Genomic DNA, 128973 nt, shown 5'->3' with positions numbered 1-128973 from the left:
CTATTATTTTCCTTGTTGGGCCTGTCCTGTAGTAGGTGATTTCTGGGGACCCATCTCGCTCTGTCAATCTGTTTCCTCACTTCCCCAGGTGGATATTGTAGTTTTAAGAATGCTTGATAAAGATCTTGTAGGTGTTTGTCTCTGTCTGAGGGATTGGAGCAAATTCAGTTGTATCTTAGGGCTTGGCTGCAGACAATGGATCGTGGGAAGCGTCCTGGATGGAAGCTGGAGGCATGTAGGTAAGTGTAGAGGTCAGTAGGTTTCCACAGACATGCACTGGCTGAAATTATGAACAAAGGGCATCACTTGCCCCGTAACCTCAGCCGTACAGAATGCAATGCCATCCACAGCCTCAGAAACAACCACAAGTACTCCTTTTCTTTTTGCGAATACAGACTAACACGGCTGTTACTCAGAAACAACTCTGACATTATAATCAAAGGGACTGACAAAGGAGGTGCTGTAGTCATAATGAACAGGTCGGATTATGAACAGGAGGCTGCCAGGCAACTCTCCAACACCACATTCTACAGGCCACTATCCTCTGATCCTACTGAGGAGTACCAAAAGAAACTACACCATCTGCTCAAGAAACTCCCTGCTACAGTCATGGAACAAAACTACATGGACACACTTGGAGAGCCTCAACCAGGGGTATTCTATCTGCTACCCAAGATCCATAAACCTGGAAACCCTGGACGCCCCATCATCTCAGGCATCAGCACTCTTACAGCAGGATTATCTGGCTATCTGGACTCTCTCCTCAGACCCTATGCTACCAGCACTCCTAGCTGTCTTTGAGACACCACCGACTTTCTGAGGAAACTACAGTGCATTGGTGATCTTCCTGAAAACACCATCCTGGCCACCATGGATGTAGAAGCTCTTTACACCAATATTCCACATGAGGATGGACTACAAGCTGTCAGGAACAGTATCCCTGATGAGGTCACGGCAGACCTGGTGGCTGAGCTTTGTGATTTTGTCCTCACCCACAACAATTTCAGATTTGGGGACAACTTATACTTTCAAGTCAGTGGCACTGCTATGGGTACCCACATGGTCACACACAGTATGCCAACATTTTTATGGCTGACTTAGAACAACGCTTCCTCAGCTCTCGTCCCCTAGTGCCCTTCCTCTACTTGCGCTATGTTGATGACATCTTCATCATATGGACCCACGGGAAGGAGGCCCTTGAAGAATTCCTCCTGGATTTCAACAATTTCCACCCCACCATCAACCTCAGCCTGGACCAGTCCAAACAAGAGATCCACTTCCTGGAAACTACATTGCAAATAAGTGATGGTCACATAAACACTACCCTATACCAGAAACCTACTGACCGCTAAACTTACCTTCATGCTTCCATCCAGGACACATCATACGATCCATTGTCTATAGCCAAGCCCTAAAATACAACTGAATTTGCTCCAATCCCTCAGACAGAGACAAACACCTACAAGGTCTTTATCAAGCATTCTTAAAACTACAATACCCACCTGGGGAAGTGCAGAAACAGATTTCAGAGAGAAACAGCAGAACTAAAATTCATTTACAAATTTAACACCATTAATTTCGGCTTGAATAGGGACTGGGAGTGGCTGGCTCATTACAAAAGCAGCTTTGCCTCTCCTGGATTGACACCTCCTCCTCTATTATTGGGAATGGACTACATCCACCCTGATCAAATTGGCCCTGTCAATACTGGTTCTCCACTTGTGAGGTAACTCCCTTCCCTTCATGTGTCATTATAAAATGCCTGCATCTGTAATTTTCACTCCATGCATCTGAAGAAGTGGTGTTTTACCCATGAAAGCTTATGCCCTAATAAATCTGTTAGTCTTTAAGGTGACACCAGAATCCTTGTTGTTTTTAATAAATGGACAGTTTTCAATATAGCACAGTGGGGTGACCTAAATATCGTCATTAATTATCTGAAAAAGGAGTGAACAGTGAGGTGACGAAGTTTTTAGAAGATACAAAGATACGGGGATTTTCTAGTTTCTTCAATACTAGAGAAAACTTCAAACCAATGTAGCAAATCTATGCAATGTGGCACATGAAACTCCGTATTAGCGAATGAAAGATAAGTTATTATTAAAAGGAATAAGGTGAACTGTTGGGTTCTCAGTTAGCCGTCACCATTCGGAGGGGGGAAAAAACCTTGGTGTTATTTGTGGGCAGCTAAGTAAAATGTCTCCTCAATTCACAGTGGTGATGAAAAAAGCAGACAAAATGTAGGGATACATAAGGATTGAGAGAAAATTCTGAAAATATTATGTCCAAGTATAAATCTGTAATAAACCATCCTCCAGAATCCTATCACCAGTTCTGCACATGAAATATCAAAAAATCTACAACAGAAATGGAAAGATCTAAAGATGGGTAACAAAGATGATTGGATGCATGAAAAGATTTTCATTTGAGGGAAGAGAGCTAAGATTATTCAGAGGGAGAGACGGATGGGAGCACATGACAATGAATGGTCTAGAGAAGGTAAATCAGGTACTACTATCTATGCTGTCTCATAAAACAAGAAGGTGGCACCAAATGAAGTTAAAAGGCAAGAATTTTAAAACGGATAAAGGGAATTAGTTTAATACAACACATAATTAAGCGTGGAACTCATTACCACAAGATGTTGAGGCTGAGTGCTTGGCGTGGCTTTTTAAAAATTGATAGGACGCTTGCATGGCTAATGGAAACATTCAAAGGCTTCAGTTGCCTTGCTGCAGTGTAACCACTGGAATTTAGAAACCAGTTCTGCTGATGGTGCAAAAGAAGGGATAGAATTCAGATTGCACTCTTATGGGTGTGGTTGACTGGGCTGGGACTAACAAGCAGTCAAATTTATTACTTACAACTGTAATCAGAATCCTCTCTAAATGCAAAGAGGGAGCAGATCTTTTGCACTGATAGTTACTTTTGAGAGTAGAACTGAGCTTTGAGCTCTGAAGGGGTGGCCAAGAATATTTAGAGTGTGGGGAGGGGACTCAAATGTGAGAAACAGTGTAAAAATAGAGGAAATATTTTCACTTAGTTATTCAAGTTGCCTGTCCCTTTTACTGCTGGTGCTACATTTTGAGCCAAATTTAAGCCATAGCAAAGGCTAACTGATGCCATCTACATTTAGGTAAATATATATATTTCAAAGGGTATCATCTGCAATTTTGCCTTAAACATTATATTCCACCCTTGATGAGTTTTTCAATTCAGGAGATAGTCATTTTCACGATAACCAGTACTCCAGTGCTTCAGTTTCTCTCTCTCTCTCACATATGATCAATATATATGTGTACACTCACTGGGGTAGTTAAGAAAACCAGCATTTTGATTCTCTAATATGGAATATTCCAAGGAGTTGGAAACAGTTAACAAGCTGCTAACTGTAAATTACAGATAAAACTTACCTTTTATTGTAAAGAGCTTTGTGATCTTTGAATATAAAAAGCTATGTAAGTGCTAAGTATTATTGTTATTTATTATTATTTATTATTCTCCTGAGTTCTTCCAGTTCTCTTTTGGTCAGAGAGACGCTTTTGATGCCAAAACTTGTTATTGCAAGTATATAAGGCTACATCTACACTAGTACTTTTGTCGGTAAAACTTTTGTCTGTGAGGGGTGTGAAAAAAACACACCAAGCAACATAAGCTTCACTGACAAAAGTGCCAGTGTGGACAGCATTGTGTCTCTAGGAGATGCTACCACTGTTCATTGGGGGTGGTTTAATTTCGCCGGCACAGGGCTGCCAGCTCGAGGCGGGGAGGCTCTGGTGGCAAGGCTCCAGCTGTGAGTCCTGTGCAGGGCTGACAGCCAACAGGTGATGTAAGTAACACAGTGTCTACACGGACACTTCATCCCCCTAACTACATTGATCTAAGCGCTGCACCTCTCATGGAAGTGGAGTTATTAGATCAGTGTAATGGGTGATTTACGTGGCAGAAGCAATGTTGCAGTGTAGACGCTTACAGAGTTAGGTCAACACTGCCTTATGTCGACCTACCTGTAGTGTAGGTCAGGCCTAAATTACCTAACAATTCTTTTCCATCTGTAATTACTCTGAATCTATGGGTGGTAGGTACCTAGCTAAAGAACATTTCTTGAAACATTTCTTATAGACCAAAGGTTGTCACACTGCAGCTGATGGACCTTTAGTGGTCCATGAAGAGCTGGCTGATCACACGGCTCTCTTTCTCTGACTTCCAGCTGGTCAGCTGCATTAAAAGTCAGCGACTATATTAAAAATTTCCTAATACTACTTTTCCTTCTAAGCAACTGCCAAAGATGTTCTGCAATGACCAATGGGGAGTAGACCTGATCCAGAGAGAAGCTCTGTATTCAAATGCGGTCTACATTAACCCAAAAATTTTCATGATCTGTTCTGGTCTCTTTGGGCCTTATTTTTCTCCCATGTCAGTTTTACTCCATTGACTTTAGTGGATTTACTCCTATGTACACTATTCACACTATTGACTCAGGCCCTCTATTTCTGTCCCGCCTAAAGTAGGAAGTGCAGCTCTTTCTCTTTCTGTGGAAGACAACAAAAACTTATTTAACGGACAGCAGATTTATTTCCTGTGATGAACAGCTTGCTTTGTAGTATACCACCTCTTCTCCCATGCCCTCCAAATGACAGAAATTAATTCACAACCAGGTGAATGTGTTGTATACTTTCCAAACAGGAAAAGGAATTTGGAAGGTAGGCAGTCCTAGCAGGAATTTAGCAAGAGACTGACTAGCCTTTCCTCTAAAATGGATGACTAGATCTGGCCAAATTTCAGCAATAACTTGGACCCAGATCCTCAAAGTATTTAGATGCCTAATTCCCATTGTTAGGAGTTGGGTGCCTAAATGCCTTTGAAGATCTGTTCCTAAATTTTTAATCTATATTTTGCTAATATCTGCCCCAGACTATTCCCAGCCATTGACATCTCTGTTAGGTCCCCTCATCAGACAACCAGCAATGCTGTTTGGAAACCCCTGTTGACAGAGGGGAAGCATGAGCCCAATGAACAGCTGTAGTAGTAATAACAGCTTCTTAACTGATTTTTGTACTGTCTCTCTGACATACCAGCCTCCTTGTAGTTAGGTAAGTTTAATATAGAGCTGGGCTTGAATGTTCAGATCAAAATTTCCCCAATGCTCGGGGGTGTTAGAGGTGGGACTTTTGGTATGGCTCCACTTTACTTTTACTTTATTAAAAATACTCTGTATATTTAATTCTTCAGCCTGACTTTTCTACAGAAATGCTTTTGCCTCATGTATGAAAAATGTTCTAAATACCTCATCTAATTACTTCTGTACATCCTGGGTGGTGGTAGTTTTTTTTTTTTTTTCAATTTTATTATTTATTTCTCTTCCCCCACCTCACCCCGACAAACACCAACTTCCTTGCTGTTTTGTTTTCTAATCCCGTTCTTGTCTCATTAAAGGAACTGGGAGATCTACCATTTATTTTCAAAAGGGATCTAAGATTTCCCCTTTTCTCTTTTCTTCCTTTCATTTTGAAGGGATATGGGTCCTGCAAAAAAATTGTTCCTTCAAAGAAAAACGTATCTTCCTGCCCACCCACTGTTCTCTCAAATATGGGTAGTGGCTAAACCACTGAACTACTCACCTTTCATTTGGGGCCCTGAGTTCAAGGTTACCCTAACAGGCTGAGAAGCAGAGTTCATTTCTCACAGGTCCTTCTCATGACTTTCACTTTTCAGAAAGCCACAACTAAAAAAGCTGGGTCACAAGTGGCAGGAGCTGTAATGTGATGGTCTGGCACAAACTGCCAGCCTCTATCTACTGAGGTGCACCTCTGGAGTATATGCACATCATCTGATCTCTGTCATGCTGGTAAACGACTTTCAGGGCTCAGAAGGGTAGCCCTTATGCTGGTTAGTATTTACACAAGTGGTCTCGCTGACCTGAGTGGGCCTACATATGAGAATAAGTGCTGTCTAATAAGAAGAGGGGTTCCACTACTGGCCCCTTAGCTAGCAAGATAAAAGGTATGAATTCCAACAGTTATGAGAAAAATCAGACCTAGTGATACAAGTTCCCTTCACTGCAGGGTTGTAATTCCTATTCACATTAATGGGAGCTAGTATATGCATTAGGAGCAAAGAGTATATGTCTCAATCCATATTCCATTTCAGATGAGACACCCGCTGCCCAACCACAAACAAATTATTAGGAGCCTATTGAGAGAGTTCTTTCTCTTTTATGTCACTTGGATAATTCAGTTTATAGCATTCCATTTTTAGTCAATTTTCGTTCACTTACTGTAGTGTTACAGTGACTCTCAGGAAAATTACCTGAAGGAATAATCTTCCATTGTTGTTTGCTGTGTTGTTGCAGCCATGTTGGTCCCAGAGTATTAGAGACAAGGTGGGTGAGGTCATATCTTTGATTGGACCAACTTCTGTTGGTGAGAGAGACAAGCTTTCAAGCTTACACAGAGCTCTTCAACTTCAGGTTCTCTTCTTCTTCCTGAAGAAGAGCGCTGTGTAATCTGGAAATCTTGTTTCTTTCACCAACAGAAGTTAGTCTAATAAAATATATTAATTCCCCAACTATATCTCTTTAAGGGGGTAAGGCAAGTACTCGCTTTTCCATCAGACAGTTGGGCAACAAAAACATTATGATTAACAGCTGTTGTCAGCTCTGTTAACAATAAATCTTTTACAGGTTTGAGTGATTATTTAATGTATTTTAAGCATAATTTATTACCTATGGTGCCCTGTTCACCTCCTTCATCAAAATTAAAATTCCCACTTCCTTCACAACATGCTGTAGCTGGAAGAAAATTTGCCCTACATAATTCTAGTCAGATTTTAATATACTTTAAGAGGAAGGTCATCTTGGGTTTTACTTACCCTCTCCCCCTCATACACCCCTCCAAAAAAACCCAAAACACATCTGTCACACAGAAGAAGCGGTGTACTCCATTTCACTGCAGTTCCTCTTACAGAATGTTAACTATTTATTTCTTGCTGGCTCTTTCATTTTGTGTATGTGTTTGTAAAATAAAGGCACAGGCTGACTTTCATGCTGTTTCAGAGTTAATCAAAAATGCCATATACAGTGTAAAAAGAATTATTTTGACCAATTGGTTAAACATAAGAAATTTCAACAGAAGCCCTACCTCATAAATAGATTGATCCTTCCTAAATTTACATAAATTGCATGATATTCATTCCACATAGAGCTCTGGTTCTCTGAGACATTGCAGTGCAGGGTGAAGTGTATGAGAGCAGAAGATAAAGGGACAGATCCTTAGCTGGTGTAAATTGTTATAGCTCCATTAACTTCAATGAAGCTATGACAATTTAACCAGCCCCAAAGCATTCTCGGTTAACTTTGAAGGCACACTGGAAGGCCCTCCCTTTGAGAGAGCCTTCCTATTGTAGCTGGAACGATATGGAAGGAGAAGAAACAAATGAAATTATGGATATATATCCCACACAGAGCCTCCTATAACCAGGAGTGGGAAGAGCAGAGACAACATGATATCAGCCAGGGACTTCACCATGTGGACTCTAGTTTTCCTAACAAGTGCTTACATACTGTAGTGCTGAACACTATAGAAAACCCAATGACAGATCAGAATCGAGCCTTTACAAGATTTATATAACCTACTGTAGATATGTCTATTTCAGATAGGCCAATCAGTGATTGCTAACAAATACTGCTTCAATGATGTTTTTAAGACATTAGAAATTGATTATAAAACATCTTATAATGAATTACCTGTAGCTGGGATAGCTGTGCAAAATGCCCTTTGTGAGACCCATGAATTGGCCAGAAGGGGTCATACAAAGAAAAGGTCAATTATTTCTGTTCCTCTAGGGAGTCTGCCAAACTGGAATTTATATGTAGTATTGTTGTAGCCATGTTGGTCCCAGCATATTAGAGAGACAAGGTGTGTGAGGTAATATTTTATTGGATCAACATCTGTTGTTGAGAGAGACAAACTTTCGAGCTACACAGAGCTCTACCTCTGGTCTGGGAAAGGTACTCAGAGCCCTGGTCTACACTACAAGTTTAGGTCAAATTTAGCAGCATTAGATCGGTTTAATCCTGCACCCGTCCACATGACGAAGCCATTTTTGTTGACTTAAAGGCCTCTTAAAATCGATTTCTGTACTCCTCCCCGATAAGGGGATTAGTGCTGAAAATGACACCGCTGGGTCGAATTTGGGGTAGTGTGGACGCAATTCGACAGTATTGGTCTCCGGGAACTATCCCAGAGTGCTCCATTGTGACTGCTCTGGACAGCATTCTCAACTCAGATGCACTAGCCAGGTAGACAGGAAAAGCCCTGGGGACTTTTGAATCTCATTTCCTGTTTGGCCAGCGTGGCACACGTGACCATGCAGAGCTCATCAGCAGAGGTGACCATGGAGTCCCAGAATCGCAAAAGAGCGCCAGCATGGACCGAATGGGAGGTACTGGATCTGATCGCTGTATGGGGAGACGAATCCGTGCTATTAGAACTCTGTTCCAAAAGACGAAATGCCAAAATATTTGAAAAAAATCTCCAAGGGCATGAAGAACAGAGGCTATAACAGGAACCCGCAGCAGTGCCGTGTGAAAATTAAGTTGCTCAGCCAAGCCTACCAAAAAAACAAAGAGGCAAACGGCCACTCCAGGTCAGACCCCTAGACATGCTGCTTCTGTGATGAGCTGCATGCAATTCTACCCTACCACTGCCCCACCCCTCTACGTGGACTCCTGCAAGTGGGGAGTCTCACGCAACAGGAATGAGGATTAGGGGCCGAGGAAGATGAGGAGGAGGAGGCGGCGGATGAAACCATTCTCCCTGACAGCCAGGAACTGTTTATCACCCTAGATCCAATACCCTCCCAATCCTCCGAAGGCAGGCTCCCAGACCTTGAAGGTGGAGAAGGCACCTCTGGTGAGTGTACCTTTGAAAATATAATACATGGTTTAAAAGCAAGCATGTTTAATGATTAATTTGCCCTGAAGACTTGGGATGCATTTGCGGCCAGTACAGCTACTGGAAAAGTCTGGGGATGGAGCGGAAATCCTCCAGGGACATCTCAGTGAAGCTCTCCTGGAGGTACTCCCAAAGCCTTTGCAAAAGGTTTCTGGGGAGGGCAGCCTTATTCCGTCCTCCATGGTAGGACACTTTTACCACGCCAAGCCAGTAGCACATAGTCTGGAATCATTGCATAATAAAACATGGCAGCATATGGTCCTGGTGTTTGCTGGCATTCAAGCAACATCCGTTCTTTATCTCTCTGCGTTAGCCTCAGGAGAGCAATATCATTCCTGGTCACCTGGTTGAAATAGGGGAATTTTATTAAGGGGACATTCAGAGGTGGCTGTTCCTGCTGGGCTGTTTGCCTGTGGCTGAAAAGAAATCATCCCCGCTTTTAGACACGCGGTGGGGGGAGGGGTGAAGCGATCATCCCAGAGAATTGGGTTTGGGAGCGGGTTTAGTTGGGTTTGTGCTGCACGTTAACCTGAAAACTGCAGCCCCTCCTTTTAAATGGCCAACCCAATGGGTGCTTGGTATGGGAAATGAGGGCGCTGCTGTTTGAAACCATTCCCATGTTATGAAGGTTAAAGAAGCCAAAAGACTGTGGCTTACCATGGCCGCCTGCAAGCCGAATTCTGTTGCCTGGCCCTGCATGTGTGATCTCTCACACCAAACTCGCAGGCCTCAATAAAGGAGGCAAAATGAGACCTTGTACCGAAAGCACATGTACTATGTAATGTTAACAGCTTGATTCACCATGAAAGAGTCTACCCATTGTTCTCTAAAATGTGTCTTTTTTTAAATACTACTCTCCCTTTTTTTCCTCCCATAGCTGCAAATGTTTCAGCGCTTCCCCTATCATCTCCATCCCAGAGGCTAGCACAGATAAGAAGGCGAAAAAAAACGCACTCACGATGAAATATTCTCTGAGCTCATGCAGTCCTCCCACACTGAAAGAGCTCAGCAAAATGTGTGGAGGCAAGCAATGTCAGAGTCCAGGAAAGCACAAAATGAACGTGAGGACAGGAGGCGGCAGCATGATGAGAGGAAGCAGGATGCAGTGCTGAGGCTATTGGAGGATCAAACTGATATGCTCCGGCGTATGGCTGAGCTGCAGGAAAGGCAGCAGGATCACAGACCGCCGCTGCAGCCCCTGTGTAACCGCCCGCCCTCCTCCCCAAGTTCCATAGCCTCCTCACCCAGATGCCCAAGAATGTGGGGTGGGGGGGGGAGCACTCCAGGCACCCAACCCCTCCACCCCAGAGGACTGCCCAAGCAACAGAAGGCTGGTATTCAATAAGTTTTGAAATGCAATGTGGCCTTGTCCTCCCCTCCTTCACCACCCCACCTGGTGCTTTCCTCCTCCCTCACCCCTCCCAGGCTATCTTGGCAGTTATCCACCTATTTGTGTGATGAATTAATAAAGAATGCATGAATTTGAAACAACAATGACTTTATCACCTCTGCAAGCAGTGATCGAAGGGAGGAGGTCAGTTGGCTTACAGGGAAGTAGAGTGAACCAAGGGGGGCGGGTTTTCATCAAGGAGAAACGAACAGACAAGTCACACCGTAGCCTGGCCAGTCATGAAACTGGTTTTCAAAGCTTCTATGATGTGCAGCGCACCCTGCAGTGCTCTTCTAACTGTCCTGGTGTCTGGCTGCGCATATTCAGCGGCCAGGTGATTTGCCTCAACCTCCCACCCCGCCATAAACGTCTCTCCTTTACTCTCACAGATATTGTGGAGCACACAGTAAGTAGTAATAACAATGGGAATATTGGTTTTGCTGAGGTCTAACTGCGTCAGTAAATTTCACCAGCACGCTTTTAAACATCCAAATGCACATTCTACCACCATTCTGCACTTGCTCAGCCTATAGTTGAACAACTCCTGACTACTGTCCAGGGTGCCTGTGTACGGCTTCATGAGCCATGGCATTAAGGGGTACGCTGGGTCCCCGAGGATAACTGTAGGCATTTCAACATCCCCAAAGGTTATTTTCTGGTCTGGAAAGTAAGTCCCTTGCTGCGGCTGTTCAGACAGACCAGAGTTCCTGAAGATGCGAGTACCTTTCCCGGCCAGCCCATGTTGATGTTGGTTAAACGTCCCTTGTGATTCACCAGTGCTTGCAGCGCCATTGAAAAGTACCCCTTTTGGTTTATGTACTGGCTGCCAAGGTAGTCCAGTCCCAAGACAGGGATAAGGATATGTGTTCCGTGTATCGCCCCACCACAGTTAGGGAATCCTATTGCAGCAAAGCCAATCACTATGACCTGCACATTTCCCAGACTCACTACCCTTGATAGCAGCAGCTCAGTGATTGCATTGGCTACTTGGATCACAGCAGCCCCCCACAGTAGATTTGCCCACTCCAAATTGATTCCCGACTGACCGGTAACTATCTGACATTGCAAGCTTCCAGAGGGCTATCGCCTCTCGCTTGTGAACTGTGAGGGGCTGCTTTCATCTTGGTGGTATTGCGCTTCAGGGCAGGGGAAAGCAAATCACAAAGTTCCATGAAAGTGCCCTTACATATGCGAAAGTTTCGCAGCCGCTGGGAATCGTCCCAGACCTGCAGTCCCACCAGTCTGTGCTTGTTTCCCGGGCCCAGAATCGGCGTTCCACGGCATGAACCTGCCCCATTAGCACCATGATGCCCACATTGCCAGGGCCCGTGCTTTGAGAGAAGTCTGTGTTCATGTCCTCATCACTCTCGTCACCACACTGCCGTCGCCTCCTCGCCTGCCTTTGCAGGTTCTGGTTCTGAACATACTGCAGGATAATGCGTTAGGTGTTTACAATGCTCATAACTGCTGCAGTGATCTGAGCGGGTTCCATGCTTGCCGTGGTATATTGTCTGCAGGAGAGCAGAGTTGCAGCGGAAGCAGTGGCTGATGATGGATGCCACGAGAGTAGATATTTATAGAGAACAATGAGAGGACCCGCGAGGTGGATTCAGGAGAGCAGGGTTGAAGCGGAAGCCCATGAGAGACAACAAGGAGAAATTTGCTATCGAGACAAGAGCAGGAGAGCAGAGTTGCAGTGGAAGCGGTTGTTGGATTACCAGTTTTCTTCTCTCAAAGCACCGTCTGCTGCCAGCAGCACAAGGACAGAACAGTGGCGGTGAGCTGAGCTGAGCTGAGCAGGCTGCACGCTTGCCATTGTTTGGCGAGAGGAGAGCAGAGTTGCAGTGGAAGCAGTGGATGACGACGGTCATAGAGAGGACCTGCGAGGTGGACTCATGGCACCAGGAGAGCAGAGTTGCAGCAGAAGCGGTGGTTCGATGATGACGGTTAGCAGTTCTACTGCACCGTCTGCTGAAAGCAGTATGGCATCCGCTCGGGGAAAAAAGGCATGAAACGATTGTCTGCCATTGCTTTCACGGAGGGAGGGGCGCCTGACGACATATCCAAAACCACCCACGACAATGTTTTTGCCCCATCAGGCATTGGGAGTTTAATCCAGAATTCCAATGGGCGGTGGAGTCTGCGGGAACTGTGGGATAGCTACCCACAGTGCAATGCTCCGAAAGTCGACACTAACCACAGTACTGTGGATGCACTCCACCAACTTAATGTGCTTAGTGGGGACACACACAATCAACTGTATAAAATCGCTTCCTAAAAAAATCAACTTGTATAAATTCGACCTAATTCCTTAGTGTAGACATACCCAGAGTGTCACAGCCAAATATAAGTTCAAGCAGATACTTTACCACAAGAAGTTAGCACATATTCTAAGGGACCCTTCAAGATGAAGTGGCCTGTTAACACCCCTGTAGTCACAGGACAAAAAGAGGTGTTAGTGAGTTAGGCTATGTCTACACTATAGCTTATGTTGGCATAATTTATGTTGCTCAGGGGTGTGCGTAAGCCACCCCCCTAAGCGACATAAGTTACACCGACATACGCGCCGATGTGGACAGCACTGTGTCACCGGGAGAGCTACCACCACTCGCAGAGATGGTTTTATTATGCTGACAAGAGAGCTGGGCACAGGGCATCTTCACCAGACGCACTGAAGCGGGAGAGCTGCATCGGTGCAGGACTGTATGTGTAGACATAGCCTTAGATTGTTGTATAAGCCATAAATCTAGTGTCTTTACTAAGACCATGTTTTTTTTAGTGTCTAGCGGAGAAATTAATTTAAGCTACCAGGCTCATCTTTTGAAAGTGTTGTTCAGGTTTCCTTTGAGGATGAGGATTGATAGGTCAGGTATAGAGTGATGACTTTGAGAAGAGTTTCAGAGTAGCAGCCGTATTAGTCTGTATTCGCAAAAAGAAAAGGAGGACTTGTGGCTTTAGGACCTTAGAGACTAACCAATTTATTTGAGCAAAGGCGCCACAAGTACACCTTTTTCTTTTTGAGAAGAGTGTTCGCCCACAGGTGATAGGGTGGTTTTTTGTCTCTGATCATATTCCTGTGCGAGTTGATTGGAAAGCATAGCAGTGATTGTCTTGTTTCACCCACATAGGGTTTATTGGGGCATTGACTGCACTGGATTAGGAATTTGGAGGTTATTCTCTGCTATAGGTCTGCTGCTTAGCATGCATGATTGCTGGAGCTAACCCAATATTCATATAATTAAGTATGCTTTAACACTACATTGTTGCTGTGCCTATGTATAGAATCTAAACGTTAGCCTGAGAGATCCTTCAATTTCCGAAAGAAAATCTGTCCTGCAACAATAAATAAAAACACGGTTCTGATTATATCATGGCATTTCATTCATCTCAAATGTTTCATATCCTTGGATTATAATGAAGGAGCCTATATGCCAAATTGATTAAAAAAAATCTCTAGTAGCAGAGGCTTTATTATGCAAAGCTCTTTGGTTAGCACTGAACGTAAGTGTGGAATTGATGGTGGCTTCAGAGTTACTTTGCAGATCTGGAGAGTAATTAAGCACTTGAGAAGCTGTCCCTTTGTTTCTGGAGCCACTTTTTGATTCAGAGCATTTGTGAATTAAGAAATTCAAAATAAATTCTCTTGGCAGTCTTTCCATGGAATCTCTCTGTAGTTATCTTTGAACTCATAAATGGTTTCTGCATTCATCTTTTTCACAAACATCAGTATGCCAAGATATTTTTCTTTAGGTGCAGCGGTAACACATGTTTCATGATAGATCTCATTTAAAATTCTCTTGCACTCACGCCCCCAAACACACGCACATTTTGTTTCATTCAGGTTATGATCAAATATAATTAAACCAAACACGTACAAATACTTAGAGGAGACCCCTTGCTTTAGTTTTCTGACAGATTGAACTTGCAGAAGTAATGACAGTTCTGTTTAATAATTATTGTAAAGGGCATCTGCTGTCTTATGAAGCAAGTCTATTTATAGACCATTCTGCATATGCTGCTTGTTCCATATTTTCATAATTTCTTTTTATTTTTTTCATACTTATGGACACTTTAAAGGATATTTTGCTTTAAGAGTTCATCTACTCTTACTTGTCATAATCTGGAAGTTTATATCCTCTTTGTGATATCACACTTCCATGGCAACCCCCTTGTCAAAAAGAGAATGGTATAGCTTTAATTGTGTGGAATATGAATAAGGAATAGTGCACATCAGCTTTTAGAGACAATGAGCTATTTTGTACCTTTCTTTAGAAAAACATCAGGAGAAGGACAGAGAGCCCAGGAGACTCAATAGCCTGGTCTATACTAGGGAAGCTTTATAAAAATTTCCCACTATTGGTAACACCAGAAAATCTGGTCTGACCAAAGAAATATGTGCAGTAGGAAAATGTACTTGGTTAAAAGATGTTAACATGTTTTAACTAGCATAGTGTTTATGTGCAACAGCGTGTAGGGGCAAATCATGGTTAACCCTAGGTTGTTCCTACAGTTAACCATGACTAGGACCTTATCAAATTCACAGTTGATTTTGGGCAATTTCACAGTCATAGAACTTTAAAAATCTTAAATTTCAGTTTCAGATACTTAAATCTGAAATTTCACGGTGTTGTAATCATGAGGGTCCCAACCCAAAAGGCAGGAATGAAGGGGTCAAAAAGCTATTATAGGGGAGAATGGGGTATTGCCACCCTTACTTCTGTGCTATTCCTGGGGGAGGTGCTGCCTTCAAAGCTGGGCAGCTGGAGAGCAGCAGCTGCTGGCTGGGTGCCCAGCTCTGAAGGCAGCAACGCCACCGCCAGCAGCAGCAGTGCAGAAGGGAAGGTGGCATGGTATGGGGAAGTCCTTACTTTTGGGGGGGGGTTGGCATTATGGGTGGGAGATGTGGGTGACCGCCCAAGGTGCCATGGTTGGGGGAATCTGTGATCACCCCTCATACACACAGCCAGCCAAAGGCCCCTTTAACTCCAGAGTGCCAGATCCAGGGAGGGGCAGGGCTTGGGGTGCCCTGGCCAAGGTTTCCTACCATACACCCGACTCCAGCTGCTGGTGAGGGACGGGACTTCCTCTTCCCCTGCAGGGGCTGCTCCTGGGGCCAGGTCAGACCCACCTCCAGGAACCTCCCCCAGCTGCAGGAAGCTCTGCGGCTCCTGGCCGGGAGCCCAGCTCTGCAGGGAGCACCGCACAGCCAGCAGCAGCGCAGAAGTAAGGGTGACATGGTATGGGATCGCCTCCCTTACTTCTGCGCTGCTGCTGGCTGTGCGGTGCTGCCTGCAGAGCTGGGCTCCCAGCCATCATCTGCCTCTTTCCAGCCACCCAGCTCTGAAGGCAGCACAGAAGTAAAGGTAGCAATCCGCTTCCCCCCTACAATAGTCTTGTGACCCCCCCATACCCCTTTTGGGTTGGGACCCCCACTTTCAGAAATGCTGGTTTCCCCTGTGAAATCTGGTCTTTTGTGTACTTTTACTCTATACTATACAGATTTCACAGTCTGTGATGTCTTTTTTTCACAGCTGTGAATTTGGTAGGGCCATGTCCAATGGACACATTTTGAAACAAGAATGACCCATTTTCACATCACATTAAAATGTTAGTTAACATGATGCCTTTTCGTATTGCAGACAGTACTGTAGTCTCAGCAGGTTTACTGATGTTAGCAATGGTGGGGAATCTTGACAAGATCTAGGAGCTAATCAGTGTGGCGTTTAAAAAAGGCCGTGACCACAGGAGTCTTGTCTTTATGCCGATCCTAAGGTTGCTAACACCACTGCAGCTGCACTGTTGTTAACAACGGAAGGGGGAAAAATTTTAATCAAGTGTTCTTAGCGTAAACAAGTCTTCTGAAGGGTCCCCTCCACAGAGCTTTCTCTGTGATCCCATGCATAATATCACAGCATGTAACTAACAACTGGCAACAGTCCAAACGGTATTTAGTTCTTGTGTTCTTTTTCTTTCATGAACAATTTGCAGTCTGATGTGATTTTCCACATTATTCAAGCCTGATCCTATGATATCCTGTGTCTTCCTTTGCCACTGAAGTCAGTGGCAATTAAGGACTCAACTTCCCGGGTTGTTATAACATTCCCTTACAATGAAAAACATAGGAACTGATCAGGTTCTCCATCCATGACATTGGTGGTATGATGCCATTGTAACTCTGATTTCATTGGGTTGGCTTTAAACCAGTGTAACACAGAGGTGAATCAAGCCCAGTACCTCTCTTGTTTTCATCTTTGTTGGTGAACAAAAAAATCCCCTTAGAATCAGCACATTTAATCTGCCTCAGCCAGAAGTGGATTTCTGGATTTTGGCTGGCTTCTTACTTCTTCCAGTGAATGTGAGCAGGATTTACGTTATGGCAGCAGACTGAGGCATAGTGTTACTCCACAGGGATAAAGTTATCCATTTTCTTCACTATTATTTCTTTATTCTTAAAACCATTCTCTGTCTTAGAATATGTAATCTTAAAATATAATTTATGTTCCTGTGCAATATTTTGTATCCACTGAAGATAGTAACCCCAAAATAGAATACTATGCATAGTACTAGACTGTATGTTACTTGTTTAAAACATATGGCTCCAAATTCATTCCTGGTGTAACTTTATTAACTTCAAAGAGGCATCTAATACTTAGCATATAAATTGGGAAGAATTTTAAGATATTCTCTTCTGTTCTGGTTCTTATATTGTGTCTATCACTATGGTACCTGAGCACCTAAATCATGTTTGGATATACTGATTATAATTTTCTGTTAATACAATTCACTCAAAAGCAGTGATTTTTCAACAGTGCTGTCACAAAGTGACACTGGCCATTTAAGAGGGAGCAGGGCCAGCATGCCTATGCCACATCAGCTGACCCAGATGAGGCTTTAAGAGGGCGCTTGAGGAAGGGGAAGCTGACCTTGATGAGTCAAAGCTAGGAAACAGGAGGACTGCCAGAGTTCCCTTGGGGGACAGGGGAGGAGAAGCGAGGTGAGGCATCAGACCCTGAAAGGTAAAGGGGAAACATACCCTGGGGATTGTAGACCAGGGTGAGCTGAAGAATTGTTTTCATTTGTTTTGTTGCGTATGTTTGAAAAATAAAACTAACTAAAGAGAATGTGGGTGTGGCAATGAGTCCCTTAGCAAGCTGGGGAGAAGCCCTGCCTTGTTGCAAGTTTCTTGTTTATTTGTATTGCAGTAGCATCTACATGCCCTAATCCAGTGGTTTCCAAACTTGTTCCACTGCTTGTGCCGGGAAAGGGCCGGGTCGGTTTGTTTACCTGCCGTGTCGGCAGATTCGGCCGATCGCAGGTCCCAGTGGCCGCGGTTCGCTGCTCCAGGCCAATGGGAGCCGCTGGAAGAGGTGCGAGCTGAGGGACGTACTGGCCACCGCTTCCAGGAACTCCCATTGGCCCGGAGCAGCGAACTGCAGCCACTGGGAGCTGCGATCGGCCAAACCTGCGAAAGCGGCAGGTAAACAAACTGGCCCGGCCCACCAAGGGCTTTCCCTGCACAAGTGGAGGAACAAGTTTGGGAACCACTGCCCTAATCAAAGATCAGGGTCTCATTGTGCTAGACCCAGTACAGACATGCAGTTGGCCAACTATTTTACAACTTTACAAATAAAATTTAGTTTGTTAATTTCTAAATACCTCAATCTAGCTTCGGCTGTTATATCAGTGTAAGTCCAGTGTAACTCCATTTGCTCTGTAGTTAAACCTATGTAACTGACATTGGAATCTGGCCCCTGATATTTTATCTGTGAATGTTTTTAGCCAAAATGTGTGCCATAAATGACAACGTTCATGCCAGAAAAGACTAGCAATAAAAACATCTTTGAGTCTATAAATCAATGTAGCAAACTTAGAAAAATGTTCCTAAAAGTAGTATTTCAGCTTTCTTTTTTTCTTAAGTAAGCAACTAAATGTGGGGGGGGGGGGGGAGGAAATCAGCTCTGCTGAAAGATAATCTCCTTGTCAATCCCAGAACAAAGGAAAAGTATGTTAACATGAATTAACTTGTCAAAAAGAACGAACCAGGCAAGATAACTGATATTCTTGATGTCCCAGTAATCTTTGGTATAGTTCATTGTTCATCTCTCTCTAAGCATTGGTATGCGTATGTATAACCTGTTGTATTAATTTAGATGGAATAAATGGGGCAAAGGTGTTAGTTAACATGATGCAGTGTCCAAAATTAAACAGTGTTAAACAAAGTCTGGGTTCAGTATACAGAGACCTCAGCCAGCTTAGAACCATGGCAAACATACTATTACAAATCAATTGTAACTTTTTTTAAAAAAGATAAAGAAAAGAAGGAAAAACAGTTAAAGCATTTGAAATGCCAGGTAATAAATAAGGCCTGCATTTTAACGACATCTCTTGTTCCTTTCCATTTAGCTGGAGGGAATTTTTGGAAGGAAAACCTCCTGTGTGACAGCTGTAGATGACATCAAAGATAACTGTCCTTTTGGGGAAAAGAGAAAGTTAGTTAAAATGAGTTAAAGCTGTTGCTGCTGCTGCTGTTGTTTAAGTCTGATCCTGTTTCATCCTAGATGGTGATGATTTAGCTGGGGCCGGTGGAGGTGACAATGTCATCTGGATCACTCTCTCTGGCCCATTCTGGTCAGGACATGTCTCAGAATCAGGACGATGAAGGCCTTGCATCCCAGGAGATGGTGGGGGTGGCAGCCAGGAAAGTGAAGCTCACTCCACTGGTCCATATTTCTCCCCAGAGTCTTTCTTTAAAGGCCCACAAAGGGAATAATGGGTGGAATAGCCCATCTCATTATTTTGTCCACCAGTTTGGACTTCATTTCTTACACACCAATTTTAGTTCACTGATTTCTGGTTCCACGCTTTTCTCGTTTACCAGGTGTGATCTTAACACAGCTCTTGAGTTAGACCAGCTGGCCTTTTTGCTTGGACTAATTCAGTCTTTGTGTCCCTTTCAGTCCTTTTCCCATCAACATTTGTTGTTGTAGGTTATTGTGACATCTTACGTATTTACACTCACTTTTTACAGTTGAATTCACAAACGGTAAATTGGTAGGCCCAATTATCACAACATATCTAAGGTATCTGGGACATCAAGAATCCATTATCCTGGTCAGCTGATTCTTTATATAAACATCATTATGGCTTAGTCTATAGATTTTTTTTTCCCCTCCCACCCCCATCATTGCTAATTGGCTATTTTATTGGTACTAGAGAAGCTGCTTAGGTACATGCTGTTCTAAGACATTTGTTCATCAGAGGCATTTGCAATAATGAGTAACACAATGAAGTGGAAATCAGCAAGTTGGTGAATCCAAGAGCCAAGTAGGGGCAGAAAGAGTTAGGTTGCAGGAGGCAGTAGAATAGAGGGCATCTGGAAGCTGGAGAGAATCCCTTCCGCAATTTTCAGAAATGAGGTGCACTCTGATGCCTAATTTCTAGGGAAGCCACAAAGTGGCATTTCAGAGGTAAAATAGCAGCCAATGCAACACTACACCAAACACACAGTTCACTAGCTAAGAACGAAGAATATCTTTTGTACTCTATACTTACTTGAATGCGAGTACCAGCAAATTGCCAGCATTCGTTCACAAATCAAATATGAACTGAAGATTAGTCACTGTTATAACCTTGTGTGTAAAGGACTCCTTTGCAGGTTGAGACAAATTACCCCACCTACCTCGTCTATAAAATAAGAAGTGAACTGTGAGGAGAAAAGTTCGCAGATAAATATATTTTCAGGTACTAGTAGTGGTAACAGCAACCCTAATTCGTCCATCAAGTAGGGCCTGATCTAAAGTCAAGTGAAGTCAATGGGAGTCTGTCCATTGACTTCCATGGACTCTGAATTGGGCCACATAGAGATGCATTGCGGATTAAATTCAGGAGAAGATGCACCTGTGTGAAGATGGTCAGATACGGCTCAGAAAGAGGACCACAATTCTAGCTAAAGGAAATGTCCTAGTCTATAAACGTTTCTTTCCTCTCCCACTCCCCAGGTGTTGTCTTCTCTTTTCCATGAAAAAGTCAAATTTCAAGGGAAAGAGACTCCCATTGATTTCAGTGGGCTTTGAATCAAGCCCTCTGTGAATTCTTTTTGTCATCCAAAACTCCCATTGACTTCAGGGGGAAATTTGTCTTCTTTCCATTGTTTGCTAAAACACTCATAGATGTTAATGCTCATGAAACAATCATTACTATATTTTTGTTATTGTTTTTGCCGTATCTCACTCTTCAGACAGGATGCCTCTTCATATTCCTTTCTACTGAACATTCATTATAATGTACTTTTTTAATAAAGGAAGTATATAAAAGAGATTGGTGCTGGCTGTGCTTCACGGTGGAAACTAGTGCTATCGTGTACATTTTATTTTTTATTTTAAAACATACTGCATCCACTTTCACTAAATCCTACACTCTTTAAGGAGGTGGCATTAAGATAGCTGGAATGTTACAGCTCTCTCTACTCTTCTATAACTGCTCATCTTTTTCTTCTGCTTTAAATTGATCCTCTACATGGCTTTGCAAACTGGAATATACTAAACTAATCATTTGAGTGTTTCTCAGCAGGTAAGGAACAACTTTTTAAAAATTTAAAAGGGTCTTAGAAGGCACACGGTAATGACGGTCATTTGCTCTGAAGATGATCCTTTCTTTGAGTCTGAAGGACACTCTAAAATCAACAAAACTATGGGGACCATGAAACTTTAAATACCTGCATTAACTTAAGCCCCAAACTGCTTTTCTTGCTGCCAAAAAATGGGTTGTGCTCAGCACTTTCTGAGAATCAGGCCCCTCTAAGGTGTCTCAGGTTGGATCCCTGAAACTTGAGGCACCTAAAATTATTGGCCACTTCTTTAAATCCTGGCCAATAACATTCTCCTTGCTTTATGGCCTTTCGTCACCTCTTCTGCCTTTCCAAGAATGCTCTGAATCCCATTGTGTAAATAAATGATTGCCATTGAGACTTGCAAAAAATGGTGTCATCTATAGAAAGACTGGAGGTGATGATGCCTTGTAACACTGGCAGTTACTGAACTTCATAATCACTAAATTGTAACCACTGAAACTGGCAATTATTATTTTAATGTGACATTGACCACTTTTAAAGGTATATCTTGAAGCTCAGAACTAATGACACATTTAATATTCTGGAATAATTCACCTACCTGCACCAGAATCTAGTAAAAAGGATCCCCTGTGATACTGCCTGTGGCTGGCATGGCTTGCGGTACATTTATCACAATGCTCCAGATAATATTAGTATTTAATGACTGTGCTCTGATAAATCTGAAACTGGATGAACAGAATATCTTCCATCTAGTTGTATTTAAGGTAATATCAACTTTCATTTGTATCATAGCCACTTGCAGCCATTCAAGGATGTAAGCAGAGTCAGGATGAGCTCCACCCTGACATCTGGTGGTGAGGTGTGGCAAGTTGTGAAAAAGAACTTCAGGGGCTGATCTCATTTGCATAGGCACACCCACCCCGCCTAGAATGAGGCCATAGCTGCCCAAATGGTCACTTTGCCTGCTGTGGGATCCCCAGTGTCTCTTTTATTGGGGCAGGAAGAATAAATTGTTATTACCCTGATTTGGGACAGTGGAACTGTATTTGGCCTTTTGTTATGATGGAGGGACTCGCCATCAACTAAGTAGCACTCGCTAGGCAAGGGACATGGGTTCCAAAACTGTGAATTGAGAGAGGCTGGAGACTGGTGGTGTGGGCCCCTTTATGAGGGCCTGAAACATCAATTGCACTTCTGTCTCTCTCCATTGTGGACTATCAGAGCTAATTTTGGGTCTATTAGGAGTCTAGCTACAGGTGCTGAGCTGAATTTACTTTGGCCTTATGGTGCACCAGCACTAAGGCTCCCACTACTACAAGCTGAAATCACTAAAGGGCTAAAATTGCTAAGAGCTGAAATCACTGAGCACTGTGTTAAGTAGTGGGGAGCCTGAAGATCTAGAGCGGAGCAGAGCTGTTTGTGGACCAGCTGGTGGAGCAGTTCATGGGATGGCGGGAGCTGCTTGTGGGACGCTGAGCGGAGCAGTTTGTGGGACGGCTGGTGGAGCGGAGCAGAGTGGCTTGTGGAGCAGATCGGAGTGAAGCCCCATGGAGCTGCAGGGCAGTCAGCTTCAGATCACGTAAGGTGCCCCTTACCTCTTCCCCCCCACCCACCATGTGCACATTCTCACCCAGACTGGGGAGTAACACTCCTGTAGATGAACTTTTTTGAACTCTGGGGCTGGACTTTTGGGTTGTTGGACTTTGGGTGATTTTTGGATTGCTGGACTCAAGAGATGTTTGGGTTGTGGGACTCAAGAACCCGAGGGAAAGGACATGGCCCAAATTGCTGGGGTGGGTCTTTGCTCATGGTTTGGTTGATGAGCCCTAGTTGTGGTGTTTTCCCAATTTAATGCTGATGTCGTTTACCTCATGTTATTAAAGATTCTCTGCTACACCCAGACTCTGTACTTGCAATACTTCCCCTCTCGCCTCTTTGAGACGTCCAGGGGTGTGTGTAAGATTTTCCCAGGTCACTGGGTGGGGGCTCGAGCCAGTTTTGCATTTGCTTTGATGAGAGGGAACCCCTGTGTACTGCTGCTATCAACTCGGCCTTGCAGAAGGGTTACAAGTATACTCCAGAAATGCTGAAAGGGATACTCTATCAAATCACAGCTGAATGAAAGACCATAACAATGAGTCAGTCTTTCTTACTGTCTTTGGATTACTTTAATAAAAAGCATTTGTATTCCAGAAAGGAAGCAAAAAATATAATTAATCAATGACACAACTGAATAGGCACACTGTCTAAGTGATTCATTAGGAAGTAGTTTCAAGAATATTTATTTTGATATACACTTTATAATTCATTAGCAGCATAATAAAGTGAAGACACTCAAATGGATGCATTTCTATTTTAATACTTTTGAATTAAATATAACAATGCCCCAGATACCTGCAGCTATGCTGGAAACAATGGGCGTTTCTGCAGTAAGGGCAATAATCATGGTGGATGCAATTAATGCAACAGGGAGCCTTGTATTGACAGGAGACCTTGTTGTACTCATAACTACCAATCAGGCCAGGAATCTGACACACAAAATCCAACATCACAACTTAACATCCCTGGTGGCAGTCTCAAAGAGACTGATAACTGAATGTTTGTGAATACTGAAAAGACAGTTATCTCAAAGGACACCAGTTATGGAAAAAGGTGTGTTGCTCATGTGCACTCAACTTTGGTGTGTGTGCTCACCACATGCACCGATGCCAGAAGTTTTTCCCTCGGCAGTATCCAGAGGGACCGGATGTGGCGCCCCCGGGAGTAATGCACACATGCTGCGGTATATAGGGGGCCACCGGCTCCCCCCACTCTCAGTTCCTTCTTGCCGGAAACTCCGACAGTGGGGAAGGAGGGCAGGTTGTGGAATGGACATGACCAACACATCTCGAACACCAGTTACGGAAAAAGGTAACTGTCTTGTCTTCTTCAAGTGCTTGCTCATGTCCATTCAACTTAGGTGACTCCCAAGCAGTACCCCTTGGAGGTGGGTAGGAGTTCACGGATGTGTAGATTGCAACACAGCTCTGCCAAACCCAGCGTTGTCCCTGACCTGCTGAGTTATGGCATACTGGGCCATAATGTGTGCATGGAGGACCACGTTGCGGCTCAACAGATATCCTGGATCGGGAAGTGTGCCAGGAAGGCTGCCAAAGATGCTTGTGCTCTGGTCGAGTGGGCTCTGATGATTGGCAGCAGAGGGACTCCCACTAACTCATAGCCTGTTCGAATGCAAGAGGTGATCCAGTTAGAAATCCTCTTGGTGGTCACCAGGAGGCCCTTCATCCTATCAGCTGTAGGGATGAAAAGCTGAGTTGACTTACTTTCATTTGGAAAGGCTTTGTCTGATCTGGGTAGAAAGCCGGGCCCTTTTTATGTCCAAAGTGTGGAGGCACCTCTCTTCACTAGTCTCATAGGGCTTAGGGCAGAAGACCAGAAAGAAGATATCCGCTTTCCATATAAGCCAGGACATCGCCTTCGGAAGGAAGGCGGGTGGGGCCGGAGCTGAACTGGGTTCTCATAGAAGACCACATACGGTGGTTCTAAGGTCAAGGCTCAAAGACTCGCCTCACTGATGTCACCACCACCAGGAAAGCTGAAGATTTAGTGAATATCCAAGATATTCTAAAAAAATAAAAAACATAACCTCCCACTAATTTGTCAGAGATACAGGAAATGAAGCAACTTGACAGTGATAAAGGAAGAGAAATAGAGTTGTGAGAAACCAGTTAGTGGATATAAATCTGAGAAACCCAGGGGAACTACTTTCTAAAGAATTAAATCAAGCATTATGTTAATGACCCCATCATGAGGAAATCCAGTAATTCTTCTCCAAGGGAAGATAGGATGCCAGTATCCCTTAAATGAGCAGTGTTTAGGTCCTTGCTCAAGAAACCATCTCTTGACCATAATGATATCACCTAATTACTGCTCTTTAGTTTGGAGGCAGGGCTGTTCAGAAGGAGATAGCAAGACAACCTTGGCATTTTATGGAGTAATCAGATTTCCTTGATGTTGGTAAGATGAGTCATGGTGGTGAGTCTCTACTTCTTTTATGTAGCCTCATGTCTTGCCCATCACTGTCATAGGTGGGCTCTGTTTCATGGGTTGATGCTGATCCTCACTTTCATATGTCCATGCTGATTCTGTTAGCTCTAACAGCACGAAAGCTTATGTTCAAATACATTTGTTAGCCTCTAAGGTGCCACAAGTCCTCCTGTTCTTTTTGTGAATACAGACTAACACGGCTGCTACTCTGAAACCTTTGATACCACTGAGTTCTAACTTGCTCTTGGCTGCCAAGAGGTTGTTCCCGCAGCTGGGAATAGCCAAATCACAGGATCATGCCATTACACCAGCAGCTGGGAAGTGGAAGGATAAAATATAGCTGCTGCACTGGCTCTATGCCACCTAAGGAATTCCCCTACACTGTGGGAATTCCTGGGTAGATGGTTGTCAGCACTACTGCTGCTTTATGCTGCCAGAACTGTGCAAAGGCAGCAGTTTGGAACCAACAATTAGACCCTTGATTTCATTCATCTGACTTTCCTTTGTATACTTTCTTACAAGTGCATGAAATTTTTACAGTTAAAAATGTGTAATTTATATTTTGCATAACTGTTGCATGGGACAACACCTGTTGTAATTTGTTTTTGTATTTATTATTTCATTTGATCTCAAAATGAATCATTTTAGGCAGATTAAAAAATACAAAACTTTTGAAATGAATCCAAGAGAACACTAATTACTCAGCTGGCTGATTCAAAGCATGATAGGCAATGTAAGTATATCCTCATTATGCGATTTTTATATCCATTCTATTATTTTCCCACTCATCTTGTATGTATACTCATATTTGTAATATGCATCAGTCATGAGAAAAATTGTCCTACAGGAAGATGGGATCTAAGGCAAAGATTTTCAAATGTGATTTTTAGGTCCTCAGGTTTTTGAGCTTGGGACATCTCATAAGGGCCTGATTTTCACTGAATAAATGCCCAGCACATTCTGAAAATCAAGTGTCTCAGTTTGGGACTCAAAAATTAAGGCCCACAAAATGACAGGTCACTTTTGAAAATCTTGATCTAGATCTCTTCCCTTCTCTGCCTATTTTGTGATGCCCTAATAAACTATTTGAAAGCAATGATAGTTTTGTTAGTAAATCAGTACTGACTTTTGCCTTTTTCCACACTAATTCCACCAAATATTCACTTTTTTTTTTGCAGTTTATTGCACCAGTACATGCAGCCCAGTGTACTGCACTGAGACTAAATTTAGAAGGATATTTGTAATCTCAGTCCCAAATTTCAATGGCTAGAAAATACGTGATATAGATCTGAGTGGATTAAAATAGGCAGCATCATAGCACATTAACTGAGCCTGGATGATCCATGCTGTGGAAGAATTTAGTCATTGCTTGAGACCAAGAACAAATGGAAAAGTATCTCACAGATAAGTTACCAAAATGCATTAGAATTTTTCCTTTCTCCTGTAATGAAGAGCATTTTTAATTAATGAGTAAACCATTAATCATTAAGAATCACCAGTAAGAATTTATCAACCAATATATTAATTAATCTCATTTCCCAAGGTCAGTTCCCCACATCAGTTATACTGATTTATATGAATGATTGGATCTTTACAGATAGTTTAATTAGAAAAAAATAGAAACTTCAGAAGTTCTCTTCTCTTCATCTTTATCCCATCTGTTATTAGCCCAATGAAAAATAAACATAATGGATCAGGTACATCCTTAAGGCAACTGGGAATGAATGTGAACCAGTGATCAGAAACCTTCAACTCTATCCTTATATTTGAACTTTGTATACGTGAGACAAAGATCACTACAGTACAAGGAACAATAAAAATAACCATGGAAAAATGTAAGCCTGCATAACCACTGGTTTAATAGTGTAGAAATCTCAAATAAATGGTGTTGCTAGAATTAAGAATTTTTCATGACCTAATATATAAATCAGGTTTGAGAAAAGAATAGTGACTATTACTTCACACTCTCAGAAATGAGTACTTTTTAATTAAATGTTAGAATTTTGTGCTACTTCTAGGAAGGGAGTGGGGGAAGTATGTCAGACAACTAGAGTGAAATCCTATGTTAACTGAATTCAATGGGAACCTTGCCACTGACTTCAGTGGGGCCAGGATTTCACCCAAGTTGTTTTAGGCTTGGCTGGTCTATAGCTATAACTTAGATTGACCTAGCTATGTTGATCAGGGATGGGAAAAATGGTGTGCCCTGGGCAATGCAATTAAGTGGACCTAACTCCCAGTGTAAATATGACTAGGTCAACGGAAGGATTCTTCTGCAGACCTAGCAACCACCTCTCAGAGAGGGGAATTATGTACATCAACAGAAAAACCCTTTTAATCACTGTAGGAAGAGTCTACACTATAGCGCTGCAGCAGCACTCCTGCACAGCTGTAGCGCGGACATACCCTTCGGGTGAAGTGGGGAAAGGAGGGATTAGCTATACCATACAGTGACAAATATAGAGCTTGGTAACTACTTTCCAATCAAGATGCCAGATGCTTTACTTCAGTGTACATTGTGTTAAGGAAGCTTCAGCCCAGAGCCAGCAAAGCATTTAATCATGTGCTTAACTTTAAGCATGTGAGACATCCCATTTAATTCAATTTGTGTCTGCAAAACAATAAACACAATAGGCTCACTTTGGACCTATTCCAGCACAAAACATTTAGATATCTTCTTCATTCTAAGGATTTGAGAAGTCCCACTGAAGTCAACTCTTTCATCTTCCAGGTATGTGAGCAAGCTTGGCTGAATTCGATTTGTATCTTTTTATAATTTGAGGGATAATACTGATGTTTATTTTTAAGCATTTTTTAAATGTTTATTTAAATTTTCTCAGTTGTGAGAAATTATGTGGGAGGAGTCAGACAACAATTATTTAATGACAACAGACGTAGAGATTCAAAAAGTTTACAACTGGTAAAACACAAACTGTTAACATCATATGTCACAATATACAAAGTAAATATCCTTAAATCGAGCTCTCTAATAAGTTCTCAAGCAGCATTTTCCCCACCTTGCCTATCTGTAAATTTCTATTATTGATGGAAATATTTTTGTCAGTTTGTGTGTGTATGGTAAAATTGATGTGTACTGATAATAAAAATCTAATCCTTCCAAGCATATCCTCCTCCTATTTATGTTGTGCTATTGGCGTCAGAGGGAGCGCAGGATTGAGTCCAGAAATGGAAACACTGCAAACATATAGCTGAAACTTTTTAAAAATATTACCTAAAAGTTGTGTTCACAACACCTAAAAGGCACGTGTTTAGAAAGGTGCTGTAAAGGCCTCTATCATTAAAATTTTAGGTTAATAGACTTAATATTACCCTAGTAGATAGGCATGTTTTTTCCTGAAAAAGTTAAGGATTGTAGCCAGACTATGGCGTTTTGTGGATCTATGTAATGTAGGGCTGCTGTTGGAGCTAATCATTCTGATGGTCTATTTTTCAAGTATTAGGAGAACAAATGAATGAAGAAGCATGTGTCTTCTTCCCTTACAAATTTGGAGCTCATATTTAAAAACATGGAGAGAGAAGCCATAGAAAGTGGATCTGAAAGTTGTTGCAATAGGTCCCAATTCTGCAATTTAAAATGCATTGGTAGATTGCTGCACCCACTCCCTTTCTTTCACCAGGACTACATGTGGGCACAGCAGTTTGACTGTATATTTTAATTTGCAGAATTGGGCCTCAGTCCTCACAGCTGGCCACTATAATATGATATCACTGGAAATCACAACTGAGACTCCGCACACTTAATGTTTAAAATGGGCATAGCTCAAACTCTAGTTCAGGGGTAGTCAATAGGTGGACCGTGGGCCAAATATGGACCGCCAGACACTTTTGAATGGACAGTGAAATCTTTTTATTTACTTATTATCATTGTTGTTGTTTTCTCTAGAGTCTGGACCTTGACCAAGAAATTTGGACCTTGACAAAAAAAATAATTGGTTACCTCTGAGAGTTGGCTTCTGTAACAACTGGAACTGTGCATTTTATATTCTGCAATTTTTATGTATTATTAACTTGGAATTACAAGACTATCTATGTCAATCCCTAAATTATATTTCCCCAAAATGGCCACTAAAATTTGCAATTAACATACTAAAAGAGATATCCATCAACACAGGGTTAATACTTTTAATTCGATCTTGTGACACATTTGTTTAGTCTAAAACAAGACAACTGAAGACAGGGTACAAACAGAAGCATTACAATCATGTAATGCAGAAATATAATTTTCATAGTGCATTTCAAAGGAAATAGCAATATATGCTGGGTAACTAGAAAAAAAGAAGGAAATTAGATTTTTGTTTAGTTAGACTATGTTCTCTAGAACTATTCATTTCTAAGGTAATGGTTTAAAGGTAATTCTAGTTGGTTCTATTGTTATTTTTGTTTTTAAATACCTGGAGAGGCACTCTGTGATAGCAGTTGCATATAAGTATCTAGCAAAAAGAAAAGGAGTACTTGTGGCACCTTAGAGACTAACCAATTTATTTGAACATAAGCTTTTGTGTATGCTCACAAAAGCTTATGTTCAAATAAATTGGTTAGTCTCTAAGGTGCCACAAGTACTCCTTTTCTTTTTGCGAATACAGACTAACACGGCTGTTACTCTGAAACCTATAAGTATCTAGATTGTCCAGTGAGGACAGAGATACTTTACATCACTTTTAAGATGGAGAAGGAGTTTATAAAATGAGCTCTTTGGCTAAGCAGGCTTTGACCTGATCTGTCACAGCTGGCAGTGCTGCAGCTATATCAGGTCAGGGAAAAACATGACAGAGTTCTGAACTGCTAGGATCCTAGTAAAATCTGCAGTATTCTGGCTCTTCCACTTCAGGGCTAGTCTGTAAGTGCTTTTCACATTGGGCCTGAATAAGGAGTTTGCTAAGGTAAGATGTTCAGGATCTAGCCCCGAATCCATAACACGTACATATTTTCTAAAGACAGGTTTCAGACTAGCAGCCGTGTTAGTCTGTATTTGCAAAAAGAAAAGGAGTACTTGTGGCACCTTAGAGACTAACCAATTTATTTGAGCATAAGCTTTCGTGAGCTACAGCTCACTTCATCGAATGCATCCAATGAAGTGAGCTGTAGCTCGCGAAAGCTTATGCTCAAATAAATTGGTTAGTCTCTAAGGTGCCACAAGTACTCCTTTTCTATTTTCTGAACACTGTTTTTTCTTTCTTCCCTCTGTTCTGTATTTTGGCAATAAAAGTTAACTGCTTTTTGTTTACTCTGAACTGTGGTTTTAACTGTTAATTAGGAGCAATTCCTTGGCGATGCTCTCAGAAGAAACTGAACTCTGTCCTTAAGGGAGGCTACTGTCTTCCCTCCACAACTGTGCCCTAGAAAAAGTGGTGGACAACAATAAGCCCCACATGCTGTGATGAACATAATGTACTATTACAGTTCTTTTACCCTATTAAGAAGTATCATAAAACGGGGAGAGGAAAATAGAGAAGTTAATAAATGGTAGGCAATGTGTATAGTCATAGTTTTAATTATATGATCTCCGCTACCTCTGTGATGCACTGTTGCTAATTTTCACCATTTTATCCTGAGTTTTGTGATATTTGCTGTTTTTCTTAAAGCCTCACCTGCAGGAATTATGTTCTTATCTGAGAACCTAAGCTTTCCTTTAAAAAGAAAAACACCCTCATGACTCCAGAGAAAAGCTTGAAAATGTGAACCCGAGGTGGTCTAACAACAGAAGGCAAATCAGAAGAACCCAAAATGTATTACTTGAAAATATCTCATTATTTTCTTGGGGCGCCCAGCTCCTGATTACAGGGCTATTGATATATCCCAAATGTATACCTAGTAACTGTGGGGCAGATTCGGCTAATACCTTGCTCTGCAAATACCTCTCTTTTCTATTGCTTCTACTCACAATGAGTAAGGGGACAAGCGCCGCTTCGTGTTAACAAAAAATCCGTCACGTTTATTTCTCTTTAAAGACTGCTGCTTATTCTCCCTTAAGACCGCAATAGCCGGAACGGCTCGCAATGGGTGCATGTAAGGTACAGCTCAGACACCCAGCCTAAGCTCACCTGGGATGCGCGCAGAAGCTGGACACGACGCTTTGCTCCCCACATCCCCTTCTCAGCAGGTTTGTATTTGCCGGGGGGAGGGCGAGCCGGGTGTTTGTTTTTTGCTCCACAGCAGAAGGCAAACGCGAAGCAGTCCAGGGGGTGAGGGGAGCACTGCTATGGGCCGCCTGTCTTCGGGCCGCCTGTCTTCGGGCTCGCTCGCGTCTATTAGGACCTGCAAGCGCTTGCCAGGACGGACGGCGCATTTCCCCTCCCTCGAGAAGCCCGCGGCACAGCTCCGCTCCAGCTCCCCGGGCGCAGGAGCTGGCCCGCCTCAACCTCAGCCCGCACCTGCCCAGCCCTGGAACGCTGCCGGCGCGAGGGCGGGGGAGCGGGGCCCCTTCATGGCCCGGGGCCGGCCGCGCAGAGCGCCACGTGGCCGGACCCGCCGGTGCCTCCGCCGCCGGGCAGAGGCTGGTGCTGCCCGTGGCAAGCGCCTGCGCGCTGCGGTCGCTCGCTGCCTGCCCCGGAGCTGGCGCCGCCCGCAGCCCCCTGGCGGCTCCCTGCCTATTTTAGTCCAAGCGGCCGCTCGCCGGCAGCGCCGGGGCCTGAGCAAGCAGCAGCGAAGTCCCCGGCGCCTCCGCCCTGGAGCCGGGAAACTTTTCCCGAGGCGCCCGGCAGGGGGCTAAGGGCCAGGTAAGGGGGGCGCGGGCAGGCTCCCGGCGCACTGACACGCACCCACGCCCCGCGGGGGCAGCTGCTCTTTGGGGCGGGGGGTCTCCGGGCAGCGGCTGAAAGCGGAGCTGGAGCCGCCGCTTGCCCGGAGGGACCGGGCGAAACTTCCCCGGGGAGACGCGCCCGGGCCAGCCCCAGCCGGGTGCAGCTCCCGCCCGGACACTGGCGGCCCCGAGCGAAGTCCCCAGGCGGCCCCCGCCCTATAACCCCCATGGGCCCCGCTGCCCCCGGAGCCAGCCAGAGGGGGGTTGTGTCGGGGGCGGCTGCGGCTCCCGGGGTCACCGCCCGCCCCGAGCCCCCCGGCTGCGGGGTCCCGCGGCGGGGAGAGCCGAGCTGAGCCGAGCGCTGCTCTCCCCGCCGGGTTCCGCTGCCCGGCCGGGCTGCGCTCCCAGCACCCACACCCCGCCCGTAGCGGCGTCCTGGCCCCGAAGCGCCTCTCTCCTCCCCGCAGACCGCTGCTCGTGACAGTCCCTGTGAACGGGAAGCGGTAGCGTTGTCTTTGTGGCTTGCTTTAGGCGTGGTACAAAGTAACTTCGCAACACTGGATGGGATACATGAATCCAGAAGGAGGACCGCATTCCAAATGGAAAATCAAGCTGTAGTATCACAAATATTTAATATCATCCGCGGGAAATGCTTAGTTAGGAACTAAGAACAACTGTAAACAGTCCATATTAATTGCCGAAATAACGGATTTCATTGAAACAGGTGCTTTCTACATTAGAACGCCATTCCTCTGTAAAAGGCTTCACTTTAAAAGTAGAACAGTAGTGAAATGCAGTAATTTTGTCTGAAATGTTTTGAGATCACTTAAAGGTTGAAGAGCTCCCTGCTGCCTCATAAAATGTTCCATTTAGACAGAATATTGCTTGCATGACACTTGCTCTAAAGCTATCTTTCCTCTCTGATTAGTAAAGATATGCATGCAAAACAAAAATCTTTGTTTTGTAAGAATTCTGAGTTTATTTTCCCAACTGGAGTCCTAATCTCTCTACCTGATCCTGCAAATTTTCTATGTGTATAACTCCTTTTGCACATGGAGCACAGAGAGGAGTAGGTTTTTTGTGTAGTAATAGTCTTTCCACAAGAACCAACTAGGGGCCAAATCCTTCTCCCTTTACTCAGGGAAGTAGTCCTGTTGACTTCAGATTTGACTTTCTCTTGCCACCACCAAATAATTATATCTTAATTGAGTAAGAAACAGTAAGAGCAATTACATTAAGACCTGGTCTTTATATTTGCTTTTTTGCACATAAACAAAAGGAGAGTAACACAAAGCATGAGACTTTTTTTTTTCTAAATAGAATGTTTTACAAAATCTTCCACAACCCACTAGCTGTTCCTTAAAGCTTTGTGTACATTTAACTTGCCAATCACTTTATAGGCAAATATTTTATTTACTTGCTCTCTTATGAAATTGAATCATAGAACCACCTGGTAATGTCATAAAGATGTCATTGATGAAATCTGGCTTCCAGAAATTAGTTTTCTTGCCATTCTGTGGATTCATGGGAGTTTAGCTGCATACATCCAAGGGAAATGTATGCGGCAGTCAAAAAAGCGAACAGAATGTTGGGAATCCTTAAGAAAGGGATAGATAATAAGACAGAATATATCATATTGCATCTATATAAATCTATGGTACGCCCACATCTTGAATACTGCGTGAGGATGTGGTCGCCCCATCTCAAAAAAGATATATTGGAATTGGAAAAGGTTCAGAAAAGGGCAACAAAAATTATTAAGGGTATGGAATGGCTGCCATCTGTGGAGCAATTAATAAGATTGGGACTTTTAGCTTGGAAAAGAGACGACTAAGGGGCGATATGATAGAGGTCTATAAAATCATGACTGGTGTGGAGAAGAAGTAAATAACACTTCCTTAACACAAGAACTAGGGATCACCAAATGAAATTAATGGACAGCAGATTTAAAACAAACAAAAGGAAGTATTTTTTCCACACAATGCACAGTCAACGTGTGGAACTCCTTGCCACAGGATGTTGGGAAGGCCAAGGCTATAACAGGGTTCACAAAAGAACTAGATAAGTTCATGGAGGATAGGTCCATCAATGGCTATTAGCCAGGATGGACCGGGATGGTGTCCCTAGCCTGTGTTTGCCAGAAGCTGGGAAAGGGTGACAGGGGATGGATCACTTGGTGATTCCCTGTTCTGTTCATTCCCTCTGGGGCACCTGGCATTGACCACTGTTGGAAGACAGGAACTGGGCTAGGTGGACCTTTGATCTGACCCAGTATGGCCTTTCTTATGTTCTTCTGAAAATGACTTTAGTGACCAAAAGAAAGTAAGAAAGGGCTTTCACCTGTGTAGAGTTGTTGCTATCTAGGCATGACACAATACTGTGTATGATGCCAGATCTTAAAGTAGTATAGAAAATCTTCAGGCAGGTATTTTATGTAGCATGCCAGTGACTCATTCAGTATCCCTTGAGTTGCGTGTGCTGATAGTAAGGAAATTAGATGCTATTCAAGAGGGAAGCATAATACGACATTTTTAATTTTGAGGGAGAAGGCAAGTTTTTCCCTTCTCTTACAAGTTTTGTTGTAAGAAAATCTCTTTAAGATAAAATTTGATCAGCAGGAAATTTATTGGAGTAGGAGAAAAGGACTGTTAACTGAAACTAACTTTAGTCTATTTGTTTAGATTGTAAATTCTTGGGGCAGAGACCACTTTTTTGTAATGTGTATGGTGCGTAGAACAGTGCGTGTCTAGAAGCTACCACAGTACAAATAATAAATAATAATAGCCTGATAGTTTGATTATATTGGGATAAAGAATTTATAAGTCTCTTCTGACAATGGTAGGCAGAAATGAATCTATTAATGTACTTGAAAGTGATACTAAATGATCTCTCTCTCTCTCTCTCTCTGGGTGTGCACGCTTCCGTATGGAGTTGCTTTTGTGATAGTCCACATGACACTTGTTCCAAAAAAACCCTACCCCCCTGTCTCAATTAAGCACAAATTAGAGGTATATTTTCAAACCTGAATGCCCAAGTCAAGTTAAACTATTTTAGTAACCACTAAAGCAGTGGTCTCCAACCTTTTTATGCCCAAGATCACTTTTTGAATCTAAGGGCAACCCAGGCTCTACTCCGCCCCTTCCCCAAAGCCTCATCCCACTCACTCCATCCCTCCCTCTCTCTGTCACTCGCTCTCCCTCACTCACTTTCACTGGGCTGGAAGAGGGGGTTGGGGTTCAGGAGGGGATGCAGGCTCTGGGCTGGGACTGAGGGGTTCGCAGTGTGGGAGGGGGCTTTGGGCTGAGCCTGGGGCAGAGTGTTAGAGTGCAGGAGGGGGTACAGAGTGCTGGTTCTGGGATGGGGGTCAGCGCTGGGGCAGGAGGTTGGGGTCCAGAAGTTGGTACAGGGTGCTGACTCTGGGAGGGAGGTCAGAGCTGGGGGTTGCGGTGTAGGAGGGGTTTGGGGTGCAGGAGGAGGAGCTTCCGGGAGCGGCATGGGGCTGGGGTAGGCAGGGAGTCTGGCTTAACGGCAGCCACACTGCACTGCTGGAGATCACAATCGACTGGGAGATCCTCTAGGATTGACCAGTCAATCGTGATAGACCGGATGGTGACCACTGCACTAAAGTATCGCTGTTACCATACTGGAATGTGTTTTGGAACACGTGGGATAGGTAAAGTGATATCCCATGTTTTATCATGTTTATCTGTTTGAACTGGTAGCTAACTATTTTTCCTCTTTTGTAGTCTGGCTTTCATACTGGTGCATTCTGATGAACCAAATCTCAGTGTTTACTTCTTGGTTTGGAAATAACCAACCATGCTGCATGCACTTAATTTGTTGATGCATGAATTGTAGGATTGCCAGGGGGAGCTCATATGGTTATGCAACATACAAACTAATTAATTTTAAGCTGAACTGTGTTTGCAAGGTTCAAGTGCAGTTCATTAACACAGCTGTAAAACAGCTTTTAAAATATGCACTGTTACGGCTTAGCAGATTCCTTGAAAACAGTTTAAAAGCTGTAGTGTGTAAACAGGAATGCTGTTTGATTTCACTTTACTGTTTTCTTTGCAAAATGCAAAAAGTTTAAATCATTACATTGTTTGACCAACACAGTATGAATCATGTTTAACATATGTGAATTTTATTCAAGTTTTCTCAAGTGCAAGTAATCCACCATACTTGAAAATAAAAGATCTGGATTGTTTCATTCTGTGCCAGTAGGCTTCATGCACAATGTTCCCCCTTATCTGAAAGAACTAAAGAAAAGATGCTAACTAGCCTATTGTCTATAACTCAGATTTCTGCAAGAGTACTATGTGCTTTCTATGTGTTATTAGTCCCCATCCAAATTGGAAAAGAAACTGTAATCTTTTTTAAAAGAAAACATTATTTAGAATTAAAATGTAGATATCTCCAATATGGGCTATTGTCTGGTATGTTTTACAGTAATAAAGAAGCAATTATTGTAACTTACCTAAATTTTAAACAACAGTAAATTGTTAAAATTTTGAAGAGAAAATATTTGTAACATCAAAAGCTTTCACTGTACATGATGCTTTTGATAAACCTTAAATACTTTATTCTATACTCATTTATTTTTTAATTCCGGGGCAGTTTAACAAGTTAGAAAAGGAATGATACAATTAAAAATAGTATCCTTGACCTTGTTTCACATACAAATTCAACTAAGCTCAGTGAATTGAAAGTCCTGAGACAGAATACACATAAATACTCACGTTTGTTTAAGAACTTGTATGACTTTCTAAACTATTCTGTCAGTCCTTGTTGTAGTACACTTCTGACATCCTGTGCTATATTATTTTTTTTTCCTCAGAAAAGTTGACCTACATACACAGAAAAGGGCAACTTAAACTTGAAACAGGTTAAATTTTGTAAAAACAAGATTTTATAAAGCTTACCACAAATGGAAGTGTTTCCACAATTATTGAAATTCCAGTGAAAACATTTGCTCTTAAGCAAATAAACAGTGTTTAAAATGCAAACTTAAATGCACTAAGAATCTGAAAGTGAAACTGACCATAAACAAAAGTGAAGCTGAGTTCATTGATTTGTTCAAGCTGAGAGAAATGCAAAATATAAATGAAGGGTATAAGTGAGAGCTAAATCCAGCCAACCCATGCAATTTTAACTAGTGCAGAAACCCACAGATCTTTCCTTCTGAATACTTAATATGCTCCAACTAAAGGGCAGTTTGCTTGAAGCCTGAATAAGCACAGTGTGCTATTGCTTTACCTCTTGACTGAATTGAAAGGACTGAAGTATTAGAAGAGCAAACAGATCGCATCTTAAGTTTTTCAGAAATTAGTGTTCCCAGTATTCTGTGCAGGTGAATAATTAATATTCAAAGAATACCACAGCTAAAGTATTCAGTGACAAATATATGGTGATATAATACAGTTATGAAAACAGTAATTTACATAAGCAAAACATGTTCTGTATGGACTCTGCAATGTCCTCAAACACTTTTCTGCATATGGTGTTTCAAATAAAATTTACATTTTTATCTGATTAATCTTTGATATGAACAGATATGAGTATAGCCCGTATCACAATTCTGGCTTAATATTTCCTTGTTTTGGGGGAGGATTAGTGGAATATTGCCATTCTATTTACTAATTTTTAATAAGGTTTTTTTCTTATTTTAATTATTTCTTAAAGCCCTCCTCAAAACATTTCCACAAAGCCAGTTCAGTACCTGCAGAAATACTACCGTTTGTTTTTTAAAAAAAATACTGTAGTGGTATGTGATCACAGCTCTTATGTCAGATATGTTGATCTCTCACTAACTGATTTGCTTCTATTGTGACAATGGAAGTTTTGCTATTTACTTCACAGGAAGCAACATGAACCCTTAAACTAAACTTTTCATACTTGGGAAATCAGATCTTGAATATTTTGATTATTATTAAACCAGAAGTTCATCTTCTAATGACAGTTTTGACTACGAGAATGGAAACAACTCAGTGAAATTGTGGTGTTCCTATATATACACTAGTACTAGGCGCTTGTTAGAGTGGTACTAAATGGCAGAAGCTTTGCAATTAATAGCACTGTTGATTTCCCTGTACTGGGGATAAACTGAATAGTGTCTGTATAGTGGCCATTGTGTAGCCCTTGGAGCTATATGTCCTGCACCTAGAGGAACTAGGAAATATCAAGGAACACACACACTGTTTGCTCTGCTCTGCCAAGTACTTTGTTCCATTAGTCTCAATACCCTTGTGGCAAAAATTACCGACAACTCTTGGCCTCCCATAATTTACAGGAATGTTTCTCCCAAAATAATGGCAGAAGCAACTCTGATTTGGGGGCCTGATCCTGCAAGTTCTCTCTGTGCAGAATTCCCACTGAAATTCCCATGTGGTAGGTTTTGGAGGACTGGGTTCATTGTGAGCATATCCAGCTATAAATGCAGAGAATTTTTTCCATGGTGTTGGAGCCTTTAAATCTTCCTGAGCAAATGGGTTCCATTGCCATGGTGGTGTACGTAAGAACGGCCATATTGGGTCAGACCAAAGGTCCACCTAGCCCAGTTCCTGTCTTCCAACAGTGGCCAATGCCAGGTGCCCCAGAGGGAATGAACAGAACAGGGAATCACCAAGTGATCCATCCCCTGTCACCCTTTCCCAGCTTCTGGCAAACACAGGCTAGGGACACCATCCCGGTCCATCCTGGCTAATAGCCATTGATGGACCTATCCTCCATGAACTTATCTAGTTCTTTTGTGAACCCTGTTATAGCCTTGGCCTTCCCAACATCCTGTGGCAAGGAGTTCCACACGTTGACTGTGCGTTGTGTGGAAAAAATACTTCCTTTTTTTGTTTTAAACCTGCTGCCTATTAATTTCATTGGTGATCCCTAGTTCTTGTGTTATGAGAAGGAGTAAACGGGAAATAAGCAAGTGTTTTTACCACACCAGTCATGATTTTATAAACCTCTATTATATTGCCCCTTAGTCATCTCTTTTCCAAGCTGAAAAGTCCCAGTCTTATTAATCGCTCCTCAGATGGCAGCCGTTCCATACCCCTAATAATTTTTGTTGCCCTTTTCTGAACCTTTTCCATTTCTAGTATATTTTTTTTGAGATGGGGCAACCACATCTGCATACAGAATTCAAGATGTGGGCGTACCATGGATTTTTATAGAGGCAATATGATATTTTCTTTCTTATTATCTATCCTTTTCTTAATGATTCCCAACATTGTTCCCTTTTTTGACTCCTGCTGCATATTGAGTGGATGTTTTCAGAGAACTATCCACAGTGACTGCAAGATCTTTCTTGAGTGGTAACAGCTAATTTAGACCCCATCATTTTATATATATAGTTGGGATTATGTGTTCCAATATGCATTACTTTTCATTTCTCAACACTGAATTTCATCTGCCATTTTGTTGCCCCATCACCCAGTTTTGTGAGATCCTTTTGTAGCTCTTTTCAGTCTGCTTTGAACTTAACTATCTTGAGTAGTTTTGTATCATCTGCAAATTTTGCCACCTCACTCTTTACCCCTTTTTCCAGATCATTTATGAATATGTTGAATAGGACTGGGTCCAGTACAGACCCCTGGGGACACCACTATTTACCTCTCTCCATTCTGAAAACTGACCACTTATTCCTACTCTTTGTTTCCTATCTTTTAACCAGTTACCAATCCATGAGAGGACCTTCCCTCTTGTGCCATGACTGCTTACTTTGCTTAAGAGCCTTTGGTGAGGGACTTTGTCAAAGGCTTTCTGAAAATCTAAGTACACTATATCCACTGGATCTCCCTTGTCCCCATGCTTGTTGACCCCCTGAAAGAATTCTAGTAGACTGGTGAGGCATGATTTCCCTTTACAAAAACCGTGTTGACTCTTCCTCAACAAGTTTATGTTCATCTATGTGTCTGACAATTTTGTTCTTCACTATCGTTTCAACCAGTTTGTCCAGTACTGAAGTCAGGCTTACTGGCCGGTAATTGCCGGCGTCACCTCTGGAGCCCTTTTTAAAAATTGGCGTCACGTTAGCTATCCTCCAGTCATTCGGTACAGAAACTGATTTAAATGATCGATTACAAACTACAGTTAGTAGTTCTGCAATTTCATATTTGAGTTCCTTCAGAACTCTTGGGTAAATGTCATTTGGTCCTGGTGACTTATTGCTGTTTAGTTTATCAATTTGTTCCAAAACCTCCTCTAATGACACCTCAATCTGGGACAGTTCCTCAGATTTGTCATCTAAAAAGAATGGCTCAGGTTTGGGAATTTCCCTGACATCGTCAGCTGTGAAGACCAGTGCAAAGAATTCATTTAGTTTCTCCGCAATTGCCTTATTGTCCTTGAGTGCTCCTTCGTCCAGTGGCCCCACTGATTGTTTAGCAGGCTTCCTGCTTCTGATGTACTTAAAAAAATGTTTGCTATTACTTTTTGAGTCTTTGGCTACCTGTTCTTCAAATTCTTTTTTAGCCTTCCTAATTATATTTTTACACTTCATTTGCCAGAGTTTATGCTCCTTTCTACTTTCCTCACTAAGATTTAACTTCCACTTTTTAAAGGATGCCTTTTTGTCTCTCGCTCCTTCTTTTACTTTGTTGAGCCATGTTGGCACTTTTTTGGTTCTCTTACTATGTTTTTTAATTTAGGGGTGTACATTTAAATTGAGCCTTTATTATGGTGTCTTTAAAAAGTTTCCAGGAATTTCACTTTTGGCACTGTACCTTTTTAATTTCTGTTTTAACTAACTTCCTCATTTTTGTGTCGTCCCCCTTTTGAAATTAAATGCTATAGTGTGGGGCTGCTGTGGTGTTTTCCCTGCCACAGGGATTTTATATTATGGTTGCTATTATCAAGCGGTACAGCTATATTCACCTCAGATCCTGTGCTGCACTTAAGACTAAATCAAGAATTGCCTCTCGTGGGTTCCAGGACTAGCTGCTCCAAGAAGCAGTCATTTACTACTTCTGAGTTTGTGATGCCATTTGATAACTTGGTAAACTGTCTATACTGCAGGGCTGCCCAGAGGATTCAGGGGGCCTGGGGTCTTCGGCGGTGGGGGTCCTTCTGCTCCTGGGGGTCTTTGGGGCACTTCACTGAAGACATGGAGTGGAAGAACCCCCGCCTCCAAATTGCCGCTGAAGACCCGGAGCGGAAGAAGTGGCGGCGGGTCCTTCACTCCGGGTGTGTCCGGCGGCACTGAAAGACCCCCCGCCGCCGAATTGCCGCCGAAAACTCTCGTGGGGGCCCCTATGGGGCCCAGGGCAAATTGCCCCCCACCCCACCCCCGACAGCCCTGCTATACCTTGGTATAAATAGGAAGTAAATTGACTATGCAGAAGAGAGATGTTTTGAGGGACTTTATAAGGTTATGAAGTATTTTAAATGCTTGTCATTTTGTGAAACATTTTCATACACATTTTTAATCAAACTGAAATCTGGCATAGGAGGAAACTCTATTGACTTCAATAACCCTTCAAGACTAAGAAATTTAAGGTCAGGAACTGACCTTCTTTATCAAGTGGAAATAGTACAAGTGACACTGGATTTGTGGTGTTTTGGCTCTGTGCATTAATCTTGATATCCGCATGTATGTCTTGACAATGGACTGCTCTACTTTAAAAGATAGACCAAAATCACTAATGAACCTAAGCCAATCTGTGTTTACATGAGCTGAAATACAGGAGTTACAAAAGCTTTGAGTTAACTGGTAGTGGCTATCCAAAACCACCGGAATTCTAAGGCTGCACTGTGTCAATTTCGGTTACGTAACTTAATAAATGCTCAGTGTTGTGTGAACTAGATAGTAGTACTGATCTATTATCTTATTTACATCATACAGGCAGAGTCCCCCGTAATATTTTGACCACAATCTCATTAAAAATGCAGCAGTTTACTTCATAGGAATTGGTATTGTATTAATTTGACAATTGGTAGACCTGGTATTGTTGACATTAAGCTAGAAATATCTATGCTATCAAAAGTAAAATAAACCACAACATAGGACCAGGTTGTCTTAAAAAAATCACTTGTTCTGCAGTGGACTAGCAGCAATCTCACTGCTCTGCCAAAGGATTTCAGAATAGAAGACTCAACAGCCATGTGCTTTTTGTCAATTTTGTTTCTTTGAGTTCAACAATCCTATATTTTGATCCTACTTGTCATGCCTAATGATCTCTCCATCTAAGTAACTTAAGAATTTTTATTTGTAGCAGAGATTACTCTTATCAACTCACTTGGTCAAAGTGCCAAATTCTGCATCTAGTTACATTTCTGTAGTAACTCCACTGACCCCAAGATTTACACTTGTGTGACTGAGAACAGAATTTGGAGAACAGCTCATCTTAAAGCTCCAGGATATCTCTTCTACAGGATTTAGGGTCCAATAGTGACAGATAGCTCCCGACTTTTAACAAAAAAAATATATATATAATGCACTGTGGGTGGAAACACAGATCATGTTCCCCCCCCCCCCCCCCCCCCACACACACACACACACTCTCTCTCTCTCTCTCTTGCAGATCTTAGTACTCAGAGACGGGCAGACCTCCAGAACTTCTCATCGGTACTGCCTCACTATATTCTTCTCAGCTCTTCTAGATTTCACCATTTTAGCAGACATGTCTTGGAATCCTACAGCTAATGTTCCTTTTCTTAGTAAATTAAAACAAATTAAAGCTCAGCAGCTAATAAATGTGCTATTGATCTATTCCATGCACCTCTCTGAATTGTCATTTCAATGGTGGTACTTCTGAACTGCTGGATCCTCTCAACACACCAGTAGCATTTCCTCTAAGTATTGACTTCAGTGGTTCCTGGAAAATCAGTTCCATTTGATGTCCCAAGAAATGTAGTATTTGCAATAGGTTTCTCTTTTTCCTAGTAAAACAGCAGTGGAACTGACATTTAAAGTTGGGTATTTTTCACTTTTAATTACACCACTGATGAATTTTGATTTTACACTTCCTACCAATGCTAGGCTCATTTTGGATAAGTATACTTTGTTTTAAAATCTGATACAGAAGCAAATATGTTTTTTAAATTCTGGTGATCTCACAGAGCTCAGATATTCAGTGGCTTTTCCTGGAAATAAATCAAAATGAGCAAAATGAATACTGGAAGTGTTAAACAGTATGATGTGTATTCTAACATGTAGGCTAAATTACAGTAGTTCTCAAAGCCGGTCCGCCGCTTGTTCAGGGAAAGCCCCTGGCGGGTCGGGCCGGTTTGTTTACCTGCCGCGTCTGCAGGTTCGGCTGATCGCGGCTCCCACTGGCCGCGGTTCACTGTTCCAGGCCAATGGGGGCTGTGGGAAGCAGCAGCCAGCACATCCCTCAGCCCGCGCCGCTTCCCGCAGCCCCCATTGGCCTGGAATGGCGAACCGTGGCCAGTGGGAGCCGCAATTGGCCGAACCTGCAGGCATGGCAGGTAGACAAACTGGCCCGGCCCGCCAGGGGCTTTCCCTGAACAAGCGGCGGACCGGCTTTGAGAACCACTAGAACTCTAATGCTTTGTTACATACTGTTCTCTTAGTAGTTGCTTTTGAGAAATTCTTTCTATATTTTCATGCTTGTATTATAAGAGCAAGTTCCTTTGTACTTGGTGTACACAAAGACACTCTTAAACTGTGTGGCTTTACTTATACTAGACAGGTTTTTTGCATGTCATAGCTGAAAAGTGTCATTTTACATGTGATGAAAAAGGAACACCCTGCACTATGCTTATGTTCCATATTGACTCATTCGGGGCCAGATCCTTCACCCCTGAAGTCAGTAGATGCTTTGCCATTGACTTCAGGGAGTACAAAAGCATGTGATCTAATTTGTGCCAATAACATTTCAAATAATAACACTCCTTACCATGTTGGGAAAAGTTATTTGTAAGTTTAAAAAAAAAAAAAGTAATTAATCAAAAAAGCTAGATCATGCCCTTCCTAGGAAGGGAAAATTTCTAGTCTATTTTGGGTATCTCCACAGGGTCACCCACTCAGTGAGGTGGAGGTGGTGGCTAGCCATAGGTCCTACATTATACAAGTAGGCTGGGGATCCATGAAAAGCTCTGTAGACCACCCCCTCCCCAACCATGCTTGAAGACTTTGCTTGTGACTGGAAGGCTCCACCGTTTCTTACACCAGCAGTTCTTATGCTGCCACTGTTTCCCTTGCTATGGGCATGATCCAGAGCGCACTGAAGTGAATGAGAGTCTTTCCATTTATTTCAGTGGGCTTTGGATCAGGCCCCCTGGCTTCATATTCAGACCTTCTCCGCAGGTTGTTAATTCAGGCATGAACCAACGTTTACCGCTGTGACATTATGTCAGAGTTGAATTCCCTACATCAGAGAATCATGCCATCTAGCGCAGAGGTTCTCAAGCTATGCTCCATGAACCACCAGTGGTCCGCGAGCTCCATTCAGGTGGTCCACGGATAGTTCCCTCTAAGGTGCACGCGCCTGGGCAGCCGCACACGAATGAATGAAAGGCCACCCGCCTAATTAGTGGAGCTGCGTAAGCATGGTTCCACTAATTAGGTGCCTGGACCCTGGAGAAGACGCACATGTGAGGTGGTGGCCTTGGGGAGTAGGAGGTAGGTGGGAGGGGGCAGTGGAGTGAGAAGAAGGGGTGGGGACAATTTGGGACGTGCAGGGCTGCAACAGCCAGAGAAAGAGGCGACTTTCCCCAGCTCCAGGGCTGCAGCTGCCAGGGAGAGGACCCACTCCCCCCGCTCCTTCCCAGCCTCAGCTCTGTGGCTGCTGTGGCAGGGGAGAGGGGGAGAGACCCCCACTCCTTTCCGCCCATCTCAGTGGCTGCCGCGGCGCAGGAGACACCTCCCCCTTCCCAACCTCAGCTCGGGGGCTGCTGTGGTGAGGGAGAGATCCTCCTCCTTCGCAGCTCAGGAGCTGCCGTGGCGGCGGGGAGAGGGCACATCCGTTGCATTAGAAAGGTAAGACTACTGATATTAAAATAGGAGTTGTGTGCTTTTATTTGTAGAACAAAAAAAATGAAGTATATAGCTTTTATCCAGAGTGCTTTACAGTAGTTAGCTAATGGTACAAACAGCATTTGGAAAGATCATTAAGTGGTCCACCGAGACCCTCAGCAATTTGCAAGTGGTCCACGCGAAGAAAAGTTTGAGAACCACTGATCTAACATGTTCTTTGGATCTACCCACTTGGCTGCCAACAGACATTCCCTCCTCCCCACGTTCCATTTCCAGCAGATCTGCCTCAACACATCTTGTTTACAGGGAGGCCTTCCCAACTAGTAGATCGTTTATTTTTGTATTTGTAGCCCTCATTTAAAAAGTTACTACTTGATATGTTTCAGCGTAACAGCCGTGTTAGTCTGTATTCGCAAAAAGAAAAGGAGTACTTGTGGCACCTTAGAGACTACTTAGAGACCCCCAGATCTCACTGTTAAATGTAAAACTCATTTGTTTTTCTTAGCTTTCTCTCAATAAGTTCTCCTCTCTCATGCTCTGCAAACAAAATTCCCCCAAAATACAAATTAATCAAGCTATTGCTCCGACGAACTGTTTTGTTTTGTTCTTATTTCTGTTTGTAAATGCTTGGGAGGATCACCAGTACTACAGTGATGGGAGGCCATAGATACATAGAACACGCGTGGAAATCTGAACTGAAATTCAACCCCAACTGATAAATCCTATTAAAATATTAACAAGAATATGTTGGTACTTACTCCTACTTTGGTGTTAATGAAACTTGTATTGCACTGTTATCATCCTTGCAATATTGAATTTTGCTCCTTAAATTTTCTTTTTGATTTTTGTTTATACATGGTCCGTAGTTCAAAATATTAATAAACAGTGTTCTTGTATGTTAGCATATAATTAGTAAGGCTCTTGACATAGCTATAAAATAACCCCCACAACACACAATCTCTCCTTAATCTGAATAAGGAATCAGTCATGCCAAACTTGTCATTCCTTCAGTGCCGTAAAAGGACTGTTGCTGAATATCTGACAATTAGGGCTGTCGATTAATCGCAGCTAACTCGTACGATTAACTCAAAAATTAATCGCGATTAATCTCTGTTTTAATTGCACGGTTAATAAATTTCAATTTGTATTCTATTCTTTAAATATTTTGGATGTTTTTCTACATTTTCATATATATTGTGTTGATTTCAAAGTATATATATTTTCGTTATAAATATTTGCACTGTAAAAATTATAAAGAAATAGTATTTTTCAATTCACCTTATACAAGTACTGTAGTGCAATCTCTTTATCATGAAAGTTGAACTTAGAAATGTAGATTTATTTTTTTTACATAACTGCACTCAAAAACAAAACAATGTGGGCTCTGAAATTTTAGAAGTCCACTCAGTCCTACTTTTTGTTCAGCCAATTGCTAAGACAAACAAGTTTGTTTGTTTGCATTTACAGGAGATAATGCTGCCCTCTTCTTATTTACAATATCACCAGAAAATGAGAACAGGCATTTGCATGATACTTTTGTAGCTGGCATTGCAAGGTATTTTTATGACAGATATGCTAAATATTCATATGTCCCTTCATGCTTCAGCCACCATTCCAAAGGACATGCTTCCATGCTGATGACACTCGTTAAAAAAAGATGTGTTAATTAAATTTGTGACTGAACTCCTTGGGGGAGTACTGTCTGTCCCCTGTTCTGTTTTACCCGCATTCTGCCATATAATTCATGTTATAACAGTCTCGGATGATGACCCAGCACATGTTGTTCATTTTAAGAACATTTTCACTGCAGATTTGGCAAAATGCAAAGAAGGTGCCAATGTGAGATTTTTAAAGATAGCTACAGCACTTGACCCAAGATTTAAGAATACGAAGTGCTGTCCACAATCTGAGAGGGACAAGCTGAGAGCATTCTTTCAGAAGTCTTAAAAGAGGAGCACTTGGATGCGGAAACTACAGAACCCAAACCACCAAAAAAGAAAATCAACCTTCTGCTTGGCATCTGACTCAGATAATGAAAATGAACATGCGTCAGTCCTCGCTGGTTTGGATTGTTATTGAGCACAACCAGTCATCCGCATGGACACATGTCCCCTGGAATGGTGGTTGAAGCATGAAGGGACATATGAATCTTTAGCGCATCTGGCACATAATTATCTTGCAACGCTGGCTACAATAGTGCCATGCGAATGCCTGTTCTCACTTCCAGGTGACGTTGTAAACAAGAAGTGGGCAGCATTATCTCCTGCAAATGTAAACAAACTTGTTTGTCTGAGCGATTGGCTGAACAAGAAGTAGGACTGAGTGGACATGTAGGCGCTGAAGTTTTACATTGTTTTATTTTTTTATTGCAGCTTTTTGGGTACATAATTCTGCATTTGTAAGTTCAACTTTCATGATAAAGAGATTGCACTACAGTACTTGTATTAGGTTAATTGAAAAATACTATTTCTTTTGTTTTTTACAGTGTAAATAATTGTAATCAAAAAGAAATATAAAGTGAACACTGTACACTTTTTGTATTCTGTGTTGAAACTGAAATCAATATATTTGAAAATGTAGAAAGCATCCAAAAATATATAAATAAATGGTATTCTATTATTGTTTAACAGTGTGATTAATCACCATAACTATTTTAATTGCTTGACAGACCTACTGACAATATGTTGTTAAGAAAGATATCTAAGACAAGGAAAGTTGTGGTTTTTTTGTTTTTGTTTTTTGTTTTTTGCTAGAAATGAGGTGTGCAAATTTTTAACAGTGAGAGTAATTAACCATTAGAATAACTTAGCTAGGGTGGATTTCCCCCTTCACCTTACTTCTTTAAGCCAGAAGTTATGATGAGCTTGAGGCTGGAGCCACTTGGTGAAATTCTGTGACTTGTATTATGCAAGAGGTCAGACTAGATAAACATAGTGCCCATTTCTGGCATTAAAATCTGTGAAATCTTATCTGAGCTAATTTATGCAAATGTTTGTATAAATGCTCCTCTCTTTTCTTCACTTGGCCAGATCCGATCACATTATGGATCTAACCAAATCGGAAGGATACATGAGTCGGTGAGAAAGAACATGGACTTCTGAGAACACTAACTTCCTAGATGCTTAAAATAGAAGAGCCTAGGATTATGGTGATCAGTTACCAGTGGCTACAAAGATGGAAGAGCAATGGACCCCTCTACCTGTACCTATATAAATAAAGTTTTAGAAAGCAGAGAGAACTTAAACTGAACCAAATAATTATTTCAGCCATGGGAGATAATGAAAGTTTTTGGGAGAGCTTGATATATGCACATCCTACCTGTGTAGCCTGGAAGCAAGAGGCAGAGGGATCTGTCTACCACCTAGCTAGTATTCTATTTGTTGTTGGCTTCATGGGAGGAAGTGGATTCTTTGGGCTAATGTACGTCTTCAGTTTGCTTGGATTGGGTTTTCTCTGCTCTTCTGTATGGGCTTGGCTGGATGTATGTGCTGCTGATATATTCTCCTGGAATTTTGTCCTGTTTGTGATATGCTTCATACAATTTATTTATGTAACCTACCAAGTTCGGAGTGTTTCCTTTGAAAAAGAATTCCAGGAACTCTACAGTTCTCTTTTTCAGCCTCTGGGAATCTCCTTGACTGTTTTTAGGAAGATTGTCTTGTGCTGTGATGCAGAAGTGGTTACTTTGGAGAAGGAGCATTGTTATGCTATGCAAGGCAAAACACCTATTGATAAACTCTCTATGCTTGTGTCTGGAAGGTTTGTATCAGTTTGTTCTTATCTATTTACAGGGTGGGGTTTTTTTTTCATCCTTCCAAATATAAAAGTAAACAGTAATTCCTTATTTGTATATTGTTTGCTCACAATTAATTCAAGTACCAGAGATTAAATAGGTTGACAGTTTAAAAACTGTAAACATGTCCAGGAAGTCTCCCAGCATGAGAACTCTTTGAGCCCAAAAGCCTAACAGCTTAAAGAACAAGGAGACTAATATTTTTTCAGACCATTGTATTATACCACTTCCATTTTTCCTTAAGTAATTCAAATAAAGGGAGCATGAGTGCATTAATCAATGTGTACACTGTATTTGTTTTATAACATAAGAATATTTTAGAAGTGTTATCTATTAGTATAACCTGACTAATGAATCCAATGAAGTGAGCTGTAGCTCACGAAAGCTTATGCTCAAATAAATTTGTTAATCTCTAAGGTGCCACAAGTCCTCCTTTTCATTTTTCTGACTAATATAGGAAACAAAATTGTTCTACACCATTTAGCAGTGAATGCTGTGTTTATTTTAATAGTGTATCACTACATTATAGCCTAGATTGTACCTGGCTGCTTCATGGGTGTCCAAGGAGTGGAAAAAGGCATAAGAAACAAACAGCCTCCCTCCACGACAGCCGGGCACAACTACTGTCCCTACTAGTGTCTGCATGAGTGCTAGCTATGTTGCAGGGGTAGTGTCCATCCCTCCACATTGGCCAAACATGCAGGGAAGTGCATGCTACACTCCTTCCTGGGGTACGACAAAAGACTTGCACCCCCATGCCCATGGGAGATGAGAGCATTAAGCCCCATCCTGAGTAGCCCTCAGAGAGGCATACAAGGTCCAGTTGAGTCCTAGATAATTTTTTAACTCATGAAAATCTTGGTCTGTGGAGGACTAGGCCATTCATACAGAGACCCAGTGTCTCCATGCTATTCCCCTGGCCTTAATCACAGCTTCTGAAACAGCATTATCTTGCATGGGAAAACCATATGTGTTACATGAGGGATGTCACCCCAGAGGGCTACCATACCCCCTCTCACCTCAGCCCTCTAAAATGCAGAGCCACAAAATAACAAAGGGGGTTCTATAGGTCTTCGAAGAAGAAGGTGAATCATGCTTTTTCACCATTTCTATGTATATCCGCCATATCAGGTCACCATATGCCTAACATTCAGCCCTTCCACATGCCAGTCACCTTTAGAATGATCTTGCCTTGAGTAAGAACTATAGGATTTGAACTTTAGTTGCTTGCTTGCTGTTTTGTGTGTGCTTGTTCCAACTGCATATAAAAACTTAAAGAAAACAGTATGAACAAATCAGCATAGACCCCACTGACTTCAACTCCCTATACTGAATATTAAAGTACCTCACATCTAGCTGCTGTTTAATATTAGAAGTAACTTACTATTCTGTCTACTTTTATGAGTGCAATATTGACATATCCACTGTATTTTGGTAGGATCAGAGTGACAGTTGATGGAGAGTTTCTGCATTATATTTTTCCCTTTCAATTTCTGGATTCTCCTGAATGGGATTCCCTTAGACCCACAGAAGAGGGTATTTTCCAGGTAAAACATGAGGGGTTTTTGTGTACTACTTTAAACTGTTGCATAGTTAATTACTTTAGAAATTAATGTACTGTATTATTTTTGTTACTGAAAATGCCAGACTTGAGTCTATAGGGGAGGGAGGTCTGGTTACTCAGTTGATTGGTGAGGTCTGTATTCTGTTGGTATCTCCTTTCTATTTAGTTTTATATTGTTGCTGCAAAATCTGATTGCTTAGAAAAAATGATTGTGTTCGGCATTTCAGAATTAGACTGCCTTTGTATTCTGTACAGGTATTTTTACATTTCGTCTAGGCTGACAGCTAGAGAACTTCCGGATCCAAGGAAACTAGAAATTCTTGGTTTCTTCCCCACCTGTCCTTTATCTGCAATGAGTCTTGGGTCATATTCTCAGCTGGCTTAAATTGACATAGCTCAGTTAACTTCAACTGTTGTAGATACAGAGCAGAAAGAATAAGGCACATGCACAGGCAGCAATCCAAGAAGCGCTAGTGGCACTTTCAGAGGACTATTCGTAGGATTTCTGTGGCCAATTGTCATAAATCCTGATTCTGCAGTTTTTACTTATGCAGCTTTCCCACTGAAGCCATAGGAGTTTCTTCTGAGTAAGAAGAACAGGCTTGAGGCCTTCATACAGTTGTATAGTCAACATCAGCACACCAGAATTTAGCTATTTTTAATCTCATTTTCAGGTAACTCTTACAGCAGAGACAGACTGTCGATATGTGGCTTGGAGGAGAAAGAAACTGTATTTGCTGTTTGCTAAACACCGTTTCATCTCACGTCTGTTTTCAATTTTAATTGGGAATGACATTGCTGATAAACTATATGCCTTGAATGACAGAGTGCACGTAGGAAAAGGACTTCGATACGACATCCGGTTACCAAACTTCTACCAAGTGGCAGTACCAGGGACACCCAAAGTGCAACCTGCAGAACAACTTGTGAGCAATTCAAGACAAAAGTTCACTAACTTTGGAAACTGTGACTCTTCTAAAAAATAATACACACAAAAAATGCTAAATTAAATAGGGAAATACAAGTTGTTAACAGGAAAATCAAGCTGAACAATACCTAGTAAAGCCAAACTTGATTGAAAGTGCCATTTACTTTAGTTAAAATAACTTGCATCCCTTTTCTCCCTGCTGAGCCAGCTGGTTGGCTTGTACATTTTGACTAATTATGCATTATGATTAATTTCTTTTGTTGGTCTTATTACTTTTGGGGGGGGTAATGAATCATGAGGGGATGAAGCTTTATTGTAATTGTGGTGCCTTCTGTGGTTTTTTTTTTTTTTTTTAAGATATTTGCATAGCGCTCTTGATCATATGTATTCCAACTTACTTGTCATAATGAATTATGGAATCCAACAAGCAAGTTATTTTGAGTTCCTTGTTACATTCATAATTACAATATCTGAACCTGGTCTTTTTTTTAAACCATCAGAAGCTTAGAGAAGATTACTTTAAAAACATTTTTTTAACTCAGATTGTCTTGTTTTCTTTTTTTAAAAAGGGAAATGACAGAATGTGAAATGCACAGTAAGACAACTTTTTTTTTTCCATTCAGTCCATGAACAGTTGATTTCTCTGAGGCTATAGGAAAGAAGCATTACAAAAAACACTAATGTAATTGCCGACGTGAAAAAAAAGTAAAGCAATCAATGTAATTGCGGCAAAGTATATAATAGGAAAAAAAGTGTAGTGCTTTTAATAGAATGTGATGCTATAGTAACTAGACTTAAAAGGTGTAAGTGCCAATCATAATGTAAAATAAATACTGTACAACAATCCATCACTAACACATTTAAGTCCGAATTTTACAGCAACCCTTTCAGCCAGGTTTGTCAAAGCGACACAAATCAGTAAATACATGGGGCTACCAACATAAAACAGCAAACTATTCTTCTTAGTAGTGAAGTACTCCTATTCAGCTTGCAAAGTCACTTTTCTGTGCCTATAAACTTTTTAATTTAAAATACATCTTCTCCCTAGTATGTGTGGGTGTCTTTAATAGTTTATGAGGATTCAAGATCAACATTTGGTTGGGGAAAGCTAGTTTTATACTTTTTCCAATTGATCTTGAGGTCATGGTGCCTTTGGGGAAGAGGTGTTTGAATGTCTTTCTTAACTTACTTCCTTGCTCTATGCTTGATGCATGCCTGTAATCAAAAAGGGAAAACCATTACTATTTTATGAGACAATATTAATGCTTGATACATATCAAGGTAGATTGCCTTTTTAATATTTAAAATTTTAAAAAATTGCTCTAGGGCTTGGGAGGAAAAGTTAGTGCCTGCCTTTTTGCTTTTTTTTTTGCTTTTTTTTTTTTTTAAACTAGATCTTATGAGTCATTGGTGGAGGTTCAAAGCAGTTGCCACAGTGTCTACCTTTGAAGGTAATCTTACTGTGTAAGAGAGAAACTCTTTCAAAAACACATTCATCCTGGAGCCTGAGTCAGTAGTTTTCAGTAAGAGTGGCTTTACAGAACAAACCAAATAAATCCATGTATTTTAACAAAGTTATTACAAGTGATGAAAAACGTATATATTGTACATCACTCAATACAAATAAAAGTAGCATTGTACAATGCAAGAACACATTCTGCTTTTAGCTTTTGTCCATTTTCTAGTGAGAAATGTGTAGTGGTGCCATGTGATATTGCAAATCTACTCGTGTATAATGGGGTAATCCCAAATTCATGCTAATAACCTCTTTATTATGTATTCCCTATGTTATACCACATGATGTCACAATGTCCATAAAATTACTTTGTTTCTGTAACCCTGTGACAATACCTGCAGCCATTTAATTAACTAAAAGATGCTGAGTCCCTAAATTAATTTTGGAGCTGAGGATGTACAGTATTTTGCAGGAGGTGGCTTGCACCTCATATAATTGGGTTCTCTTATTGCTCTGTTGACTTCTCACTTGTGTTCTGCCAACTCATCCATCTCCGCCACAACTATCAAATATCTCACTCTTCAGATAAACTTTCAACATTTTTTTTTTAAAAGTACCCCAAAATTATTTTTTCCTCACCAAATCTGATGTAGACAAAAACCCAGGATTGAATATGTCCATTGCCATATAACTTGTTTTGGACCAATAAGAGATTTTACAATATTTTATGACGCCCTAGGACTAGAAATGCCATTAGAAAGCTAGTATTCTAGCTTTGACAGATATAGACAAAGCATTGATTTATTGCTCTGTTAGCCCTTAAAATCAAGACATCCTGACTTTTTCTTTTTTTAATAAAAAAAGCTAATTTTAAATAGAGGTTTTACAAAACTTATTAGTACTAATTTCCCTTGCTTGTACTATCAGATATATGGGGTAAAATTCTGGTCTGCTTTGAAATCAATGACAAAACTCCCATTTAAAATTCTATGACCATGAAATTGACCACAATTGACCTTGAATTTGGTAGGGTCCTAATTATCAGTGTGAGTATGTACAGCGAGACAGATATAGACTTTTGGCCTGATTCTAGTCTCACCCCACTGTGTAAATCAGGAATAATGTCATTAATCAATGAGGTCTTACTGGTTTAAGTGACAGGGTAATCAAGTCAATGCTGCTCTTTGAAGCACAGAGGTCCATATTGTGAATCCTTTGCTTGGACTGTAGTGACTCTGCTTGAGTAGCACCTCGCTCTTTGAATAGTTGCATTGTCTTGAGTGGGGCTATTGATGGAGTTGGGTACTGTTGTAAGTAAATCTGGCACAATGTGACTGTTTTATAAAGCAGCTGTTTGCCATTTCATCTGTGCATCAGTCTGTCAACTGATTAGTGCTTCTAGCATTTTTGAACATGTCAGGCAGGAATCCCCCTCCTGAGTTGCAAATTTCAGGCCACACACCAGAAAGATAACTGTGCCCCAGGAAGAATTCAGCTCAAAGAGAGAAGATGATGTTTGCACCACCAGCGTTCTCAGGAGTTCCCCTAGGGAATGGTTCATTTTAATTTGGGGTTCTGACTCCATATGAGGTTCACTGGCAGCATCTGCCTACAGGACACCCCAAATCAATGTATCCTCTTCATACCATTGCTGTGAGCCCTCCACAACTAGTGCTGCCCACTTTTGAGGCGTGGTTGGCTGGCTGGCTGGCTGGCTACAGTCCTTTGACAGAATAACACACAGCTGAATCAAGCCTGTAAAGCTAGGGGCCTGACTGCCACTCATTTGTAAAGTAGCTCTTACATTGCAAGCAGTCCCATTGAAATCCAAATAATGTGAGTACGGGTGACAGAATTTAGTCTTGTGTAAAAAGCAAGGGTTACATTCTACTCCACTGCCTGGGGTGACAACCAGGGAGAACATAGCTCTATTTATTATAATACATGGTGCAACTTCTAATCAAGAATTATTTGCCTTGGACCAAAACAGAAACTGTGGCTCAATCTGATCAAAGACGACTTGATCATGGAGTAGATTGTGGTACATAACACACAAGATTCAGCCTGTTTTGTAGAAAAATGGGAAACGAGCATGAATAATAATGTTATAGACTTACCACTCAGCTGAAGCTATGCAATCTTGCAATGATGAAATGATGTTGATACCACTTTCTAGAAAAAAGTTTGATAATATGAAATTATTGTGACACAATGCATTGCCTACCGTTATATTCTCAACCTACAAGAAAAATTACAATAAAGTATTTTGCCACCGATGTGAACTGGTCTTGCAAGACCATCTGTTATTAAAAACAATTCTCAATTATTTAGGTACATAACATGAAGGAAAAAAAAACTACACTGAACTCAGGGGTGTAAAAATAGGTTAAATTACTCTACTTTCTTTATACTGCTGTAATAGTTGAATTTATATTAAAGTGGGAGTATTTCTGAAATACTCTGAGGTAGCTGAATAGACACACTGTCAAACCAATTCCTTAGCCTACCTTTTGAAAGTGTTTATTTTGATTATATTTATATGCATGAAAAATATAATAGTACCATAATGGGTTCATGATTCCAGAGGGAGTACATCAATTTTTCATCCACATAATTCATACTAACTTGTTTCTTTTTGTAGAGTTTTGTGTGTGTCTGCAGTTTCTGCTTAATTTTCTGTCTAGTGTAGATGCAGTAAAAGCTGTAATGGGCCTTGCATGTTTCGGACAGATTGTTATAGTACACCATTCACAGAACCTGACCTTGTAACACTGATGTTTGAATTTTGTGGTGTTAGTAATCCCACACAAAAGTGCTCAAGAAGACAAGTGCTACATATAACACACTTTGTTATTTTAACTTTCAAAGTCTTCACCTCTGTTCTATGCATACCCACGTCCCAATGTGAATCAAAGGAATTAATGAAACTTAACATGCAAATTAGCAATTTAGCCTGGTAACTTAACATGTAAATAAATTCACATCATCCTGGTGAATCAAAGAGTGTAGGTGGAGCTTCATAAATACAAATGTGTAGGAGAAAATCAGTACAAGTGAGGCATGTGACCTACCCGGCTGCTCTGGAAGGCTTAAGCAGCAGCTGTGACTTCAGTGGGACTAATTGTGTGAGTAAGGATTTACAGGATTGTGCTTAAGGTCAAAAAACTGCTGGCAGATTTACCTACAAAGGCAGCATACAAACATCACCCATGGGGAAGGTAAGAAGCTTCCAAGAGCTTGAGGAAGATGTTCTAGTAGTTAAAGCGCTACCCAGGGTTCTGGGAGACCTATTTTAAATCCCTGTTCCATCATTGACTTTGTATGACCTTGAATAAGTCACTCAGGCTAAATTCCTCATCTGTGAAATGGGAATGATAGCACTTCCTTACCTCACAGTGGTTTTGAGAGTCAGTATGTTAAAAATTGTGATGTGCTCAGAAGTTAATGATAGGGGCCATATAAACACCATAAGAAGTTGTGATAAAATAATAGAATGAATAATGTTTGCTCCTCTCAGTGCTGGCACTCAGTTCTAGCCCTGGAAGATCTTCAAATACCTAACTTCAAAGTCATGAGACTTATACACAAAAAACTATTTTTAATAACTTTTAGATATTTGCACAACTATTTTTAATTTCCCCGTACAATGTGGGCTCCTGGTAGCGGAAGTCTTGTTGAATTGAGATTCAGCCATTGGGGGCTCAACTCCCAGTGTAACTACACTAATACAAACCCCAAGTATACTTAAAAAAAAGCTGCAATTTGCATTAGTTGAGTTTACTGCTGCCTGAAATCCTGGCTTTCCTTGTCTACAGTTGGGACTTGCACTGGTGCAGCTAACACCAGTTACTGGCTACCAATGGCTGAAAATGCCAAGTATAGACAAATCATAAGGATCATAATTGTACAGGTAGAAGAATACAAAAGAAAACCTCAGTGTAAAATATTTAAATTTCTCTAAAGCATTCTTAAAATAGTTTTTTTTTTCCATAGTACATATGGCATATATGTAATAAGATGGTATGAAGTTTCATTAACATTTATTTGGAATAACTTGCATTACTTGTCAAGTTATTGAGTTGTGCAACCATTACCAATTGCTGCTCATAAAACCTTTGTACCACACCATGTCTGTTTGTGTGTACATACACACGCACGCTTCATACAGTATAGAGGATGGACTGTGCTCTGGGAAGAGCTCTGGGGGGTGTGGTGAATGAAGATGTTGTTTGTATGACTTTGTAGTGGAGCAGCTGCCCCCACTCCTGCAGAATAGGAGATAAAAGCAGCCCTGGAGAGGGCTACAGTAGGGAAGAGGAGTGAAAACAGCTGGGGGAGGCTGATTGTGTAGCTGACCACAGCTGTGGCCAGCTCAATCAGGGCCCAGTGGGCCCATATAAGAGGGCTGTGGGCCAGACACAAAAGATTCTCGTACTAGCCCTGGAGTGGGAAGGGCTAGCTATCTGGGAGCAAGGCACCCAAAGCTGGGCAGAGGCAGCTGGGGAGCTCCAGTCTGGTGAACCCCCAAGCTGCAGGCCTTGGTAAAGGCCCAGAAAGGACTGGGACTGCAGAGGTGCAGCCTGGGAATAGGTAGAGGCCAATGATGAGTGGCCATTACACTGCAGTCTTCCCCAGTGAGTGGGGCCTACCTGATGACTGGCAGTAGCCACTAAGGCAAGGTGGGTTTAGAGGGTTGGGGGTTCCCCTGGGAGGGGAGACAAGAGCAAGGGGGTACTGCTGGAGCAGAACCCCGAGGTAAAGGGCACCGGGGTCCAGGAAGGACATGGGACCGGCGGCAGGCAAGATACTGGCCTGCAGAGGGCGCTCCATATGCTGGAGAGCTAATTCCCTGGACGACCAGCAGGAGGCATCACACTGGTGAGTCATCGCTTCGCTACAGACCCGTTTCATTTCTTGCAGAAACTCGAAGGTTTGTAGTGAAGGAAGCAAAATATGGTCCTGTGTCTAAAGATGTTGAATGCCAGCTCTGAAATGAGGGTAATAGTACCATCTAATCTCAAAAGAGTGTTTTGAAAATTGAATAATATGTGAAGCAGTGAGGCCCAGATCCTCAGAGCTATTTAGGCACCAAACTCGCATTGAAATCAATGGGAGTTAGGTGCCTAAATACCTTTGAGGCTCTAGGTCAAAGAAACTATGGTGAGAGCACCATAAAAACAATTATGAAGAAATTACTTATTGTGTATTTAGTGCAGCATTGGAATGGTGAGTGGTGCATAAGGCATGGAACCACACACTAAATGTGAGGGATAAAAAGAAATGTTGAATAGCTACCTATTCACTCAGTGAGGCAGGGGTCCTTTGGAAAAATAGCAGGTGATAATGTAATTAAAAATTGTATCATAATTAAGGTTAAGAGTTTGTCAATTATTTTTAGTTAGTCACATACAGATCACAGGCAATAAACAAAAATTCACAGATGCCTGCAACCTGACTTTTTTTTTTTTTTACTAAAAAATAACAGGGGAAGGGTTGAGGGGGGAGGCAGGAATTACTGTTGGAATCCCATGTGGGGGAACTGACAGCCTGAGCCCCACCACCATGGCGAGGCATAGCCCTGACCCCCAGCTGTGGGAGGGAGGTGCAGAGCCCCAGGCGAGGGCAGCCCAGGCCACAGCCACTGGTTGTGGGGGATATACAGCCACGGGGGGCAGGCACAGCCACAGCTGGGGAGGGTGCAGGATGCACAACCCTGGCTCTGGTCCCAACTGCAGCTGCTGACAGCTGAAGCCAAAGAAGTCACAAAGGTCCAGTAAAGTCATGGAATCCGACCTCCATGACTAAATATTATCCTTAATCATAATGCATATTATTCCTGGGGGAATTCTCCACCACTGCACATGCACAGAATTCATGGGTCCTGCAGATTTTTTTTCCGCCGCAGAAAATACATTCTGTCGGACAGGCGCTGCAGTTCCGCCTCTCTCCCACAATACAGCAGCCAGCTCACTGCTCACTGGCCCTTGCAGTCAGCAGCCGAGAAGGAGAGAGCAGAGGCTCATTCCTGACAGCACCCTGCTTGCAGGGCCAGGTGAGGAGGCATGGGATATATGAGGGGGAGGGGGCAGACAGACCAGGCCACATGTAGCTGCTAGGCATCATATAGACTGGGGTCCAGAAGGGCGAGCGGGAAGGATAGTCTGGACCAGGTGGTCAATGGGAGTGGGGTTGCAGGGACACATGGAGATAGGGGAGGAGGTACGGGGACAGGGGAGATGTACCTGACCGATTGGGAGAGGCTAGGGGTCAGTCAGGGTCTACATGGACGAGGCTCCCCAACTTCCTAACAATCCCTCCCCTCCTCACAAAAAAAACTGTTCCATACTTCTCCCACCCACATCCAACAACCCTCCAGGTTCACTTTCAGGCTCCTTCCCAGCAATTACTTTCCTCTCCCTCAGCTCCTCCATTACCCCTGACTCCCTCAAACCCTTGCACTGCTTCTGAGGGGTGAGGGAAATATGGTTCGGTATTGCAGTTTAAATGAATTATTACTCAAAGTTCTGTATTAATATGTCTAGTAAGGAATCTATTTGACCAAAAACATTTCCTGAATCTTTTTTGTTGTCTATATTGTTACAGAAATACTTGCTGAGAGGTATTTTGAAATAAATTACCAAAATAATTAAAATGGGAGTGATTTATATAGTGTTTTGACAAATAAAATATGCAGAATTTTAAAATATAGTGTGCAAAGTTTTTTTCATTTTTTTTGGCAGAGAATTTAAGTTTTTGGTGCAGAATTCCCCTCAGGAATAGCATATGCAGAAGGAGGCTGAAATAAGGTTGCAGAGGCAACTTTAATTCCTAACTTCTGAGAATTTATTTAACTCTGCAACTTTAATGTTCCTTTAGTTTTTATTTATTGTAACTATATCTAATTTTGATGTAACTTTGTATTTTGCTAAGAGATTTAGCTGATAAACATGTTTTATATCTTTTAAAATATATATCAAACTTCATAACTCTTATTTTAGTTTCTAGAAATCTCATCCTATGTTTTTAAGCAGAACTCCCGCAGTGAAATCAGTGCTTAAAAATAAATACCAGGATACAGCCCTTACTGGTTTGGGTTTGGGTTTTTTTTGTTGTTTTTTTTCCCTGAATCTCCATTTTCTGGTCCTAATTCAGTTATAGTTTTTCAATACAATTAAAGTCCATTTGGCATATATAAAACAATTTGGAGATTCGTTATAAATGGTAAGAACATAGCAGTATGTAAATACTGAGGACCTGAAGTCAGATGTGGAATATAAAATATTATACTGATCTATGATTTTACTAGCCAGTGTACTTTGTTCTTCACCATAGTTATCTGAATAGGTATTTTAGGTCAGAACAGCACTGTATACACAATGCTTTATGCATTTATTGAAAATAGCATTTGGTGCAAAAACAATAGACATACTGCAAGTGTGTGTGTGTGTGTGTACACTGCAGTGCCTACTTTTAAGGGCTCAGTTTAATAGATTTACTTTACAGAGCAAAGAGCTATAATAAATGTTGTTCATTAGACTGGTCTTCCCCAAATTTCACTGAATACAGCTGAAAAATTTTAAATGATTCTTCGTTTGTCTAGTATTTTGAAAGATCATTCAAAATTGCTGCAGGAATACTTTATCCTGACTCTTCTGGCAAGGATTAAAGTAGTCCAGAATATATATTGGCATGCATTCTGCTATAGTGAGTTTAAATAAAGAGCGTACATGAGATCCGCGTTGGGCTCAATATTTCTGATTCTATAGTCCTGCACTGTGAGTTTTGAATGCAAAATCAGACTCTTAATGTCAATTGTTTTATCTTTTTAAGTGATCACACATTACATGACTTTAGAATTAGAAGTTAATCCAGCCAAGGAACAGAATAGTTACATTAGGGTCCCCTTAGCTCAAGTTAATGCTGAAGGCAGACGGTATCTTGAAGTCTCTTGTTTTGGACTCTTGCTCTGAACAAACACATGAAATACTCACACTTGGTCTCCAGGCTCCATAGATTCTTTCCAGTGTGCTGGGAGAGGATCGTGCACAGTCACAGGTTGGCCAGATGCTTGCTCTTGACCCTCACTTCCCAGAATGTATCTGGTGATTACCCTTCCCTGGTATTTCTTGTCTTTTCCCATCTCTATTACTCTTCTCTCTCTTCTGTCCCTGACTCCAGGGAGTAGAAAAGGATGACTGGAAAATGCCCTTTTACCACCTTTCTTCTCATCTGGCTTTGTCCCCATATACTACTCCTCAGATCTCATAATATTTTTACCCTTAACTCCGATCTTCTTTTATTGTCCTTTCGTTAAATGATTTTATAGAATCACCTTCCAAATTCTAGCTTTTAATTTTTTCCCCCTCCATTATCATCTGCTTCTTCCTCTAGTTATCACTTAAATTGTCTTTTCAACATTCTCTTCCATTTTTCTTTTCTAATACCTCTTTGCCCTGCTGGAGATTTTAAACATTTCCCATCTGACACCTCTTTTTCTCCCTTCATAATAAAAATAACAATAGGAGAAAAGACTGGGAAGAAAGGGCATAAAACCTGCTTGCTTGTGACATAATATCCACCATCTGCACATTGTTGCTGACCCCAAGAAAGTGAATTACTTTCTATAAGACTAATCACATAGGCACAGACTCCATGGGTGCTCAGCACCCACCGGCAGTCCTGCCTATTGCTTCTTGCCCACCCACCAGCCAGCTGCCCCCCCCCCCCAGGAGGCACTGTGGGGGAGGTGGAGGAACAGGGGTGGGACATGCTTGTGGGGGGGTGGTGGGTCGGGGGGTGAAGTGGTGGTCAAGCACCCCCTGGCAAATCACCACCTCTGGTTAACTGTACCAAGATTAAATATTTGGGGGGGCTGGGGGGACTATGTTATATTGGAGTTAAAGTTAAATGCATTTTATTATGTAAGGGAGAAAATCCTTAACAGAACATTGTAATTTTAAAACACATATCTAGAGGCCAGGAAATTCAAAACTAAAGTTACACTTCCCAATAAACACTGGAACGTAAGGAAATGCAGAATTAAAATAAGCCTAACAGGGTAATAAAATATTCACGAACATTTGTTCTAACAGAATCCCATAAATTCACTCTGACTGTATTCACAGTTGCTTTGCTCTACACATTCATTTTTGTTCACAAAAATGTTTGCAGACAGATAAATTATTGTGGATGGTCATTAATATGGATTTGAATGAGGATTAGCACCAAAAATGTTTGGGTGGTCATCTTAAACTCCTTGGGTTTCGGAGTCATCCAACAAGGGAGCAGGAAAATCCTGATTAGTTCAAAAAATGCTGCCAAATCTGCAGCTGCAATGACCCCAGAGGAGCAGGAGCGAGGGGTGCGGCCACACCCCCTGTCTTGAAGTGGTTTCCACCATATGCCGGGTTTACAGTTTGGTTCAGTGGCTCTCAGCACCCTCCCCCATACAAATTGTTCCAGTGCCCCTGAATGACCCTTCAGAAATGTGACCTCCCTCAACCAGGAACAAGTTGAAATGCTAATGTGTTATTTTAGTGCTCATGTCGCAGTGTTGTGCAGCATGCAGTAAGAGCTACTTCATGCCTACTCGAAGCAATATGGTGGTAATAATTTGAGTCTCTGGCAACTGGGATGTTTCCCCTGGCTTCTTAGCCCTAATTGGAACACATCAAAAGTTCCCCTCTTGAAAACCTTTATCCAATATTCCCTAACTCTCTCCAGAAATGTGCACACAAACTCTGGACAGATTCACTACTGTTTCCCCACCCTTACTGCCAAGCTAGTATGGCAACAGGTAGTGAAGGCTGCACACTGAATCCTGGCCTTGTTGGCTTCAATAGTTTTTGATAGAGAGTTTTAGTTCTTCTTTGAGTGCTTGCTCATGTCCATTCTATATTAGGTGTGTTTCCTAGAAGTTTTTCCCTTAGGGGACCGGCTCTGGTGCCCTCTGGAGTGGCACCCACATGGCATGGTATAAGAAGCGCCACCCGCTCCCCTCACCCTCAGTTCTTTCTTGCCGCCAGTGACGGTGCTGGAACATTTGCTGCTTTGGCTAGCGTTAATTGTTCTCCGTTCTTGCAAACTTTGCAGAGCCTATAATTTAGTTGTATAAACTTAGTAAGTGAATTAGTTACCCTTAGTAGTAGTTCTTAAAGCCTTTATTAGTCCCGAACGGGACTCAGCCTGGGGATGGGGCATGCCCTGGTCCCCAGGCTTCAAGCCCTGTGATTGCTACAAGCAGCCCCTGTCCATCCACAATCCCCATAGTAGCTGTCTTAGGTGCTTGGGTGAAGGGCTTATAAGTGACAGGTGTCATTTGCAAGTCCTTCAAACCCAGAACTAAAAAGCATGACAAATGCCTTAGAGCGCTCCTGATAGAGTTGGCAGACACTCCGGCACCAGAGCAAAGATCTGTCTCAGTACCAACCACCGCAGCATCGGTGCGGAGTGCCCCACCGGTGCCGTCCAGAGGCTGGCACCATTTTCCCCCTTCATGGCTCTGGCCAAGGAGCTGAAGAGGACTGTGAGGGGACGATCTCCTACTTCCTGCAAAGGAAAGGAGAGGGCTGGGGGCGAGCCAAGACCCGCACTGGACTGCTCAATGCCCTCTCCAGGAGGTCGGGCCTAAGCTCAAGGTGAGAGGTGCAGCCCATCTCATGCCTTGCCTGAGTCCCCAGACATCGACACAGGCCTCCATCAGCTTCAGGTGCCATTGACACTGAAGCCCTGCAGGCAGTTCCAGAGATCCTGATGCTCCCAGTGCCACCTGCACCAGTGATACCCAGGTCATGGGGTAAACCCAACCTGGGACCTCTGCATACGTCCCCGCCTCAATGGCGCCATTCCCCATCGCGAGGGATGTCCTGCCACCGCTCGCCCACCTGAAGCCATCATACTTCAGAGCAGAGAGACAGGCCCAGCGGAGCCCTTTTTGGTCCCCAGACCTTGCGCACCAACAGCGGGATTCAAGGCGTACCTAGTCAGTAGCCGGGCGTAGACCCACCGGGGTACGCACCCCTTGGCAAGAGCACCGAGACAGACCCCTCACGTGGCCAAGAGCTCAGTATGATCCTGGGACCAATTAGAGGACTGAAGCCACCGGTAACCAGCCTGCCATCATTGGTTTCCAAGACGGGGATCGCCATATTCGGGAATATCCTCCTGGCAACTGGCTCGTAATAGCTCCCAGTCCTGCTCGACATCCCGGTACTGGTCCGGTAGCGTAAGGCGTAGATCACCGGGTTTCTAACGCCAATTCGATGAACGCCATTGTTCTCCAAGGCCCAGACCAAAATGTTCATCTCGCTTGGACAGGTCTAGCTCCAGACACAGCAACTGGCCGCTGCTCCGCCCAATCCTGGTCACCTGGTGGCGACCAATCAGATGATAGCTCTGGCACAGTTCCCTGACTGCGGGACAGCTCCGATGTAGATGTTGACATAGTCCTCATCAGCACCAAAACCTGTCCCATGGCCCCAGGCACAGTGGCTGGTGCCATGTAACCCATGGAGCCCTTGGGGGTTCACCCAACCTTCCCAGGCTGCCCGTTCAGTGTCGGGAGCCTCAGACAGGCCAGAGGCCTCAACATCCCAGACCCCTCCAGTGCTCGAGGCTTCCGGGGGAAAGACCTCACAGGTCCAGGACGATCCAGGCGAGTAGCCTGCTGGACCACTAATGGTAGTCGAGGATTCAGCTGTGGCTGTACGGGCCTTCCTGCTGAAAGTGGTATCTACGGTCCATCTGAACAAAGACATCTTCTTCCCTGTGCTCTGTCCCAAACCGCACAAGACAAGTGAAGAGAGGCATCTTCATGCACTAGACGTCTGAAGGGCCTTGGCTTTTTACCTAGAGCATACCAAGCCTTTCTGTAAATCAACTCAGCTCTTCATCACCACAGTGGATAGGATGAAGGGCTTTCTGCTGTCCTCATAGAGGATTTCCAACTGGATCACCTCTTGCATATAGACCTGTTATGATCTGACAGGGGTGCCGCCGCCGCCGATTGTCAGAGCCCACTCAACTAGTCCTCAGCAGCATTCCTGGCACACATCCCTATCCAGGAGATCTGTAGAGCCGCGATGTGGTCCTCTCACCACACGTTCACGGTGCATTATGACATCACTCAGCAGGCCAGAGATGACGCTGGGTTCAGCAGAGCTGTGTTGCAATCTACACGTCCATGAACTCCTACCTGCCTCCATTGACACTGCTTGGGAATCACCTGATATGGAATGGACACGAGCAAGCACTCTAAGAAGAAAACAGTTACCTTTTTCTGTAACTGGTGTTCTTTGAGATGTGTTGCTCATGTCCATTCCATGACCCACCCTCCTTCCCCACTGTCAGAGTTCCCAGCAAGAAGGAACTGAGGGTGGGGGGAGGTGGCGGCGCCCCTTATACCGCTCCAGAGGGCGCCAGATACTGCTAAGGGAAAACCTTCTGGAACCAGTGCATGTGGTGAGCACATACACTAAAATGGAATGGACATGAGCAGCACATCTCAAAGAACACCAGTTACGGAAAAAAGTAACTTTTTTTTTTCTTGAGCTAGCCTTGCAACCATGTGATTTAGGTGACCGATTGTTGAGAACAAAGAGCAAAAACTTGAAGCAACGGTTTCAGAAATTCATTTGTAAGCAATCCATACGCTGGAAAATGTTCAGATAGATCATTCCTTGAACAATTTCAAATACTGGACAAATCTGTAAAAAATCAGATGGTTCACAGATAATTCATGAACAGGAAAAGGGGCTTAGTTAATCAAATAAATTGTCTGTTGTGATTAGTTTGCATAGCTCTGTCAAGGTTCCTCCCCAACTCTGAACTCTAGGGTACAGATGGGGGGACCTGCATGAAAACCTCCTAAGCTTACTTTTACCAGCTTAGGTTAAAACTTCCCCAAGGTACAAATTAATTTTACCCTTTGTCCTTGGAATTTCCACTGCCACCACCAAACTTTAACTGGGTTTACTGGGAAACGTAGTTTGGACACATCTTTCCCCCCAAAATTCTCCAACCCTTGCACCCCACTTCCTGGGGAAGGTTTGGTAAAAATCCTCACCAATTTGCATAGGTGACCACAGATCCAAACCCTTGGATCTTAGAACAATGAAAAAGCATTCAGTTTTCTTACAAGAAGACTTTTAATAGAAGTAAAGGAATCACCTCTGTAAAATCAGGATGGTAGATACCTTACAGGGTAATTAGATTCAAAACATAGAGAATCCCTCTAGGCAAAACCTTAAGTTACAAAAAAGACACACAGAAAGGAATAGTCATTCTATTCAGCACAGTTCCTTTCTCAGCCATTTAAAGAAATCAGAATCTAACACATACCTAGCTAGATTACTTACTAAAAGTTCCAAGACTCCATTCCTGTTCTGTCCCTGGCAAAAGCAGCATACAGACAGCCACAGACCCTTTTTTTCTCTCTCTCCTCCCAGCTTTTGAAAGTATCTTGTCTCCTCATTGGTCATTTTGGTCAGGTGCCAGCGAGGTTACCTTTAGCTTCTTAACCCTTTACAGGTGAGAGGATTTTTCCTCTGGCCAGGAGGGATTTCAAAAGGGTTTACCCTTCCCTTTATATTTATGACAAGCTCTAATACCAAACAGCCTTTCCCTGCCCTCATAGCCCCATGACTCTCTGAGCCCTTCAGATTACATATCTATCTGTCTGTCTACTATCACAGGAGTTCTCAACCTTTTTCTTTGTGAACCCCCCACCCCTCCCCAACATGCAATAAAAACTCCATGGCCCACCAGTGCCACAATAACTGCTTTTCTGCATACAAGAGCCAGGGCCAGCATTAGGGGATAGCAAGCAGAGCAGTTGCCTAGGGCCACAGGGGGCCCCACAAAGCTACATTCCTCAGGCTTCAGCTTTAGCCCTGGTGGTGGGGCTCAGGGCTCCGGGCTTGGCCTCTGCCTTCAGCCCCAGACAGTGAGGCTTTGGCTTTCTGACCTGGGCCCCAGCAAGTCTAATTCTGGCCCTGCTTGGCGGACCCCCTGAAACCTGCTTGTGGTCCCCTAGGGACCCCAGACCCCTTGTTGAGAACCACTGTACTATCATACTATTATCACAGCTAGTGGACCTGTTAAGTTTCTTTGAGACTAAAATTCAGCCCCTGACCCTTACTTTGCATCAATCATTTGGAAAATGATTTGGAAAACAGCAGGATCCTGAATCTATTACACAGTGTTTTATATCTCCCATTCAGAACATGCTTACAGAAACACAAGTGGTCCTTTTCTAGTGCACAGAAGATGCCATTCCTTCAGACTTCTAGTAGCCACTTTTTGATATGTTGCCAAACCACATACATTGTAATTTCTCTATTCCACTTTTTGAGGAAAGATCAAATTGTATCTCAGTGCATGCTTTTATAATTAGCCTAGTACTGCAACCTTTTAGGGGTTGGACGAATTATTTTTCACCCCCATGCAATCTCTTCCCAGACAAATTTCCTTCTAATAATAAATAATACATACAGGGTGTTGTTTTTTTTTATAAATCCAAATAGTAGATAGATGTTTCCTGGATATATGACACATAACAACACCATGCAATGACTGCTCCCTTCCTACCTTGTCCTGACCATTCTTTCTTAAAACTGGAGAAAACCCTGGCTACATTTACAAATATTGCTGCTGTTATACATTATTGCGTGCCTGTATAAAACATTTAGGGTCCAGTGTTAGAGCAACTTCACTTGCAAATTGCCCATTCACTTTAATGGGAATTTTGCCCAAAAATAACTGCAGTATTGGCTCCATTATAGCCTCTTATAGAATAGCAATATAATTTAAGTTCTAAATAAATTTAGGGGAAATTACTTTGTTTTATACACACGAATATGCTCCTCAACACTCTGTAAGTAGGCGCACTAGTCTGCGAGTCAAGAGATCTTGGTTCTGTCTCCAACTCTGCCACTAACTTGCTCTGTGACCTTTTCAAGAGACTTCATTTCTCCTTGCCTTTGTTTCCACCCTCCGCTCATTGTCTGTCTTGTCTATTTCAACTGTAAGCGTAAGCCCTTTGGGGTTTACAGAGCATGGCGCCTTTAAGTATTTTTCCCAGGTGGGGGGGAGAGTGCTGATTTGTTCCAGAAGGAGTTAGTGCTATTGTTGGAAAGGGGGGGGCGGAGAGCAACTGCAGCAAGCCAGCCCTCACAGAGGAAGCAGCCAAGAACCTGCCTGAAGCCTGGGAGGGACAGAGCAGCTGATCGGGGACACCCCAGGACAGGAGCAGGACAAACCGGAGCTGGACCCAGTATCACTGCTGCCCAGAGCTGTATGGGGCCGTGAGTACTGGGCTTGTGACTTTGCATCGGGAATAAGGAGGGAGGCTGTTAGCTAGTTTGCATCGGGAATAAGTGGGGAGGTGGTCGCTCTGTGTGGCTTTGCAGAGAGTGGCAGAAGAGGGCACTGGAGGGGTTTGTTGGGGAAAGTTTGGCACTCAAGATGACCTGGAGCATCTAAGACTCACCAGTGGCTGGAACTTTATCCAGGACTCCTGAACTGTGTGCAGACACATTGCGCCATGTCTGCTCTTTCAGACTGTGCTACCACTGGGCCTGTGGGGCCTTGAATTGAGTGCAACCCTGTTTTATTGCTCCCTTATGTTTCCCCCTGTTTTTCTCCTTTCATCCCTCTGTTAATATTTTCCTTTCCTATATTCATTGTACTTTTTGTGCATGCACGTGCGCTCTGGAGGGGAACAAGTGTCCCTGGGATGGAAAGGGCTTTCCCTGCTGCATTCCTGAGTGCGCCTTCTCTTGGCCAGAGGTGCCTGCAGAGCAGACTCCATCTTGGCCACGAGGGTGCTAAAGTTACATAAGTGTGTGGTTTTTTTGTTTGGAGCAGTGTCTGTTTGCACAGTGCCTAGAACAATGGGACACAGATCTCAGTTGGGACTTCTAGGAACTACTGTTAATATACACACATACTATTATTCCTATATGTATGAGGAAACAAAGACTTTATGTGACTTTGCCAAAGGTCACACAGCAGGTCAGTAAAGGTAAGAACAGAGCCAAATCATTTTGTTTTAACTAATGAGGCCACATTTTCTGCCATAGTCTCTACAACTAATGGCCTATCAGTTAGAGCAGGGGTGGGCAAACCAAGGGCCACATCTGGGTGGGGAAATCGCATGCAGGGCCATGAATGTAGGACTGGGGTAGGGGTTTGGGGTGTGGGAGGAAATGTGCAGTGAGGGGGAGGGTGCATGAGGGGGCTCAGGGCAGGGGGTTGGGGTGCAGGAGGGGACTCAGGGTGTGGACTCCAGCCCAGTGCTGCTTACCTGGAGCGGTTCTGGGGTGGCAGTGGCGCACAGAAGGGCTAAGATAGGCGCCCTGGCCCTGCGCTGCTCCTGGAAGCGGCCGGCACCATGGCCCTGCAGCCCCTAGAGGAGGGCGGGGGCAGAGGGCTCCGCGCACTGTCCTTGCCTGTGGGTACCTCCCCCAAAGCTCCCATTGGCCACGGTTCCCCGTTCCCGGCCAATGGGAGCTGTGGGGGGCAGTGCCTGCAGGTGAGGGTAATGCATGAAGCCCTTTACCCCTCCCCTCCCCCAGGGGCCACAGGGACGTGGAGCCAGCCGCTTCCGGGAGCGGCCTCACGGGCCGTATCCAAAGCCCTAATGGGCTGGATCCAGCCCACAGGCCGTAGTTTGTCCACCCCTGAGCTAGAGAATTGAAGAAACTATTTGCTAGAGAGCTACACAGACTTTTATAGCTAAAGAGATATGTGAGAGAGATAACACTAGGCAGCTGTACAGACGGGCCTAAAAGTGCACCAATTCAACTAAATTAATCTGGCTAAACTGGCACAACCCCATGAGATAGGCACACTTACACTGCTTTAGTCCTTTGCCTATAGCAGTTTAGCTTGCACTTGCAATATTTTTTTTTAATAAACATAAACAAGGGTTAAACCAATTTAAATGCGCCTATATTAAGGCTTCACCTTGGTTTAACTAGTTTGGTTTTAAATTCATGTAATTAAACTGGTGCACTCTTCTAGACTAGACAAGGCCAGTTTTAGAGAATGCTCTCTAGTTAGCTGAGGAGACTGTTGTCTATACAGTATAGCTAAAAGAGATTGTTAGATATATAGATTTGGAAGGATAGACTTTTATTGACAAATGTTGATAAATGTCAATTTTACTGTATGCAGTGTTTTGCCCAGTTGGTCCCAGGATATTAGAGAGACAGGAGGGGTGAGGTCATGTCTTTTACTGGACCAACTTCTCTTGAGGAGAGAGGCAAGCTTTCTCCCGAAGAGAAGTTGGTCCAATAAAAGATATGACCTCGCCCACTTTTTGTCTCTCTAATTTCATTGCACACCCACAAACATTTTTTCCTGTGGATAATACTTGCAATTTACAAGATAGCCTGAGTGAATTGAGGCAAAATGAGAAAAATGCAGCTTAAGAACTTATTTAGAATTTGATTTACTATTTACTTTGTGTATTTTGACATGTGATGTTGACCTTTTTGTGTTTTGATGCTTTATAAAGCTTTAGCTTTTTGCCTCTCAACCATCTCCTATTATTAAACAATTACTAGTTGATCCCCCCCGGCATTGTTTGACCCCCCACTAAGCTCTCACAACTGTAAACATTTAAAATCAATACATATTAGGCAAAAAACTGCTTGAAAATGAATATGGACGTTATTCCATGGAAGTCATAAAAAAGGATTATGGAATCCAGCCAAGCCCAATTCTACACAGCTCGGTGGGGGGGGGGGGGCAGGGGAGGTCTCGGGGCAGTGGTTCGAAGAATTTATACAGTGGTGGTGCTGAAAGCCATTAAACCAAACTGTAAACTCTGTTTTTATATTGTATACAATGAGGAATTCGGTGGCACCTTAAAGACTAACAGATTTATTTGGGCATGTGCTTTCGTGCGTGAAAACCCCACTTCTCCAGATGCATGGAGTGAAAATTACAGATGCAGGCACTATTATACTGACACGTGAAGAGAAGGGAGTTACCTCACAAGTGGAGAACCAGCGGTGACCAGGCCAATTCACTCAGGCTGGAGGTGGTCCACTCCCAATAACTGATGAGGTGTCAATACCAAGAGAGGGAAAATTGCTTTTGTAGTGAGCCAGCCCCCTCGAGCCAGCAGGTGCTGCCTCCTCTCCAGCCCCCCCTCCCGCCGTGGGGGTGCGTTCGGTCTGGAGCTAGAAGCGTTGTTGCCCTAGTCCCAGGGGGCCGTGAGCCTTGGGGTATGGAGTCAGTATCCGGGGCCCCTTGGGGAGACTCAGCAGGGGGGAGGCGCAGCACAGCAGGCCCCCTCACTCCCAGGGCAGGCAGCGCGGGTACTTGCCCTGCCTTGGCCGGGGGCTGAGCCGAGACCGTTCTCTGCCCCTTCGCAGCCCCGCGGCACCGCCCCCTGGCGGGCCCCCTCTGCCCGCCGCCCTGGGCCCGTCTTACCCCGCTCCCGGCTGCAGCAGCTGTTCAGTGTCTCGGCCGCCGGGCAGCGGCTGGTGTCCGTGGGAAGCGCCTGCGCGCTGCGGCCGCTCGCTGCCTGCCCCTGGCGGCTTCCTGCCTATTTTAGTCCAAGCGGCCGCGGGTGGCAGCTGGTGCGGGGAGCAGCCGCCGAGTCCCAGCGACAGCGCCCCGGGGAGCCTGCGCAGGGCGAGGTAAGGGAGCGGGGCAGACGCACCCCTTGCGGGGGCAGCTGCTCTTTGGGGGTCTCCGGGCAGCGGCTGAAATCGGAGCTGGAGGCGCCGCTTGCCCGGAGGGACCGGGCGAAGCTTCCCCGGGGAGACGCGCCCGGGCCAGCCCCCGCCGGGTGCAGCCCCCACCCGGCCCTGCGGCCCCTGCCCGGACACTGGCGGCCCCGGGCCCCTGGCGGCCTCCGCCCTATAACCCCCATGAGCCTCCCGCCCCCTGGTAGGTCAGCTCTTACTGAAATGGCTTTAAAACAAATTGTATTGAAAGCCAAGAGAGCAAGCAAGACAGCAGTATTCAAATGGAACCTCACTTACAGTGAGTATACACCGCACATGAGGTTGCAGGATTTAGTCAATATTTGATGATAGTTGAGTGACTTGAGCTTCTTCAGAACACGTTTTCTTTTCCCAATAGAAGCTTGTTTAAATTCCTGTGGTGTAGGATTGGTTCAAATAGACGTATTCAAGGCATTTGTGTAGTATTGTAGTACTAGCACATTTTTTAAGGTCGCATCAGTATTTCCATGTTTTAGGGGGTTGCCACTCTTGTAAAATATGCTTTGCATTAAAACTTCGTATGCTAAACGTTATCTGATAATATTTAGTATGTTTGGACACCACTCATCTTTTAGGGATTCCACCATAGTGTTTTAGATTGGCAAGCAGTCCTGCCCTTGCTGTAGTGGTCCTAAGACTGTGGAACACACTCATCCTTGAAATGAGTCCCTTCATCCCTTCCCACTTTTAAACAATGTTAAACTTTCCCCCCTAAATGTATAGGTTTGAATAGGTGGTAAAGACAGCATCATTTCTCCCTACCTGTTTTTTCCTTTTAGGAAATCCTAATCTTAAAGGGTTTTTTGGGAGGGAGAGTGTGCATGTGCCCAATGGTTGAGCAGCACCCTGAGTGACTTGATAGGACGGGTGCTTTAGAAAGAACATTATTTTATTATTATAAATGCAAATGTTCAATATTTTAATTTTATTGGCTCTGATTTAAGACACATATTTATAGTTTTTCCATATTGTGAATTAAAATTAAACTTCTGTTATTTTGAGAGAGGTTGAGGATTACAAAGTGACAGTTATAGATGTTTCCCTTAACAGATCTTTTCCATGTGTCTGTGTGTTATGTAACCATAACACAAATTTGTATCTGCAGTTAACACCGTTCCCAGCACGCATCTTTGCCATTATGACTGTTGATAGTGTGAGCAATATGAAGAATTTCACTTAACATTGATGCATTTTCTTAATACACAGAATGAACATACTGTTAATTTCTATCAAGAACATTACACAGCCCAAGGCTAACAAATATTTCAGTATAGAGACATGTTAATCTAAAGGGGTGCAGGGCTTCACTTGCATAGCATGTCCAAATACATGTTTTCTTCACATTCCTCTGTTTCTCCCTTCAATCTTATTTCAGGAGTAAAAGAAAATTAAACTAAACTACAACACGCCTAATTAGAATAGCACTAGCGGTCTGTTTTCAGCTCTCAAAATTAATAGTTACAGGCAAGGCTCTATTGCGAGCTCTTTTTGCTGCAGAACCATAGGAAAGTAGATTGAAGAAAAGTTTTAGAGCTAGATTTAAAAAAAAAAAAAAAAATCCTGAGGCCCAATCCTGCAATTAGATCCATAGGGAGCCATCTGTATGGATACAGTTGCAGAACTGGTAATGCAGGACCAGATTTTTAAAAGGTATTTAGGTACCTAAAGACTCAGATAAGATTGATTTCAGTAGCAGTTAGGAGCCGGGGGCTAGCCATCTAGAGCCCTTTGAGGATCTTACTTCCACTTCATGTGTCTAAATCCAAAATTTAGATCCACAAAATCCCCACTCAGCTGCTGTCTAACCCTGAAGGCAGGCTCCTGAAGTCCCTAGGTACATAAAATTCCCTAGCAACCTAAATTTCTGTCAGTGGGCATATTCAAAGCCATCTAATCCCTGATCCCCAGAGCCTGATTTGTACCCTAAACCCCAACAGAATCCTCAGACTTGGCGTTCCCAGCCTGTCTGGTAAGCGTGCTATTGGATCAGGTCTTGCACAAAACTGCCACCCTTATATCCAGTAGCCCAGTGGTAGGGCAGGGCACTCACCTGGGGAGCGGGAGACCTGGGTTTAAATCCCTGCTTCAAATAAGGCAGAGGTGGGATTTGGACCTGGGTCTCCCATAGCCTGGGTAAATGCACGAACTCCTGAGTTATTGCATATAAGGGTGGCGGCGGCGGCAGAGCACATCTTCTGCCGAGAAGGAGCTTAGGCATCTCGCTCCAGGGGACAGTTCATGGGTGTGAATCCTGAGCAGAAGGGGGTGCCTCCATCCAGCCTAGATTTAGGCACCTATGTCCATTAGAGGAACAGGGGGAGGCCATACCCCTCGTGGCATTTCCAACAAGTAGTTTAAAGCAGCTCCTGCTCGGTGTGCTGGCTTTTGTGGATCCTGTTCTTAGGCACCTAACTTTCCCCAGACGTTGCATAGGGAGCCTAGGCACCTAACGCACAGCTAGAGAGTCCACTAAGTGGCAGGGCGCCTAAAAGTCATATACCCTGCATTGCAATGCCTAAATCCCCCTTGTGGATCTAGCCCCTGGGCATTTCTGAAAATCTCATTATCTGCATCTCTAGCTGCCTAAATATCTTTACAAATCCATCCCTTTTAACACACATTTAATTCAAAGTATCTTCACTCTTGTTGGTTTAATATTGGTATTAATATTCTGACCACTTTCCAGACAACACTTAAACAGGTTTTCTTGTTGATTATACCATCTTGTAGTAGATTTAGTGAGACATTGTCAATTTAAGCATAAACATCCAATTTATTTTCACTATTTGTTTATTTACTACTTGCTTTTCTCTTAGCTCCGATAGTGGAAAAACAATGAAATTGGTTTAATTATAAACAAATTGAGTTTTCAGTCTCAGATTCTGAGTGCCGTAAACTGGGAGAGAGTGTGTGTTTAAAAGCAATTGTTTTAATTTTGAATTTTAAAAATGTATCAAACATTTTATTAAGTTTTTTAAAAAGCATCATTTTACAAAATTTAAATGTTGTGTCAGATTTAAGTTGACAACGTTCCATCCATTTTTTCTAAATACACAATAGTTTCTGAAGATGAAATTTTATTACTTCTATTTAAACATCAGTTTTAGAGGCGTTTTTGTAAAGAATATATCTTTATTACAGTTTATGTTAACACACTATGTTATAGTTCAAATTACACTATTGTAGTAATCTTTCTTATAAGCGGGAATCCTAGTTTTCCGTGATTGAAAAAAACAAAATTCTCTTATAAACATAAATCCACATTTTTCTGCAATTTAAAATGAAATCTGACAGCTGGAGCCCTACCTCCCTGGGCTGACAGCCGGAGTCCCATCTCTGTTTTTAACAAAAAAAAAAAAAAAAAAAAAAAATGGGGAGGGGGGGCAAATTCAGCGTTTTTTCCATGGCAAATGGATTTCTAGGATCCCTGCTTATAAGTAAGCTGAATTGAAAGCACTAGAAGCTTGATCTTCTACTCCTTAGCTTCCCACTTACTATGAACTTTTGGTATTTTGAAATACCAAAGGTCCGAAAGTGAAAACTAGCTATGTATCCTTTGAATAGAATTTTTCATGTTTGTGGTTATAAACAAGTTAGGACTGAACGATTTGAGCTAGGACCAGAGGACCAGAGGAAAAGATATAAGTTTCAGAATTGTGTCTAACAATTTATTTCCTGTAACTATCTATGGATAAATACCCAGATTGCATACCTAGTTTAAGTAAAAAGAAAAGGAGGACTTGTGGCACTTCAGAGACATCCTCTAGTTTAAGTAGTATCTCCATCTGAAATTAGTGGGCAGCCTTGTTTAAGACCCAGTGGCACAATCTGTCACTTTGTAGATAGAGTAAATCTATTTCTGCAGGCACTTAGAAGTCTGTTTATCAGAAACAGCCTTCTGCTATCTGTCAGTAGCACTCCTATATCTGTGTGTCAGTAATAAGTCAACTTGAACTTTAGAGGATTAGACAGCAAGATTTTAAAAGGAAAACTAAGCCAGAAGTTAGGTTCCTAAATCCATATTTAGGCACCTGTGAAGGGGTCCCACTCACCACATGTGCACCTGGCTAGACCTGGGATGTAAGGAATGTATGAGTGTGTTTTGGTGGCAGGCTGAACCCCCCCCCCCCCCCCCCGGCCTTCGCGATGTCACCTGGTGTGATGGGACACCACAAAGGCAGACTGTTCTGCCAGCCTGGGCCCCCTTTTACCTGGTCTTGCTGGGCTAGGCTCCTCAGCCTTTTCCAGCCAAGCACACAGACAGGGCCACACCCAGCCGCACAGAGAGCCGCTCTGAGAAGGCTCAGCTTAAGGGGCTTGACATAGCAAACTAAGCTAGTGTCAGTAAAGAAACTGGTTACATGTAAGTTCTCACCCTAAATGTGATTCTAATAATCTTCTTCACAGGCCAGGTGCCCTTCCAGCCTGGGGACAGTTCTTTCCCCCAGTTCAGTCTTTGTTGCTTCCAGCAGTCCTCTTGGGTGGGATAGCAGGGGAGAACTGACTACCGGGATTACCTCACTCTCCACCCTTAAATAGGATTTGCATAAGGCAGGAGTCATTTGTTTCCTAGTTTGACCCCCATCCCACCCCTCCAGCTTCTCATGGAAAAATACAGAAATTCAAGATGGGTTACAGTATCCAGTGACATGGTCACATGCCTCTGTAGGGTGCCTGTAGCCATTCTTCACAGACTGACCCACATGTTCACAGGAAGACAAAGCTCTTTTATAGTCCATTGGCTCTTGCTGATGGGCCTCAGCACTCAGGCTTTTTCACTGTTGTATCTGAAGTTGTTAGCAGGGGGTGTTGCCCAAAATAACATAGTTGAAATATAGATTCCTAATTTCAGATACAGAAATGATACATGTATACAAATAGGATAATCCTATTCAGTAAACCATAACCTTTCCAACGATACCTTACAAGGCTCATCTTGCTTAAAGTACAACTTAGTTATGTCATATTCCTATCACAAGCATATTTTCATAAAGAATATGGAGTATAATGTCACAGAAAGGTGCATGAAAGATCAAGGGAATGTCTGTACAGGATTTGTTACAATGCATACTCCATAATGTGTTACAGGAAAAGAGTGTTTTCTCGCTGATGCAAACGTAGTTCATTAATGGGAATCAAACAGAATTCCATATAACCTTTTATATTGCAACCAGTAGGTGTCCTAAATACTTAGCTGAAAACAAGATTTACTTTACTTTCTTTTAATATGAAATGAATCATTGTTTCTTCAATTGAAAAATGAACCTTTGTGTATTAGGTATATCAAGTTGCTGTCAATCTTGATGAGGAAAGGCTGTCTGCAATAGGCTTAAAAAAAGGTAATATCTCCCAACTTCCTTTTTAGTTACCTATTTAATCAGAGTTATTTAACTGTGTTTTGGAATGATATTGGCTAAGGGAAAAAAACTTTATTGGTTCTTTTTGTTGTATGAAAAAGGCCTACAAGATTAAAGAAAACAGTGAAGATTTTTAGCTAAGGGAACAATTTACCAAGGTTCCTGGTGGATTCTCCATCACTGGCAATTTTTAAATCAAGATTGGTTGTTTTTCTAAAATATATGTTCTAATAATTTGTGCTGAGAAGTTCCACGGCTTGTGTTACACAGGAGGTAAGATTACAGGACTACAGTGGGTCTGTTCTGTTCTTGGAACCTGAGTCTGTTTTACGTTAGAAAGTCAGTTCTCTTCTGCCCAGTTTTCCTGAAAGAGTCAATGCATGACTGGAGAGCTAGAGCATTTGTTATCAGAGACACCAAGCAAGTGAAACCTGATCAACTGAGAAGGGAAATAATTTTTATTAATTCTCACCCTAACACTCATGTATGGAATGAGAGAGCTTTGGGCGTACATTTTTGATCTCCAGGGAGTCCTACAGCAAAACTGGAGAAGATCAGACTTGGTGGTTGTCAAGGTTCCTCCCCCACTCTGAACTCTAGGGTACAGATGTGGGGACCTGCATGAAAAACCTCCTAAGCTTATCTTTACCAGCTTAGGTCAAAACTTCCCCAAGGTACAAAATATTCCACCCGTTGTCCTTGGACTGGCCGCTACCACCACCAAACTAATACTGGTTACTGGGGAAGAGCTGTTTGGACGCGTCCTTCCCCCCAAAATACTTCCCAAAACCTTGCACCCCACTTCCTGGACAAGGTTTGGTAAAAAGCCTCACCAATTTGCATAGGTAACCACAGACCCAGACCCTTGGATCTTAAGAACAATGAACAATCGTCCCAACACTTGCACCCCCCCTTTCCTGGATAAAATGTTGGATAAAAAGCCTCACCAATTTGCATAGGTGACCACAGACCCAAACTCTTGGATCTGAGAACAATGAAAAAGCATTCAGTTTTCTTACAAGAAGACTTTTAATAAAAATAGAAGTAAATAGAAATGAAGAAATCCCCCCTGTAAAATCAGGATGGTAGATATCTTACAGGGTAATTAGATTCATAGAATCATAGAATCATAGAATATCAGGGTTGAAGGGACCCCTGAAGGTCATCTAGTCCAACCCCCTGCTCGAAGCAGGACCAATTCCCAGTTAAATATTCAAAAACATAGAGAACCCCTCTAGGCAAAACCTTAAGTTACAAAAAAGATACACAGACAGAAATAGTTATTCTATTCAGCGCAATTCTTTTCTCAGCCATTTAAAGAAATCATAATCTAACACATACCTAGCTAGATTACTTACTAAAAGTTCTAAGACTCCATTCCTGGTCTATCCCCGACAAAGACCAGCATACAGACTATAGACAGACACACAGACCCTTTGTTTCTCTCCCTCCTCCCAGCTTTTGAAAGTATCTTGTCTCCTCATTGGTCATTTTGGTCAGGTGCCAGCGAGGTTACCTTTAGCTTCTTAACCCTTTACAGGTGAGAGGAGCTTTCCCCTGGCCAGGAGGGATTTCAAAGGGGTTTACCCTTCCCTTTATATTTATGACAGTGGTTTTTTTGTTTTGTTTTGTTTTTTTTAACCTTACAAATATCAGTTCTCCTCCCTCCTTTGAAAGAAAGAGAAAATACTTTCAGGACAGCTTTATACATTATAAAGAAGAATTAAAAGACATAAATTTTCTTTGGCTTTTTTGGCAAGCTTTCTTTAACAACAAATTATGATAACAGGTTCCTCTGAATTTGTATTTAGCTTTGCTATTCTACAGGTACCACAGCTATATACTGCTCTTGGTATTCACATGTGTCTTCTGACTATGAGGGACTGGAAGCAGTATGCCTGGATGGTCCAAAGGACCATTTAACAAGCAGCAGAAGTTACCATTATGGTGCCAGTCCTGCAAGCTGCTTAGCATGGGTGGACCCCTGTACTCTCACATCTTACGAAAGTCACTGGGCATGTATCTGATAATACATCGTGTGTGCAGGTTGTCAGAATATTGACCTTTATCCCTTCTTCAAGCCCTTAGTTTTCACCTAAATGTGACTGTAAAATGTTTTTCATGTGTAGGGATAAGGTTGCCAGATGTCCGATTTTCGGCTCTAAGGCCCGGTGGAAAAGGGACTCTGGCGGATCCAGTCAGTACCACTGACCGGGCCATTAAAAGTGCAGTTGGCGGGGCTGGCAGGCTCCCTACCTGGCTCTGCATGCTCCCCGGAAGTGGCAACATGTCCCTGGGCTCCTAGGCAGATGCACACTCTTCGTGCTGCCCCCTCCTCGGCAGCACCTGTGTGCGGAGACAGGGCGTAGAGCCGCCTGGCCACCCCTGAACCTAGGAACCGGACATGCCGGTTGCTTCTGGGAGCCGCCCAAGATAAGCGCCGCCCAGAGCATGCACCCCTCACCTCCTCCCACAACCCAACCCCCAGCCCAGAGCCCCCTCCTGCACCCTGAACCCCTCATTTCTGGCCCCACCCCAGAGCCCATAACCCCAAATGGAGCCCTCACAGCCCTCCTGCACCCCAATCCCCTGCCCAAGCCTGGTGAACATGAGTGAGTGTGTGACGGTGGGGGGAAAGCGAGCAATAGAGGGAGGGGGGATGGAGAGTGGGGGTGGGGCCTCGTGGAAGGGGCAGGGCCTATGAGAAGGGGTGGGGCAAGGGTGTTTGGTTTTGTGCCATTAGAAAGTTGGCAACCGTATGTAGGGACTTAGTTTAACTTTTGAAGTATGTGTAGAATTTTTGTTCATATTAAGGAGAAATATGTCTGCACTTGAAGGAGAGAATATACCCCTAAGTCCCATGACACACGTCATTGTTTTTCCGTTGTATTCGTGCTCATTACTCTTAATGCCTCTTTTGTATTTTTACAGGATTCTTCAAGATGAATACTACAGAAATCAATTCATTCACCATGACCCCATTAGGTTTTATACCAGATTTTAAAAATGCCACCCTTGTACCTGTCAATGAGACTGCGTGTGAAAACTGGAGTGAGGTTCATCATCTGGTTTTTCATGTGGCAAATATTTGTTTTGCAATTGGATTGGTTATTCCAACCACTCTGAATTTCCATATGATTTTCCTGCGAGGCTTGCTTGCTACAGGTAGGCCAAACAAAATTTACTTTTTACAACTTTAATGTGGCTGAAATTCCATTTACTGACCTATAGAAAGTAGGGCTGTCAAGTGATTAAAAAATTAATTGTGCGATTAAACAATAATATAATTTATTTAAATATTTTTGGATGTTTTCTACATTTTCAAATATATTGATTTCAGTTACAGCACAGAATAAAAAATGTACAGTACTCTATATTTTTGAGTACAGGTATTTGCACTGTCCAAAAAAGAAAAGAAATAGTATTTTTCAATTCACCTAATACAAGTACTGTAGTGCAATCTCTTTATCATGAAAGTTGAACTTACAAATGTAGAATTATGTACAAAAAAACTTTTATTTTTGAACGCAATCTAAAATTCTAGAGCGTGCAAGTCCACTCAATCCCACTTCTTATTCAGCCAATTGCTAAGACAAACAAGTTTGTTTACATTTGCAGGAGATAATGCTGCCCGCTTCTTGTTTACAATATCACCTGAAAGTGAGAACAGGTGATTGCATGGTACTGTTGTAGCCAGCATTGCAAGATATTTACGTGCCAGATGCACTAAAGATTCATATGTCCCTTCATGATTCAACCACCATTCCAAGGGATGTGTCCATGCCGATGACTGGTTCTGCTGATTAACAATCCAAAGCAGTGCAGACCGACGCATGTTCATTTTCATCATATGAGTCAGATCTCACCAGCAGAAGGTTGATTTTCTTTTTAGATGGTTTGGGTTCTAAAAATTGGGGTTCTAAATTTCCGCATCGGAGTGTTGCTCTTTTAAGATTTCTGAAAGCATCTGCCACACCTCATCCCTCTCAGATTTTGAAAGGCACTTCAGATTCTTAAATCTTGGGTTGGTTAGAAATCCCACATTCGTACCTTCTTCGTGTTTTGTGAAATCTTCAGTGAAAGTGTTCTTAAAATGAACATGTGCTGGGTCATTGTCCAAGACTGCTGTAACATGAAATATATTTCAATATATGGCAGAATGTGGGTAACACAGAGCAGGAGACATACAGTTCTCCCCCCAAGGAGTTCAGTCACAAATCTAATTAACAATTTATCTTTTTAAGTAGTGTCATAAGCATGTCCTCTGGAATGGTGGCGGAAGCATGAAGGGCCATACAATTGTTTAGCATATCTGGCACGTAAATACTTTGCAATGCCAGCTACAAAAGTGCCATGCAAATGCCTGTTCTCACTTTCTGGTGACATTGTTGTGACGCTGCACTCTAGCATATTTTTATAAAATCATATAATGAGTGTGAGTATAATGTAACTGGAATATGCTTCATGCAAAAGGTTTCTTGTAAGGTATCATTACAAAGTGTATAATCTATGGTGTGTGGTCATCCTATTTGTATAAATGTATTGCTCTTGGTCTGAAACTAGAAATATGAAATATAACTCTGAGGTCCTATTGTAGTTATACAAAGCGTGGGCCATTAATGTTGGTTTGGAATCTTAACGGCTCCCATTAACCAAGACAATTGACTGTAGATGGCTCTGTTTTACTTGTAAGTCTTCCTGTATACCTGTGGGCTAAGTCTTACAATGACATGTGATCATGTCACCTGAACTGGAATCCATCTTTAACCTGGTGCTCTTCCATTGAGAAGGAGGGGTGAGAACCCAGAGGGACAAAGGAGTCCCACCTTATGCAAAAGATTTATAAGCGGGGGGGGGGCGGCGGCAGCAAACAGCTGTGAATGTGTCTCTATCAGTGTTATAGAGGGCGAACAACTTGAGTTTACCCTGTATAAGCTTTATAGAGGGAAAAACGGATTTATTTGGGGTTTGGACCCCATTGGGAGTTGAGCATCCGAGTGTCAAGGACAGGAACACTTCTTAAGTTGCTTTCAGTTAGTCTGCAGCTTTGGGGCACGTGGTTCAGACCCTGAGTCTGTGTTGGAGCAGACTGGCGTGTCTGGCTCAACAAGACAGGATGCTGGAGTCCCAAACTGGCAGGGAAAGCAGAGACCAAAGTAGTCTTGGCACATCAGTTGGCAGCCCCAAGGGGGTTTCTGTGATCCAACCCATCACAGTTGCAAATGAGAAGAGGGCAGCATTATCTCCTGTAAATATGAACAAACTTGTTTATCTTCATGATTGGATGAACAAGAAGTAGGACTAAGTGGACTTGTAGGCTCTAAAGTTTTACATTGTTTTGTTTTTGACTGCAGTTATGTAACAAAAATATCTATTGTAAGTTGCACTTTCACAACAAAGATTGCGCTACAGTACTTGTATGAGGTGAATTGAAAAATACTATATCAGTTTTACAGTGCAAATATTTGTAATAAAAAATAATATACACTTTGATTTCAATTACCACACAGAATACAATATATATGAAACTGTAGAAAAACATCCAAAATATTTAATAAATTTCAATTGGTATTCTATTGTTTAACGGCACAATTAAAACTGATTTTTTTTGAGTTAACTGCGATTAATCGACAGCCCTAATAGAAAGTATTGTCCTGGGCTCACTTGTCTACCGTTGGTGGTATTTCAACATATTTTAATTGTTTTAGCATGATTTGGGGCCTGGTCAACATTCTGACATTGCAGAACTTATTTGGATAAGGTAATACAGACCCAGTCTCTTAAAACTCCACAACAACTGCATAGAGAATTTTGAGCATCTGTGCAGTTGCTGAAACACCTGACTGTGTGGAAGGGTAGGGTTTGTTTATGTGGTTTGGGCTTTATTGTATTTTGTTTTGTTTTTCATTTCTTCATCTGTTTTTCTCCACTCTCGCTTAACTTATCAGAAAAAAATCTATACTTGGACAAAGTATGGGAAAAAAAATTGGCCCCAAAATTTTTCGTTATGAGTAAATGAAAAACATAGAGCTCAATTTCATAGAATTATAGAATCATAGAATGTCAGGGTTGGAAGGAACCTCAGGAGGTCATCTAGTCCAACCCCCTGCTCAAAGCAGGACCAATCCCCATTTAAATCATCCCAGCCAGGGCTTTGTCAAGCCTGACCTTAAGAACTTCTAAGGAAGGAGATTCTACCACCTCCCTAGGTAACGCATTCCAGTGTTTCACCACCCTCCTAGTGAAAAAGTTTTTCCTAATATCCAACCTAAACCTCCCCCACTGCAACTTGAGACCATTACTCCTTGTCCTGTCCTCTTCTACCACTGAGAATAGTCTAGAACCATCTTCTCTGGAACCACCTCTCAGGTAGTTGAAAGCAGCTATCAAATCCCCCCTCATTCTTCTCTTCTGCAGACTAAACAATCCCAGTTCCCTCAGCCTCTCCTCATAAGTCATGTGTTTAGACCCCTAATAATTTTTGTTGCCCTTCGCTGGACTCTCTCCAATTTATCCACATCCTTCTTGTAGTGTGGGGCCCAAAACTGGACACAGTACTCCAGATGAGGCCTCACCAATGTCGAATAGAGGGGGATGATCACGTCCCTCGATCTGCTCGCTATGCCCCTACTTATACATCCCAAAATGCCATTGGCCTTCCTGGCAACAAGGGCACACTGCTGACTCATATCCAGCTTCTCGTCCGCTGTCACCCCTAGGTCCTTTTCCGTAGAACTGCTGCCTAGCCGTTCGGTCCCTAGTCTGTAGCGGTGCATTGGGTTCTTCCGTCCTAAGTGCAGCACCCTGCACTTATCTTTATTGAACCTCATCAGATTTCTTTTGGCCCAATCCTCCAATTTGTCTAGGTCCCTCTGTATCCTATCCCTGCCCTCCAGCATATCTACAACTCCTCCCAGTTTAGTATCATCCACAAATTTGCTGAGAGTGCAATCCACACCATCCTCCAGATCATTTATGAAGATATTGAATAAAACCGGCCCCAGGACCGACCCCTGGGGCACTCCTATTGACACCGGCTGCCAATTAGACATGGAGCCATTGATCACTACCCGTTGAGCCCGACAATCTAGCCAACTTTCTACCCACCTTATAGTGCATTCATCCAGCCCATACTTCTTTAACTTGCTGACAAGAATACTGTGGGAGACAGTGTCAAAAGCTTTGCTAAAGTCAAGAAACAATACATCCACTGCTTTCCCTTCATCCACAGAACCAGTCATCTCATCATAGAAGGCGATTAGATTAGTCAGGCATGACCTTCCCTTGGTGAATCCATGCTGACTGTTCCTGATCACTTTCCTCTCATGTAAGTGCTTCAGGATTGATTCTTTGAGGAGCTGCTCCATGATTTTTCCGGGGACTGAGGTGAGGCTGACTGGCCTGTAGTTCCCAGGATCATCCTCCTTCCCTTTTTTAAAGATTGGCACTACATTAGCCTTTTTCCAGTCATCCGGGACTTCCCCCATTCGCCACGAGTTTTCAAAGATAATGGCCAATGGCTCTGCAATCACAGCCGCCAATTCCTTTAGCACTCTCGGATGCAACTCGTCCGGCACCATGGACTTGTGCATGTCCAGCTTTTCTAAATAGTCCCTAACCACCTCTTTCTCCACAGAGGGCTGGCCCTCTATTCCCCATGTTGTGATGCCCAGCGCAGCAGTCTGGGAGTTGACCTTGTTAGTGAAGACAGAGGCAAAAAAAGCATTGAGTACATTAGCTTTTTCCACATCCTCTGTCACTAGGTTGCCTCCCTCATTCATTAAGGGGCCCACACTTTCCTTGGCTTTCTTCTTGTTGCCAACATACCTGAAGAAACCCTTCTTGTTACTCTTGACATCTTTCGCTAGCTGCAGCTCCAGGTGTGATTTGGCCCTCCTGATTTCATTCCTACATGTCCGAGCAATATTTTTATACTCTTCCTGGTCATATGTCCAACCTTCCACTTCTTGTAAGCTTCTTTTTTATGTTTAAGATCCGCTAGGATTTCACTGTTAAGCCAAGCTGGTCGCCTGCCATATTTACCATTCTTTCAACACATCGGGATGGTGTGTCCCTGTAACCTCAGCAGGGATTCCTTGAAATACAGCCAGCTCTCCTGGACTCCTTTCCCCTTCATGTTAGTCCCCCAGGGGATCCTACCCATCTGTTCCCTGAGGGAGTCGAAGTCTGCTTTCGTGAAGTCCAGGGTCCGTATCCTGCTGCTTACCTTTCTTCCCTGTGTCAGGATCCTGAACTCAACCAACTCATGGTCACTGCCTCCTAAATTCCCATCCACTTTTGCTTCCCCCACTAATTCTTCCCAGTTTGTGAGCAGCAGGTCAAGAAAAGCTCCCCCCTAGTTGGCTCCTCTAGCACTTGCACCAGGAAATTGTCCCCTATGCTTTCCAAAAACTTCCTGGATTGTCTATGCACCGCTGTATTGCTCTCCCAGCAGATATCAGGAAAATTAAAGTCACCCATGAGAACCAGATCTAGTAGCTTCTGTGAGCTGCCAGAAGAAAGCCTCATCCACCTCATCCCCCTGGTCCGGTGGTCTATAGCAGACTCCCACCACTACATCACTCTTGTTGCTCACACTTCTAAACTTAATCCAGAGACACTCGGGTTTTTCTGCAGTTTCGTACCGGAGCTCTGAGCAGTCATACTGCTCCCTTACATACAGTGCTACTCCCCCACCTTTTCTGCCCTGCCAGTCCTTCCTGAACAGTTTATAACCATCCATGACAGTACTCCAGTCATGTGAGTTATCCCACCAAGTCTCTGTTATTCCAATCAGGTCATAATTCCTTGACATCACCAGGACCTCCAGTTCTCCCTGCTTGTTTCCAAAGCTTTATGCATTTGTATATAAGCATTTGAGATAACCTGTTCATTGCCCCTCATTCTCAGTATGAGGCAGGAGCCCGCCCCTCACAGACATTCCTGCCTGTGCTTCTTCCCGGTATCCCACTTCCCCACTTACCTGAGGGCTTTGGTCTCCTTCCCCCGGTGAACCTAGTTTAAAGCCCTCCTCACTAGGTTAGCCAGCCTGCTTGCAAAGATGCTCTTCCTTCTCTTTGTAAGGTGGAGCCCGTCTCTGCCCAGCACTCCTCCTTCATGGAACACCATCCCATGGTCAAAGAATCCAAAGCCTTCTCTCCGACACCACCTGCGTAGCCATTCGTTGACTTCCACGATTCAACGGTCCCTACCCAGGCCTTTTCCTTCCACGGGGAGGATGGTCGAGAACACCACTTGCGCCTCCAACTCCTTTATCCTTCTTCCCAGAGCCACGTAGTCCGCAGTGATCCGCTCAAGGTCATTCTTGGCAGTATCATTGGTGCCCACGTGGAGAAGCAGGAAGGGGTAGCGATCCGAGGGCTTGATGAGTCTCGGCAGTCTCTCCGTCACATCACGAATCTTAACCCCCGGCAAGCAGCAGACTTCTCGGTTTTACCGGTCAGGGCGGCAGATAGATGACTCAGTCCCCTGGAGAGGAGAGTCCCCGACCACCACCACCCGCCTCCTTCTCTTGGGAGTGGTGGTCGTGGAACCCACAGTCTCAGGACAGTGCATCTCATGCCTTCCAACCAGCAGAGTCTCCTTCTGCTTTCTCCCACCAGATATATCATCTGGTCCACTCGCCGCAATGGTACCTGTGGAGAGAACATGAAAGTGGTTAGTTACCTGTGTCCACGTTGCTGGAACCCGGACATTCCCCCTTCTTCCTCTGGAGGTCACATGTTGCCAAGCTTCTTCACTGGCCTCTTGGCTCCGCTGTGCAACCTGCTCTAAATCTTTAGAGCTTTGTGCCCGTAGAAGCATATCCTGACTTTTGTCCAGAAAATCCTCAGTTTCTCGTATGCAACACAGGGTCGTTATCTGTTGTTCCAGACCTTCAATCTTCTCTTCCAATATGGAGACCAGCTTGCACTTTGTACAGACAATGTCGCTTCTGTCCTCTGGAAGAAAGACAAACATGGCGCATCCAATGCAGGTCACAACAGCTGAACCCCCCCCTTCCATATCACCTTCCTACTATGAGCTTCCTCAGAGAAGTTGGCAAGATGTAAGCCTCACTGGGCTCACTCCAGGCGAACTCCCAGGCAAACTCCTGCTGTTATAGCAAGATAGATTTATATTGTAAAATGTATAAGTCTCTTGCACTCTCAGACCACTGATATAATAAGAAATACCTCCTACCCCTGCAATATTTAAATTTTCCTTGGAAAGCTTCATGTAGTGACTATCCCCAACTCTTCTTAAAATATGAGGTCTGAGATGACATCACACACCATGGGAGTGAAGTGTGAACATATTTTAAACACATTTTCTTGAGGATGACTAGATGTCAGCTCAAGCTGAACATTGTTAAAACAGATCTCTTCATCTTAACTTCCCCTTTTTGCCCCCTCCCCGCAATACCTCCTTTTTGGGCTACTGTAGATCACACCACCATCCTGCCTGTCGCTCTGGCCCATACTGTGGCATCCTCTCCAATCTCTCTCTAGGTCTTCACGTCCAGGCTATGTCTAAATCTTGCGGATTCATTTTGCGTAACATTTCTAAGATATGGTCTTTCCTATCCATCCACACATCTAAAATGCTCATCCAGGCTGTTATCTTGCTTCTTGATTACTGCAACATTTCTTCAATTGTCACTGTCCTTGACAAGTGCTGTCTTGCCCCACTCATATTCATTCAAATGATGTTGCAAAGATAATTTTCCTAGCCCGTTGCTTTGACCATACTTTCCCTTCTCAGTTGCATCAAACATAATCCACTTGTCACTTTCAAGACCCTTCACAGCTAACCAAAGCCTGCCTATCTTCTTTCATTTTCTACTGAAATGTTCACTCCCATCTATCTGTGATGCCAGCCTCCATTGCCCATTTACAGAATTTTCAAACAAGTATCTTTGTGCTTTCTCCCTGCTGCCCCACCTGCTTGGGAGGCGCTTCCTCTAAACATCTGCAAAACTAACTCATTATCCTTCTAATTCTGCCTTAAAACTCTCCTTTTCCATGAAGCCTGCAAAAAACTTGACAACCGTTAGCTTCTGGCACACGAAGACTGCTGCCTATCATGCTAGCTAATATCGTCGTCTTCTTTCCTTGCACTCCCCTGTTTGTCTCTTGTGTGATACTTAGATTGTAAGCTCTTTGGGACAGGGAATTTTTTTTTCAATTCTGTTCATATAGCACCTAGTGCAATGGGGTTCTGTTCCATGATAGGGCACTCGGGCATTATGGAAATACAAATAATTAATAATAATATTCCAAGTCTAATACTATTGTAATGTAAAGAGCTAACTAGAATTTCCTTTTTCTGATAGTAGTCAAAAAAAGCAATTCACTGTTGGAGTCTTGGCCTGATTCATTATTAACCACCTTAAATACCCTGACTTTTAATAAAGATAAATAGTTGGATAATAATAAAGATGTAGTTGGATTCAGAACAGTGGAATACAACACACTTGGCAATCTTGTGTGCTCTGAGAAATTAGAGAGCAGGAGGAATTCTTAATGCTTTCAGATAACGTATGGATGCTTCTTTGTTCTAGCATTTCATTTCATTCACTGCTAGCTTAGAAATAGTGTTAGCTTTAAAGCTAGGGTGAAATCCAGGACCCATTGAAGTCAAAAGGGGTTTTGCCATTGACTTGAATAGGGCTAGGTTTTTACCATTGAAGTACTGTAAGCACCTCATGACAGTAGGTGATGCCAAAACCTTGTTTTCAGTTGCATTGTTAGGAAGACTTTAAACATGATTTGAGTGGGGCCAAACTGGTTCTACACACAGTACAATGGCAGAGAGGTAAATCACTTACAGGGTTCCTGAACTATGTTAAGACTTTACGAACAAAGTCTTCATGACCTATTGAGGAAATGTTGCGAAAAGTTATGACCCTGTAAGGTGTATTTTTGAGAAATATCACTTTTGTTATTTTTACAGTATAGAACATGTTCAGTGTTTGAGAGAATCTATTTAATTACCAGACCTTTATGTTGCTTGTATGAAAAGAGATATGGAACAATTACTGTAAAATTCATACTTACAAAAGGCTAGTTTACCAAAATCAGTTTCTCTAATGGCCAGGAACCTCAGTTTTTGCAAGACCTTTTATCTGTTGAACTCTCATTAAAATCAACAGGAGTTCTGCACATGGAGGGTTCACTGATTTGGGCTCTAGTTTGAATTTTGAACTGGCAAAAATGTATGGAGTATAAATTTTTCAAGCTGAGATGGCAACTTGAAAGAGTAACATTGTAAGAGAAAGATGCATAATTAAGAACTTTATCTTGTTTGTTAGCTCTCACTAATCAGAGCAGAGGAATTAGTATTTGAAAATTATGTAGAAGATATTCATCAGTCATTCTGTTTTCCTAACAAATGATATCTTGAACAATGGCATAACTCACAGCAGGAAGCCAGATTCATAACATGTTATGGTGGTGGTTTTCTTTTAAAACTGAAAATCTTGGTGGATGGCATTTAGGGAGCTCCAGGCAAATAGTGCTTGCTTACTCATGTTTTGTTTGTCTACAGGCGTCAGCCCTAGAAATGAATGTTTATCATCAATGCTTATCATCAGGGTGCATTTGATTTTAATCACTAGTCAGGAAGCCTCCATTTAATCATGGATTTCTACATAGAAGTGCATTCTTATTGGTTGTTATAACCTTAATACATATTCTTCACAACTCAGAGATAGATGTAGGTTTCATTTTTAGAAGGTACACACTATACATTTTTTAAGTGATTTATTTTGAAAACCTTTCAGATTAGTTTTACAGCTATATCAGAAAATGAATGAATGATTGTTTGGTTATTTCATTTACCAAAGGTAATTGAAGCAGATAGTTCACCTGCCAATGACTTCATAAATATCTCCAATTCAACAGGTTAATCATTAATATTTGGAGGATTTTCTTGCCATGCTGTATTAGGAGAAGATCATCAGACAGACATTTAAATTGTTTGTTTTATTTAACTAAATCAACAACACTATGTATTCTGGATTTTTTTTTCTTCAACAGCAAACATAATATTTTAACAAAACAAGCACATGAATTTTTGAATTTAGTTAAACATTCAAGTTTTTTAAAATCAGGTTTGATTTTGTTAATTTTTTTTTTTACTAAAATAGTTAAATGAAATATTAAAAAAAAAACCAAACAACAAATTAAATCGACTATGTCAGCCAGGTCAACATGAGAAACGTAAAATATTGGCTTCTGCTGCTAACTCAGGCATCTTCACCTTCATTTTCCTGTTTGTTCATAATCTGGAAAAGAAAAACAAGCTTTCCTGCTTTTTCAGCTCCAAATGATTTCTCAATTTGGAATGGATTGGTCCAAAGGAAGAAAATATTCTTTCTACTCTGGTAGAAGAAGCTACTGCTGTTAAAAGTGAGATTATCACTTCAACAGTCTCTGAATCCAAGTGCTTAGGTGACTTCCACCTAAGTGACTTCACTGGTGTGACTTTCTTTAAAACGTCATCAGCAAACATCTATTTCTTGAATGGTTCACCCTTAGCTCTGAAGTTTATTATAGTTGTCATTATGAAGGGATGATTGCTGGATGTCCATGTCATAGCCAACTCCTCTTCTTCAGCAGTTAAGGTTTGACCCTGCTACTGAGAATTGACAATATTTGCAAGAAAATGAGCTGCAGATAGTGCTTGTCCCATTCATTTATTTTTTTTTTTTTAATGCTTGTCATTTAACTCTGTCATTGCATGTTTCTCTTTTTAAGATCTCACTCGGTTCCTTCCAAATTTCAACAGCATCAGCAATAAAACAGCTATTTCCCTGCATTTTGTTCAAGGCTACAGAAATAGTCTTCAGGATACTCAGCATGTGTTCAACATTTCTCTTAAGCCCAATGTTAAGAATTTTTTCACAATTTTGTTCACAAACTGTCATCAGATTAGGCCAGTTCTTGATATAGTGCTCAAAACAGTCCACTGCTGAGTTCCGTCGCATGGCTTGTGGGAGAGTTAGGTTGGTTCCTCACACTTTTTTCAGAGCAGCTGCTGCAAAGTGGTTGTTATGGAAGTATTTTGCAATTTCAACAACATTAGCCTTTATTTCTGAAACACTGAAATCTTTGATTAGGAGGTGCATCAAATGAGCACCGCAACCATATGTTGTTAGTTTGGGACTCTCTTCTAAATCCATTTCTTCTCATCTTGGATACATTTGCAGTATTGTCTGTGACCAAACTGCGTACTAGACATTTGAAATTTTTCCTGCAGTTTGTGATAGCTTTTAATGCTACTTCTTGTAGGTACTCCGCTGTGTGTGCATTTCCTGATGTATCAGTTGTTTCTGTAAGGAAGATGTTCCCTTCTTTTATTGTCACACAAGCAAATACAACAGGATCATTGCGGACATTGGTCCACCCATCAAGACTCAGGTTAACAATTTTACCCTCTAGACCTTTTGCACACCACTCAATTTCTCTTTCATACACTTTATCCAGCAATTTGCCTGAGACATTTGCTCTCTTGGGTGGACTGTATCCTGGTCTTAATGACTGAACCATGTTAATGAAGCGTGGGTTCTCAATCATACGGAGAGTTTTTGTTGCATAAACAAACCGGGCAATTTTTTCATCAATTGCCTCTTTTTTGTAATCTTACCTATGGTTGTTTTTGGATGATGGAGATTTTTTTTTTTTCTTTTTGCTACAGGTGGTATACTGTGGCTATGTGACATACATGGTGTGACTGAAATGCTATCCTTGGCAGATAGCTCTGAAACTATAGAAAATAATAGTGATCTTGAAGGTGGATAGTCTTCAGAATCCTGTATGTTGAGGATGGATTCTCCTAAACAAAATAAGCCAATGCAGTTATTTAATTATTATTACCATACTGCTCATTTAGCATTACTCATTGCATTCACTGACACTCAGTACTACTTTAAAGGTGAAATTGTAAAAGGAAGAGCTGTCTATTTCAGCTATTTATTTTTTTATCACAACTGCATCTGAAATGATAGTACCATTGAGTAACAACTATATTTTTTGCTCAAACATGAGAATTCAAGAATAGTTCAGAAGGAAGACAGGCAGTCCTTAAAGTATGAAATAAAAAAGTTTACCAACCTGAAGATCCTGCATGTTCAGACATGTTCCTTTCATCCTCTTCAACGCAGCTTCCTCCTGAGAAGGAACACTTCTCATGATGTTGTTTCATTGAGGCAACCAGGCCTTGTATTTCTTTGTTACACTGTTTGCATTTTGCACGCATGCCTGTCTTACCCACAGGTAGAGGAGCTTCATTAAAATATTATGGCCTACTGCCATTATAGGTTTTCCCTTCTAGTGAGAGAATAGTATGGTAGACCTCAAATCAATGAGGGCTACCCTCAGAAAGACCTCAAGGCTTATGGAATATGTTGCTCAAACAGTTTCACTTTTGTTTCTACTGCCTGTCCCTCCCTTCTCACATTTATCTCCAGACTACTTCTCCTTGTCCAAATCTGTTCTGCCACTAGCAATCTTCTATTCATTGAACTTTTTGTAACTTTGCACTTTTAGAGAGAGGTAAGGGATTGACTCTGTGTATACAAATTTGCAGAGGGACAATAGGGTTGAGGTCTGTTATTTCTCACCTCTCTATGTATATTTATTTATTTTAAAACATGTTTGCTGTTAACAAGCATATTATCTCTGGAGACCGAAATCCACAGTTTGAGAACTGCAAAACTAAGCATCTCTGATAGTATCTTCTAGACTGAGCACTGTGTCCCATTGGGTAGATAGAAAGATGAACCTAAATCTTGAAGCCCCTGGAACCCCAGAAGATTGGGTCCCTAATCCATGAACTACTGGAACTCATTTACAAAACTTTTCTTAAACATTACATGAATATATTGTTTCATACTATAGAATTTAGAATTTATAATTCCTACTCCATAATGAGATATGTTTTGAGCTATAATGTACCTTAATTAAAACTATCTTTAGATAGGTTTTTTTCCTCAAAAAGCATTTTATCAAAAAATCTGATTTTAAATAAAAAATCCAATTTTTTTTAAATCATTGATTTTTATCCACCCTGTTATCATTTTTGTCTCAAATAGCGTAATGACAGCTGTATGAAGCAGTTGTATGTTTTAGTTAAAATGCTTCTTGTAACTAAATAAAATTAACTATTACACTTAATAAAACATTGCTTACCTTGATCCATAGTACCTAAGACTGAAACTTGTGAAATGCATCACTTCTGAACATAATCACTGTACTCTAAAATAGGGTGCTGTATTATCTATATCAAAAGAATGAAGTGTGTGTGTGTGTGTATGTGTGTATGTGTATATATAAAAAATCTGGTAAAAATATTTTTGTATCTTTTAACTTCCTGCTTTATTTTTGACAGGATGTGTACTTTTCATCATCTGGGCCATTCTGTACCGCTGTGCTTTGGATATAATGATCTGGAATTCGGTGTTCTTGGTTGTCAACTTCCTGCATTTTATATATCTACTGTACAAGAGAAGACCGGTATGTAAAGAGTATCATTACTACAGAGTCTGGTAGGGTACAAGGAATGGACCAAGTCCTATGGCTGTGCTTGGGCAAGCCTCATATTGAATTCTGTTGGAGTTTTGCCTGAGTGGGTTAGTTATCAACCCCAGGAGGTACCAGCTAACATTAGTGTGATTTTATCCTGATAGTTTGTGCATCACTGTCTGATGTAGTACTTCCATTTTAAACCTTTTTTGGGGGGGGTCAGGCATCCTTTTATTTATCTAAAGGACAAGGACATACATTTCAAAAGTGACTAGTGACTTTTGGATGCACAACTGGAGCATTTCAAAGGGGCCAGATTTTTCAGAGGATAGGTGCTCAAAACTTCTGAAAATCAGGTCCGCATATCTCAAGGTGGACATCCATAACTAATTATTCCTGGAAAATTAGGCCATGACCTCTTTAGGGATAAAACTTCTCTTGCTTAATTTAAACCCAGAAGTATCCGGTGTACTGGTGCGGACAAGGTTGAGAGTACATTTTGGCTCTTCATAAACCTGGAAATAAATGTAGGTGTTCATATACAAACAACTTTAATATTGTTCTTGCAGTCCATTCATACAAAAATACCCTTTGGGCCATGTGTCCTCTCTTGCCCTGTCCTGCAGAGGGAAGGAAATCCACAAAGAAAACCCTGGTCGGACCCTGCAGATGGGGAAAGTGATAAGTGAAATACTATTCCCTTCTCTATCAGATATCTGGGATGCCCAGGAATGAGCATGAGAAAGTGGGCAGGGTGATGGAAGATCCACATTCAGTGACATGATTCCTGCCTTTAACCAGTTTGGGGCATGGGGATATTTGCAGGTCAAATCAGCGAAGCTAAAGCTGCCTAAACTCTGGCTGTGCACCCTCTGACTCCCCTCCATAGAATCAAAGGGAACAGCTAGGGGAGTGAGCCAATAATCTGGAAGGGTCTTCAGAGTAGTGTAAAGCTGGAGTCAATCAACAGACTTGAGCACAGTCACTGAGGTTGGAAGCCAGGATCCTTGGGAATCCCCATTCCTTTATCCATCCTGCCACCTGATATCTTCCCATTCTCTGAGTACACAAATTCAATGGATGGGTGGGGATAAGGGTTAGAATGTGCCTATTCCATGGCTCCAGTGGACCACAGGAGTGTTTCCATTAATTTGTTCCCCTTATGTATTCTTTTTGTGTATGACCATTTATTTTTAAATTTTAGCACATAGCTAGTCCTTACTGCAGCCTCTTGCCTCTTTTCAGAAATCTTTAGGCTTAGAAAGAAAAAGGGAAAATTTTATTTTTTGCTCACTTAGATTTTGTACAATATGAAGTCCAATCTTAAGAGAAATTTGCTATGTGAAGGTTACAGGAATATATATACTTGGGGCCAAATTCTGAAGTGTTTAGCAGAACAACTCTGTGCATTACTCAGTTAAGTACTGCAGAATATGGCCTTTAGCTTTGTTCAGCCAGTACCTGAAATCAGACCTACTCCTTCCAAAATGTATCTTAGATCAGTGCTGGAAGAAAAAATTCCAGCTGGAACTGAATTCTTATACCAAATCAAATCCCCTGGCTGCCCTCTCACATACTCTCCTCCTTTCCTGGCAGGGCAAAGTAAAGCTTTATCTAGTTTTTGTCTAAAGCATCATCAGTCACTATTTTAAAACTAGATAGATTGCTCTACTGCTAACTGTCCATTTAGCTACATACAGTATATTGAGCCTATCCAAGATGAGCCTAAATTGCCCATTGCCTTTTAAAATCTCTTCAATTTAAAAGGGATAAGCACATTTGTTTCTTACTTCTCTGTCTGAGATGCTTACACAATTATTTTAGAAAACATTTTCTTGGTCTTCAGAATACGATATGATGATGAAACTGCACCTTTGCCTATAAACTCAGATATTCTGTCTCTGTTATGCCCCACCCATTACTGTATCTAAGCACCTACTGTACACAAATTTTCATATGTATTATGTTATAGGCTCCCAACATGGATGTCATAACCTCCAGAGGGGTCACTAATGTGTCATGACCATCTTACCCTTCTTCTGTTAGATTAGAGAGGGTGTTGGGGGAGGACGGTAGATCCTGGTATTGAAAACACAGAGAACCACTGTATTCTATGATAAAGTAACAAAAGACCTTCTTGCAACAGATGTATGCAAAGGGCCAAGATTAAAATAGCAGTAAGAATTTTAACTCTGACTTAAGTGACTAAAATCTGAGACTTAATGCAATACTAACATACTTTTTTTTGACTGGTTTCAGAATAACAGCCGTGTTAGTCTGTATTCGCAAAAAGAAAAGGAGTACTTGTGGCACCGTAGAGACTAACCAATTTATTTGAGCATGAGCTTTCGTGAGCTACAGCTCACTTCATCGGAAGCTCATGCTCAAATAAATTGGTTAATCTCTACGGTGCCACAAGTACTCCTTTTCTTTTTTTTGTGTGCCACAGTAATAATTTGATTGTATAAAAGTGCCAGAGTCCACTAGGGACTTCACTTTTGCTATTGATCTTGCAGGAAAGGCACTCAAATACTACAGTGATGGGCAGTAGTATAAAACACTGAGAGATATTGTTTATGTAGGTCCAAATAGAGAATATTTGAGTTTGAAACTCAATTTATAAACTACTAGTCAATTAAAGTGTTAGATAATCCTTTCAACAGGTGGGGTGAGGGGACTTCTTGCCCATCTTATAACGTTGCTAAATTCCTCTTCTGGGTTTAGTTGGCTACTTATGCCCATACTGGGAAAAGTGCAGTTGGCTATTTTTATATGCACTGTCCCTTGAGCGCGTTATGGTTGACAACTGCCTTTCAATGGTGTCTGAAAAGAAAATGATGTTTGTTTTTCAATTTTCATCTTCAGATTGCATGTGCCAGTAAAGCAATGCAGCCGGGACTTCTAAGAGCAGGCCATATTTGATTTTAATAGTAGCTAGTCCTTTGGATGGAATTGAGTGTTCGGGAGAGATGCAACACTACGTAAGAACCTCCATTCAGCCCTAGTCTTAAGTTGCATTTTTAAATGGTGACAAGCATTCGTGTCCAGATTTCTTCATACCCCAATGGGACACCTCTCACGCATTGGCAAGAATATCAGTTTTGATTTTGTCATCTTGTCTTTCTACTCTTCTATCTGTCTATGTCCCTTTGATAGCACCCATCTCCGGCGTGTGACCACTCACACTTGCTCTTTTAGAGGTAAAATACATACAAGCAAATACTGACCATGAAATTGCTCATTTCACCTCTGTTGCTAGGTGTGTGTGTCTGTATGAGAGAGACAATGCTGTATCCACCCTTGGTCTAGGGGGAAAGGCAATTCATCATAAAATCCAAATAGCTAAATAAGTGCACAGTAATGGAAGACGCTGTCTCTGTTTTTTGAGCCAAAGAGAGTTTTACCGTGAAGTGTTAATAAATGAATAAGGACTACTGATCACTAATATTTGTGACTGTTTGACCGTGTGGTTGGTTGGTTTGAAAAGTGTGAATTGGGAGTGCTTTGTTCCAGGTGGGCCTTGAATGGTTGATTGGAGGAAAGGCTTTGGGCCAGGGCAACTGCTTCGAGCCAGCAGCCTTATAAAAAAGCAGCCAGTTGTGAACAAAATGAGCGGTGAACAGAGGATAGGCAAACAGAGGGAGTTCGCCTTGGGGGAGTTCTCACAGAGTTTTTTGCCTTTCAGGCTTCTGTGAGCAGTAAATAAAACATCTGAAGAGGCTCTTGAAAGGAAGACAATGTGGATCGTGAACGATCCGCTGTTGTGACCCGCACAGGATATACCATCTTGGCCTTTCTCCCAGAGGATAGACGTGACTTAGTCTGTATCAAGTGCAAACTAGTCTTCATATTGGAAGAGAAGGTTAAAGGACTAGCAACTCAGGGTTGATACTTGGGTAGCATCAGAGAAAATGAAGACTTTCTGGATAGATGACAGCGTTTAGTACTGCAGGCACAGCATGCTGAAGACTCAGAGGACAGTGCAGAATGGGGAAGAAAATTGGCAGCATGTGACCTCCAGAAGAAGAAAGAGGAGAACTCCTGTACCCCCAATGCAGATAGAGGTAAGAAACCATTTTCAGGCTCTCTGCACAGATACGATGGCAGAGAATGATTTGGAAGAGTTACCTGAGGGAAGGGATCAGAGGGAGACACCATCGACCGGAAGGCATGGGAAGCATTGTCTTAGGGATGGGGGTTCCACATCCACCACTCCCAAGAGGCGGAGATGGGGTGGTGGTTGTCGGGGGCTCTCCCCTAAGGGGGAATGGAGTCATCCGTCTACCATCTAGACCAGGAAACTCAGCGTGCTGCTTGCCTGGAGCTAGAATTCAGGATGTGACGGTGTGTCTGCTGAGACTGATCAAGCCCTTGGACTGCTATCCCTTCCTACGTCTCCATGTGGACACCAGTGATACTGCCAAGAATGACCTTGAGTTGGTGACTGTGACTACGTGGCTCTGGGAGGAAGGATAAAGGAGTTTGAGGCGCAAGTCATGTTCTCATCCTTCCTCCCTGTTGAAGGAAAAGGGCCGGGTAGGGACCATCGAATTGTGAAGATAAATGCATGGTTGCTCAAGTGGTGTCCAAGAGTGGGCTTTGGATTCTTCAACCATGGGATGTTTCAGGAAAAAGGATTGCTAGGAAGAGAGGAAAGAGCGTCTTCTCAAGCAGGCTTGCTAACCTAATGAGGAGGGCTTTAAATTAGGTTTGCTGTGGGATGGTGACCTAAGCCCTGAGGTAAGTGGGATACCGGGAGGAAACACAAGGAGGAGGGTGCAACAGGGGAGGCCTCCTGATCCCTACTGAGAAAGTAGGGTAATTGACTAGTTATCTTAAGTGCCCGTACATGAATTCAAGAAGCCTGGGAAACAAACAGGAATCATTGGAAGTCCTGGCACAGTCAAGGAACTATGATGTGATTGGAATAACAGAGACTTGATGGGGTAACTCGCATGACTGGAGCACTGTCATGGATAGGTATAAACTGTTCAGGAAGGACTGGCAGGGAAGAAAAGGTGGAGGAGTGGCACTGTATGTAAGAGAGCAGTATGATTGCTCAGAGCTCCAGTATGAAACTGGAGAAAAACCTGTTTGAGTCTTTGGGTTAAGTTTAGAGGCGAGAGCAACAAGGGTGATGTCGTGGTGGGCATCTGCTATAGACCACCAGACCAGAAGGATGAGGTAGATGAGGCTTTCTTCAGACAGTTACAGAAGTTTCCAGATCACAGGCCCTGGTTCTCATGGGGGACTTCAATCACCCTGACATCTGCTGGGAGGGCAATACAGCAGTGCACAGAAAATCCAGGAAGTTTTTGGAGAGTGTTGGGGACGACTTCCTGGTGCAAATGCTGGAGGAACCAACTAGGGGCCGTGCTCCTCTGGACCTGCTGCTCACAAACAGGGAAGAATTGGTAGGGGAAGTAGAAGTGGGTGGCAACCTGGGCAGCAGTGACAGTGAGATGGTTGAGTTCACGATCCTGACAAAAGGAAGAAAGGAGAGCAGCAGACTAAAGACCCTGGACTTCAGAAAAGCAGACTTTGACTCCCTCGGGGGACTGATGGGCAGGATCCCTTGGGAGGCTAATATGAGGGGGAAAGGAGTCCAGGAAAGCTGGCTGTATTTTATAGATGCCTTATTGAGGGCACAGGAACAAGCCATCCAGATGTGCAGAAAGAATGGCAAATATGGGAGGGGACCAGGTTGGCTTAACCGAGAGATCTTCAGAGAGCTTAAACACAAAGGAATCTTACAAGAAGTGGAAACTTGGACAGATGACTCGGGAGGAGAAAATATTGCTTGAGCATTCAGGGATGTAATCAGGAAGGCCAAAGCACAATTGGAGTTAGAGCTAGCAAGGGATGTGAAGGGTTTCTACAGGTATGTTAGCAACAAGAAGGTCAGGGAAAGTGTGGGACCCTTACTGAATGGGGGAGGCAACCTAGTGACAGGTGATGTGGAAAAAGCTGAAGTACTGAATGCTTCTTTTTTCCCCTTGGTCTTCACAGACAAGGTCAGCTCCCACACTGCTGCAGTGGGCAGCACAATACAGGAAGGAGGTGAGCGGCCCTCAGTGATGAAAGAACAGATTAAGGACTGTTTAGAAAAGTTGGATATGCACGAGTCCATGGGTCCAGATCTAATGCATTCAAGGATGCTGAGAGAATTGGCTGATGTGATTGCAGATCCATTGGCCATTATCCTTGGAAAATTTGTGGCAATCGGGGGAGGTCCCAGACAATTGGAAAAAGGCAAATATAGTGCCCACCCTTAAAAAAGGGAAGAAGGAGAATCCAGGGAACTACAGATCAATCCGCCTCACCTCAGTCCCTGGAAAAATCATGGAGCAGGTCCTCGAGGAATCCATTTTTGAAGCACTTGGAGGAGAGGAAGGTGATCAGGAACAGTCAACATGGATTCACCAAGGGCAAGTTATGCCTGACGAACCCGATTGCCTTCTATGATAACTGGCTCTGTGGCTATTAGGAAAGTGGTGGGTGTGATATATCTTGACTTTAGCAAAGCTTTTGGTACGGTCTCCCACAGTGTTCTTGCCAGCAAGTTTTAAAAAGTATGGATTGGATGAATGGACTATAAGGTGGAGAGAAGGCTGGCTAGATTGTCAGGTTCAATGGGTAGTGATCAATGGTTCGATGTCTAGTTGGCAGCCGGTATCAAGTGGAGTGCCCCGGGGTCGCTCCTGGGGCCAGTTTTGTTCAACATCTTCGTTAATGGTCTGTATGATGGGATGGATTGCACCCTCAGCAAGTTCGCAGATGACACTAAACTGAGCGGAGAGGTAGATCTGCTGGAGGGTAGGGAAAGGTCCAGAGTGACCTAGACAAATTGGAGGATTGGGCAAAAAGAAATCTGAGGACAAGGACAAGTGCAGAATCCTGCACATAGTGCATGGGATCCTTCCATCCTGCGACAGGCTCGGGACCGACTGGCTAAGCAGCAGTTCTGCAGAAAAGGACCTGGGGATTACAGTGGACGAGAAGCTGGATATGAGTCAATAGTGTGCCCTTGTAGCCAAGAAGCCTAACGGCATATTGGGCTGCATTTAAAAGGAGCATTACCAGCAGATTGAGGGAAGTGATTATTCCCCTGTCTTCGGCACTGGTGAGGCCACATCTGGAGAACTGTGTCCTGTTTGGGGCCCCCCACTACAGAAAGGAATGTGTACAAATTGGAGAGAGTCCAGTGGAGGCAACTAAAATGATTAGGGGGGCTGGGGCATGTGGTTTATGAAGAGAGGCTGAGGGAACTGGGCTTATTTAGTCTGCTATCAAATCCCCCCTCACTCTTCTCTTTTGTAGTCTTCAACTACCTGAAGGGGGGGTTCCAAAGAGGATGGATCTAGACTGTTCTCAGTGGTGGCAGATGACAGAACGAGAAGCAATGGTCTCAAGTTGCAGTGAGGGAGGTCTAGGTTGGATATTAGAAAAAACTATTTCATTAGGGTGGTGATGAAGCACTGGAATGGGGTACCTAGGGAGGTAGTGGAATCTCCATCCTAGAGGTTTTTAAGGCCTGGCTTGACAAAGCCCTGGCTGGGATGATTTAGTTGATTTAGCAAGTAAAAAGAGGCAATGGCACAATGAGGAATTGGACCCTAAGGGTCCAATTTTTCAGAAGTTCTCTGCACCCATAACTGCAGTTGTAAGCAGTGTGGATGCTCAGCGCCTCTGAAAATCAGGCTCTGAATATCTTGCAACATAAACCCATCCATCATGTGAATTTTAAAAATATTGTAAAATTAAAAGGAAACAAGAAAACATATGCCAGACAATATATGTATCTTCTTCATTATACCTTCTGAGCAATAACTCTTCTTGTAGATGCAACATCAGCTACTTACTCCACTCTTTGTAATTGCTGTGAATGTAACTTTGCTTTTACTATGAACTTGAAAATTGGTGGTTTTAAACATAACCACAGAAGGTAGCAAAGAAGATGTTGAAAAATAATTTTTGAATGAGATTTTCTATCTGCAAGTATTGGCCACCACCCAGAATCATTTTTATTTACTTGGCCTCACACATCACATAATCCAGAAAGAATGGAAAAACAATTAAAATTCAAGCCTTATTGCAGAATGAATAATTGATAGATATTTTCAGTTAAATATTTATTTCATTAAATGTAGTCTTTGGAAAAACAGTGGGTTCTTTTCTGACCAAAATATGACTTCTTTGGCTTTAGCTTATTGAGGCTTTACCTACATGGTTCTTTTAAGAACCTCCCCCTAACTCAGAAGCTAAAAGATTCTAATCAGTGCCTCTGCAGCACTCTGGCTCGAGGCTTTGGCAGTACTCCAGAACTCTTCATCTATCACAGAGCAAAACTGATACCTACCCATATGGCTCATTTGGAAAATGGCTCACGATGACGGCTGCCGAAGCGATCAACTGTGCTTACTTAGGTTAGGGTGAACACTGCTTTGAGAGGGAGGGCTCTCAAAGGAGAATAATACCTCCCACCTGATCACTCGTTTTAAAAGCGGCACTTCAGTTATGCCTGCTTTCCACTTAGATATATTTACATATTAGATCATGAAAGCTCTAAACTTTGTTTTGTTTTCCTTAGTCAGTTTTGCCCTCACAAATGCTTGTGTAATTCCCAACTCTGTCCACGGGGGCTGCACATACACATCTAAGAATAAAATTTGACCTGTCTGTGAACTGGTAAGATCACATGCAGGGAGATACACAGCATTAAGTTAGAATTGCTGACACAAAGGAGGGACTGACTGGAGAAGAGATGTCAATTGCAATCAGTCCATCTAACCTCACAGTTGCACGGAACCTATATGCAGATATTAACAACCTTAGGGGATTCTGTGATTGATCTATTATGATCCCTAGCACACTTCTCCCTACCATGTATGTTTAAATTGAAACTTTGCTTTGCCTGGGCATAGGCCCTTTTTAGTTGTTAAGAACTATGATGTGCAGCGCGGCCTGGGGAATTGAAAAGTTCAGTCTCCTACAAACATAGTTACTGTAGCTTGAGTGCTAACAACCTTATTGTTAATCTTGCCTGAGCGTTTCCATTCCAACGCCCCTCTTTCAGGTATTTAAAGGCTATATCATAATGTATATGCATAAGGAGGACAGATTAAAGGTGCACAGGCAATGTTAATCCGGCCTTTCTTAGCTTTTCAGGGATTGACTTTGCATCCTTAATAATGTTTTTTTAATGTAATTTTTGTGTGTAATTTTCTAGATATTTAAAAAAGCAAACTCAAAAATGGAAGTTCTTTCACGTGGCATTATATTGACACCCACAGGGATCATTAGCAGGCTGGAATGTTTTAGATCCACTGCACAGACCTCTGCCTCTTGAGCTAACAGAATAACTGATAGCAGTACTAGGTTGTTGTTCTCTATGTGGACTAGCTGTAGAGGGGGATGGGACACTTTGCCAGTGGGTTTCAAAGATATTTGCTGGCAGCAAAGACATAGTAAGACTCGGGGATCATGGATTCCTTTGCAGACTCTGGAGGAATGTGTGCTGCAGTGGGCACTGACACTTCTGCTCATTTCCCCCCTAGCTTGACCCCTTCTGTCCCATCCTCCATGAATCCTCCTGCCCTTGTCTCTGCTCCAGTCCTCTGTATCCCAGTTTCATTCTCCTCATCTAGTCAGTGCCAGTCTCCACTTCTGAGAGGCTTCTGGTCCCAGCCCCAGGATCCGCCTTTTCCCACTCCCAGTCTCCCTCCCCAGTTTGTCTCTGTGTTCCTCCAGTACTCCCCTGCCCATGTTTCCCAGGCCTCCATAGGAGCCAGTGCTCCCAGTCCCAATCTCCCTCCCCAGGCTTCTCATCCATTCTCAGTGTCCTCGCCTCCTCTGGCTCCTTGTCCCAGTTGCTCTGCCCAGCCAGTCACACCCTGTCTTCTTGTCAGATCTTTCTCACCAGCATCTTTATCCCTTCCCATCCCTACGGGTTCTCAGACTCCTTGCCCAGCCAGTCCCAGTCTCCACCCTCGAGCTCTGTGTCCCAATCTACTCCCTGGCCCTCACTCTCAATGCCCTATGTCTGGCTTTTGTCCCCTCTGCATTAGAATCAGACTGTTCCTTCCACTGCGTTGCCTGGGTCCCAATAGAGTAGGGGGTGGAGGTCACTGGGAGCACAGGAGAGACCACTTCCTTGTTCTCAGTGCGGGTGTCTGGACACACCCTAGCCAGGAGCAGCCATAGCTAAAAGCCTAGCCTACCTTTGCCCCTGGACTGGAACATGCTCCATTGCTCTGTGGGGCTGGCACATGTGTTTTCTGGTCAGCACAAGGAGCTGTGATAGGCCTCGAGCATGCTCAGTGAGGATAGAATCTTGCAAGACTTTTCACTGTTAAGCTATAGCAAATTTCAACTGAACTTGTGCAAATGTGCCTTTCAGAAGTGTAACTTGGACGGATTTTCACAGTGATGGCAAAAAGTGCATCCCTGACACAAAGGCCACCTCCCTGCCAAAAGTAAAGTCCCTATTCCAAAGCATAGGGGCCTTTCCAATGAAAATGTCACTAGAATATTTTTAACATTGAAAAATAATTTTATTTTCCTTCGGCTCATTCTTGGAAATGGCTGTCCTGTTTTGGATGAAATTTTCCACAACAATTGAGCTGGAGGCGGACACCTGGCATGGAAAATTTCAGCTAAAGTAGTTTAAGTTTGGCAAAGTGATAAGTGACCTGAAATTGGGGTCTTCTAATGGGAAGTGTTGGGCAACAATAACAGGTGGTGCTACCAGCCTCACCTATAAGTTTGTTAATCATTTTTTCTTTATTTTCCATTCTGAATATGTTTACTTCCCTTTTTATCCTCTGATGTCCACACTCTTTGTCCTGTTCCACCACCAAGCAGGCCTCTCTGCTCAAGGTTTCCTGTGCTTTGGGGTAGACAAGGACCCAAAGCACTAGCTGCTGTCTCCTTCCCAGTTGCTTTCGTTCAGGAAATACTTTCAGGCTTAGGATTTCAGCCAGCTTCCTTTCCTCTTCCCTGCAGCCGAAGTTTGGGTGCGCTCCCAAGAGTGGGATGTTCATCTGGCAGTGGCTTCTTCCTCACTCATGACATGTGCGTATGGTGGGTTTCTGCATGCTGGCTCTGTTTTTAGGGCTTGCAGGCCTGCTGTCCCTCTGTATACAAGCCATGAATATGAAGAGGTGCTCCCTCATTCTTTCCTGAGGCACAGATGTGTAGCGAAAGACACAGGGGTCCTGATGTTCCAGATGCCTTTCTGGGCCAAACTCTATTTGCTTTTACAGCAGTATAAATCCAGAATGACTATTTACATCAATTCAAATTCTACGGGTACGGAAAAGATGTTTAAAGTATCAGCATACCATCTTGACACAATTTTAGCTCTGCATAAACAAGTGCTATGGTCACCATCTGAGAGTCAACATTTGCGGAGAGATGCCAGTTCTTTCCTGCCCTATATGTAGACAAAACCTGAGGTATCTCAGCTACAACCGTTTTGGCAAATGGTGAATTTTTATAGCAACCTGTGGAACTGAAAAATAACCCTGCACTTCGGTTTCTTCACTGACCCATTCGCCTTTATGATGTCTGTTGTTGCATTCCAGATCAAGATAGAGAAGGAGTTCAGTAGTCTGTACAAGAGAATGTTTCAACCACTCCACGTACCTCCAGAACTGTTCCAGAGATTAACTGGACAATTCTGCAACATTCAGACTTTAAAAACAGGTCAAGCATATGCTGCAGAGGACAAAACATCAGTTGATGATCGACTAAGTATCCTGCTAAAGGGAAAGTATGTGCTGCATCAAGTTTGGAGTCTGGTGGCACCTTAAAGATGAACAGATTTATTTGAGCATAAGCTTTCGTGGGTAAAAACCCCCACTTCTTAAAGTTTGGGAAAGTCTTGTGTATTGCATGAGGGTGGAATGAAAAACAAATTCAAAGGAAGGTCATTTTAAAAATAATTGTTCGCAATATACAGTAAAAGCTGTGTTTATCCAGCCCTGTACCAACCAGAAAGCTCTATTAAACTGACATTTCTAAACTTCATAGAAAGTCAGGTTTATACTCCAGTTGGCATGAGGCCAGCAGGCTCCCTACCTGGCTCTGCGTGGCTCCTTGGAAGGAGTGAGATGGGGAGGAACAGCCACGAGGGATTCAGAGTGCGGGGAGGGCTGGGCGTTGGGGTACCAGGTCCATGCGGGGGGAGGGAGGGTTCACCTTGGGTGGCTCTCCACGAGCGTCAACCTGTCCCTGCTGCTCCTAGGTGGAGGTGCGGCTAGGCAGCCCTGCATGCTGCCTCCACCCTCAGGCGCCACCCCTGCAGCTCTCACTGGCCGCAGTTCCTGGCCAATGGGATCTGCAGAGCCAGCTGATTTGGAGATGCACCGATTCATAACTTCCCTTGATCAGACTTGTTCATGAAGCTGCTGTGGAGTTCTAGCTAGAGTTTAAAGCTGATATTCCCTGTAAGCTGGGTACCACCATCTATCCTTTCCTTAGGGGTGCTAGTGGCACCCTATGTCACTATGCAGGTGGATCAAACCCAAGGTATTTGGAGGACATCTGATAGATGTAGTATTCTGCCTACTGGGTGCTGCCTTCTAGGTAGACCTGGGCAATTTTTTTGGCCGAAACTCTTTTTCAGTGAAATATGCAGATTCGACAACACTGAAATGTTTAGTGAATTTGTGTAGGTTTTGCTGAATTGTTGGAGTGGAAATAAACCCTAATCAGTGAATAAATACAAAACCCAAACTGTTTCATTTTGACATTTTTCTCAACAGTGTTTCAATTTTTCACTTCAAAACAACTTCATTTCGAAATTTCTCTTTGGGCAATTGCTTCTAATTTTGATTGGAAAAAAAATAAAAAGCTTTTTAACATGGTTGAAATGGAGACAAAATATTCACCAAAAACGTCCCAAAAATTGTTTCACATTTGACCCGAAACAGTGCTGTTTTTTTGTTTTGGAATTGCTAGCAAACCAAAAAAATCCATTATTCATACAGCTCTGCTTCTAGGTTTTTATTCTAGAAATATAGCCCTGAAAGCAGTACTCCTGGGGATTATATCGGGCAACTTAAATTGGCTGATGCTGTGATGTTATTACAAATAGCACCACCTTCTGAAGGATATACTTATTATTTCAAACCATGTAGCCTGTTTTTAGGCTGTGATACTGCTCCCTTTAGAATCAAACTAAGTTTTGTCAAAACTCTCATTATTTGGCTGACAACTAGGTCAGATGCTTGGTGGAAATTCCCTGAAACATGGATTTACAGTGACCTCTCCGAGTTCTGTATTATCATTGTCAATAATCCTATTCAAATTTAGATTGTTGTTATACCTTATGTTTTTTAAATGTTCTAACAAATATTTTTATCATCAGAATGAAGGTCTCCTATCGAGGGCATTTTCTGCATAATATTTACCCCTGTGCCTTTATAGATTCTCCTGAATTTCGATCAACTCAGATGAACCGGGGTGAGAAATTCCAGGTATGTTTCTATTTGGCTGTCACTGGATATGAACTTAATGAGCAGTGAATTTATTTACTTACACAGTTTTTGCTACGGGTTTTTTTATATTTAAAAAAATATATATGTTAGAGCATTTAAAAGATACTCCTGACCAGTAATTCATTTCAAAATGATACTAGTTTTTTCACTGACAAACCTCAGTATTGGCTTGTTCTGTGCTGTTCTTTCTCCCTACAGTTCATATATTTAAATTCTGTTTAATAGGATCTGCACTCCCTGTGCAGGACATATAAATCAGAAGGAGTTTTGAAATTGTCAGCAAAATGTTGAGTGAAATATGTATAGGTTAAAAAGATGTTCTCAAACTGAATCTAGCTAGTGTTTTTGGTTTTTTTTTTTGGTTTTTTTTTTTAAGTGAATTTCAGGTACTACAGCTACCTCTGGTTCCCCTGGTTTACAACCACACTTTTATATTTTTAATGTTCCTTCTTTCTACTATTGCTGTATGTGTCACACTCACAATTAAGGCTGTGATCCTGCAAACAAGCACATACTTCACTTTATCCACCCACAGGGACTATTCAGGTGCTTATCTACAGGATCTGGTCTTAACTGACTCTACTGGAAAAGTATGAAACTGGCTATATGCAACATGTTGTCAAATGCACAAAGACGAGAAACTGAAAAAATATTTTTTAGTTACAGTAATCTTAGGCATTCGTTGTATCTGCTTTAAAAAAAAAACTATTACAAGTTTGAAGTTGGTGTCTCTTTAAATGTGTTCAATTGGAAAAAAAAGCTAATGTGTGAAAATATTGCAGTTGTCATTCAGCAGTAATTACTTATACTGAGTCACTTTATTCATTTATTTCCTTTTTGTGTTCCCAAAAATGTAAAATTAATTTATTATATGAGATGTTGTCTTTAAGGAGCAGGCCTCCTTTTTGAACACATGCACACAAAAATTGTCCTTATGATTAAGAGCAAAAGTTAGTCTATATTCAGACAAAACTCCCAATGACTTCAACAGGAGCATCACCAGAGGTGAAAGTGGGCTGGTACGGCATACCAGTAAGAAGTGGCAGCCAGTACCAGCCCGTACACAGTTGACCGCACTTTAACGTCGCTGCCCCTTTTGCCTCTTCTCCCCCCGCACCCCCTCCCAGGACTGCCGATGGGTGGGGGGGCAAAAGGGACACCTGTCCCTGGGCCTGGTGATTTAAAATGGCCCAGGGCTCCTTGCCGCCGCTACCGCAGCAGCAGCGGGAGCCCCGGCCCCTTTAAATTGCCACCAGAGCCCCAGGCAGCACGGGGTGGTCTGCATGGAAGGGCTGGCTTGGGGGAGGCTGACCCCCCCCAGCCACGCCCCTTCTGCCCAAGGCCCCGCCCCTTCTGGGGGCTCAGAGCCAGGCCCCTGTACTTGTATGTCTTTTATATTACTTTCACCCCTGAGCATCACATAGGTGAGGCTGCAGGAGTTGATGCCTAGTATAACATGCCATAGAGTACCACACTGGAGACAGGGAGTGATCTTAGGGGTTCTCATTTTTAGGTTTAGCTGATCTGATACTATAACATAGAGCGACACTATTATTTGTATTATTGTATCATCCAGGAGCCCTGGTCATGGACCAGGATCTCATTGTACTAGGCGCTGTACAAATGCAGAACACAAAGACAATCCCTGCCCCAAAGAGTTTACAATCTGATCTCATTACATTGGTGTGAATCCAGAGTAAAACCAACAGAGACTAACGTGACTGGTAGTTGATGGCCTTGCACTCTGAAGGAAAACAGTGTGGTTCTAACATCTCTTAGGACTTGATCCTATTGCTTGATCTGATTCCCATTAATGTCAATGAAAAGACACTCATTAACTTCAGTTGGAGTTGGATCAAGCCCTTTCTGCCATGTTATAGAACAATGCTGTTGTCTCAGAAATCCCTTATCTTTCTATCTGCATGCTGTAGCAGTGATCATGGTTTCTAAGGGTCTTGTCTACTTGGGGAAATTTCCCAGAATTACTATACCAGTATAATTGTACCAGTATGGTTTTACTGGTATAACTCCCCATGCAGACACTCTTATGCAGAATAACAGTGGCTTTTTTCTCGGTTTAACTTATGTTGCTTTAGAAGCTCTGGAAGGTGAACAGATGGCTGAAAGCATTATATACTGGTGTGCAGCAGATAACAAAATATTAAGGAGGGAAGGTTTTCTACCCAAAATACTAAAATCAGTACCAGCTGTTTTGCTAGTTCCTTAAAGTGTTACTATTCTTAACTATGACTGACTGTGCAATAGTTACTGGACTGTGACACTCATCATGCCGGGAAGGGAGGCAGGGTTGGTATGGCATCTAAGTGATTAGGATAATATGTTCCAGTCAAGAACTCGGCATAAGGCCAAGGAGAGATGGTTGTGAAGATATATTCACTAAAGGAATCCTGAACACTTGCAGTCTTCTTCATGTAATCTCTCCTTTAGAAGATGATCAGACATGGATTAATGCTATTGAAGGGAAATAGTTTAGCATCAAATTTCTCCTACCTTAAAATTATTATCTAGTATGGGATGACCTTCACTTTCTAGGTTTTTGTTTTGTTTTTAATTTCCACACTCTGACCTATATAAAAAAATCTCATCAGGAATGTTCATGCAGGACTTTATATTTAAATGATCTATAGAACCTTTTGTGCTCCATCCGCTGGCTGTGCTGATGAACAAATACTCTTCCCAAACCTGTACTTCTAAGAACTATTACAAAAAACGGAGACTACAATGTATCACTTAAAACCTGTGTCTAGTATGTAACCGTGTTCCCTCACCTTCTGAGACTTATACCTTCTTTAATTTATTTTAAGGAGGAAAAAAGGCTACAAGTAACTTAGAAAAGAAGTAACTATATGAATCCTACCTTTAATTGTTTACTTTTTTTGTAAAATAAGTGATTTGATTTAAACATGGCTATAGCAGTACTGAACTGTGATTATAGTGGTTTTAGTGTGCCACTGCCCTCTTCTGGCTAGAATGCGAGACCTGCTCCAGTATTAATAAGTTTGTAATTGTCTTCCTGAAAAGGGGATGTAAACCTTTCTGTAACTTCCATAACAGTACTACTGATGACTAATTGCTTGGATTGTTTAGTACAGGTGTCGAAGGCTTGCCTTTACGAAAAGGTCACTAATTTTGTTGTAGCTTATGACAGAGCAAATCAAGCTGTAACAATTTGTATGAGATTTCAAAACATTATTATTATTATTATTATTATATTTTTTTCATATACCAACTGCGTCAACGCGTAGTAACTATGAATAACTACTTACATAAGTAGTCTTGGAACATCAGTGGGACTAGTCACATGAGTAAAGAGATTTTTCCACAATATCCTTGCAAAAATCTTTCTAGGACAAATTTAGCTCTCATGTAACTAGATGGGAATTGCATTAAGGTCGCTGGATTTAATTTGATTGTTTTATGTCCAATGAATTGCAGTGGAATTAAAAGGTGTGTTCCTTATATTTTATTTCTAAATATATGTCTGGATTACAAATGCTGATCTTAACTGTACTTATGGAGACAGCTCTATTTGGCGAGAAAAGGATTCTCATGGCATACACTTCCGCCAGTCCATTAAACAAATGAAAAATGAGAAAAAAAAAAAAATCTCAGCTGAAAACATTTACTGCACTTATTAAAAAATGGAATTTAAAAAAAATAAGCAGCAGCATCTTGGGTGCCTTTAAACTTGTAGGTGGTACGTATCTTATGGGATATACACGGGTTGAGTCATGACTGCACTAGTTTATTTTTGCTGCATCCCCAAATTAAAATCTGGTGTGACCTGTTTTTCAAACCATAAATCTGTGTTAATTCTGTACATATGTTTTTCTCAGGTCACCATTACTGCAGATGACAACTGTAAGTTTCTGTGCTGGTCCAGGGAACGACTGACTTACTTTCTGGAATCTGAACCATTCCTTTATGAAATATTTAGGTATCTTATCGGTAAAGATATTACAAACAAACTCTACTCATTGAATGATCCAACACTAAATGATAAGGTGAGTTTTGAGGGAGGGTTCCCCTCCCTGTGTTATATTGTTAGATGCTATAAAGACAGGTTAATTTTATCCTCTTAATCCTGCTCATATATTCCATTAAATTCTCTCTCTCTCTCTCTCACACACATTCCATTAAATTCTCTCTCTCTCTCGACGGAATTGTTTTTTGTGTATCAAAAATGTGCTTAATGCAAAATATTTGGGTGTTTTGGATGGTAAAGGTGCTCATCAATGTTAGGTCAGTGCTCAAAAGAAAAGAGGTGTAGTTAAGGCCCAAGTCTGCACCACAAACTTTCACCGACACAAGTTACATTGGCATAAAGCTGATGCAGTTAGTATATCGCTTACATGCATGCTTGGCGCTTTGCCGTGGTGCTGTGCATACTCCTCAGGAGTGCTTGTGTTGATGCACAGTGTGGTGCACCATGGGTAGGGATCCCAGTGTGTAACCTGTCACCATCCAACGCGCTGTCTTTTGGGAAGTTTTGGCAATGAATGGTGGGGCAGAAACAAATCATCAGTGTGACTGGGCGCAAGGGGTCAACTTCTCAGCATGCAACTGTCTCCATCCCATAATGTCATCTATATCCCATAATTTTCATGCCATATTTAAAAATCTCACAAAACTGCACAGTCCTCCTCTCTGTCTGCCATCTCTGATAAAGCATGGAGCCTACACAGCTCTGCCCTATTGTCATAAGTGTTGCAAGCACAGGACGCACGATCCTCTAGTACTTGCAAAGCCGTAAGAAGAACCCACTGATCTGTGGGGATCAGGACTATTTCTTGGAGGACAGGTAGCTGTGGGCCATAACAAGAGCCAGGTCAAGGTGGTTACTGGTATTCATGGAGCAGCTGCAGATGGTGGAGCGCCATTTCTGGCCCCAAGAAACAAGCCTGACTGGGAATCGCATCATAATGGAGGCCTGGGGTGACGAGTGGTGGTTGCAGAACTTTTGGATGCACAAAGCCACATTCCTGGATCTGTGTGCTGAGCTCACCCAGCCCTCCAGTACAGGGACACTGGGATGAGAGCTGCCTTGACAGTGGAGAAGCAAGTGACAATAGTACTTTGGAAACTTTCAGTGCCATATTAGTGCCATCCAATGGGAAACAATTTTGGAGTTGGAAAATCCACTGTGGCAACCTTTGTTGTATGCAGGACCATTATTCATGTCCTGCTATGCAGGACTGTGACTCTGGCGTGCTGGACATAGTAGATGGTTTTGCAGCAATGGGGTTTCCAAACTTCTGTGGAGCAACAGACAGCACCCATATCCCTATTTTGCCACCAGATCACATTGCCACAGAATACATCAACAAAAAGGGCTACTTCTCAATGGTTATGCAAGCATTGGTCGATCACCAGGGACACTTCACCGACATCAGTGCTGGCTGGTCAGGGAAAGTGCATAACGCTCTCATCTTTAAGAACACATGACTGTTCAGAAAACTACAAGCTGGAACTTCCTTTCCCAAGTGGCAGATCATCACTGAAATGATGTTGAAATGACCCTTGCGCCACTGGCTCATGAAGCCAGACACCTCAACAGCACGAAGGAAAGATTCAACTACCGGCTCAGCAGATGCAGAATGACAGTTGAATGTGCTTTTGGTAGAGTGAAGGGATGCTGGCAGTGTTTGCTTACAAGATTGGATCTCAATGGGAAAAAACATCCCAATGGTTACAGCTGCCTGCTATGTCCTGCATCATAACTGTGAAGCTGAGGGGGGAAAGCTGCCGTCTCGAAGTGCAGGGCAGAGGTGGAATGGCTTTCTGCTGAGTTTGAACAGACAGACATAAGGGCTGTTAGAAGAGCTCAACATGGAGCTATACTGCTCAGGGAGGCTTTGGAAGAGAACTTCAGCAGTGAGCCACAGGAATGCATTATGGTGTACTGTGCTCAACCTGGCCTTGCTGTTTTGGACCTGTTAGGAATTGTGTGGTGTTGGTTCACACCTATGAATATAACATTGTCAGTGCACCTATTCATTTTGTGGTGCTTGCTGTACATCTATGGTTATTACACCATGTCACTGATCCTATGAGTTGTCACACTGTACAGTAACAAGTAAGCAGGTGCTATTAGAACTGCTAGGCACTCTGCAGCATATGTTGTGAGCTAATAACGAATTATTTTCCAAATAGAATTTTATTCATTAACAAAACCACTGCAAAGAAAAATCTGTTCAATTTAAAAGGAAATACATTAAAAACTTTAAGTTCTGTTCCATTCATTTATTAACCAAGTGAAAGAAAATTCATGTCCATCTTACCTACGTATGCTAACCTGTGAAAGCGACCGTTGCTGTATGTGAAGCTGTAGTTGCCCTTAATGTCCCCCGGGGTGCAGTGGTAGGGGTAGGGATGTAGCCCCTGATGCCACATAGAATGTTGGGGGTAAAGGGGGAAGGGAGGTGCTGCAGTGGAGTTCTGCATGGACTGCAAAGGGAGGCAACACTGTGATTGTTGAACCTGTAGGTCCACAAGGGTCTGCAGCATCTGTGTTTGCTGCCGGGGAAGCCCCATTCTATTCTGTGTATCTCCTTCTCCCTTTCCTACTTGGCCTCCTGGGCCCATGGGCAGCGCATGAACCGCTGGCTGGGGGAGGTTAGCCCCCAGCCCTGCCCCTTCCTCCTAAGGCGCCCCCCCCCAACCCCCGCAGCTGCTGGCCCCCACCCCTACGCAGGCTAGTGCTCCCAGCCCCAGAGCAGGCAGCGTGGCCACAGCCCCCCACCCCATCCCCAGAGTACCGGGAGGGCAGGTGGCACAGCCCAAGCTGGGACTACTCCAGGAGACTGGAGCCGTGCTGAGTGGAAGCAGGAGGGCTGGGGGCAGAGTGTGGCGGGCTACGCTGTGTGCGGTGTTCACCCTCCAGGCCCTTTGCTCATGGTCTGATGCAGCACTGGCTTGCAGGATCTCCTTGATCTCCTGTGACCTTGGGCAGTGGAGTTCACAATGGTGACCAAAATGGTTAGTGTCTGGTATTGTGGAACAGCTGCTGGAGGACTGTTAGAGTTGACATAAGTAACACAGTGTCTACACATGTGCTGCATCAACCTCAGTACATCAACCCTGGCTTAACGCTGCTCAGGGAGGTGGTGTTACTATGTCACCATAACAGGGCATTTACCTGGGTGGGAGACAAATTTAAGTGTAGACACATGCACAACTAGGTCAGTCTGAGGCAGCTTACGTTGACCAACTTTGCAGTGTAGACCAGGCCTTAGAATCTGAACCCATGACTGATATAAATATTTCTAGCCAAGTAGCTGATAGGTCAGGAAGTGATCATTGTTATAATTTGATTGCCATCTCCACAGCAGAAGCGAACTCTCTTGTGTTGTAGGTATAGGTTCTTCTTCCAACGATTAAACATCAGATACGGGACTGACTCTTATCTCAGTTACACCAGTGTAAATCAAGAGCAGCCTCATTGAAGTCAGTGGAGATATACCGGTGTAATACCAGTGTGAGACAGGAATCCTCCTTACTCTCTTAGTTGCTGCTCTCAGCAGGCTGGCAGATTCTTCAATGAAAAGAAGCTGCAAATTTCCAGGCAAGAAATCACTTGCTGGGGTCAAACCACTGTTTGCCATTGATTATGAAGGAGGAATATGATGATTGTCAGCAATTGCAGGATGCAAACATCAAGCAGAGAATTAATTATTAGGGTGATCTGCACAACATAGGCAGTAAAGCTTCTTTGTTTTACTCAGCCAAAGTGCCTCTGCCTTCAGCTGGTAGGGAAACCTCCAGGAACGAGAAGACAGCATCGTCTCTTCTTTTCATTTAACCTTGGTGTCTCTGATAATGCAGGTAACGGCACCAAGGAATGCCCGCTGTCAGGGTGCGATGTTAATGATGTGGATACCTGTCAGATAAGAAAAGGACTCAAATCACCAACTAAATTCACAGGGTGGGATCAACAAATGTTGCAAGGCTGAGTTTCACGGCTCCTAGAAAATCCAGGAACAGTGCACTCCTCAATGCCTGAGTTAGGTGCTTAGGCTCCCTAGGAATAAATAGGGAGAGATGGGTGTCTAAGAAAGCCAGCATGCTAGGTGGAGAGCCACCTAAGCTAACTAGTAGGAGGTGCCAACGAGAAGGGAGTGTGCTAAGCTCCACCCCCTCCCAAAGACAGGTGGTCCGGGCTCCAGGGAGGCACCTAGCTCTGCTTAGCAATCCATGAATGGAAACCAGCTTCCTGGCGTCAAGTGGCTTAGGTGCCTACAGTCTGTCTTTGGGAATGAGTTAGGGGCCTCCCTTACTCCACAGTAAACAGTCAGAGAAGGAGGAGGTGATGGTGAAGCCCACCTTTATAACTTTTAGCCCAGTGGTTAGAGCCCTCACCTGGGATGTGAGAGACACTAGTTCAGTTCCCCCGCCTCTCTTCCACAGGGGGAGAAAGGATGTGAACAGGGGCCTCTAACCACTAGGGTATGGGATAGTCTGATGTGGGGCTCTCCTCGTCCCTCCTGTTGAAACTGTTTCACTGTGGATAAATAATGAGTGATTTTTGACCAGCAGAGACGGGGCCCTGGGTCTCTTACCTTGTACCATATCATGGCACCCTTCTGCGTTGCTGGTGGTGGCTCTGCCTTCAGAGCAGAGCTTCTGGCCAGCAGCCACCACTCTCCAGCTGCCAAGCTCTGAAGGCAGCACTGTTGCCAGCAGCAGCGCAGAAGTAAGGGTAGCAGTACCGCAAACCCCCCTCCCCCCACAATAACCTTGTGCCGCCCACCCCACAACTCCTTTTTGGGTCAGGACCCCTACAATTACAACACTGTGACATTTCAAATTTAAATAGCCAAAATCATGAACTGTTTATAGTTTTTTAAATCCTATGACCATGAAATTAACTGAAATGGACTATGAATTTGGTAGGACCCTAGCTATATGAAAAAAGGTTATGTATATCTTTTAATTGGGAGGAAGCTGGACTAGGTGACTAGGGGGACTTTACCATCTCTGACTTCAACTGTTAGACTTTTTGGAGACAAGTCTTGATTCAGGTATTATGTGAGGACAAATCTATACGTAACCTTGTGTTACTTTCATTGTGTCTCCTTACATGGCTTTGCATTGTTTGGATAGAGGAGCTATGTTGTGCTTATGGGTCTTATTGTTTATGTAGTGGCTTCAGAGTTTTGATAAACATTTACTCTAGTAATATTGGACTTCTTCTGCACCACTTATACAACTTCCAACTACTTGTAGGTTTAGGGTTAGGGTTAGTTACTTTAGCTCTGGCTTCATGATATTAATCCACTTGGATTTATCAACCCAAAATTCTTTCTTATAAGGTTGTTAATCAAAAATCTCCTAACTAGGTCATATTATAGCTGCTATAATAAAGTTTTGAACTTAGTGGAAAATAATCCAAAATGAATTAATTGCCACTCATATTATAGAACAAATTTCACTCCAAAAGCATCCCTGGAATTCAGCATCAGTAATTCTACTGGATTTCTTCTCTGCCTCCAGACAGATCTGCAATAATCATTCGAGAAACAACATTGTCCTCTCTTTTTTTTTTTTTTTTTTTTAAAGGCAATGTAGCATTGCCTATACTGTCCCCTGCTACATTATACCTGGCCAATAAATGCACGAATACAAACTGCTGCTAAAAGTCAGCTAGAATATAAGAGACAGGCCTGATCCTGTAAGGACAGGTTTGGTGTTTTGGGCATATAAGAGCAAGGTAAAAAAAAGTGAGGAACAGGACAGGGAGCACACAGCGGAACTCTGTATTGCAATAATGAGGATGGTGCTGCACAGTTAGCAAGTGATTTTTGCCTATCTGGAGTGTGGCCTAAGAAGAGAACGCATAGATGAGCGTCTCCTTTGCATGCAAAGTTCCCTCAGGCAATCCCATTTTCTCTTGTGCACTCTTCAGAGCATGGAAATTTGAGGCTGACTTCTGTTTGGAGTAGGGTACTGCGCATACTGCAGCCCTCACTTGAAGCAGGCCTGTGCTTCCTGTTGTACATCATGCAAGGACTTGTAGGATCAAAGTCTTAGTATCAGTAATTCTTAAATAAAAAAAAATGGAATACGTGTCCATTTGCTCCAAGTTGTGTAGCCAGTGTTTGGAAGTCAAGTGGCTCTTACTCTTCCTATTGGGATATTTTAAACAGACGTCCAAAGAGATGGTTATTGTAGCCTGGCTGCTTAGGCCCTAATGAAGTCCAGCTACAAACGGCTGGTAGGAAGCTATAACTGGAATTTGCATTGTATGGGATTTGCAAATTACAGGAGAAATCAGAGGGGAAAGATGGATTTACTGAAAGATTTGAGCTTCACTTCATCTGAGGTTCAGGCCATCCCCTCCAATATCTTAAACCTAGACACAATCTAAAAGCATTTAAATGCTAAGAGATCTCTTCTTGCTCTTTGTCTCATATTTCCATTCTTCGTTTTTTTTCCCTAGCTTAGATCATTTGAATTAGTGCGTTCTTATTGCTTCTGATACTTCTCACTGCTTTAATCTGCTCTGCGTGGGACAGAACTACTGCCTCCTGTTTGACTTTGGACACAATTTTCAAAATTGACCTGTGATTTTTGGATGCCTCTAGTTTTGGGGTGCCCCACTTGAGACCCTTCCAAAGGGACTCTATTTTCAAAAATTGCAGAGCACTTGCCTTCCTAAAAACAGGCTACTTAAGGTATCAGATACCCCTAAAACTGAGTATCCAAAACGACTGGGCACTTCAGAAAACCTTGGCCATAAGCTTTTCTTGTAACATGGATTTTTCCCATCTTGATTTTCCTCTCTTCCCAACCCATTTCATTTGCCTCCTCTCCTCTTTTGTCTTTCTTCATGACCACCATCTTTCCTTTCTCTCTGCCCCTCCTTCCCATTTCACTTCCTCCTCCCATCCTTTCTGCTCTTTTCTACATCCCCTTAATAATAATAATATTTCTTGTAGGGTACCTTGGAGTAATGAGCTCTCCGTCCTCCCCCTAGGCTTCCTGATTCCCATGGTGTTGGGACCACTCTCATCACTGTTCCCACACTGCAGTGTCTGTTGTTGAAATGCTCCTTGCGACTGATGGGAATGGAGTGTTGACTGGACTCCCAGCACTGTAGACAGGGCTAGATAAGTGTTTAGAGTGTTTTTTTTTTTTCCCAGTTCTGCGCCTATACCTGCTATGCTGAAAATGGTAAAAGAGCCTTGCTTAGTTCAAATACACCTATGTTAAATACATATGCATTTAGTATGAAGAGAAAAGATTTAGTGTAAATGTGTTTTGGTTAATACCCATTTTGGAGGTTATATCTTACTGCCTTCAATTTAATACAATGGATGCTTATTTAATTGTTCTTTTCCAGGTCGCTTCAGAAGATTAGAATCAGATAGATTGATAATGTGTATTAGGTTTTATTTGTTGCCAAAGAGAGGGGAATTTTTAAAAAACTTGAATTTATGTGTAATTTTGTTGTCTTTTTTTGACCGTGAAATACTAATATGACTTTGTTTAAGATTATTATAGCTGCTGCTGCTACTACTACATTTTTAGTGCAACTGATATGAACATGTATTACATTCGCAAAAAATTTAAAGCCAAATGTATGGCTTGGGGGATTTAAAAAAAATCTTTTCAAAGTTGGACCCCTTGAAGGCAAGCCATTCTGAGGGCTGTAAAACAAAATGATCAGTCGAGTAGTTTGCCTTCATTTTCGATATGACACACAGCCACAGGTATGTGTGTCAACCTGGATGGGATTCGCTGCCCAATGCACATTTATAAATTCCTGTTCTCTCTCAAAGGTGCCTTTGTTGTTTGTGCAGAAAGTGGTGATTCATTCTCCTTTTTTATGAGAAAGTCATAAATATTAAAGTTCAATGGAACAAAGTGCCATCCCATTACATCTTTGTCACTGATTATCACCTCTCGTGTGCGCTTGACATATCATTGTGACATAGAGTAGCATTTAAAAGATGATCGAGTATGATTATTTTCATATAAACTTCATAGTCCAAAGCCTTCTCAAGAGGAGTACTCCAAAGCAAGTGAAGGTCTTGGAATCATACACTTCATCTGTATTCAGTAAACCCCAAAGCTAGATTATAACACTTGTAGAATATATTCCCAAGTGCAGCAGTTGATTATCCAGGAGTTAAGGTTGAATGAATGTATCCTTTATATCTACCAAGAGGTGGCGGGATGGGGGAGGAGTGGGAAGACTTCAGTAGCCTCAAATGCAAATGTCAGCCAGGAAATTCCAACTCACAGTACTGCTTTATAAAAAACCCCCAGAGTATATGAAAGTATTCACATGCACATCTAGGGTCATGGTGGCTTACATAATAATTCTGCCCTGTAGTGCCATCCTGATAATGAGAAACCCAGAGACTACTTTAGCCTTCCCTCACACAGGTTTATGTCACTAGTGACCACAAACACCATGCATACACATTAAGACTGAAAATGCAGTGTGGATGCTGGATACATTTATAGATCAAGTTTGTCTCTCTTGACTTTCTCATGGTTCTCAAAGTGGCACTGTGAGGCAGAATGGATTCTCTTTCCAAATATTTGCAGTGTGTGACAGTCCGATGTGCTTAGCTAGCCACGAGAGTGTATGAAGTGGTTGTTAAGGTTTGGTGTTGGATAAAGTAGGGGTACTGGCTGACTTTGTTATCTGTTGGAGATGGAACTGAAATCTTAATGAGGTGTTAGAGTGTGGTGTTCACAACGGTGTGGGCAGATGAGTGAATGCAGGATACTTCTCTCTTTAACGTCTTATTTCCATGGTTTTTAAAAGCATGGTGAGTGTCTCTTCCAAGCTCACTCCCCATTTTGCCTCTGGAGCAATGAATCGAGCTCACTTCTCTCATTGGAGAATCGTTATGCTTTCTTCAGTCTCACTTGCATGGAATGCCCATAGTCACTAATGCATAGGAGCTCACCTCTGACGTTAATAGCCATACTTTAGCCCAAAGATCCTAGGATGGAGGAAGATTTGCTTTTGTTTCTCTAAAGTGTAGCTGTAATATATTAAAACCTCTTTATTTCAGACTTCCAAAAAAATGGAGCAGCAACCCAGCCTTTGCTCACAGCTTTCTGTGATGCAGATGAGAAACAGCATGGCTAGTTCCAGTGACAGTGAAGATGGCTTGCAGCAGTTTCTTCGTGGGTCTTCCACTGCTTCCTCTCTTCGTGAGTCCTCCAAAAAAGTGAAGCAAATCTTGGGCCCAGCCCTGTGGCCCATTAAGGACAACTGCAGAACTTCTATTGACTTCAGTGGGAGCAAGATTTGGGCCATTTGTGTGTTGCTGTAAATAAAAGGAGCTTTTGTATTAAGCTGTAGGGAAGTTGAGACATTGTATAGTGGCTTTGGATGGCAGCCGAATCTACTTAATTTAAAAATTAGGGAGTGTTACTAATACTAGAAATAATGATCTATATTATAATGTCTGAGATCAATAATATTCAAACAGATATATTTGAGAAAGGGAGGCATATCACATGTATAAATAACACTGAAAGTTTCAGTAATTGTATTCAGTATAAAAAATAATGCATGAATCGTGTACACAGGGGCTATAGCCTATAGCTCAGGGGTTCTCAAACAGGGGGTTGGGACCCCTCAGGGAGTCACGAGGTTATTACGTGGGGGGTCGTGAGCTTTCAGCCTCCACCCCAAACCCCACTTTGCATCCAGCATTTATAATGGCGTTAAATATATAAAAAACGTGGTTTTTAATTTATGGGGGGGGGGTCACACTCAAAGGCTTGCTATGTTAAAGGGGTCACCAGTATAAAAGTTTGAGAACCACTGCTATAGCTGCATCTAAGCCGCACTGGAGAGCGCTTGGTGCAGGGTCGGCAATGGTGGTTTTATGTTACCTTTACAAGCTCTTTGATGCTGGGGCTGGTTTGGCTCATAGTGCAATTTAGAGCAGCCTCAGAGCTGTCCTACATTGTGCTGGCTGGTAATACCTATGAAGAGTCATTGTCAGGGACCATCTTTTTGTTCTCTGTTTGTCCAGTGCTTAATACAAGGGGGCCTTGGTCCATGGCTAGGTCTCCTAGGGTTCATCTACACAGAAAAAAGAGACCCAAGGCAGTGAGCCTGGGAACCCGGATCAACTGACGTGGGCTTGGGTTAAAAATAGCAATGCAGACATTCAGGTTAAGGCTGGAACCCAGGTACTGAAGCCCAGCAGGAAGGGAGGGTCTTGGATCCCGGGCTCTAGCTTGAGCATTAACATTTACACTGCTTCACAGTGCAAGCCTGAGTCAGTTGACCCAGGGTCTGAGTCTCGCTGCCGGTGGGTTGTGGGTTGTTTTTTTGTTTTTGTTTGGTTTTTGTAGTGTAGACGTATCCTAAGGCGCTTAAATACTACTGATAATTTTACTCTCCAGGAATTGTCAGAGCACATGCTCTTCCCTCTCTATCTGGCAATAAAGGGTATGGCGGGAGGAATGTGACGTAGAGCTAAAAATGTCTGCACTGTGCCAACATTGGAAATCTCCAAGTAGGCAGTTAAACTGTCTTTCCACCTGCTCCGAACCCCTAGAGTAGCACAAAGTAGGTGGAATGGGGAAAGCCAGGATCAGGTTCTGTGTTTTTTGCATCAGGATCTTATACCTTTATAGAAATTTTTTAAATAACTCAATTTAGTTTGGCTTTTTTCTCTGTTGCATGTAGAACTATAGGAAGCTTATTGGAGGTGTTCTAAAGACACGCAGTCTTACTATGTTATGCTGATTTGCCCACAACTGTGTGGTTACTTTCACGTTCACTATCACAGGCATGCCCAAATCCCTGAGTTATGTGGGCACCAGACTAGATGGTCACTTCCTCGGGCACACGCGCACACACACATCAAGAATTTCTTTATTTTTTTCCAAATACTCATTTTAGATCCAGATTTTTTTTATTTAAAAACAATTTCTTATAATCATCAGGTTCCATGATCATATTATATTACTTGTTTTCAACATAGAGAATCTAACAAATTTTGCTTAGAAAAATAGGCTCCTCTCATCCTGCAATATTTACATTCACCCAAAATTGTTTATCAAGTGTACTTGGGTCATATGTGTTCATGTCAATACTTTCCTTTTTGTCTCCCACTTAACTTAAATAAGCTTTAGTAATCATTTTAACCTGAAATCAGATATTGGAAGAAAAAAAAATGTGCCTAACCGAGCTGGCACAAGCTCTTAGTTTAACTGGGTCATACAGAATTAACTATGGTGGCTCTCGCGATCTCACTGTTTAGCTGTTAGGACCTTAATACATAAGAACTTGTCAGTGGTCCACCAATACCAAATTTCTCTTTCTAATATGAAAAAAAACAGATGACTTAACCATTTTTATTAAACCTTAAGGCACCACTTTAATTATCCATTCTCCACTGTCTCCCTTACAATTCTTCTCCAAGCCTCCAGATTTGGGGAGTCCTTTTCTTTCTACTTTTTACCAATGATATATTGTCATCACAGTTATAGGAGCACAAGCCCTAGGAGTGTTCCACCCTGATTGTTAGGGGGTGACTGACAGGATGTAGTTTTAGGGGGTTAGCGGCAGATCAGATTTGATTTTTCTTAATTTTCCTATGATCTTTTTTCCAGCAAGGCAGGGTTTTGGGGGACATTAATTCTGAGCTCTCCCGCATACAACTTCCTCTCTTTCCTATGTAGGAAACTGAATGATTATATTTGTGCAATTCGGAGACTGTCATGGGCAGTTTGGAAGAGAACCTAACTTCTAGCTAACAGCTTCAGAGTGTTTACTCCAGTATTTCAACATTATCTAAAGGCTTACAATTTTCAGAGATAATATTAATCCCCATTTAAGATAAACCTGAGTTTAATAATACTTGGTAAAGTCCTCTTCGCTATTGTATTCCTATTATTCCATCTCTTTGTTTCTCTCAACAAGATTTCTTTGTGTTAGTTAATAAAGTGTCTAAGCTTCCAAAACTGATAGAAGGGGATTAGCTGTCTCAATGATATGCCGTGCTTCTATGGAATTAAATTCTTTGCCTAGACGGCTGGGTAGTCTCTTACCCCTATATAACACTGTCTATATGACACAGTTCCACTGTCACAAATTAGCATTGCCTGAATGTAGGTATTGAGAAGAAGATTTAGCCAGGGCTCTCTTTCTCTCGGGTCCCAAAAGCAATCTGAACAAAAAGGTGGACTTCTAGCTTTCCACTTTTATGTTTCAGGTAGCCCTGTCGCACCCGTAGGTGCAGCATATTCAATAATTGCTTTTCAGACTTGTCCAGTGATGCATGCCAGTATGCCTCTAATTGTGGCATAAATGTACCAATATTGAGTTCCCCTTCCAGCTGCAGCGTAGAGCATAAACCAATGTACGTTTTTGTTTTGTTTTTTGTTTTTTTTTTTAGTAAAAACAAAACAGCAGTAAAACCCACAGTAGATTATTTAGAGAAGGGCAACAAGCAAAAAGCAAGTGTCTTCTGCCATAGGAGAAAACAATAAAAGGGAGCTTATCTGGATAAGGCTCTGCATAAAATATATCCTTCTATGTGACCAGTTCTTTTGTAGACAAAAGCTTCCCAGTAAAAAGGTCTGATTATTTTTTGCTACTACAATGTAGAAAAATCCTACTCTCCTAAGTTTCATGTACTTACTGGAATACTTGTAAAAACTAGAACTTCATCTTTTGAATGAGTTGAAAGAATTTTTTTTTAAGTTATGACTTTGCTGCTGTGCTCCAAAAATATAAATTCTCTAATACATTTCTAAAAAGAAATCCATATAAAGACTTTATCAAAGTTTTATAACAGAAAGAGGGAAAACTGGTTCTATTAAGCAAGAATATCTACTCACGTACTAATAAACTGTGTTTTAAGTTTAAATAACTAAAAACAAAAAACTAACACTCTGCTTTTATATTAAGGAAATAACCAACAAGAGTTCTATAATACTTATGGAGCGGGTCGTTTGCAGCATGATGTTTTCTGTTGATAACATCACATATTAACCCAACATCCTCAAAAAAGGTATTAAAATGAAGTTTGCTTATGCCAGATTGGTACTTGTACTTGAAATACACAATGCATCTGTGCACAACTTATTAGAAATGAAACTGTGAAGTAACTTTTTTAAAAACATAAGTAAGTGGGGGAAAGAATGAGTTGGAGCAGACAAATAATTTCAGCTAATTTTATCTTTGATGGTGTTTCAATGTTATTGCTACAAAATAAGCCTAATGAGTAACAGTAATAAACATGCAAGGTGACTTAGTCTCTTTTTAAAAAAAAAAAAAAAATAGTATCTGGTTTAGCTCACTCAGTAGTGTTGCTGGTCTCTACAAATTCTGTATTTGCAACCCTCTAAGGCCTAAGCTAAGGAGGAAGGTAGTATGAGGATTTTTTTCAGTAACGCTTTCATTGGGTGTTACTCAGTATGTTCAATGTTATACCCAGCTTGTGGTTAAAAGCAGGATTGGGTTTCACAGGAAATACCGTTTTTTTATAGGCATTTGAACTTAGGAACTGGAGACAGTGCAATAGACTATTGTATTGGAGGCCCAGGTTTGAGGCTGATTCAGGCTTTTGTATGTTCTCCTTACAAAGGATAGAGGCATGCCCAGATGACTCTTCAGCATTTGGAGGAAGCAAGGGCATGACATTGGTGCAGAACATTGGCCCTGACTCCATGGGTGCTCCGGGGCTGGAGCACCCATGGGGGGGAAAAATGGTGGGTGCTGAGCACCCTCCAGCAGCTGCCCTCCCGCCCTCAGGCGGGCCCTACCGATCAGCATCTTCTCCTCTCTCTCTGTGCCTCCCACCCACCACAATCAACTGTTTTACAGCGTGCAGGAAGCTGAGGGGGAGAGGGGGCAGGAGCGAGGATGTGGTGCACTCTGGGGAGGAGACAGAACTGGGTGGGGCGGGTGGGGCCTTGGGGGAAGAAGTGGGGTGGGCCTGGGACAGAGCCGGGGGTCAAGCACCCTCTGGCACTTTCGAAAGTCTACTTCTGTGGTGCAGAAGAAATTTACAGTATGAGAGCAGACTGCCAACTCTGTTCAGCAGGCTTGTGCCACCATGCTTCTGCCTACTATGGAGAGACATGGGCTTTTCTGAATAAAGGAAAATAATCTTTGCTCATATCACCCTCAAAATTATTAACTACTAGTGACATCTAAAAAAGAAATTGAAACTTTAGTTTTAAATTTTCAGGCCTCCATTTTTATGGATGTAATTTGTGCCCGCTATTTAGGTCACTTAGATATCTAAATCCATAACTTCACCCACAAATCTCAGATTTAAACATCTGAGGGTATGTCTACACTGAACAAAACTACCACCCATGGCAGCGTGTCTCAGAGCCCAGGTCAACTGACTCTCAGGGTCACGCTACAGGGCTTAACCTAGCCGTGTAGATGTTTTCACTTGGGCTGGAGCCCGGGCTCTGAAGCCCAGCAAGGAGGGAGGGTCTCAGAGCCTAGGCTGCAGCCTGAGCAATAATGTCTATACTGCTATTTTTAGCCCCAGAGTGCAAGTCCGTGTCAGTGGAGCTGGGCTTGGAGACCCACTGCTGCGGGGTTTTCATTGCAGTGTAGCTATACCCCTAAGTGGCCTAACCTGCACTTGCAATTTTTACTCACAAAATTAAGTATCTGAAAGCAAGGCCTTTGTAATCCTGTATTTAATAATATACGTAATAATCTCTGTATAAAGCCAGCTGAGTAATTAAAGTAGTTTGTAAATACTGGGGGGGGCAGAAAGTACTGCATAATACATTTACTACATGTGGTGGTCTAAAAGCATTGATTAATGCCTTCCAGTGTTTGCATGAGTGTAATTTTTTAAATCTGATCCCAGTAATGGAAAGCATATACTTGAATTGTAAGCTCCCCGGGACAGAGACCATCTTTCTCTTCTGTCTTTGTACAGCACAAAGCACCATGGGGCCTTGGTCCATGACTAGGGCTCGTAGGTGCCATGGTAATAAAAATAAAACATTTATTAATTATTGCATAGTGGATGGATTGAAGTTTAAGTAGTTTTATGTAATAAGTGTCAGTTTACTAACCATATGTTATGACTGCAAAGATTCTTGAAGGGAAATGTTTTTCTTATCTGCATATATAGTGTGTTTCTTCTACTGTTTTTCTTCTAGGATAATATTTTAACATTTTAAAGTTTTTTCATACGGTTTTCAGTCATCATATGCAGGCTGTTTATAAACTGTGCCAGTCCAAAGCCTGCAGCAGTTGTGAATGAAGGACTGCTGAACTCTTAGGGAATTGAGAGAAGACAGGGAGTTAAATACAATTTTCAGATTGGAGGACATAGATTTACCTGTCAGATGAGAGTTATGAAACTAAATCCCCCTCCACAGTATGTACTCCTATAGATTCAAATCTTGAAGTCCATTCTCAGGCAAAATGCCCATTAACTTCCAACTGAGTGTGTGCTTTTGTGTGCTCTGCTTTAGAGGGTTTTATACATTTGCTGCTTTGCCTGAAGGCTACCACCTACTGCTAGAGCAGTGAACCAATTTCAGTCATTAGCTATATGGTGCATATTATTTAGTCCTACATTTTGTTGTTAATATAACATACTTGTTTTTCATTATATTGTTTATGCAGTGGGATTTGTATCTTACCCCTCAGTATGTTTTATCCCATGTTGTTGCTTATGAGGCAGTGGAGCTTTGATCAGTTACTCTGGCTGAGATCTGCCAGAGTAAACTTAAGAATTTTGTCATGACTGCGTATCCTGAGGCAAGTACTCAGAGATACCTTTTGTGCTTAAGTCCTCCTTCTATTTCTTTGGGCCAATTCGTGCATGAATACAGCAATAAGAAAAATACCTATCGGGAACACAATTCCCTGAGTAAGAAGTGCAGAAAACTCCCATTGACACACAAGGAGTTTTTCTTGAGTATGGACAGTAGCATTTGGCCCTAAAAGATTGATTCCTATCCCCTTTACCTGGCATTTTATGATTTCCTGATGCTATAGTACAGATGTCAAATTAATTGACTTTCACCCGGAAAATATAAATTTTTCACCTTTGGGAGAATCATCAGATTTGCTGTGTCCTTATCACAAATAAGTCTATATCATGGCGGGGGTGTATTCTTCAGTTTAACTTTTTCTTCTCTTTGAAATTGTGGCAGGCCGGACATCTCCCTATATGAGAGCTTCAGCAAAAATGAAACCGATAGAAGAAAGTGGTGAAGATGATGTCTTTGAACTACCATCTGCTGTTAAGCCTGAAGTTCAGTGACTGCCTTGAGTAGACATGGCAAAAGCAAGAAGCTTATTTTGATGAGATTCTGAAAACTATCAGCACCTTTACTTTCAGAGAATTAAACCACAATATACCTGTGTTAGTGGCTTCTAGATAAAGATGCCAAGTTTTATTTATTCTCCTTTAAAAAAAAAATTAAAAAGACATTGTATTTTTACTTATTGGCCATGATTTTTGAATGGTTGTATTTTTACTTTAGCTCTCTGCCTAGTTGAATTCAATTTTAAGCAACAGACTAGTCTGAAATTTTATTTGCTTGTTGAGGACCACTTTTAAAATCACCCAAGTCCCATTTTTCTAAGCCACTTACGAGCCTAAGTCCCAGTGAAAGTGAATGGGAATGTTTGGAAAATTTGACCCAATATCATTTGTACCGAACACCATAGTTATTAATATTGCAATTTCAAAATGAAGTTAATACATTTTTTGTGTGTGCATGAAAGTGTGTGTTTATATTTTACACACACAAAACAATTTAAAAAGAACATTAAAGTTGCACAGTCAAGTACTCAAAAGTTAGGAAAAGCCAGAATTAAGTTTCCCATGCAACCTATATTTGGCCCCCTTATGTGTATGCATTATGATGCAATTTTTAATTACATGATCACATTCTATTTTCCACAAGGATTTGGCAAAATGTATAGATTTGACACAAAGGCCATCCTTCTGCCAAATTTCAAGTCTCCGCTCTAATGCATGGGGGTTCTAAAGCATCTTTAAAAAAAAAAATCACCAGAATTTTTAAACGTGGCCAAAATAATGTATTTTTCCCTAGTTTTGTTCTTGGAAATAGTTGCTCCGTTTTGGCTAAAGTTTTCCAAAAAAGTTCTCCTGAGGGAGACACCCAGTATGGAAAATTTCAGCCCAAACAGTTATGATTTGGCAAAATTATAAGTAGTTCAAAAAAGGGCCCTTCATAATGGGAAGTGTTGGGCAGCCTTAATAATAGGTGGTGCTACCAGCTCCACCTCCAGTTTGTGTGTACATGCCTAAATAACATCAATGTATTTATCACAATAATAAACTGTATTCATTGTCAAAGAACGTAATGGCAGATACAACAGTCTATGTAACAATTTAAGATGACAGAATGTGGAGACTAGAATATGACAAATAATGAGATTGTGGATAACAGTGGGAGTCTGGCTTAAACTCACTCTGATCTTTTTACTGTGATCATCGTCCTAGTATTGCCAGTGAAGCTAAGCCTAAGAGTGTCCTTGAATCAGCCTGTGCCTATGGTATATAATCTGTTTTTACACTGTTCTGAAGCTCTTGCAATGCCAAAGCACAACACTTGTTTTTGTGGCTTTAAATTTAATTTTTAATGTTACTTCAATGTGTCTTGTGGCTTGTTTTTTGCATATTAAAAATTCTCATTGAGGTGAGCCATAGTTACCAGTTTATGTAAATATATGTTAAATACATTTTACATCTCACATATATGCAGTAGATCACGCTGGCCCCTTTTGGAGCGGAGGTAATTTACCGTATAAATTCACTGAGTTTTGTAAAAACCTTTATTTACTTTGTAGACAATAAGAGCTCCTTTTGGATCCATTGCCATCTCTTGTATAAGTACTTAAACCGGTTATAAAGATACAGATCTGATAAAATCACCGTGGCTAGGTATAAGTTCAATGAGTGTTGTGTGGTACTAGCATTATCAGCATTTAAGACAAACTTAAAGACATGAAAAAGGTTATGCCACATTTATAGTAGCTGATTGTCAAATAACTGTACAGCATGACCTTTTTAAAAGAAAATACTGTAGATAGCCAGAGGACTTGATATGTTAGGGACAAGTCCGCAACATTTATTTTCTAAACAATAAAAATGTTTGAATTAAAGGAGCATTTGAAATTTGTAACTCCTAAATTTTTGCACTTATACTAAATGCGGAGGATTGGGTGTGGGATTGGGTTATTTTGGTGTGTAGAATTTACTAAGAAAGTTTGTCTAGCATGAACTTTTATAAGAAGTTTTCAGAGAAGAGTTTGAGTGGAAATGCTGCTAGAGACTCTTTAATTATAGCAGGGATGGTGCACCAAAAATGAATATGGATGATCCCAGAAATATTACAGCGTACTGTGAAGATCATAAATCCAGAACTTTGAAGTTCTTAGCTTAAAATACAGCCAGTCTCAAACACAAATTCACCCTT

At 42.4% G+C, this 128973-nt stretch overlaps 3 protein-coding genes across 4 annotated transcripts; 2 read left to right on the top strand and 1 right to left on the bottom strand.

Moving 5' to 3' along the window:
- Positions 1 to 31590: 31590 nt before the first annotated feature.
- Positions 31591 to 51001, top strand: POPDC3 (popeye domain cAMP effector 3). The gene is made up of 4 exons (XM_077812875.1): positions 31591 to 31698; positions 47688 to 48417; positions 49890 to 49998; positions 50690 to 51001. Exons 2-4 carry the CDS (start codon positions 47927 to 47929, stop codon positions 50999 to 51001), a joined length of 912 nt encoding a protein of 303 aa, XP_077669001.1. The 5' UTR covers positions 31591 to 31698; positions 47688 to 47926.
- Positions 51002 to 51004: 3 nt separating this feature from the next.
- On the bottom strand, positions 51005 to 73357 carry LOC144262372 (uncharacterized). Its single transcript, XM_077812133.1, has 6 exons — positions 73190 to 73357; positions 71398 to 71513; positions 70841 to 71272; positions 60391 to 60567; positions 54517 to 54567; positions 51005 to 52158 (listed from the first exon to the last, which is right to left on the bottom strand). The coding sequence occupies exons 1-6, from the start codon at positions 73355 to 73357 to the stop codon at positions 51954 to 51956; spliced, it is 1149 nt and encodes a 382-aa protein (XP_077668259.1). The 3' UTR covers positions 51005 to 51953.
- POPDC1 (popeye domain cAMP effector 1) lies at positions 70919 to 128663 on the top strand. Of its 2 annotated transcripts, XM_077812873.1 has the most exons (10): positions 70919 to 71049; positions 76418 to 76478; positions 79428 to 79661; positions 92889 to 93013; positions 104608 to 104795; positions 106395 to 106503; positions 110382 to 110549; positions 119577 to 119718; positions 123443 to 123545; positions 126676 to 128663. In XM_077812873.1, exons 3-9 carry the CDS (start codon positions 79439 to 79441, stop codon positions 123508 to 123510), a joined length of 1023 nt encoding a protein of 340 aa, XP_077668999.1. In that variant the 5' UTR covers positions 70919 to 71049; positions 76418 to 76478; positions 79428 to 79438; the 3' UTR covers positions 123511 to 123545; positions 126676 to 128663. The 2 variants fall into 2 exon arrangements, with proteins under 2 accessions (XP_077668999.1, XP_077668998.1); XM_077812872.1 differs by lacking the exon at positions 123443 to 123545.
- Positions 128664 to 128973: the final 310 nt, after the last annotated feature.

This window comes from Eretmochelys imbricata, chromosome 3 (assembly GCF_965152235.1).
Source record: "Eretmochelys imbricata isolate rEreImb1 chromosome 3, rEreImb1.hap1, whole genome shotgun sequence".
NCBI classification, from domain to species: domain Eukaryota; kingdom Metazoa; phylum Chordata; order Testudines; family Cheloniidae; genus Eretmochelys; species Eretmochelys imbricata.
The sequence above is the reverse complement of the archived record's forward strand: the minus strand, read 5'-3'. Positions and strand labels throughout refer to the sequence as shown.

Coding starts and splice junctions, on each gene's coding strand:
- POPDC3 (XM_077812875.1), top strand. CDS start 47,927: ATGGGAGATAATGAAAGTTTTTGGGAGAGCTTGATATATGCACATCCT. Junction 48,418..49,889: donor TCTATGCTTGTGTCTGGAAG/GTTTGTATCAGT, acceptor GTATTTTGGTAG/GATCAGAGTGACAGTTGATG. Junction 49,999..50,689: donor CAGAAGAGGGTATTTTCCAG/GTAAAACATGAG, acceptor TCTCATTTTCAG/GTAACTCTTACAGCAGAGAC.
- LOC144262372 (XM_077812133.1), bottom strand. CDS start 73,357: ATGCCTAAGCTCCTTCTCGGCAGAAGATGTGCTCTGCCGCCGCCGCCA. Junction 71,514..73,189: donor CCAGGTCTCCCGCTCCCCAG/GTGAGTGCCCTG, acceptor CCTACACCACAG/GAATTTAAACAAGCTTCTAT. Junction 71,273..71,397: donor ATGTGCGGTGTATACTCACT/GTAAGTGAGGTT, acceptor TGGGGGTTATAG/GGCGGAGGCCGCCAGGGGCC.
- POPDC1 (XM_077812872.1), top strand. CDS start 79,439: ATGAATACTACAGAAATCAATTCATTCACCATGACCCCATTAGGTTTT. Junction 79,662..92,888: donor GCGAGGCTTGCTTGCTACAG/GTAGGCCAAACA, acceptor TATTTTTGACAG/GATGTGTACTTTTCATCATC. Junction 93,014..104,607: donor TACTGTACAAGAGAAGACCG/GTATGTAAAGAG, acceptor GTTGCATTCCAG/ATCAAGATAGAGAAGGAGTT.